Source organism: Neovison vison, chromosome 13 (assembly GCF_020171115.1).
Source record: "Neovison vison isolate M4711 chromosome 13, ASM_NN_V1, whole genome shotgun sequence".
NCBI lineage: Eukaryota > Metazoa > Chordata > Mammalia > Carnivora > Mustelidae > Neogale > Neogale vison.
The window spans coordinates 32,356,128-32,492,349 of record NC_058103.1 but is presented as its reverse complement, the minus strand read 5'-3'; the positions used below and the strand labels follow the sequence as shown (position 1 = coordinate 32,492,349).

The 136,222-nt window shown below is 52.2% G+C and overlaps 1 protein-coding gene and 1 pseudogene across 4 annotated transcripts; one reads left to right on the top strand and one right to left on the bottom strand.

Annotated features, from left to right (window-relative positions):
- Positions 1-14,850: 14,850 nt before the first annotated feature.
- On the bottom strand, positions 14,851-111,817 carry ACTN1 (actinin alpha 1). Of its 4 annotated transcripts, none has more exons than XM_044230802.1 (22): positions 111,444-111,817; positions 59,359-59,473; positions 55,280-55,399; positions 47,358-47,444; positions 45,405-45,492; positions 44,832-44,910; positions 41,349-41,430; positions 40,025-40,110; positions 31,697-31,789; positions 30,150-30,380; positions 28,045-28,192; positions 24,659-24,809; positions 24,097-24,205; positions 23,458-23,598; positions 22,292-22,474; positions 21,872-22,006; positions 20,495-20,674; positions 19,683-19,829; positions 18,619-18,699; positions 18,083-18,148; positions 16,716-16,874; positions 14,851-15,245 (listed from the first exon to the last, which is right to left on the bottom strand). In XM_044230802.1, the coding sequence occupies exons 1-22, from the start codon at positions 111,546-111,548 to the stop codon at positions 15,087-15,089; spliced, it is 2,745 nt and encodes a 914-aa protein (XP_044086737.1). In that variant the 5' UTR covers positions 111,549-111,817; the 3' UTR covers positions 14,851-15,086. The 4 variants fall into 4 exon arrangements, with proteins under 4 accessions (XP_044086737.1, XP_044086736.1, XP_044086735.1 ...); XM_044230801.1 differs by lacking the exons at positions 18,083-18,148; positions 111,444-111,817 and adding exons at positions 69,821-69,827; positions 71,097-71,101 and having other exon boundaries at positions 59,359-59,475; XM_044230800.1 differs by lacking the exon at positions 18,619-18,699.
- Positions 36,011-36,942, top strand: LOC122893646 (annotated as a pseudogene).
- Positions 111,818-136,222: the final 24,405 nt, after the last annotated feature.

The following is a 136,222-nucleotide window of genomic DNA, read 5'->3' as shown; positions in this document are numbered from 1 at the left end:
GTTTCCTGGCTTTTCCCATCCTTCCCCTCCTAGCAGATGATAACTCATAGTGATGATGATGGGAAATGATAGCAATGACAACCATCTGAGACCTTATTAGGCGTTAGGGACAGTGTAACATGCTTTACAAGCATTATTTTGTGTTTAACCCTTTTAATCGCCCTATGAGGTTGATCCTAATATTGTTCCCATTTTACAGATGAGGAAACTGAGGTATAGAGAGGCTAAGTATTTGCCCAAAGTCACACAGTCTTGGCCCTCTGGATGCTTCCTTTGGTTCTAATTACTGACAGCCTAGTGACAAGTGGCCCACCCCCCAACACCCACCCCCTCTTCCAAGCTCCCCACTCTCCCCCAATGATTGGTTGGTTGTAGCTGGCTCTCCTCCAGTTGTCCGGGCCTTTCTAGGCCATTCTCTCTGGTTCAGATCACTCCCTCCAGTCTTCTCTCCAATCTCAGGGTGTCCAGAGTCTCAGGCAACTGATCGGGGTCCCCTGACTGGGAAAAGACCCCACCAAAGGCTGCTCTGCTCCCACCCCAAACTGCAGGCTCTGTGAACACAGGACCAGACCCACCGTGCCAATGCTGCTTCCCCATGACATCTGACCACTACAGATGGGGGCGGAGCGGGGAGGGAGGTCTCCTGCGCTGGCCTGGTCCCCATAGGCCTGAGCTGGGCTCAGGTGGGAGGCCCCTTTCCCACCCCAGGTAATCTTGCTGCTCCTCAGTATCTCTACCACCTTCCCACCAAAACCCAGAGGCTGACAGGTTGGGGGACTGATGTCCTCAGATCAGAGGCACTTCCCACCCCAAGCCCTAACCCTGGTCCTGCAGTTCCCAGCCCTCTCCAGCACCCCCTCCCTCCCAAAGGTCTTTGGTGGTTTCTCTCCACCCCCTAAGACCGCTTAGGGAGGATATTTTACTTTCCCAGTCAAGCTCAGGGATGCAATTTCTCCTCCTAAGAGGTTAAGCTAATTGCTCTTCCCAGAAGAAAATCCTCCGAGGTTTTCCTTGTGGTGGGATAGGAGGTTTGAAAATTATACGTTCAGGGCAACATCAGGTTACTATAATAAGTCCAGTTTCACAGCAGGGTGGCCCCTGGGGAGCACAGGCGCCATCTGCTGGCCTAAAGCAGGATCGCGGCAAGGTCCTCCCAGCCGGACTTGATTTCCCTCGTTTTAAAAGTCCCGTCACAACTGTGATGTCAATTTATTATGTTAATTGTGTGATTTCCAGGGATGGAGAGATTTAAACGGTGCCAGACACAAGCGCATCAACTTGTATACATTAAATATCCACAGCTTTCTAATTACCAATCAGACCTCGGTAAAGCAGTGTTTTTAAAAAGTCCCAGGCACACAATTTATAAACCTTTGGCAATGAAAAGATTATGTTTTTGCATTCACAGACATACAAATATGCTGACATCTAACTGATGATGATCCCTACCACTTTGCTTATCAAATTCATTATGCAGCTTTTAACCTGTTAGATGGCCTTTAAGGTCTTTTATTTATTTATTTATTTATTTACAGATTTTATTTCTTTGTCAGAGAGAGAGAACACAAGCAGAGGGAGCAGCAGGCAGAGGGAGAAGCAGCTTCCCCGCGAAGCAAGAGGCCCCCATTTGAGTCTTGATTCCAGGACACTTAACTGAACCGCCTAAGCATCCAATCTTAAGCTCATCTTCAAACAAATGGGTTTCTTAAACATTAAGGTGGGAACACAAATGAGAGGTAATTTTCAGCCTATCGGATTATAAAAGCACATACTCTTCAATACAGCAATCCCATTCTTGGTAATGAACCTTACAGGCACATCCACATTCATGGGTACAAAGATAATGTTCCGGAGTTTCCCTCTGTAGCCTCATTAATAACAGCAACATACCAGGAAGTGTGGGATCTAATCCCAAAACTCACTCTCTTAAATTTAAAAAAAAAAAATCTATTGCGCATTTTCCAAAGAAAACCGCTTTTCTTGGTGTCCAACTACCCAGAGTAAACCGAGTTCAGGGTTAGGGTTTCAGAGGTCACTGAGGAGGAGCTCCGTGAATGGGTCAGTAGGTTTTGGTGTGCAGATTTAACTTTCATACAAAAGAATAAGACAAAACTACCAACGATTTAACCAAGATATCTCAAAACAACAACAAAAAAGTTTTGGAAACAAATTTTTGCTTCACTGCCATCAGCCTTACCTTAAAAGTGTGACAAAAGGAAAGTCAAGTCATTGAGTTGGGCATTAAAAGAAAACATCGGACAGGACAGAGAACTGAAGGGACAAGGGCCTGCGTGACACCAGCCTCAGAGGCCAGTCCCTGGAGTGCTACAGACCAAGGGAGCATAAGCATGTTTCACTGTGTCCTTCTGCGTGCCTTAGCTGGGAGAAATCAGAGAGGCTTGTCAGCCTCCCAAAAGATAGGAGACCCATGTGGGCCCACATTCATAGCCCCTGGAGGACAGAAAGTCCAGGACACAGTCTGAGCCACTGTAGACCCTGACTTCCTTTCCCTTGAAACTGAAAGAACACACATACCCCAGCCCCCAAGCACCAGCAGTGGGAGGGCAGCAGCCTATGCAAGGGAAAGAGAGGGCAAGAGGTTCAGAAACCACGCCTTCAGCCCAGTCAGGGGCTGGGTGCTCAGGGAGGGGTTATAACATTCTACAATATTCCAGAGGCAGAAACGCCCGAAGCATAAAAACCACAAATGAGAAGAAAAAAAGAACTACAGCATGTCATCAGTGCTAAGATGTGCATTTTTTTCACATTTTATTATCTCTGAAATCTGGATGGTCTTACCATTGACGGCAGATCAGTTAACATGGCCACTTGGCTTTCTTTCTTAGAAGAGCATAAAATAAAGATGATTTTATTTTTTAAATGAGGTAGTACTGACAAATAAAATGCTGAGATAAAGTGTACAAGATACACATGGTAAGGGGTGCCTGGGAGGATCAGTGGGTTAAAGCCTCTGCCTTCAGCTCAGGTCATAATCTCAGGGTCCTGGGATCGAGCCCCGCATCGGGCTCTCTGCTCAGCAGGGAGTCAGCTTCCCCCTCTCTCTCTGTCTGCCTCTCTGCCTACTTGAGATCTCTCTCTCTGTCAAATAAATAAATAAAATCTTAAAAAAAAAAAAAAGGTACATGTGGTAAAAGCATTCTCCCCCAAAAGATGCCTCTTAAAATATTCAACAATATCTCCATAAACTGAGAAATAAAAAATTGACAACAGATTAGAGTCGACGAAATCCAGTATTATTTATTGTACACTAATTATTGCTGGCACCACGTCGGTCAGCTAGCATTCATGATTACACAACCCCGGGAGCCTGAGCTCGCAGATGAGGAATGAGACCCAAGGTAAATAGCCTTCCCCAGGTCACCAAGCTAGTAAACAGCCAAAGCAGGATTGATTCAAACCCAGGTTTGCTTGCCCCTATTCTCCCCCATAGGTTGTCCGAGTCTCATGCCTTCTAGATAAAGGGGGGACAAGATCAAAGCCAGTTTGTCATTTCTGTCCTCAGGCTCTGGCTAATTCTCCAGGATAAGTAGATCATTCTCATCTGCTCTATTTGAATACTTAATATTCAGCTCCAAGCTCAGAAGCTTCTAGAAGGCCTGGTTCATGGCTCCCAGCTCACCTGGTGCTGCAGCTGTTCAATGAACTTGACCTCTCTGGCCTATCTCTACCTCCCGTCCTCCTAGACTCTCATTGTGGGTTCCCTGTTGCCTTCCCAGCCCACTGGGTCTTTACTGACCCAGCTTGCTCCCCGAAGGCCCTGGGGAAAGAGGCTGCAGAAGCTCCCAAAGGTGGCAGTTTGGAGAAAGACACAAATTGCAATTTCTCTTGTTAGACTGGAACTGACCAGCAGGATGGCCAAGTTGGGGCTCCCAGGTTCAAAATTAGCTGGTGGGGCCACTGGCCGGCCTGCCTCGCTTCCAGCCTGGGGGCTTAAGGAGGGCCAGTGGGGTAGCAGATCAAACCAGGGTCGCTGTCCTCCAGAGACTGAGGGACACTTCTCCTTTCTCCTTTTCTATGCTGCAGCCACCTGCTTCCCAAAGGCTTGACATTCCCCCACATGCCCCTTACCCACCCTCCATTGGGCTTTATTCTTGCTGACCGCTGGGTGTTCAGTTTCTCCCTAACAGTCCTGGTGGATTTGAAATTTATGCTCGGGGACTCAGGTCTCAGCCAAAAGACTACCTCCAGGCAGCCCGTGGCTCTCCCAAGCCCATGGGTCCCTTCCCCTCTGCCCTGACACGACCTTCTTCGCCGACCTCAACTCTCCTACCACTGTGACTTGGCTACTCTCATCAGCTCAACAAATATTCATACCCAGGTTGGAGTGGACACTGCTGAGGGCTGAGATGACAGGCCACCACAGAGGGACCTGGAGCAGGAGCAGACACACACACCTGCGTGCAGTGGGTGTTCCAGAAACGGGGCTGTGCAGAGCCCAGGCAACTTCTTCTCTACCTCATGGGCAGGACATCAACTTGGTGGATGGAAGTCAGCCCCGGTGGGAGCACTCACACCCCAGAAATCAGCAAACTCTGCAAACCAGAGTTTTTCCTATTTGCTGGATATTCCTCGGGGTCTAGCTTGTCAACGAAGCAGCAGCATGACAGGGGCTCTGGGCCCCGGGTGGAGGGGCACCGGCTTGGTCTGAGTATTGCCTAAAACAGACCCTCAGTCGGGGATTTAAGAACAAGTGGTTTATTTGGAAGATGACCACAAGGAACCGCAGGGCTGGGATGCCCAGTTTCGAGCCAGCTAGCTTCCCTCCTCCCAGCCGGCTGCTCTGGTTCCTCAGCTTCCTGCACAGGACCTGTCCCTTGCAGACAGTGTGTCCCGCTCTGATAGCGCTCTGTGGCCTCCCATGAACAGCAGCCCCACGATGACTGGGACTTGGCTTCCAAATGGCCCGTTGCAGCTCACATCTCCCGCCCACTCCCCCAGATCCCAGGACTGATGCCCAACCCTCAACACCTCACACCTGGGACGGCTGCTCCATAGGCCTGGCAAAGCCTCCTCACGCCTGCTCCCGGCAGCTGGGGCATTTCCGCTCAACAATATAACTACCTACACTTATCTGGGCCCCTTGCCAGACAATGCAAATGTCCCCAGCAACCTCAAGGTGCTTAATTTCCACGGGGGTGTCCGGGGAAGGAAAGGAAACCTTTTTTTCCTCTACCCATCTCAGGTTCATTGACTGGGGCACTGTAAATTAGACTAACAAAAGACAGATTTCAGAAGTATTTTCCACTTTCTATAGATGCATTTCTATAATAGCAAATGTAATGTTAGAACAAAAATTTTCCTCTGAGTTTTGTTTCCATAGGTATTTGGACTCTGAGTCTCAAAAAAAAAAAAATGAATAAATACTTCACGAATTTGAAAAAGCAAGGTTAACAAGTGATAGGTCTTCTGGAATGACTCAGGTTATTTGTCCATTCTCAGCTATCTATCTATCTATCTATCTATGCAGGCTCTATGCCCAGTGTGGAGTCCAACATAGGGCTTAAGCTCACGCCCCTGAGATCAAGACCTAAGCCAATATCAGACAGTTAACCGACTTCAGCCTCCCAGGCACCCCTGTCTATTTTATTTTATTTTTTTAAAGATTTTATTTATTTATTTATTTGACAAAGAGAGAGAGAGATCACAAGTCGCCAGAGAGGCAGGCAGAGAGAGAGAGAGACGGAAGTAGGCTCCCTTCTGAGCAGAGAGCCCGATGTGGGGCTCGATCCCAGGACCCTGAGATCATGACCTGAGCCAAAGGCAGAGGCTTAACCCACTGAGCCACCCAGGTACACCTCCCTGTCTATTTTAAATGCTAGATCTTCCATCAGTCAGATGGATGATTATTGATTCAAGCCATATTTCTCTGTGAAAATTATAAATCTGAAATAATGATCATTATACTTTAGAGGAAAACCTCAAAACAGAGGGAATTCACTTACTGCTTTGAAAGGTAGATAATTGAGATAATTTTTAATCTTCATATACTTTTTAACATACCAAGTTATCCTTCACTTTGAAGTACCAAAGGAAGTAAATGTAAGTCAATGATAAAGATTGGAGTTTGAATGAAAAAAAGATCAACAAGAGAAAAATAGAAGTTTATTAACACGTTCCTCCCACAGACGCCAGAAGCGCTGAGCTGGGTAACTTAGAAGGGTGGTTAGAGGGCACCTGGGTGGCTCAGTGGGTTAAGCGTCTGCCTTCAGCTCAGGTCGTGACCCCAGGGTCCTGGGATGGAGTGCCACATGGCCGGGGGGGGGGGGGGGGGGGGAGGGAGAGATTGGGGGGTTGGGGGGGTATCCCTGCTCAGCGAGGAGCCTGCTTCTGCCTCTCCCTCTGCTGCTCCCCCTGCTTGTGCTCTCTTGCTCTCTTGATTTAAATAAATGTTTAAAAAAGAATTGTATTAACTTAAAAAAAAAAGGGTGGTTAGAACTTGAGCTTAAATAGCATCTCGACAGAACAATACATTTTTAGGGAAGCAATAAGACAAAGAGAAAAGACTTTGAGTTTCTAGGGCAGCAAACTGTGGGAAGGCAAATGCGGAAATGAATGGTAAGGAGGGGCTAGTTTTTAGCAAGGTTTGTTATGTAGGCTCCTCTGGGGCCACTGTGGGCAGAGAGAGTTCTCTCTGGTGACCAACTCCCGTCTTTTCCAGTAGGGAGGGGAGAAGGGGACCCTTTCCCAATTGCGGGTCCTGCTTTCCAGCCAATAGGAGGACAGGGAGCCTTTCTTGTATCTGCTTCTCAATCACCTTCAGTTCAAAACAATCCCTGTGCGGAAGTGGCCTATTTTGGAGGGCATCATGGGAGTCCCACTGCAAACCCAGAGTGGGATGCTGAACGAAAGGAACCTCCGAGTAGAAGAAAGCCAGGAAGGGAGGGGTCGCTCTCTCAGAGGCATTGTCATCGGCACACTGGGGACACTGAGCTCCCAGAGTTACCAAGGAGGGGGACTGAGACTGTGTCCGTAAGAGCACCTATCAAAATGCTTGGCAAGCAGACATGAATTCAATCTGCGTATAGGACTAGAAATTTCTTCTTGGGGCGCCTGGGTGGCTCAGTCACTTAAGCATCTTCCTTAAGCTCAGGTTATGATCTCGGGGTCCTGGGATCAAGTCGCTCATTGGGCTCCCTGCTCAGTGGGGAGTCTACTTCTCCCTTTCCTTCTGCCAACCCAGCGCCGCCCCCGACCCCCGCTCATTCTCTCTCAAATAAATAAATAAAATCTTAGGGGGCGGAAAAAAAAGTTCTTTCTTGTGTCCAGACAAAATCATCCTCCTGGCAATGATGGGATTTTCCTTTGGTGCTTCCCAAAGTGCGCCCCATGAACCTTCTTGGCTTACTTACTGAATTCTACCCAGAACGTTCTAAGGACAGATTCCCAGTTGTCTTTGCCCCTCTCAGGCCCTACTCAATCATATTCTCAAGAGAGGGAGCCCCGAACTCTGCATCTTTGACAAACTTCCCAAACAATTCTTGAACACAGCAGAGTCTAAGAACCACTAGCAGGTTGAATGAAACCCCGCTTCTACTTCTGGGATCAGAGGGACCTGCACTGATATCCCAGTTCTGCCACTAACCTAAGATTTCTGTGACTTGGTTTCCTGGTTTTTATCTTTATTTTCTCACATATTTATTTATTTATTTATTTGACATGGAGAGGGAGAAAGAGCACAAGCACGGAAGTGGAACAGAGGGAGAGGGAGAAGCAGGCTCCCCGCTGAGCAGGGAGCCCGATGTGGGGCTCAATCCCAGGACCCTGAGATCATGACCTGAGCTGAAGGCAGACGCTCAACCGATGGAGCCACCCAGGTGCCCCGGTGTCCTGGTTTTTAAAGGGATAATAATAATCTGTGTCTTCACAGATTAAATGCATGTAAATGACTTAAGATTTGGGCTTGAGCAAAGTTAAGGGCTCAAGAAATGTTAGCCATTGTTTTTCCCCTCCTAAGTGTGCACCGTTGCTTCTGCCATCCCTCTGTGGCACAAATCAAGGGCCCTCCCCATCCCAGAAATCACCCAGTGGAGACCCGTTGTTGGTAGCTGAGCTAATGGAAGCAGGAGAGGATGTCCCCGTGAGCGCTTTGGTTTTCCTCCCTACAGCTCTCCATCTGCCATGCGCTGTAAGGACACACTTGGCCACTGGAGGGCAACATCGACCCAGCTCATGTTAAGACCTGCTTTCCCAAATGGCATTTTCAGGTAGTAGTGTGCAGAGGAAGGTGGAGGCCCTAATGGGGGCTTACTGGACTCTGGGTACGTTGTTTTACCGAATGCCCACCCTCCTCCAGGCAGCGCTTAGTGGACAGATGTGCCCTATATATAACCTATAAAGAAAAGTTTTGCAGAAAGAACTGTTTTCCCATTGTCTTGAATTATAAAATGGGAATTTTGCTCCTAAACCTGGGGTCTCCGGCAAGCGCCCAGGGACAGTTTTCTGAGTGCCCATCATCCTGACACCAGATTTCCCCTCTTCTCTGCAAGCCCACAGCAGGCTCCCTATCCACCCCCAACCCCGGCCTCCAGCCACCAGATTCACGTGAGGAACACGCGGGGTGCAGCCTAGAGAAAGGAGACAGCTCCCTCCCTGCACACTTGATGTTTCCTTCTCAACCTGGCAGCAGGGATAGGTTCTCCGACCAGCAGGTCCCAGTGTTCTAGGACAGTGTTTGGACTGAGTGTGAGACTCCCTTGGAGTGCATCTCAAGGGTCAAGCTCTCAGGTCAAGTTGCTCTCAGACATGTCCCTGAGAATGGGCTGTGTGTTCATTTGGCTTAGCCCCAAAGCAGTCTCTCAGTGGCTGTTTGTGCTGTAGGCTCAGTGGGCAGCTGGACTGACTCCTGTTGGGACAACACTGTGAAACTGCAAAACCCGAGACTCGGAATAATGCCATCCGAGGGGAAGGGAGCCGGTACACCTTCTTCCTGGAAGCTTCTTCCTGGTAGCCCGCCTTGTCCTCGTCCTCAGCCAGGGTGGCGCTTGGTGGCTCTGGGAGCAAAGTCCCCAGGCACAGAGATGCAAGAGCTCGAGGTGAAAGTTGACTGGGTACGAGTAGGACAGTGACAGCAGCTGCCTCTGACTCGGATGCTGGCCACCCATCGTCCCAGCCCCAATTCCCCTGGCCTCCAGCCGCAGCCCCTAATCAGGGCCGGGAATCCATTCCTTCCCACTTTCGTGGAGCATGTCCTGTTTGTTGGCTGGCCAGCATCCACCTCTGGAGAGCCCACTCCTTATGAGAGTTTTGTGGGGAGGCAGAGGCTGTGTGTCGCTGGCAAGGAAGAGTCCTGTCACACCCAGTCCAAGTCCAGGTGGCCTGAGTGGGGCCGCACCCTCTATTCCCGGGGAGCACACAGGCCAGGCTGAAAGCAGAGAGCAAATCCCATTGCCCTGGCTAAAGCCACCATGTTCCATACCTCTGGGGGACTTTATCCGGGTACTCCCGCAGCTCTGCCTCAACCTACCTCTGTGACCTCAAGCAAGGCATTGCTCTCTGGCTGTAATCTTCTCCTCTGTCAAATGGCAAGGTTGGACTCCGTAACCTCAACATTCCACACTAACATTCCACATTCTTGTCCTTCATCCCACCGTTCGCCCGCCATGGAGGCCCATTTAAGCTTCCCTGGAAATCTCTCACCCCTCCCTTGGCACTCCCCATGCTCTTACCTTGTAATGGCTCCTTCTCTCTTCCTGAAATGCTGCTTTCCCCATTGGGCCCAAATTTGGAACTAAAAAGAATTTTTGCAGTGAGTAGAGCCTGAGAGGGCTCCCAGAAAATTCTGGGAAGGACAAGGGGACAGCTCCATTAGATCTGATCCAAGACAACTGAAAACGAAACAAAAACCTCAACTCCTGATCTTTTCCAACAACTTACTGTCCAGACTGTGTCCTGCTTGCAGCCCTCAGCCCCGTGCCGCCATCCAGCTCCCCCACCTCCTGCTGGGCCCAGCCATTCTGGCCCTTTTGGGTATGGCTTCCATCTCCCTCCTCTGTGGGCTACTGTGTTTAGGGTTAGGGGGTCTGGTCCAACGGCTGTGGCCACCCCCCAAGCACCAACATCGCCAACTCCGGCCTTTGAGCCTGGAGTGGTTTCTCTAGAGCCTCAAGCCTCTAACCCAGGCCACTGACATCAGGGAGGCAGTCAGGCTTCCCAAAGACCTGGACAACAGAGCATGAATTAGTTTCCTACTGCTGCTGTAACAAACAACCACACACATAGTGACTTAAAACAACACAGATTTATTATCTGTGTCTAGCTCAGAGCTCCTCCAGGTTCCATTCTAGATCCGGACCACAACAGAGCAAACATCACAATAAAGCCAGCCAGCTGAAATGTCTGGTCCCCCACTGCACAAAAAAATGGTGTTTGCACTACACCGTGGCCTAGTATGTGTGCGATAACATTATGTCCAAAAAAAAAACGACGCACATGCCTTAATTTTAAAATGCTTTATTGACACAGAGACATAAAATGAGCAAATGTTGGAAAAATGGCACCAAGACTTACTCAACTCAGGGTGGCCACAAAGCTTCAACCTGTAAGCAACACATTATCTGCGAGGTGCCATAGAACAGGGTATGCCTTAAGCCTATGGTTTTGGAGTTCAGAAAGCCAGAGTCAGTAGCAGGCCTGCATTTCTTTGGGAGGTTCTAGGGGAGAATCCATTCCCCTGCCGGTTCTAACTCCTACAGGCCGTCCACAGGCCTCGGCTTATGGCCCAACAGCGCTCCAGCCTCTGCCTCCATCCTTTCTCCTTCTCTGACTTGGACACTCTGGCCTACTCTTTCTAGAGTCCCACCCAGACCATCCAGCATAAATCTTCCCATCTCCAGACCCTTAATTGCCTCTGCAAAGTCCCATCTGCCATGCAAAAGACGTCATCACAGGCTCCAGGGACCAGGGCCACGATTCAGCCCACCGCGGAGCTCTAAGACTGGAAGAGGTCTCCCCTTACTAGGATTTTTCTAGGGCCGGGCCTTTTTGCCTTAAGAATATTTAAAATAGCTTAACAAAGCACAGATAATTAAAAAACAAACAAACAAACAAACAAACAACTGTGTTAATACCTACTGTCACCAATTAAATGCCTACCACTGACCACCTCAAACAGAAAGCAGCATTGTTGACACCACGTGGTGGGGGGGGTGGTTAAAGATTTTATTTCTTTGACAGAGAGAAAAAAACAGGGAGAGGGAACACCAAAAGGGGGAGCAGTAAGCAGGGGAAGGAGAAACAGGCTCTCTGCTGAGCAGGGAGCCCGATGCGGGGCTCGATCCCAGAACCCTGGGACCAAGACCTGAGCGGAAGGCAGATGCTTAATGACTGAGCCACATGTGGGGAGGTTATGCGCCCAGCTGGGAAGTAGCAGGGCCCACCCGAGCCCATATGTCTCCTCTGAAAGGCACTGATGTCGAAAGAGGTTGTATTTCTTCCCTTGGTGACAGGAAGGCAGACTTGTCTAGGGCTGGGTATAGGGGAGGTGACCAGAGGCATGCCCCACCCCACCCTTCAACACCATCCATGCCCAGCAGCCCTACCCTTTGGCACAGGCCAAAGAACCCACAAAGCCTCTAAGCTCCTTACAACCTAAAGAAACCTTATTTGTTCTCAGTTCTGGTAACTTGCTCACTCTACTGACTGCACCCTTCGGGCATCAGTCTTGTATCCAGGGGACTGTTCTGAGTTGGCCCAGTGACAGGACACAGCAGATTCCTGAGACAGGCCTGGGATTTGGAATGTTCGCAGGATTTTATGGAAGGCCTGACAGGCCAGAGAAAGAGCAGCTGTATTTACGGACTGGCCTTTATCAGGCTGTCAACAAAATCCCTCCGAAGGTATGCGGCAGAGGCAGATAAAAACACAGAAGAAATCCATGCCCTACCTCGGCAGGAAAGTTGCAATGTGTTCATCCCACCGACGCAGGATCAACCTTCGTCGGGGTAGATAATTCCATGCACCCAATCATTCAGAGTAAGCTGGAATGGTTTATGACGAAAAGTGGCCAACAGTGAGACACAAAAGACCATCAAGGGAGTAAGGCGACAGGCTGCAGAAGAAGTGCCCGAGGAGGGGCCTGGGCTCAGGGGCCCTGGTGACCCAGCAAACACCCGACTCTAGAATCGATGCCCTGAGATCCCCAGGGCCTTGGGGAAAACCCGGAAGTGGGTGAACGCCTCATCTTGTGTCCTGCTTCAGACTCCCCATGTGACACATGTCACAATTCTCAACCTGAAAACCCAGCAACGAACGCCAGGGGAACTTGAGATCTCCTAGGTAGAGAGAAATAGAAGGATGAAATAGAGCCAACTCTTGGCATGAAGATTCAGAGGTTTTATACTCATGAAAACCTGTGGATTAATTTAAGGAGCTTGAAGTCCTAAGAGAATCTGGCATATATTCGCTTTGGGGTTTTTACCTGGAATGTGAAATTGAGATTAGATGTGATTTTCATTTTAGAGGTAGAAGGGAACTGTCAGTAAACAGCTCTGAGCTGCCCCAGAGGACTCGATTTCCATTTATAGTATTTTAGTTGCTTTGTGCTGAGCAAGAATTTGTGGCCTCAATTTAAATTTGCCTCAGTGGGGAGCCCGAGGTACCGGGAATAATTATTAAAATCTGTAAGTATGTTTAAAATATTTACAGGAACTTAATTATTTTGGGAGAGTTAAACAGGGTTCTTTGGGGAGTGGTTAACTGTCACATGTGTGAATGATTAGAAGCAAGAGTGTTTTTATTCTTATAGAAAAAAATGACATTATCCATATAAGATGAGTGTGATGACCTAAACAGCTTCAGAAACGGATTTTAGAATGTTTACCTCTTTAACAGACTGAAAATTTTAAGTAACTACAGCCATCTGCACACACATAAGCACACTTGAATATTGGGAATATCAAGTAAGGGCATTTCTTTAAAGGATGTGGACTAACTCAGTAAAAGCATACTTTCGTCCAAATGACACACAATTCTTTTCCAACCTGAGTGGTGAAAAGGCCGATTGATCGTACCTCTAGAAACTGTGGTATAGTCAAGTGCTTGTACCTTGGGTTTAGGAAACCTTCCGGTTGGAACAATTTCCCCCTCCTCTATTCCTCTACCACTGTGCCCTCAGACTTGCAAGTAAATAGCTAATAAGACAGGGAATCTTGTGTATTAGCCTCTTTAAAAGAACTTTGAGCCTCTGAGGCCAGGTTCTGGCCTTGTTCCATGTTCTTCCCCCACGGGGCTGCACCCACGGCAGACCGACAGTGAGCATTTACTGGACTTTTAACCAGCTAGTGGTTAATCCAACAGGAATGTCCCCAAAGCAAATGCCAACCTCTACCCCATGTCCTTCCTTCTAAACAGTCTGCTTGCCTCTTTCCCTGGGCAGTGAGTATTCTAGAATGTTCTAAGATTCTAGGAGCTCTATGGATATGCATTGGCTTTCCAATAGCACTGTTATTGCCACTTAATGGCTGAAGGAACTACAGTACAGTCTCCCCACTTTGGAAATGGCAGTCTATTGCACTGGTATTACCACCGATAGTCTTCTCTCCCTGTCCTGTAAATAAGAAACAGCCTCAGGGAGGAGATACAGGTAAGGAGGAAAAACTGGAGAAGCTAGAGGGGGACACACAGATGCCCTGGGGAGCTTGTTAAAATGCAGATTCTGAAAGTCTGGGCTAAGGCCCAAGACTGCATTTCTAGCAAGCTCCCAGGTGATGCTGGAAGGCTGCTGTTTGCAGGACTTTTTTTTTTTTTTTTTTAAGATTTTATTTATTTATTTGAGAGAGAGAACGAGCACAAGTTGGGGAGGGGCAGAGGGGGGCACAAAAGCAGACTCCCTGCTGAGCAAGGGAGCCAGAGATGGGGCTTGATCCCAGAACCCCAGAATCATGACCCGAGCCAAAGGCAGACACTTAACCGACTGAGCCACCCAGGCGCCCTGACTGGATGACATTTTGAATAGCGAAAAACACAAGGACTCTTTAAGACAGTTCAGTGTGTTCCCTTATAGGAAAAAATAGACAGAGGGGAGGGGCACACAGGTATCACAGAGCTATCTGATGTCACAGAAAACAAAGGTAGGACTTAGCATTACAGAGTCCCTTCCTTACACATCCATGACCTTACCTTCAACTCATTTAAGAGACTTCTGAGGAAACCACTTTTTTTTTTTTTAAATTAAATAAACATAGCGAAATATAGGAGGATGGAATGTGCCAGGGTCAAAAACCTATTAAGGTTGGGTAGAGGTGGACCCCATCATCCTTGACCCCACACACCCTCCTGGAAAACAGTAAGCAAGGAGCAGGCCAAGAGAGGTCACGGCAGCGCTGTTGCTTTAATACGGTGTGTGACAAGTAGTATCAAAATCATCCCCACTCTCCAATCTTGTTCATTTTTAATCAGCAATACTAAAACCAAAGGAAAAAAGTGCGTTAACCACACCTCTGGGCTTAAAAACGAGAAGACAAGACACAGAAATTCTCTTCCTTTAAAAAAAGCCATTTCAAAAGATTTTCTTTAATATCATAAAATATTTTCATGGACAAGTGAGCTAGCAAACACACATGCACCAATGTGCCTTTTGACAAGATATCCCCCTACCCCCACCCCTCCACTCCCACAGCAAGGTGGACATGAGATTGGAGAAATGAATACAGCAGATGATACAGAGAGAGAAAAAAAAAATTGATAAAAAGTATAGAATAGAACGTTGTGCTTGGTTATTGTCCTATGTCACAATAAAACAAAACATTTCGGTGCAAACAGTTAATTTTTCCTCTTTTCCATTTAAGTTCTGGTGGAGAAAAAAATACTTTTTCTATAATAAAATATGTGGTTTTTTGGTTTTTTGTTTTTTTACTTTTTTTAACATAACTTTTTTTTTTTCTTTTTTGCAGAAAATAATTTTGTAAACTGTCACTTTGCGGGCAGGGAGGCTCGATGCCACGTGGGTCCCAGCTCGCCCGGTTGGAGGCAAAGCACAGAGACCACACCCGGGCGGGAGAGGGGGCAGCGGGGGCGCAGGGCAGGGGCGCACAGCGGGCAAGGCAAGGGCGCTGGCCTGGGCGGGCAAGTTAGAGGTCGCTCTCGCCGTACAGCGCCGTGGAGAAGGACATGTAGTCCAAAGCACCTGGCACGGCGTCGGGGCCGGTGTAGGGGGCCATCCGCGCGATGCAGTACTCGGCCTGGTCGGGCGGCAGCTCTCGGCGCAGCTCGTCCACCGTGATGTAGTTCTGGGGAGAGAGCCGGCGGGGGGACCCGGATGTCACTATGGGCGACAGCGCCCCGCCCCGTCCCCTACTCCTGCTTCTGGATACAGAGACGTGCGCACACGCACAGATCCACAGGTGTATCCCGTATCCATATATAACGCGTGTGTTTATAATGCAAACACGTGCATACATACACACGTGTGCATATACAAAATACATGTTCATTTTCAATCTCCTGTTTGCCATCTCTGTACCAGTCCGGCCTGTTTCCAAGCTAACTCAAATGCTAACTGCACCTGTAATTTCAGGTATCACTCTGGTCTGCAGCAATCACAGGCTGGAGCCACCCGCAGGGACTCTGATAACACAAGCGAGGCACAACCCCTCAAGCAAGCACTCTGAAGATGATGTAATTTCCACAAATACAGTGAGCATCCAAGCGGGACATCGCCGCGGGGGGGGGACAGCTACCTCCACCAGGTTTGCAAGATGCAGGCCTGCCCGCGCCTCCCCTGGTCCCCAGCCCAGGTCTCTGTGCACCCGTGACAGGTCTCCTGGGAAGTTGGTTCTCTGGGGAGTCTAGCCTCCAGAACAGCTCACTCGGAGGCTTGGCCCCATGAGGTGGGCCCCCAGCACCATGCCCTACCTCTGCCAAAGCCCCCTACGAACCAGCTTTGAGGAAAATGGGGTCACCCCTAGGTCACTCCAAAAGCCAGGAACCCAGGCCCCTTTCTGGACTTCAGAGACCCAGAGTCACTTGAAGGAGATGGTTTCCAAGGGTCATTCCCACTCCAGGTGCCAGGACTCTAAGAGGATGTCCTTAAACTTTAGGAACTGACCTTCAGGAACTTCTCTTGGCTCAATCTTTCTCTTTTATAGACTGAGACATTTCAGAAATGATGCTCCCCTCTGGCTTTGGCTTTTTATAACTCCATCTTTCCAGTCTGAAGGAAGGATGGCAGAAGGCCTGTCCTATGAATTTTACAGAAAGGAAATCTGACCTCTAGACATCCCCGCTTTGCCAGTTTCTGCTGGCACTCCCACTGTTCCACTGCCAGGCAGGGCACTGCAGGGAACTTGGGAAATTGGGAAACCCAAACTGACTGCTGCTCAGGGTAGACCAATCAGACACACCCTTCCCTCCCACTCCCTGATGGTGGTCTGCGCCTGCGTGCAGCTCAATAGCAGGGTGAAGTCCGAGTTCTCAGACGACTCTTCCATCATCCGGTCACGTCCTCACCCCACTCTACCCGCCTCCATGACTCATCACTCCCGCCCGAGTGCAAAGGGGTCCCGCTCCCTGGAAAGAGACCCCCTTAGACTCACGCTGTGCCCGAACACCTTAGCTGATCCCCAAACATTACAGAAATGGGGGGAGATGGACAGCAGGGGGAAGCCCAGTGGAAGAAGGGGACACAGGGTGCAAGTGACCCCCCCACCTCCAGAGAGGGGCACCCTGCACAGACAGCACCCATGCCACCGGAGACCCACCTTGTCCCCAGCCAGGATCTTGAAGGAGGCCATGACCTGGTCTGCTGTGTCTGTGTCGGCCGTCTCCCGAGACATAAAGTCAATGAAGGCCTGGAACGTCACTACACCCAGGCGGTTGGGATCCACGATGCTCATGATACGGGCAAATTCTGCCTCTCCCTAGAGAGAAGAACCAACCCCAGGCCTGTCAGCCTCTCAGCCGCAGGCTGCCGGTAATGTCTCAAATGGACCTACGCCCCTGGGGGCTCAGAGCTGCCTGAGGCTGCTAGAGGGGGGGACACAGCGGCCCCTGGGGGCTGTCCTAAGGGCATCACAGGGACATCAGACCCAAGAGTGAGGACTCCGTTCAGGCTTCCCACACCCCCCAGGCTCCCGTGGGAGCCCATGATGACAAGGCTGACGACAGCTGTAACGGCTGCCAGCTATGACGTGTATTGCGAACCGCACTCTGCTGACGGCTGGATGCCTTTCACCTCTTTTCTCACCACCCCCCCCCCACTGTATGGCGCAGGTCCTTATCACTTCCATCAGGTTTCCAGATGAGCAACCGGAGGCCCAGACAGGCTTGGTGACTTGCTCAGAGTCACACAGCCAGCAGGTAACAGAGCTGGGATTTGAACTTGGATGGTCTGGCTCCACAACCTGCGCTCCCCCCCACCACACCGTACTTCCTGTGTGTCGGACCCAGGAGCCACACTTACAAAGTTCCTTTGGTGAACCCTGGCCGCAGTCCCGTAGGGGTCCCCTCACCTCACCCGGCTCCCCAAGCTGGTGATGACAGAGCTGGGATTTACTCCTGGGTTCCCTGAGTCCCAAGCCTGTGCCCTGGCCTGGCCTGGGGCAGCCCACAAGCTCTGCCCTTTGCACTGAGCCCCGGCACCTGCCTCGCGGCCCAGCTCAGGCCCCCCAAGTGTGAGGTTATACCATGGAGGAGGCCATAAAGGCCAAGGGGTGGTGGGCGTGGCTGCAGCCACCCCCAGGGCAGATGCAGAAATCTCTGTGCTTCCTGAAAGAGGAAGTTGAGCCAAACCCTACCCAGAAGTCCAAACCTCCAGTCCTTCTTGCTAGCCTTGTGGGCCAGCCCCACAAGCCACCATGGGAGAGGAAAAGCCCACCACCACAGGAAGTACCAAAAAAATACACCAGCACAGAGACCGAGGTGAGAGGGCCAGACCTCTGGGACACACGCAGTCCACGAGGCTGGGCCCAGCCTGCAGGGCTCCATCTTCCCCACGGACCAGAATCATGAGGCCCCTCCAGGGAGGGCAGCCCTTAGCCTGAGGGCTTCCAGCCTGCCCTCGCCAGGCCTCGGCTTCCCTGGCCAGACAGCGGGCCCTCGTCAGAACAGAGGGTGGGGTTTACATTACCATGTTGTAACCCATGGAGATAAGGCAGGCGCGGAAATCATCCGTGTCCATCATGCCTGTCTTCTTCTGTGGGGCCAGTGGCACCAAGACACAGGAGGGTCAGAGGCAGGAGGAGAAAAGGCCGGCCCAGGGCCAGGAAGACAGGGCACAGATGGCCAGAAGGGGAGGTCGACATGTATGATTGGGGGCGTTAGGAAGGGAAAAGGAACACAGGAGGAGATACATCCATGGGGAGGAGAGAGAACAGGGAGAGGCAACAGTCCGTCCACAGGATGGAGAGTGATGAGGAGAGAGGAAGATGGGCCCCGGGCAGGTTCCCACAAAAGACGACCGAGGGCAGAGGTCAGAGGTCGGAGCAATTGGAAGAGGAGCCCGACACGGGCCAGGCAGGGACAGCAGGAGAGGACGAGCCCCCGAGGCCCACAGGAAAGGGGAGACAGGGAGATCCAGACAGAGAGAGAAAAGAGAAAGGAGAAACGCGTTATTTCTCGCCCCGGATGCCACCCCTGAGTGTGCTCCATGCAGGAGGCGAGTACCTGGGGGTCGTTGCCAATATCATAACCCAAGCTGATGAGGCAGGCTTTGAACTCCTCGGGACCCAGCGTGCCGGAGTGATCCTGGGGCCGCCGTGCGCCAGGCAGCGAGCCATGCGGTGCCAGGGAGGTGGAGGCCGTGAGGGGAGGGGGTGGGCCATGCCCCGGGGGGGGGGGAGGGTGGCGCGTGTGGGGAGACATGGGGACAAAGGCATGCGGAGGGAGAGGGTGGAGGGTGGAAGGGGCAGGGGAGGAGGGGAAATAAAAAGTGCACACAGTTAGACACACGGACGAGGCCCAGTGGGTGCCCTCTCCCTGGCACACGCAGCCCGGCTCCGGGAAGCAGGCCAGAGGGGGCCATGGTGAGCCAGGAGCGTGAGAAGCTCCCCCAGAAGGGCCCAGCCCACCCCAGCCCCAAGGCCCTGATGCCGCTTTCCAAGAGGGCTTCACCCACCCAGGAAGCTGGAGGACAGGGAAGCAGGCAGGGGTGGTGGGCAGCACCGAACCCCAAGCTCCCAGCCGTCTGGCTACCCAGAAGCCCCAAGGCACTGGGAGGGATGGCCAACATACAGCTCAGCCTGTCCCAGAGCTGGGATGAGAACCCAGGAGGAACAATGCTGATGCCCCCAGAGTCCCCCAAAGGCTGCTGGAGGATGGGATAGGGAGGGGGCCTCTGCTGCCCTCTGTCCTGAGTCAGAGGCAAGGAACAGTCCCCACAGACAGGGGACAGCAGGCCGGCCCCTGAGGCTAGGGTAGCCTCGCTCCCAAGGACTGACTCCTCATGGCAGGAGAACAAGTGTCGGGGGCCAGTGATCCTCTCCCCACTCACTGTTATGAGCTCTTGGTCCAGAAAAGTGGGGACGTTCACAGCCACACCAGGACAGGCTTTCTGAGACCAGCTGTGCGGTCCAGAGTCAAGGCACGCTTCCTTCCTGCTTCCCTCCTCCTCTCCCTCCCTTGCCCAGGAACTGGCCCAGCATGGCTGCCCACCTCCTGGGCACACTGCCTTCCAGGGCCCTGGGGCAGGGGCTGGGGACTGCTCTAAGTGCGGGCAGTGGGGCTCTCACCCGGTCAAAGTGGTTGAAGGAGGCCCGGAACTCATTCATCTGCTCCTGGCTGATGCCCTTGGCATCTCGGGTGAGGATCTGATTCTCCACCTCGTTGATGGTCCTGGCGATGGTGGTAAGGAGCTGCTCCCAGCCCACACGGATGTGCTGGGGGGATGAGGAGCCTGTCAGCGAAGGGGCCCCAGACCTGGGCCTTGGCTGCTCCCGGCGACTCCTCCCCCCAACCGTGGAAATGGCCCAAGCCACCAAATCCAGACTTCCAGCCAGATTTATAGTGTCACTGGGACAGAGGATCCAGATGATAAAAGGGGAAGCACAGGAGGGCAGTGGCCTCCACCTGAGGCAGCAGAGACCAGAACTGGTGGCCTGAGTCAGGTCAGGAGGGAGGGCCCTGCATATCCCATTCCATAGCCACACACACTCTCCTTCATGGTCCAAAACCAGTCACTGCTTGGAAAACAGGTGTCTAAGCCAGTGTCTGGAGACCACCTGCAGCTGAATCACAGGGGCCTGTTCAAAACACAGACTCCTCTGCCCCTGCCCAGACCTAGTGAATCAAATCCTGGAGCCGAAGGCTTGAAGTCTGCATTCTCGACAAGTTCCCTGGGAAATTCAGAAGGGCCCGAAGACCCAGCGCTCCAGAGGCGAGCAATGGCGAGTATGCCCTCACTCCCAAGCGAGAGCTTGTCCTCCTACGGTGAGCCCTTTCCTTGGAAGATGGGTAACTGCCCCCCTGCCCCAGCCCGGGAGTGTGGGAAACAGAAGGGGATCTGGGGCTCCCGCCCTGGAGAAGCGAGACCGGCGCCACCCACCTCCATAGTGTAGTTGGTGTGCTTGTTGTCGAAGATGAGCGCCTCCTGGATGAGCTGGTGGTCGCCCTCCAGCTGGTCGATCTTGGGCTTGTAGTTGACAATGCTCTTCTCATACTGTCGCAGGTGGCTGAGCTGGTCCTCCAGAGTCCCGTGCATCTCAATGGAGATCCGCCCGATCTCCTGCTCACCGGGAAGGAAGCCCTTGTCAGACCGTCCCACTCTTGTCCCTGGGGTAGGGACTGGGGCCCCCAGGTCATTGGTCAGCCCCTCACATGATTCTCCTTGGTACCTCCCCTCGCCCGCCGCCCCGGTTATCAGGGAACCCATCAGGGATAATCAGTCCAGCAAGAACAAGACCCACTCAGCAGGGACACACTTTGGTATGGAAACAGCATCGTAAAGGGGTATGAAAAGCACTATCACTCGATGACATACCTCCCGTCTCTTGGGTGCCTCTCAGGCTCAGAAGGGGGCGGCTAGGTCAGTTCCTAACCTAAATGCTCGCTCCTCTGCTTGCCATTCAAACTCCCCGCCCAAGCTGTGTTTTCAACGATCACCCAACTCAGGGACTCTCTCTGCCCACAGAGCCAGCTTCCCCACAGCCTCAGAGCCCTTGACGTGGCTCCTTGGTGGCCATGCACCTGCCGTTCTGCTCCTAGGCTGCCTGCCTCCGCCTGCCTCAATCCTACCTGCCCCACGGGCCAGGCCTCAGCCCCCTTCCTGTCTGTACGTCATCTACAGAAACAAAACTTGTTTGTAAAAGCCTTTTCTGTGCACTCAATTCGACCCAGCAAGTATTTCCTGAGCAGCTACTATGCACAATGCATGGTTAAGCAGGTGGGCCTGGGGTGCAGGAGAGACAACCATGAGCTTGACATGGTTTCTGCCGTCAAGGAGCTCACGGGAACACCATGCTCTAACCCAAACAGGGCCCCTTTCCTGATCTACATACAGCACCCCAGGATCTGGCCCAATAATTGAGCAAAAAACCTCCACACTTGCCCAAGGCCCAGTTCTCTCTCTGTAAAGATCCTTCTCTTTGACAAACCTCTCTGCTCAAGAGGAAGGGACACCTGGTCAGCCAAATAAGTCAACGATATATCAGCGATTCAGCAACGATACATCTGTGGCACTTTCTCGTGTGGCTCTTTAGTGACAGCCCTGGGTGGGTCTTTGCGCCCAAACCAGAGATCGGGATCAACCCATTGGCCTTTTCTGACAGGCTCCATACCCCCTGTAGGGCCACAGACCCATCGTGGGCTTGGGACCAGCATTCCTCCCGGAATCCTGCCTAGGAGGAGAGAGGGCAGCCTGACTGGCCGGGACAGTGCTGGGAAGGGGCGGAAGCCCATCCCTGCCTCCCGTGAGGGGACCCACCTCCATCTTGGTCTGAATCCAGGGCCCGATGACATTGGCCTGGGCTGCGAACTGCTTACGTAGCCTCTCATTGTGCTGCTGGCGGGCGTGCTCCTCCGTCAGGGCCTGGTCCCTCCGTGGCACCAACTGCCGCACCTGGGGTGGGGACAGTCACAGGACGTGGGTAACGGGCCAGCCGCGTGTCCCATACTTCAGACTGAGGAAATGGAGGCAGCATGAAAGGAAGGAGTGAGGCAGTAATAGAACAGGAGTGACCAGTTCCAGAAACTCCATCATTCCTTAACTGGACAGATTGAGTGCTTACCGTGTGATAATGAAAAAAAAAAAATCCATGAACATCAATGAAAGTCAACCAAAAAAGGGGACAAAATCCCTGCCCTTATAAAACCAGCCAATGCCCCACCCAGCCCTTCCACTCACGTGGTCCCATTTGCCATTGATCTCCTGAGGAGTGATGGTTGTGTAGGGGTTGGTGCCCGCCATGTTGACGTGGTAGGTCTGGACGATCTTGGACACCTCGTTGTGGATACCCAGGATGGCCAGGCGCTCCTTGTCGGCATCAGGGAGGGTGGCCTTGAACTGCTCATGGGCTGTGGTCAGTCCCTGGGTGGAAGAGAAGTAGAATGACAGTGCCTCATGTGGGAAAGATGAACTAAGGGAGCCCTATGGGTCCCACAGTGGGGGGGGGGCAGGAGGGCCACTGAAAGCCTGGCTCCACACCAACAGGGAGACACAGAAGCATCAACCAAGGATGCTCATGGCTGAGAACCAGGTGGGCGGGGCTGGCCACGGGGAGGTGAAGGCAGAGTCATCTAACAAGAGCTTCGTCCTCAGGACTGGTGAAATCAGGAGCAACTACCCCTAGAGTGTACACCACCCACTGTCAGGACAAAGACAAGGTCTGCTCCCCCAGGTGACCTTCCGTAACCCAGGCTTCCTTTGCAAAATCTCTTAAAACCAATCCCTTGCAGCTGTATAAAAGAATGGGAAAGCTATTTACTGCTATGCAATGAGCTCCAAAATATTAAGTTAAAAATAAGGGTTCAAAATACAGTATATAGTAAGAATGGCTTTTTGTGTTAAAAGGGGTATGGGGAAGAACACATTAATAAATATTTTGGGGTGTCTGGGTGGCTCAGTGGGTTAAAGCTTCTGCCTTCGGCTCAGGTCATGATCTCAGGGTCCTGGGACCAAGCCCCATATCGGGTTCTCTGCTCAGCAGGGAGCCTGCCTCCCTCCTCCTCCCTGCCTGCCTCTCTGCCTACTTGTAATCTCTGTCAAATAAATAAATAAAATCTTAATTAAATAAATATTTTTGCTTGCATAGGCAGAGATAGCATGGGCCTACTGCTTCACTCTGGGGAGGACTCTAGGGTAGGAGGGAGAATTTATGGCCTATCATCTTCATTTTCTAGATTTTATACCTCTGCATAGGTTGCCTAATCAAAATACATAAAATGCAATTTGTTCAAATGAAGAAAATCCTTGGCTGCTATCCCCAGCCCCAAAGAGCAGTCCTGCAGGGGTGAGGTTTGCACAGGGGCCTGGGGGAGCCAGCCTTCAGGGGTGAGGAGTCTGCAGCACACCTGGATTTCCTCGATGGTGTGCACGATGAAGGTGTCCTGCAGATCCTCCATGGCCCCCTCCATCCAGTTGTTGAAGGGTGCAGCCCGCTTGGCGTACTCCAAGTACAGTTGGTCAATGGTTTCCAGCAGCTTCTCTGTCCGCTGGAGTGAAAATTGGAAGGGGTAGATAGGGAGGTATTCAGCAGAGTCCTATCCAGAATTACCACTCTCTGCCCCCCGACCCCCATCCCAAGCCTCCAAGGTCCTGCTGTCCTGCCCCAAGGGGTCTAGGTGGGGAAGACCAGACTAAGGCAGGCAGAAAGAACAGGCTTTCTCTGGGACACTGGTTCTTAATGTGGGGTCTACAGACCCTCCCACACTGGATTCACCCAGCCCAACCCTCAGTCTGATCTGCGGAATAGGAAAGTGCTCAAATGGCTGGGGTTGGGCTGTGAAGTGCATGAGACAGGGAGGCCAGAAAGGACGCATCTCCATCAAGGCAAAGCCCAAACCAGCGCCAGAGTGAACCTTCGACACATAGGCCACAGTCGATCCAGGGAACCAGTGGGGCCTTCTGGCCCAAGGCAAAGGGAATCACAAAGCAGCAAGAGGCTCCCAGAGCTGCTAGGGGCCGGCCCCCGTCTCCCTCAGGGGCCACACCTCCAGAGCTTCCCTCCGCTTCTGGGTTAGGGCTCCCAAGTTGTCCCACTGGTCACAGATCTTCTGGCACCGGGCATTGACACTGGGCGAGTCATAATAGTCCAGCTCGCTGCAAGGGGAGAGACAGTAAGAGTCTGATGACCCGGGTTTCCTCCAGGGTCTGCTCCCCTCTCCCTGGTGCTGGGCACGCAAGTGGTACAGGGAAGCCAGGCGTGCTCCCCAAGACCTCCAGGGACCCCAAGACCCCCCAACTCTTTGGCTTTCAGAAGACCGCCGGGAGACAAATGAAGGCAAGTTCTCTCCAGGGGCCCCTGCCACAGCTCACTGGAGGTGGTCTTGACCCCCTAGGCCAAGCGATAGCTCTGGTCCAGCACTAATTACAGGGAAGGACCGGATGCCCTCAGCAGCAGGGTCACGGGCTCATTCTCTGCCCGAGGCAACATTCACTGCCTTCTGTATGGGTGCCCTTCCCGCCCAGGTGCCCGCTGTACCCACCCTCCTCGTTTTGCACAGCTACATCCCCTTCCCACCGCAGCCCCAGCCCTCGCCCGGCCGCGCCTACTTGAGCTCCTGCGCAATGGCGGCGATCTGCTCCACGCGGTCCTGGTGCGCGGCCAGATCACTCTCAAACGCCTCATGCTTCTTGAGCAGGGCCTTGATCTCCGAGAGGGTGGCGGTCTCGTAATCCTTCTGCCGTAGCATAGCCTCTTTGCCTGCGTTCGGGGGGAAGGGGTACAAGGCTGAGCAGAAGCCAGAGGCCCCATCTTCTTGGACCTGCCCATCTACCCGTCAGGGCTCCAAAAGCCCCACTTCCAGGGCACGTCCCCAGATGCCCACCATACAGCGATCAACCATCAGCAGTTTGAGAAAGCAACACGCAGCTGAACATCTGCCGCAAGGCCGGGTCTTGAGAAAGCAACACGCAGCTGGTACATCTGCCACAAGTCCGGGTTGGGGAAGGTGCTACTTTCCATGGGACGTGTATGGGGCCACGAGGAGTGGTTACGTCCAAAGGCTACGCTGGGCTATGCCCCGTGGAACAGCAGGGAAAGAACCAGCCAAGCGCCCCATCTTTCTCCAGCTACTGTTGCAGGCCCCCAGCAGCCCTGCAGGGACCCCGGCTACTGTTGCAGGCCCCCAGCAGCCCTGCAGGGACCCCTCCCCTTGATTATCTGGCTGTGGTCCGCATGTCCACGGCACTCCAGACAGAATCCAACAGTGGCCAGAACCTTCTGTGACTGTCAGGGGCACCGCTCTCTCTTTAGGAACAGGGCAGGCTGGCACGTCTGGGATTTCTGCTTCCCAGGAGGAAACGGGATGAGAAATGAAGCCCCCAGACTACTGCTATGTGATGTCTGCCAGCTGTCTCATGAAGTGTCTGGTCCAGCACAGGGGCTGCCCTGGCCCGGCCTGCACGTCCCCACCCTGCACATCTGGGCCCGTCAGGGAAGCTCAGCCAGTCTCAGCAGATGAAGGCCGGGCTGTGGAGGCTGGAAGACCATGCCCAAAGTGGCCTTTCTTTCCTTCCCTCTACCTTTTTTTTTTTTTTTTTTTTTAAAGATTTTATTTTTAGGGGCACCTGGGCTGCTTAGTCATTAAGCGTCTGTCTCTGGCTTTGGTCATGATCCTGGCATCCCGAATCGAGCCCCCCATCGGGCTCCCTGCTCATCGGGGAGCCTGCTTCTCCCTCTCCAGCTCCGCCTGCTTGTGTTCCCTCTCTCACTGTCTTTGTCATAAATAACATAAAATCTTAAAAAAAAAGAAAGGATTTTATTTTTAACTCATCTCTACACGCAAGGTGAGGCTCAAACTTAACGACCCCAAGATCAAGAGTCACATGCTTTTCCGACTGAGCCAGATAGGCGACCTGCTACTTCTTATTCTTTAAGTCAGAATAATAATATATTAAGTTTACCAGGGAAAAAAAATTAACGATGAGCCTACTTATCTACTCTTTTTCCATCTCTCCTTATACGGATGCCGTGTCACAACCCTCAGGGAGATGGAAGCTGTGCTTTCAAACATTCAGCAGCCCATCCTCAGACTCTCTCCTCTGGCTTCAGTTTTCACATGTGTCCCCTCTGGTGGCTGAGTCACCACTGGTGTGACCACCTGTCCCCCTACCGTGGGGCGTCCAGACCCCTCAGCTTGTGCTATCAGAGAGGGTCTCCCGGCAAATCTCCCTAGACGTGTGATTTCCCCACGTTCAGGGTTCATGCTTCAGACAGGTTCAAGAATTTCTGGGTCAGCAGGCGGCACCACGGCCAGGTGTGGACGTGCCCAGCTAGACTGCTTTGCTCAGAGGTTGTGCCCGCATTTGCTGCCCTCACACCAGCCATTCTCATGTCCCTGCTGGTAATGGACCGGCTGACGGGGCCAGCCCCTACTCTGTACCTTTCTGTGAGCTTTGCCTGGGCCCTGGGGAAGCTGTGACTGACACACGTGAGTTGGTATGATTTCTACTTCAACTCTGCACCAGGTGCACCTGGCAGTGGGGGGCGGGGGGTTTGCAGGTAGCAAGCTTGCACCACTGTGTACTTGCAACATGGAGCTAACCCAGGCCCCCTCAGGCCAACTCAAGCACGTGCCCATCCCCCACCACGCCACAGGGTATAGCCTGTCCCTCACCGTCTCCAGCCTGAGATCTGATGGGGGAGCATGGAAACACTGCAACCTACCTCACCAGCCAACAGAGGCTACGCCAGAGGTTCCAGCTGAAATGGCTGGACCCTAGGAGATGGGCAGTGTGGGTCCCTCTCCAGCCCTGGCCCCCAGTTCTAGGAAAAGTCGACTCTAGGAATGACTTTTCTTTCTTTGGAGTTAACTTCAGCTGCCAACAGGGAGACACCAGGTGTGGCCCCAATTGCCTCCAAGCTGGAGTAATGGAGACACATCTCACCTCTGTTAACGCGGCAAGGGCTCTACGTCACTACCACTGGAGGCCAGAAAACAGCAACAGGGCATGCAGTGGAGGAAGAATCCCCAGGGCTACCATTTACGGAGTGTTCTCTACCTGCCAGGCACTCAGCTAAGCATAAAATGTCCTTACGATGCTTACCGCTACAGCAACCCTAGGGGGACGCATACCGAGTTGAAGAGTATTCCCCGAAACTCATGTCAAGCCAGAACTTCAGAATCTGACCTTATTTGAAAAAAGGGTCTTTGTAGATGCAATTAGTTAAGATGAGGTCATAGGAGACTAGGGAGGGCCCTAAATCCAATGACTGGAGGCTTTATTAGAAAAAGGAGAAACACAGAAGCAGCCATGGGGGATGGTGCAGCGACTGAACAAAGCCAATGACACCAAGGACAACCATCGAGCACCAGATGCCAGGAAGCAACACAGACAGCCTCATCCTTGGAGCCTCCAGAAGGAACCAACCCTGCCAACCCTTCTGCTTCGGACTCCTCAGCACCTGGGAGGGAGCACGTTTCTGCCGTGTGAAGCCAGCCAGTGTCTGGCTTCCAGCAGCCCTGGATGCTGACACAGGGGAGGGCGCTTGGTCCCCCACATGTCACAGATGAGGGAACAAGACCTGGAGGCTAAGTTGCTGGTCCAAACTTACTCTGCTTCTAGGTGGCAGAGTCATGATGAGAACCCAAGCTAACAGCCTCAGGGGAGAAGACACCATCGCGGTGACCAAAACCAACGAGTCACACATACATAGCCTCGTCCTAGGCAAGGAATCCTTCTCGGTGCTTCCGAGGTGCTCATTCATTCTGTTCCCCTAAACCTACCAAGTTGGCACTGTGATTATCCCCACTCTACAGACGAGGAAGCAGAGTCACCCAAAAGGCCAGTGAGTTTGTCTAAGGAAGAGCAACTAGAATGAGACAAAGCAAAGCAAAACAAGCAGCAAGACAGAAAGGAGCTGGGGCTGGTGGTCTGGCCGGTGGAGCATGGAAGCTGGCATCCCCTGGGGAGGCAGGAGGCTGGGCTGGCGTTACCGTCCGTCCAGGCCTCGTGGATGGAGGCCTTCTGCCGGAACTTCTCTGCCAGGTGGTCGAGCCGCTCCAGCCTCCGGATCTCATTCAGCAGCCACTCCTCGTAGCCCTTCTCTGCCTGCTCTAGGCAGCCCCAGGCATTGTTGATGTCCTGTAGGGATGGGAGGCACAGGGTCAGGCCCTGCTGGCCCCCGAGAACCCCAGCCAGCCCCTTCCCCACGTCAGCCAGGCCCACCCAGCCCCCCCACCCCCCACTGGTGTTTCCCAGGCTCCGGGGCACCAGGCCTTCCGGGAAGGACATTAGGCCCAAGTCCATATAGGCCACCCAGCTATAGGGCTTTGGCGTGCAAGCCCTGTGGGGAAAGAGTCCGAGGCCCTCTGAGGCCCAGGACGCTGACAATCACAGGATGTAGGGCGAGCCGGGGAAAGGAGCAACAACTGAGTGAGGGAAGCAGGGATAGGGGCCTCCCAGGATGCCCACATCTCTGGATGTGTCATGAGCTCTGGGCAGTCACCTGGAGCCTGCAGGGACCTTGGTCTGGCTGAGCTGGCCAAGCATCTGAGCACAGGGACAGCTGCTGAGCCCAAACCCACAGCCCTTCAAACCTGCAGGGTCGTTCCGACAATGAGCACAGGGTGCCCGCTGGGCAAACAGGGGCAGAACCGGCCTGGATGCCACCTGGGGGCCCAGGAACAGGCTGCACCCACCCGGGGGCTGGGGGTCCTTCTAACTCACACACAGCACCCTCTGGTTAGCAGGGGCCTAGCCACCTAAAAGCTGCTGTTTCAGCCTGGAATCTGGAAAAAGACTGCAATTGGAGACTCTTTCCTCTCCTCCAGGGTCCCCGGGGATCCTGCCTCCTTCCAATTTGCCTGCTTTCCCCATCCCCTGCCCTTCCTGCTTTATATCCCCACACTGTCTCAGGACTTGTCATTTTAAAGGGCAAAAGCTTATCCTGGTGAACTTTTAAAATTTTTTTTCCATGTTTCCCTGGCTCATAATGTTCCTTCCCAAGTCTGAGGACAGGATAAGCAGGAAGCAAAAATAACCTAAGTAACCTACAGGAAGAGAATTTAACAACTTGGAAAACCATTCATGATGTAATTTTAGTTTTTTTTTTAAGAGGCTTATGAAATAAACATGCTTTAGGGTTTTCTTAAAAATTGTATTTACATAAAGAATTTTTTCCAAAGAACTTTTTTTTTTTTTTAAGATTTTTTATTTATTCATTTGAGAGAGAGAGACAGTGAGAGAGAGCATGAGCGAGGAGAAGGTCAGAGAGCGAAGCAGACTCCCCATGGAGCTGGGAGCCTGATGTGGGACTCGATCCCGGGACTCCAGGATCACGCCCTGAGCCGAAGGCAGTCGTCCAACCAACTGAGCCACCCAGGCGTCCCCCAAAGAACATTTTTTTTCGTAAGTAGACTCCACGCCCAGCTTGAACTCACGACCCTGAGATCCAGATCTGAGCTGAGATCGAGAGCTCAATGCCCAACTGACTGAGCCACCCAGGTGCCCCTAAAAAACATTTTTTTAAAGTTGATATTGATAACTGAGATTATGAGTAATTTCTGTTTTTTGCCTATTTGTATCTTTGAAATAGCTTACCCCCCCCCCAAAAAAAAAGCCATTACATTTTTTGTATGGTAATACACTTTGGGTGGCTCAGTCAGTTAAGTGCCTGCCTTCAGCTCAGGTCATGATCCCGGGGTCCTCGGATCAAATCCCACATCAGGCTCCTTGCTCAGCAGGGAGCCTGCTTCTCCGTCTGCCAGCTGCTACCCCTGCTTGTGTTCACACTCTTGGTCTCTCTGACAAATAAATAAATAAAACCTTAAAAAAAAATGAAGTAAAATAAAGTGTTTGAAAAGATTCCACAGCAGTAAAAAAAACTATCCTGACTGCTACTGATGGAGCCCTGTTTGGCTCAATATGTAAAGAGGCATTTTGCTTGCAAAGATGTTTTTTTGAGGGGTGGGGGAGAAGATGGTGCTGGGAGGGCCAGTTTGGCCTGGAATAGTGGCGAGGAGGGGGCTGAGCCTGGGGGAGGGGCAAGTGGGGGAGCAGCTGGCGGTCAGTCGGGGGGCCCGGGCTCCCCTGCACTCACCGAGACCATCCTGCCCTCGGAGGGCATGAAGGCGGGCCGGTTGCTGAGGCGCAGCTTGGTCTGCAGCGTGTTGAAGTTGATCTCCAGCTGGCACTTCTCCTGTACTTTGGGCGGCTTGTGCAGGCGCCGGTAGTCCCGGAAGTCCTCCAGCTTTTGCTGCATGGCCTGCATGGTGTTCTCCGGCGCCCGGTTCTCCAGCCAGGGGATCGTGCGGCGGATCCACTCCAGCAGCTGGAGGGCGGAAGGGGTGAGGATGCTGGGAGCCGGCGCAGGGACTGCTTCCCTCTCCTCCTCGTGGCCTTTTGGTTCTTCCCACACGGGGAGGGCCGGGGGGAGTGTGCCCTCCTGACGGTCCACTCTGTCCCGACTCCCACTCCCCAGCCACGAGGCCAGGTCAGGGCCCCCACCCCCAGTCTGGCCACCAGCCTCCTGTTTGCCTGGGGAAAGAGGCTGACTCCAGTCCCTGCTCTGCCAGACCCGCTGGGAGGTCAGCTTAGGTCAGTTCACGTCTCCTAGGAGGGGACCTGAGCTCGGCCTCCAGCTCTACCACCTGGTCGGGCCTCCGTGTCCTCAGCCGGACCAGGGAGGGGGTGCCCAGTTGTTTCCCAAGGCCCTTGTCACCTGGCCACCTAGAATTCTAGAATGAGGATCTCTGACTCAAAAAGGAAGGGGCTGGCTTCTGGGGCACAGGCAGGGAATGACGGCCTGGATGAGGTGACGATGGTGGAGAAGGTGTGGGGTGGAGTGTTGGCGGTCACAGGAAACAGAATGAGCGCCGGCAAGGGGTCAGCCTGTCCCCTAAACGAACTCCTTGGTATAATCACCTAACCCCTTTGGGTTAGGTGCTGTGATCCTGCCCCAGGTTGCAGTGGGGTGACTGAGGCACCATGAGGTCACATAACTTGCCAAGGTGAGCAAGCCAGCACCGCAGAGAGGAAGCCTGGCACCTGGGTACCTACTACACTGGACGGCAGATCCCCCAAGAGGTTGGGTTCAGAAGGCTGAGTTCTTTTAAGGAAGAGGCAAGTGGAGCTTTCACCCACATACAGTCAACGGCAGAACAGCAGACCCAGCACTGTCTCCTCCTGTCCCCTGAGTAGGCCCAACTGCTAAGCTAGCTGGAGCCAGCCCTGGTCCCTCTCCAGTTCACATCCTCCCTGAACCAGGCGTCCTCCTTTTCTAGGCCAAGCCACTCAAAGCACAACAGTATCCCAGACTAGAAAGAGATCTCTCGGCTTAGCTCTCACCCGACAATGAAAAAAACCAAGACCCAGAGAGGTGCAGAGTTCGCCAGGCTCACTGTTTGTCGATGAGAGAAAAGCCGGGGACTCGGCCCTCTGGAGCCTGCAGCCCGGCCCCGCCTCTGCCTCCTGGGAGAAGGGGAGAGGAGCCCAAGCTTCCCTGGATCTGCTGTGCTGGGACCAAGCCTCAGACTGTGCCCCAGGGACGGGTTTGAGGGGGACACATTCTGGGGGCTCCCTCTTCCCCCAGGGTGGGGTAGCAGAGCCTTGCTTGAGCAAGGCCAGGAGAAGCCATGAGGTACCCACATCGCTGGCCAACTTCTCATAGTCTTCCATGAGCTGCTCATTCTCCTGGTTGACGGCCAACACCTTGCAGATTCGATTGGCTGCTGTCTCCGCCTGGCAACAAGAGAGGGAGTGGGGGGGATACGCACGGTCAGCCCAGGGTAGCAGGAGCTCCCACCCCAGCAGCTCCACGTGGCAGGAAGGCAGCTCTCAAGGCTCTGGATCCACATCCTCCTCGCCAGCCTCTCTACCAGCCCATGCTGGGGCCCACAGTCAAGGGAGTCCAGAGAAAGATCTTTGTAGCTGAACTGGGGATCCCTGGAGAAGGACCTGAGTTGGAGGCCAACCACTGCATGTTGGGAAGACACTAACAGAATAACGGCCGATACAATCAAAACGTTCCGCTCAGGTAAAGAGATGAGAAAATGCACACACAGCCTGGAATCCCCAGTGGAGGCCCAGGGATTCCCAAAACTCAGGCTCTCAGGCTAGATCGGTCAGGATCTGGGGAGATGCAGAAATTCACAGCTGGGAGTCTGGAATAAGGTGCTGACTGAGAGGCAACAGGGCCTCTCGAGATTGCTACTGAATCTGCTCCTGGCTCAACGCCCCAAGAATATCAGAGAAGTCTCAGAGACCCTCTACAGCACGAAGGATAAGACTTAAGGATCAACCCAGCATGGGAAGAATGGCCAGGCAGGCGCCTGCGGGAAAGCTAAGCACGGGTCTTGCGCTGAGTGAGAGCTGGGCTTCTGCTAGCCCTTGGGTCCTGGTGACAAGAGGAATGAGAGAGGACTGACTGGAAATCAGAGGCAAAAGCTCAGAAACTCCAGGGGACACTGCCTTCTTAGTCTATGAAGGGGGCTGTGGACCCAACACCAGCAAGGGCCAGTTGCTCCGGTGATTTTTAAACTCATCTTTTCACATCATGGCCCACCTCCAAGGGAAGGGGAACGCAGAGCCTTTTTGGGGTCCTGGGATAGAAAGCCTAGGGACAGGGGCAGATAATGCCAATGAAAAAACAGATATGCATTCTGGGGCCCTAGAGAACAGTGACCCTGCAGATGGCAAGAGCGTAAGGGACAGAAAGATGGGACCTCACAACCAGCTGATGAATAACACAAAATGAGCTTTTATTGCAGCAAGATAAATGGAGGCTAGGCATAAGGAAGAACTTCCAGAGAATGAAGGTGCTTTCAACCGGAAAGAAATAATTAAGATCCAAGTTTTTTTTCTTTGCAGAACTTTTCAAATAGGACATATCCCACTGAATCATGTGACTAGGAGGGGCTGCTGGGATGCGTGTGTGTGTGTGTGTGTGTGTGTGCGCGCGCGCGTGTGTGTGTGTAAGCAGGTCAGCATAAAGGTCCTTTCGAACTCCAAGTCAAGAGACTGCACCCGCTAGGATAAGGTTTTGGAGCAAGGAGACCTCCCCCAGGTTCAACTGTGGGAATGGCCACAGGCCCCCAAGATAGGACAGGTGCTTTGAATCCCAGGTCTCAAGACACCGAGGCAAGGAGTCACATTCTTAGACCCTCACCCCTCTGCCCTCCAGCCTAACTCTGCCCTGGAGAGGCCGTGGCCCCTTCTCACGTGGAACCCGTGAGGGATCATCCTTCCTCTTAAGAACAAACAGGTAACCACAGAGAATTCCAAAAGGTGACGAGGAAGGAAATTCCTTCCTTGTGGGGTCCTGGAAAGAGCAAGGTCATAGGAAACAGGCTGATGTGTCCCATAAGGAGGGCGAGGGATAGCAATCCACCTGAAGTCACCAGGGCCACTTCCCTTGAAGGCTGGGGAGGGAGACCTCCAGGTGGGCGGGGCAGTGGTCTCCATAGTAACACAGGTAAGTCAGTCCAGCATGCTGACCAGGTAGGTAAGAACCAGAGACAGCCACACACCACAGGCAGGCAGCAGCTACCACTGCCATGTTTCCTGGACAAAGCCCTCCTTGGCCTCACTACCTTCCTGATTCATCTTGAAATTCTGAGTTCAGTGGTCCTAAGCTTTGACCTGTGTGCCGCTTTGTCAAACCAACAGACTGAATGAGGCCTGTGTTCATGGCATGGTAAGAGACAGATCCTGGGAGCCTCCCCTGGGAGCCCTGCCCTTCCTTCGGAGCCTGCCTGCTCCAGGGTCAACAGAGGGTCCTTTTGGATAAAGTCTGGAGGAGCCAGTTCCCCAGTGGGCCACCTGGGGATTTTTCAGAGAGTCCCTCCTCTTTCCCAAGCCTGCAACTCAGCCTGCCCACACCCAGGTGGCTTTACCTGAGGAGACTGAGAAAAGCGATTATTATAACCAGGAAATGTGCCTTCAGAAGAAAGCACAGGCGTCACAGAACAAGAGTTTAGAAATGGCAACAGCCCGTCTGCAAACTCCTCCCAGCTCCCATGGTTCCCTCTAGGAAAGAAGCAGGCTCCTGGAATCCAGACTTGATTTTAAGGAGAAAAAAAAAAAAAAAGACAGGTGGAAAGTTCGCTGACCCGTTTCTTCCGCTCACTGCATAACTCCCCCTGTAGAAGCCTACAAGGTGACACCTGCTACCACAGTGGTCCCTTAAAGGATCCAGTCATCTGCCACCCCCCGCCCAGGAGGCCACAGAGGCCATGCAGGGAAGGCAGACCTGAGGGATGCACTCGCTATGGTAAAGGCAAGTGAGATCCTTGAGGGTGGGACCAAGGCCTACCTTAGTTGTCCCACTTTCTAGTTTTCTAGAAAAGATTTCTCCCGTGGCTACAAGAACTTCATCACTATGGGGGATTCGGGAGAAAGGTACCAAGGACCACCAAGTCATAAAGACGCCTCAGAGGAAAGGTTTGTTCTAGGGGAGGAAACATTCATTGTCTGAGAGAAAGAGAAACTGAAGCCCCATCAGGGGCTTACCACCCTGAGGAGTGCTGGCCTCAGGCTCTCCCTGGATCTCCCAGCAGGAGGAAATGGGCTGCTTTGGAATGGAGAGGAGAAACCAGACCACCCAGGCCTCTCTGACATTAACAGAATTTGCAAGAGATAAGGGACCTAAGCACAAATATCTTTACCGGGCTGAGAAAGTATTTTATAACAGTAGGCAAAAGGACTACTTCTAAATGCCAAAGGAAGACATCTAGAAATTTGCATTTACCTTCCCTTGGTTTATTTTTTCATGACTTACTTTGGTTATATTATTATACAGCTTAATGCAAAACAATCTGTTTAGTTTCCTATGAGTGTTTTTTTTTTTAATTTTTTAAGTGAGGGACTATTATTCTTGGAGTACTTAACAACTTAGCTATCCCACGTGAATCGCAGCTCTCCCAGGCCAGACTGTTGCCCTACAAAGCAACATGGAATTCGCTGGTCCAGGTAGTGAATTAAGGTGGCGTCTCGTCTGCCATCCAAATGTGGCCAAATGATGCACAATGGCTCTGCCACCCATAATCCACAGGGATTCACATGAATGACACCAAAATGTCATCTGTGATCTTTTTCATCAAAAATTTCCCATATCTACCTAGAATTGCCCATTTCCTTCCTCCCACAGCTCAGCCCTTCCCTGTATCTAAACCAGCACCCAACCCCAGTGTCCCCACCAGCAGGGCCCACAGGCAAAGGGGCTCAGCACGCTCCCCCGCTGCCATCTCTGGCTTCCCCTGGGGGCCTCGCTCCAGGCAGTGGGAAAGACCTGGCCAGCAGGGCGAGCTCACCCTCCCCTCGCAGGCTGCACTGTCCCCCACACTGGGACTGCCTTCCCCACCCTTGCCACATCTTCACTTGAGGACCCCTACCCAACCCTGAAGACCCCCAAGCTCAAGGGCCTCCTGTTCAAGAAAGCGTCCACGTTATGCAGCCCTGCAGCCCCCCGGCCTGCCCCTCCCCTGCTCAGGTCTGCAGCAAAGTGGGCACTGACTACACCACAGCCATCCATTGTTGGCTTCTGGGTGTCAGGGCTTCCCCCAGAGGGACCGTGTATCCCTTGAAGGCAGGAATGGTGTTTCTTTCCCGTAGGAGATTCACAACATGAAAAAAAGCAACCGAAGGGCCAGACAGATACAAACATCACCATCTATTCCTCAAAGTGCCCAGAAATACCTAGAGCAGAGCCAGCCTGGGCCGTAGATCGTTATTTCTCACGGTCGTTCCCAACAGACCATGAACTTTAAAGCACCAACTACATAAACAGAAGTTGTTGCTTTCTGTTGATTCTAAATTGACACGGGGGAAGAGGAGGGGAAAAGAAAACTGAGAAAGAATCAGAACCCAAACCATCATGTCAAACAGAAGTTGGTCCTCATCCGACAAGGAGGACCAAAATTTCATCTGTGATCTTTTTCATCAAAAATTTCCCATATCAGTTCTCTTTCCCATCTTGCAAGATGGCGGGCGAAAAAGCTGAGAAGCCGGATACTAAGGAGAAGAAACCTGAAGCCAAGAAGGCTGATGGCGGTGGCAAGGCTAAGAAGGGTAACCAGAAGGCTAAAACTCCGAAGAAGGGGAAGCCCCACTGCAGCCGAAACCCTGTCCTAGTCAGAGGAATTGGCAGGTACTCCCGATCGGCTATGTATTCCAGAAAGGCCATGTACAAGAGGAAGTATTCGGCAGCTAAATCCAGGGTTGAAAAGAAAAAGAAGGAGAAGGTTCTTGCTACCATCACAAAACCAGTTGGTGGTGACAAGAACGGTGGTACCCGAGTGGTTAAACTGTGCAAAATGCCTAGGTATTATCCTACTGAAGACGTGCCTCGAAAGCTGTTGAGCCACGGCAAAAAACCTTTCAGTCAGCATGTGAGAAAACTGCGAGCTAGCATCACCCCTGGGACCATTCTGATCATCCTCACTGGGCACCACAGAGGCAAGAGGGTAGTTTTCCTGAAGCAGCTGAGCAGTGGCTTGCTACCTGTGACTGGACCTCTGTCCCTCAATCGAGTTCCTCTGCGTAGAACACACCAGAAATTCGTCATTGCCACTTCTACCAAAATTGATATCAGCAGCGTGAAAATCCCCAAACATCTCACTGATGCTTATTTCAAGAAAAAGAAGTTGCGTAAGCCCAGACACCAGGAGGGTGAGATCTTCGACACCGAGAAAGAGAAATACGAGATTACAGAGCAGCGCAAGGTTGATCAGAAAGCTGTGGACTCACAAATTTTGCCAAAAATCAAGGCTGTTCCTCAGCTTCAGGGCTACCTCCGCTCTGTGTTTTCTCTCACAAATGGAGTTTACCCTCACAAATTGGTGTTCTAAATTTCTTACAAAGAACCTAATTAAATAACTGATCAAAAAAAAAAAAAATTCCCATATCTACCTAGAACTGCCCATTTCTAGTAGACGTGCACTTGCACGCCACATACCTGTATGGGCAGGAGGACCACTAGACACGCGTGCATGCACACATGTGTAGACATGAGCCTGCACACGAGGCACTCTGCTGCCTTTTTAGTTCCACCCTCCAAGGCTTGACAAGAGAAAGACAGTGGAGGGGACGGAGGGTACTGGGCATGGGTTTCAGGATCTGTCCCCGGATCGGCAGGAGATATGGAAATTTTGGTCAAGACAAGAAGAGTGTGTGGGTCTAGAAGAGACCTCTTTCTTCCATAGGAGAGGGCGAAGTTCCCCCTCCCCCTGGCCCGCTTGGCTCTAAGCAGGTGCCTGAATCCTTGGAAGTGTTTAGGGATGACTCTGGGAGAGGCTCTCAACCCCAGCCTTGAGAGGCACACCACCACCCTTGCCCCACTCCCCGCCCCACAATGGTGACCTTGTCCTTGAATGTGGACCAAAGGAGCGTGAAATGGTTGCAACAAGGATGAGAGGGAGGGAGGAGGGTATGGGGGAGGTGGCATGAGATCGGGGTGGGGGCGGGGGAAAGCAGGCTGCTACATGCACACGCACGTACACACACGCACACGCTCTCGCACGCACGCACTCCCATCCGAGCATCATCATCAGCCAGGACACAGGGAAGGCCAGTGTCAGCAGGCATGAAGCCCAGGACAGAACCCTCGGAGGAGCCGGCGGAGAGGGACGAGCTAGAAAGAGGGAAACCGTGCAGCAGAGCGCCCTCTAGCTAGGGATGCAGGCAAGTGAGCCCTCTGTGGGTATCAGGGCAGGAGCAGGACGGGGAGGGGGGCTGCGGAGCAAGTAGACAGATGCTGCTCACAATCCGGCTGAAAGGTGGGGGGTCAGAGGGACCAGAAGAAGTCGGCAAGAGAGCAGCAGCGGTGGTAGGACAGAGGGAAATCAGAAGCAGGAGGCAGACCAGAAAAGAGGCTGGAAGGGGCTGGGGATCCTGGGAGGGCCGGGACACCTGTGAGGAAGCCTCCAAGCAGGACCGCTTTCCTATCTCCGTGCCAAGAAGGCGAGGCCAGAAGGAAGGCAAGGAGGGTTCTGGGTGCCCACCCAGCCAGGGAACAGCACTGCATCACGCCCATATGGTGCCTCTTCCCAAGGCACTTCCAGCGGAGAACTATCATACTGGTATGTTAGAGCCTATTTTTCCTGCCATCTGCAGCATTACTTCAATAACAAGTATTCAAATCCCCACGGTCTATGGGGCACCCATGCCTCCCTTGTGGCGCGTGCAGCTGCACCACGTCTACGGGGGAAGGCAGGGCCGATTTCTCCCTGCCCTGTCTGCTGGGTAACTTGAGCTTAAGTGGGAAGGAGAGAAAACGACGGGGTTCCTCAATGTTTCAGGGAGTAGTCAGGAAGCACAGCCAGGAGCTCCACCACCTGCGATAAGGGCTCTCGACTCGGCGTCCAGGGAAGGAGCAGAGATCACAAGCTCCTTTCCCATCTAGGGCCTCCACTAAGCCCAGCGTGTGCGGACAGAGACACACGGGGCCAGCCAGAGGCTGGGGCTCCCCGGCACCTTCAGGTGTCCTGGCCAAGGTTCAGACAGCACAAGAGGCAAGGGGCCTTCTCTAGTCCCTCCTGTCACTGCAGGGCCCACGGCCCCATCTGACCGCTGCTGGAACAACCACGGAGGACGGAAGAGGTGGGTGAAGGGCGGCAGGGAGAGCGGGCGAGGCCGAGGGAGAGCTCACCTTCTGCGCACCCAAGAAGGCGTGGCAGTGACATGAAACAATAGGTCACATGGCCTTCCCATCCGGCCTTAGCGTGCCTACACATCTGCACAGAGAAGGAGAAGAGGTTGAGAGGAGAAAGGGGAGCGGCAGCAGCACAGAATAAACCCAAACAGCCGTGGTGGACAGAGAGAACACAGGACGGTTGCAGAGACGGCCAATGAGGGAAGGGGCAGAAAGAGGAGAAATGAGATGGTGGGGGGAGAGGGGCGGGGGGTGCGGGGCAGAGCATAGGCTGAGACAGGGAAGGGGGGAAGAGAGCAGAGGGGAAGGCTGGGCAGAGGTGGGGGGAGCACCCCCATCATGCATATGGGGACAGGTCACTCAGACTCCATGCGGAGGGTGGGAAATTGGCCTGAGCACACCCACGTGATGGGACAGGTCCACGGCCTGAAACCATGAAGGCGCAGCCTGTGGTGTGTAGTTGTGTCGACCTACATGTTGTGTTTCCAGGGTCCTGCCCGTGGGAGGGGTCTAGGAGAGGGGACTCTGCTGCCTGAGATAAGCCTAGTAATGAAAATATTCAAATCTTCAATGTCTGTGGCATGAATGGTGCTCTTTAGTTGTGGTACCCTTGTGCAGTGCAGAATATGCACAACTGGACTTTAAACGCAGGTCTCCCTGAGCAAAACTGAGCCAGGACATTTGAAGGGGCTCACGGCTGCCCACCTCCTCCTTCCTCCCCCACCCCACTCCAAGGGTTTGTGCTTATGTCTGTGAATACAGAGTGCAGAGTGACCCCACATGCGGGTCCCAGGCAGGATACAGAAGAATATAAAAGGCACCAGGGTCCAAAAAAGCTGTGCATAGATTTGCTAAATCATGCCCGTGAATGGGAGAAAGGTGGGGGCTTCGTGACACCTTTGTAAAATAGGTCAGTGGAGACAGGAGATACCTCCCCAGGGGAAGCCCCATAGCTCCATGAAAGGCTGCAGCTTCAACAAAGGTGGGCACAGAGGGGCTGCTGCTCACTGCGCCTTCCAGGCATCCAGAACCCCCAGCCTGATTTCACACATGCAGCTCTTCCTGCTCAAGCCAGCTCTCTGGGCCCCAGAAGGCAAGCTCTAGCCCAGTCTTCTCAGAGACCGCAGAGGAAGACAAGAGAAGGAACAGAGATGCAGGGTAGGAGGCGCCGAGCAAGAACAGCACGCCACGCTGGCCCCACGAGCTAACTCTACCAGAGAGATCCCCTAAGACCCCCTGCCAGGGAGAGGCGGGCAGGGCGGGGGGGCATGGTTTGGGGCCTGGCATGAGGTGTGCTGTGCGAGGAAGGAGCAGGGGGCCCCGGGTACCTTCTGGGCTCCAGAGAAGGCATGATAGAAGCTGGACACATAAGTCATGATGGCTTTCTCATCTGGGCGGGCGGTTCCGACGATGTCTGGCAAGAAAAATCTGGAGTTAAAAGCCAGCTGGCGAACACATGACACTCTTCGTGATGTGACGTGGAAAGAAGCTTACAGAACCTCTAAGTCTTCTATGCCCAAATGCTGAGCCTAAACCCTACCCGCTTCTGGCACCAGCCTCCACTTACGGGAGGAGAGGGAGCAGAGAAACAGTGTCCCAAGGAAGCAAACAACAAACCCAGAAGAAGGACCATTCTGTGAGCAGCCAGCCCTGCTTCTGCAACAAGTTCAACGACTGGAATAAAAAGGAATGGGGCGGGGGGGGGTCCTACAGACAGGAAAAGACAGAAGAAAGAGAACTACTAAATGCCACATGCAGACCTTATTTGGATCCTGATTAAAACAAACCAACTCCTGAGAAAAATAATCAGGGAAATCTGATTTTGAATTGGGCAAGAGATACATCAAGGAATTACAGTCACACAACTTGCTAGGTATGAAATCTGCTTTATGGCTGCAGAGAAAGAGATCCGTATTTTTAAGGCATGTATTCTCAAGTATGTAGTGGTGAAATGCTGTGATGTCTGGGGTTTAAAATATTTCAACTAAGAAAAATCAAAGGGGGGGAAAGTGGCAAAATCTAACTGTGTCTTTGGGAGGAGGGGTATACGGAAGTTCATATACTGTTCTTCCTGGTTTTTACTGATTTGAAAATGGTCCCAGATAATGTCACCAACGATCACCTCTCCCTCCTAGACTCCTAAGGGCCCAGGCAACTTTCTAAAAAGTCATTTGCTTTTCCATAAATGCTGACTGTCTCCTCCCTTTCCTCTACAAGTCAGGTGTGGCTTTAGACCCCAAATCCCTAACCATCCCTGTCAAGTACTCATCACTGAGAGCTCTCTGTAAATGCACTTCTGTTTGCTTTTCTCTTGTTAATCTGTCTTTTGCCAGTCTAATTTACAGGATCCCATCCGGAGCCCCTAAGGAGGTAGGGGAAAAGAGTTTTTCCCTCCCCTACCATGAGGAACACTGCTCCACCCCAGCACCCACTACCCCATCTCCAAGACAGAGAACCATCCTCAGGCAGCAGATGCCGATCAGGGAGCCTACCCTTCAAACCAATAGGGAATGAGGTATCCCTCACAGCCAGGTCCCCCCACATCCCACCGGGGTCCCCAGATGAGGTCCCTCCCACCTCGGGCCCCACCCGTCTTGGCCATCATAGGCCGGTGAGGGAAGAGCCACAGGCACAGAAGGAAACACCTTTTACCTTCAGCATCCAACATCTTGGGGATGTCCAGGTACTTCTCTGCCACATCAAAGGCTGTGTTCAGATTTGTGAGTGGGTCATCCTAGAGGAAGAAGAGGATGAAGGCATGGGGGGCGGTGCCAAGAAGTCTGGGTGATCAAAGACAGGGGCACGGACAGGATGTTTCTGGCCCCCTGGGTTTGATCCCCAGGGCCCAGCTCTTGGTGTGCACAAGGCTGGCTTCCCTCTAGAGCTTGCTGGGTGGGTGGTTAAAGGGCCATTTTTCCTCCTCAGTCTGTCAGAGAAAGAAGGTGAAGCATACCGGCCTGCAGCCCAAGAAAAAAACGGCTAAAAAGCACACGCCGAGAGCAGATCACTGACCTGGGCGCCGCTCCTCCAGGCTTCTGGCTCAGCAGCCCAGCCTCGGCCTCCCCTCTGCTATTTAAGCAGCTCAAGGAGACCTCGAGCTGCTCCCTTTCCATGAAATTTGGCAGCTCCTTCAAACAGCCACAATGTGACTATCCTGACGCGTGCTACCATCTCCAGAACGCGAATTGGGGACTGAGAAAGCAGAGCCCCTGGGCACAGGGGGTGGGGACGCAAACTCGTGCAGCCGCTGGGCACACCGTGTAGGGGGACTCGGACCGCCACAGGACTTGCAACCCCACTTCCGGGGGTACCGCCCTAAGAACTGCAAGCAGGGACTCAAATCGCTATCTATCCACCCATATCCAAGGCCGCATCGTTCACAAAAGCCACGAGGCAAAAATGACATGACTCCCGGCTGCCACATGAGCAGGCAAACCAAGGCGGTGTCCCTATAATGGACGGGTCCCCGCCTTCCGAAGGAAGGGGAGTCACACCTGCTACCACCTCGGTCAGACTTGAAAACATTCGCTCAGGGAAAGAAGCCAGACACAAATACTGTATGACTCACTCACACGAGGCATTCACAGCAGTCAAGTTCAGAGTCACAAAGTAGGGCAGGGGCTGCCGGGGGCCGAGGGCAACAGGGAGCAGGGCGTGACGGTTTCACGGGTGCAGGGTCTCAGCTGTGCAGGACCAAGAGCACAGGAGACACGTCCCTGCCCCCGCCCTGAACACCGCAGCATGGCTCAAGTGTTTAGATCACCTATGCTTTGTGTTTCTATATACATTCCATTTTATGTTATGTAAGTTTACCATAATTAAAATAATTTTTTAACGGGGGGGGAATAAAACCACCACACAGTGATGGGATTTCCTCGTTGGTCCTCCCACACTATTTCACGGTTCCCCAGACTAACCTACAGCAGCCTGGTTTTGTCAGCCCAGGACTCAGTGTCCCCATGTGCTAAGACGAGAATCACAAAGCTACAAAGAAATAAATACATTCACTGGGATGCCTTCAGGAAGAAACTGCTCAAACTAAGAGTAGGTAGAGTCCTCCTGGGAACATTTCTGATAGCTTCCAGAATGATTAAAAAAAAAAACCAAAAACATAAACAATGCCAAGCTGTGGAAATCACTTCCATCCAGGACCTTAAGCAGCCCTGGGGACCAGGCTACACCTGCTGGCCATGCTCAATTTCCAGGGACAGCCAGGGTCCCACGCCCAGCTAAGACCACAATGGGAAGGAAGAGCTTCCCAGCCAGAGCCCCAGAGCTCTCTGGCATCCAAATACCGCTTGGCTCCAGTAACCTGTACTTTCTGGAAAGCATCCACAGTTCAGTGCGACCAGGTCTGTGCTAGGATCTGGGCTGGATTTTAATGATGCTACTGAATTAAAAAGAGGAGAGACAGACACAGCGAAACAGTGAAAAGACAAGACCCATGGGGGTGGGCAGCTGACCGGGCAGCAGACAAAGAGCCCTGGATTCTCACCTCCTGGAAGGCTAAGACCCTGTAGTCTGTGGCATGGGGGAAGGGACCAGACAGCTACTGTTAGCAGGGCCCCACTTTATACAGGGTGACAAACAGCTATGGATTAACTAACTGGCTGGCCCCTCAACACAAAGACACAGGGACAGACACACGCATGCCTATCACCGAGGTGCATCAGACAAACAGTTAGGAGGTACGTGACAATGCCTTTGAAAAAAAAAATCATCACCTCTAGGGTTTCCCACCTCAGCTCTGTCTGATTCAGCCACACAGCTTTCAGGTAAGTCAGCGGGTTCTCAATCTGATTGTCTTCCTCACCAAGCAGCTGAGCTAGAGCATAGGGACTCTTCCACCCACTAAGATGGTGGCTTGGGAAGAGCTGGACCACTGACCAAAGACATGTGCAGGGCCAGGCCGTGGGCGAGGGGTGCCTGGATGGCTCACTGGGTTAAGCGTCTGCCTTTGGCTCAGGTCATGATCCCAGGCTCTTGGGATCGAGCCCCGCATCACGCTCCCTGCTCAGCCGGGAAACTGCTTCTCCCTCTGCCCCTCCCCACTGCTTGTGCGCTCGCTCGCTTGCTCTTTCTCTGTCACTCACTCGCTACTAAATAAACAAAACCATTAAAAAAAAAAAAGAAAGAAAGAAAGAAAGTGGGCCCGGGGCCTAGCCTCAGACTGGCCTGGCTTCGAGCGACCGGAGGAAACGGGAGTCTACCCCTTTCCTCCGCCACACCCTGGAAACGGAGGCCCTGACACCATCACGGAGTTGTCAGGGCAGCTCCCACAGTGGTGACATCAAGCCTGGCCTCTGAGGCCACAAGCCAGGTGGGGGTCTTCATTGAACACTGCGTTCTCCAAGTGTCAAGATCAAGTGGAGAACAGGCATTCCTAGAAGCTGCCTTGTCAAGAGAGTCACACCATTCCAACCTGAGCTCCTGATCATCAGCTGGGGCTCGGGGGAGGGCTCCACGGGCGGCCTCTGGGCACTGGAATGGGCTCAGAGGAAAGCTGGTGAGTGAGTTCAGAGTGGTCCCGGACAGACTTCTCCAAGGTCTAGGCCAGCCCGGACCCCAGAACCACCTCAAGATTAAGAACAGCTCCCACCTCCCAGTCTGCCTCTCAACCCATGCACAGGTTCAGGAAAACCCCCCGCAGCTTCAAGCCAAGAGCGCTAAGTGAAACTGAGCAGCAGCTAAAGGAAATCCCCCAGCCAAACTGCAGCAGTGAGTCTGGCGGGAACGTGCAAGGGCTGCCCAGCAAGTCCTGGCCCTGGATGGGAACAAACACCTCTAATATACAACAGCTTCAATTACGGAAACAACTATATCCACTTTATAAACCCCGGAAAATAGAAGGGGAAAATGGCATGAGGGTCCCATGACCCCAACAACGCCCTACGGTGGTTCCCGTACACTATGGGCTGTCCAGGTCAGCAAGGGCACGGTGCCGTGCACGCGGGACAGCCAAGTGGCCCTCACAGGGAAGAGGCTTTCCTCTTACTTCTACGTCTCTGGGGCCAGTCTAAGGGGACTGACACTCCTGACCATGGCCATCGGCTCTCAGAAGAGGGCCCCAGTCCTGCCTTTCCACCCCCCCGCCAATACCCAGGAGGGACCCAGAAGTCAGGTAGGCTCACGTACCTTCCGCAGCTTCCCGTAGTCAATCAGCTCAGGTCGGTGTCGGTGGATCAAGGCACAGAAGCCAAGGCCATCCTTCCAGCTGCCCAAGGGAGAAGGTGGGGCAGGCTGGTGAGTGGGGCCAGGCACCACCCAAGGGGAAAGCTCTAAACCAGGACTGGAGGGGCCCACCTTTTTTCCAGAGATGAACACACAGTGCTTCGGAGCAGGAGTGACTTAAAACAGGATGGGAAGGAATATTTCTTCCTGGCACAATCCCGGGCCCTGGGGTCAAGATTCTGGGGGGCCTGGGAAGCTAAGACACCTACTGCATCCAACTCTACTCTTTACCCAGGTCTCTTTTGTTCCCCTGCCCTCCACTACCACAGAACTTTCTGGACACTCTCCTTGGGGAGGGAAGGTGGCATTGGAGGGTATGTGGCACCCCTCACCCCCCACCCGGCAGAAAGTAACTTCTTCCCCAGGGACCTCTGCTCTGTTCCAGAGCCGAGACTACCCCCAGCCAAAGGGAGCCGAGGAGTCTTGGTGGGGAACAGTCCAGGTTCTGCAAGAACCTGTCAGCCTCCAGCCACTGACCTTATGTGGAAGTTCTGGATGTTGACGTTCTTGTAGGGGGCTGTCTTTCTCTGACACCACAAGAGCAGCCCTTCTTTTGCAGAAGTCTCTGTGAGGAGGGGGACAACAGGAGCAGAGGTCAGTGGGCTGGCTCAGCACAGGCAGGGGTGTTGGCTCATGGGAACCCCACCATGCCCATAGGGTCCATGCTCGTTCACATGAGGGGTCCATACAAAGACCCCTAGATTCCAACCCTGGGGCTACTAGGCCACTAAATCTGTTTCCTCAACGAAGTTTGACAAGTTATTTGAGAAACAGAGAAGCAAATGAGGCAGCTTTTACAAGCTAGCCACATAACACATTTAAATACTGATATAATGGCCTTCCAAGCTTTCAGAAATCTCCCCCATTATTTCCTTTAGTTCAAAGACATGGAGCATTACAAAGTAAATCAGCAATCTATGTCAGGTCTATGTCTGATCCGTCTATGAAAAGTCCCAGGATCTCTGGGGAGGGGTATTCTGGCCATGCAGAGTGCACAGAGCCGTGTGTGGGGCAGAAGTGTTAGAATTATCTAAGAAATTTCCTTATATTTAATGCATGGATGGACATCACTGCTGTGTGAAGCAGACCCGTGTCTGTAAGGTAAAGCAGGTGGGTGTCTGAGGGGACCCCAGGAGTTCCCAGCACAGACGACAAACCACACTGCCCCCTTGTGCTCGCATCCATGAATTGCAGAAATGGTACCCGGAGGAGAGGGTTCATGGGTGATCTCATTTACTTTCAATTCACAAAATGGATTTTTAAATGACATGAAAGGATTTCTGCAAAGATAGTATTTCAAGCACAAACAAACAATAAAAAAAAATCAGCAAAGCTAATGCTTCTCCTCAGCTCAAGCTCATCAGCTATTTTACAAGACTGAAATAACGACAATTTAACCAGAGCTGAGAAGGAATCAGTCCCCAAAGAATCAAACTGAGCTCATCAAGAAGGCAATTTGAAAATGGATTTATAGCTACCATTACTAACAAGATCCATGTTCGAAGTGACTACTGTGGACACCTTTACAACTACTTCAGCCCTAAACGTAGGCCTTCCCATGGTTGTAGCATCACATGTCAAATAAAAATTTCCATAACAAAGCAATTTATTCTACATTCTTTCCATCAAAAGAATTACTTTGAATAAAAATCTATGATTCCTGGGCCATGAAAATAATAAAAACATATTTCGTAAAGTTTATGTGTTTATTTATTTTTTTTTTAGGAATCTCTGCACCCAGTGTGGGGCTTGAACTTACAACCCCAAGATCATGAGTCAGCACACTCCACCAACTGAGCCAGCCAGGTGTCCCATGAATAAAAAATACTTTAAAAATATTATCTCCATCTCACCTGTTTAAAATTTGTTTTGGTATGTGTGTTTCATGATACAAATAACAATATCTCAATATAATTTATTACAAAATAAATGTACACACATCAGATATAAAGCTCAAAAAATGCCAGAGTGTGGGACCCCAAGTTTAACGAGATGTCAGCCCCAACCTAGAGCAGCCTCTTAAAGATCTGTGAAGTGGCCACCAGAGGGAGCTATGGGAGCAAAGTGGAGGACCTCCGGTCCACCAGGAGCCCTGCTATATGGCCTCCCGGCTGCTAAGCTATTTCTCTGCCCTTTTGGATTTAACAACCCAAGAGCCAATACTTCCCCATGCACCCCTGGGCAGTCCCCAAGTGAGCGGGATTCCCTGGGGCCAATGCGCCAGTGGAAACCAGCACCTGAACAGTTCTAGTTTCTCTACAGAAACTAGATGCCACCAATGGGCGAGAAACCCAGGAGGCAGCCCATGATTAGGCCCCCACTGAAGGGGGTCAGCGGTTCCCCAACCTGAGCTCAGGGAGGAAGATGTGATGGTGAGGGTCGGGGAGAAGAGGGGGCTTGGAGACTAACAAAGCAAAGCAGGAGACCCACCTTCCACAGAGATGTCCTGGATGGCAAAGCGGAGGATAATGGTCCAGATCATGCCCAAAGTCATTTTCACGTTCCCATCCACGATTTCTACAGAAACAGCATCGGGACACTATTAGCTGGGGCAGAATTAACACTCCCGGAGTGCCCACATCACTGCATGAACCATGTAGGAAATCAAAGACCACACAGCTCCACCTCTAGGGAAAGGAAGTTGTTTTTCAAAGTACCATCAGGTTATCACAGGTGCCAGGAGAGAAGCCTCCTTGGGGGTGACCGGGACACGAGACAGGTGTGATCCATTCCGGTGGATGCATCACAGAAGGCAAGAGAGACGTACAGAGAAGAGGGACAGGTTTCTAAATCATCACAAATGATTGTGATGTTCTGGCAACTCTGTGAACCATCCACACCCAAAAGTGCAGGCACAACTGAGAGGAATCGATCAAAAGGAATCAACCCCATGCCATTACTTGGGCACTAACGTTATTTTTTAAAAAATCAAACAACAAACTTCACAATTAAGAGATAATCCATTAAAAATTCAGTCTAAGCAACACGAGACTTTTAAAAAATGCTGTAAATTCTATGAAGTATTTTTTTTTCCTTTACCAGGCCTGGAGGCAGGGAATATAAACAGAAAAGAGGAAAAAAAAAAAAAAACTCTCTTTAAGGAGCCTAAGACATGGAGCCACTTAACAGTTTTGGGAGCTGAACTGATGCCAATCAAATGTAGACTCCTTACACTCACCTGTTTCCAAACCAGGAGACAGTAACCCAGCCCCACGGCAAGGTACTCAGCTAACCATCTGGCATCCAAGAAATATCTTATTTTTTCCAACCTGAAAAACTTGACTGTAGGAAAACCCTAACAAAACCAGGAGAAGGGGTAACTTCCAGGAACTCCCAATATCCCAAGCCCACGTCCACTAGGGTCTTTCCCGCAGACCCTTTAAGCAAGAGTGAATTCCTCTAAGGAAATTACATTCTAAGATCTTATCATCTTTCTCGAAAGGGAGGGCAAAACTACGTGCTGCTGTAGGCTCAGCAAGGGGCAGAGCATTGCTGCGGATACCCGGGTGGGGGGGTGGGCAACTCTGCTGAGCCCACATCGGGGTGCCGAGGAGGAAGAGGGCCCACGTAAAGCAGTGGACAGCCTGTGACTCTTCCTGCTCACGAGGGCCTCACACAGCCCTCTTAGAGCCGCAGACACCAGTGGGCCACAGACCAGAGTCAGACTGCCTGGGTGAGAGATAAAGAACTAAGTAGCACACAACCACCTTCCTTAAGCAGTAGAACAATCAGCCGGCACCGCGCAGAGCACGCTGGGACACACAGTGAGGGTTACTCAGTGAAGAATCAGTCTTTCAAGATTTGGTTCTTTTTTTTTTTTTAAAGATTATTTATTTATTTATTTGACAGAGAAACAGCAAGAGAAGGAACATAAGCAGGGGGAGTGGGAGAGGGAGAAGCAGACTCCCTGCCGGGCAGGGGCGCCCAATGCGGGACTCGATCCCAAGATCCTGAGATCATGACCTGAGCGAAAGGCAGATGCTTAAAGACTGAGCCACCCAGGCGCCCACAGATTTTTAAAAAAAAAACGCCCTTTCACTTGTGATTTCCAAAGGTTTCGTAATGTTTAAAGGGTTGATATAAATTGATAAGGAAAAAGGTCTAAATTCACAATAAGCGAAAGACTTGAATAAATACTTCACAAAACACAAAATATAACCAATTTATACATATGTTCAATCTCTCTTGTAATTAAAGAAGATAACATTTTGGGATGCCTGGGTGGCTCAGTTGGTTAAGCGGCTGCCTTCGGCTCAGGTCATGATCCCAGGGTCCTGGGATCAAGTCCCACATCGGGCTCCTTGCTTGGCAGGGAGCCTGTTTCTCCCTCTGCCTCTGCCTGCCATTCTGTCTGCCTGTGCTCGCTCGCTCTCTCTCCTTCTGTCTCTGACAAATAAATAAATAAAATCTTAAAAAAAAAAAAAAGAAGAAGATGATGATGATAACATTTTCCTAGCTATTAAATTAGCCACTTTTAAAAAAAAGGAACACACACCTTCACGTGGGTTGATGGTAAATAAGGCTACTGACCACACTGTGGATACAAGTGTAAACTGGTGTGAAAAAACACTTTCTGGGGTGCCCGGGTGGCACACACAGTTTAGCATTCGACTTGTGGTTTCGGCTCAGGTTGTGATCTCTGCGTCGTGAGATCAAGCCCCGTGTCGGGCCCATGTTCAGCACGGAGTCTGCTCTAGATTCTCTCTCCCTCTGCCCTCCAGCCCACGCATGCTCCAGGGCTCACTCGCTTGCTCTCGCAAATAAATATAATCTTTTTTTTTTGGGAAGATTTTATTTATTTATTTGACAGACAGAGATCACAAGTAGGCAGAGAGGCAGGCGGGGGGCGGGGAGCAGGCTCCCTGCTGAGCAGAGAGCCCCATGCGGGGCTCAATCCCAGGACCCTGGGATCCTAACCCAAGCCAAAGGCAGAGGCTTTAACCCACTGAGCCATCCAGGTGCCCCTCAAATAAATAAATCTTTAAAAACAAAAACAAAAACACACTTTCTGGAAAGTAATTTGGCAACAGGATCAAGCACCCTGAAGTTTCTCGACTTCCTGACAGTGAACTCTCCCTGTAGGAATCTATGCCTAGCCGACGGTCGGACACGCAGCGTAAGGCTGCTGTGTGACAGGGCCTGTTGTAGGGTCATTTGTTGTGGCCCGAAGGTGGAAAGCGGAAATACACCCAGTACAAGGTGTGATGGAGTAAATGCCCTCCCTCCACGGCTTCCACAGCTTCCCACCTGCCTCAGAGTCCACGCCCATGACCAGTGGGGCCCTGACAGCCCCCCTCCCAACTCTCCGGTCACATGGCCTCCCCACAGCTCTCTCCTCCCCAGATATCCAGGAGACTTGTCCCGCACCTCCCTCCATCTCCGCTTCATCTCCTCCTGGAAACCTCCCACCTGCACTTCCTGCTGGATTCTTCTCCACCTGACATAGGTACGTGTGTGTGTGTGTGTGTGTGTGTGTGTGTGTGTATTTTCTCTCTCTCCCCTTCCAGACCATAAGCTCCATGAGGGGAACAATTTTTCCATTCTGCATCACTGCTTAGAGCCCAGCAGAGGGAGTGCCAGGCACAGAGAAAGCCCCCCATTGACATCTACTGAATGAATGAATGAATGAGGGAGCACTGGAGGGCACGACCCACGTGCGGGTGAACTGGCAGAGGTTACCCAGGCTCGTGGCTGGGAGATCATAACCGCACTTGGGCTCCTCCAGGGCAGGACCCAGGTCTGGAACAGAGCGCCACTGTGCTCAACCATGAACACAGCCACTAAGAATTACCTTCACGAGTTTTTAATGACCTGGAGAAATCTTTACAATATGGAAAGTGGAAAAAGCAAGTGTGAAATTTCATGGACAGTGTTTCCAACACAGGGGATTATTTTTTTAACATCTAGAAGAGGCTCAGGTGGCAAGGTCTTGACCTTTCCGAGGGCAGAGGCTGCAGCACTGGCTCCCCCATACCTGACCTGTGAAGGCCAAATACCTGGGCCTCCTGTGGCCTCGAGTGCGGTGCCCTCCCAGCACTAAGGGAGACAAAAGGGGTTTCTTTTTTGCCTACTTATTCCTCCCTCCCTTCCCCAGAAACCCCCAGGGATTTCTGCTCACTGAAGTCTCACTTATACCAGATCCTGTAGGACACAGGAGAGCCAAGTACAGGCAAAAAGAGTGGGTTGAAACCCCCTATGGCACCCCAGCCTCAGGGCCTGCTGCCTCCCTATCCCACCCCCAGAGCGTAGCCCCTGCCCCCCCCAACCCCGAGGGTCCCCAGAACTAATCCTTTTCCCAGGCATCTGTGGGTCTGAATCACGGATGCCCATCTCACCAGCAGCCTCATGTCAGGGGACTGCCAGGAATGCTGAGTCTCAAAGGAGGGTCCCAAGGCCACACTGAGCCATGGGGACTAAACACGATGACAGACTAAACTGTCTACTACGGGTACAGGAAGAAGGGGAGCCATGTTTCTGCTGTTCCTGGTCTACAGCCTGCCACAACGCATTCACACCCTGCACTGACCCCCTGCCCCCACCCTATGGAGGCAGTCACCCCATGCATGACTCAGATGGTAGAATGAAGACATTCCACATGACAGAAACTAGACCGCTGGGGGTCACCGGCTCCCAGATCCATGCTTCACCCCTAGTACAGGTGACCCATCATCAAGACCACACCCAGGCTCCTGGCACCCAAAGCCATCAGATCTTCCCCGCCCAAAGATCTTCAGATAAAAAATCCTTCTGGTGGGACGCCTGGGTGGCTCAGTGGGTTAAGCCACTGCCTTCGGCTCAGGTCATGATCCCAGCCTCCTGGGATCGAGTCCCACATTGGGCTCCTTGCTCAGCAAAGAGCCTGCTTCTCCCTCTGCCTCTGTCTGCCACTCTATCTGCCTGTGCTCGCTCTCTCTGTAAAATAAATAAATAAAATCTTTAAAAAAAAAAAAAATTCTTCTGGTCCTCTCACGGGGTTAAATACCAACCACTCACCTAAGTCAAGTCTCAAGTCCATGAAGTCTAGACATTCTAAATCAAGTGTATTCTCAACTTTTTTTTTTAATAAAGATTTATTTATTTATTTATTTATTTGACAGAGATCACAAGTAGGCAGAGAGGCAGGCAGAGAGAGGAAGGGAAGCAGGCTCCCCACTGAGCAGAGAGCCCGATGCGGGGCTCGATCTCAGGACCCTGGGATCATGACCTGAGCCAAAGGCAGAGGCTTTAACCCACTGAGCCACCCAGGTGCCCTCAAGTGTATTCTAAATCAAGGATCTATTCTAATCCTACCTGGATATATGGAAATCCCTTGCTTTCAGCCTCTGTGCAAACACCTTCGGGGACTGGGACCACAGGCCCATCCAGAGCACCCATTCCATTCCCAGAGGGCCTCCTGGGCCTGGGTCTGACCATCAGGGGCTCACCAGAGTCTAGTCCTGCACCCTATGATAATCCTTTCAAGGTCTGGGGTCTTGCCCACGCTGGGCCTGCCCCGTCAGCCCAGGATGCCCCTCAGCGTGCCCGGCAACATCTCTCCCACCCAGACCCCGACGAGTGCTCACTCCGGGGATCTGCTCCACTGCGTTTTATGTTAGTCTACAGCAATAAACCGCATTTCATTAAAATAAACAAACCCCATTTGGGCCTCATCCAGTTTCCTGGCATGGCAGGGCAGGCATCCCAGCACATGATCTTAGAGCTCAGTCTCAAACAGGAGAGGTGATTTCAACGTAGAAGGCTCGGCCTACAGCAAGGAATCCCGAGGGCAGTGAGGAGGTCAGGATTATCTCATTTTAAAGGAGCCTTTCAAAATCTTCAGAGAAGGGAGGCCCGTGTGAAACAAATCAGAAATAGTGGCCAGCTTGGTTGACTTCCTGGAAGGTCAAAGGCACCGGACAGAGTTTATGCCCGGGTCTGTCTTTGCTCCTCACCCTCTGCCGGAACAGGCACAGCCAAGCGGACCCAGCCCTCCGTAGCTGAGGACAAGCACATAGTAAAGTCCTGCCCTCGGCCCCCACACGCCGCGTCTGCAGCAATGGCAAGAGGTTCAGATCTCAGCTCTGGAGCCCGAACTCCTGGGTTCAAACCAGCTCTGCCCCACGGAAGGAATCTACCCACAGCCTGTGCTCAGCCACACCACCGCCTCCCACCCCGGCAACTCTTCTCAGCCTCAGCTGCCAGGATTACACAATGTGGTTGACGACACCCACCCGACAGGCCTGCTCACGGGCAGAAAGGGAGAGCCCAGGCAAAGCATCCTGTCTAGCCAAAGAGCTGGGAGCAAGTGCTCTTCTCTCCCATCTTCCCCTTTCCTGCTCCCCCTTCGGACCTCAGAGGGTTCTTTTTAATTTTAAATTTTTATTTTTTTAAAGTAAAAATATTGCTCAGAGTTGAAAAAAAAACAAAAACAGAAACAAACAAAAAAATCCTGTTAGGTAGCTGTTTTTCTTTCTAAAAATATGGGTTTCTGGCTTCTTTTGAAAAAAGATGGAAAGCTCTTGCCATGATGGACCTGTACCCCCCCCCATAGCAACAATCAATCAGACCTGCCTGGCAGATGCCCCGCCTAGAAGGAAGGACCTGCTTTCCCCAGTTCTCCACAATCCCCACCCATCCCTACCATCACCCCAGCTCTCCCTTACACATCCTTTACTGCCCTGCCCCAGGGGACATGTAAGCTTACACCAGACCAGCCCAGCACCGCCGTCTTCTGGTTTCCCAGCCCTGCTTCATGGAAACTTTTTCTGCCAAGTCTTTAATCTTCCCTAATAGAGCAAACTACTCTTTCAAGAAGCAGAGACTACGTTTCCATTCACAAAACAAGTACCCCGCTAGGTGTGAGTCCTTCGAACATCTCCTGAGCACCTGCTGTGCACGTCACACAGACGCAGAAGACACGGACTTTGCTTCACAGCCGAGGGTGTGCTGGGACACACTTGGTGGCACCCACGACCGCTCAAACGTGAGCCTGAGTCCCCAATAAGCCTGGGCTTGGTGAAATTGTTATGCAAAAGCCTGATAGGAAATATTTTCAGCTCTGCAGGCCATACGGTCTCTGTCACAACTTTTCTGCCAACGGTAGCAGGAGAGCAGACAAAGAGAAATGTAAACAGACAGGTGTGGCTGGGCTCCAGCATGTACAAAAACCCGTGTCGGCCGGATTTGAGACCGCGGACTGTGGTTTGCCAATACTGCACTAAAATTTGCCTTTGATGCAGCAATATAAAATCCCTCCATTTCTAGAAAGGAAGGTGGGGGCGGGGAGAGCTTTAGACTCCTCCCACCAGAGAAGAGATGTGCTCCTCTGGTTTACTGGAGCAAGTCCCCCACCCTCTTCAAGAGGAGGGTGGGGAGGGTATGGGGGGGTAATTTCTCTGACACAGAACTGGTCTCAACTCTGGCTTTGCCACTTATAAACACAGGGACCTTCAGTAAGTTACCTCATCTCGTTAGGCATCTGGTTCCTTCTCATCCAATGAGGGTAATGATGAGAGCCATCAGGGAGGCCATGTGAGGGATCAATGAGATCGTTTCCTGCCCAGAACCCGCCAGGGCGTGAGTGCTCAGGCATTCACAGCCACGCGCGCATGTGAAATGGTGAATGAATGGATGGAAATGCTTCCCAGCTTTAGATTTCTGGTGCCGCACAGCAGGTGCCCAGGGAGTCCTGGATGAATCCACGGGGCGCAGTGCTGACACAGCCTGGCTACGGTGTTCCGTTCTCCTCCACCCTCCCCAAATCCTTCCAGAACATCACAGTGCACATCGAAACAAATTGCACTGCCTCGTTTAAACCATGAAGAACGAATAACAATGTATACTGAGCTTTAAAAAAAACTGTTTTCAAGTGAAAGAAAAAGAGTCAAGAAGCTAATCTGTAGAGAAATGCTATTAGGAAATGTTCCTGAAGGCTTCTGGACATCAGTCTTCCCCACAGACCCCTGGGAAGACCTCCACCCAGCGCATGTCTGACACTCTCCAGGCAACAGAATTCTCTGCCTCAGGCAGCAGAGTGCAGGCAGGCCCGTGGGTGAGGGAGGTGGCACTCCACTCTCACAGGATCTCAAGGCACCAGGATTCGGCTGGGGGTGGGAGGGATCTAGGTCAGGACCAGGGAGCAGGCCCTTGGTTTTCCAGGGGGCAGAGCCGATGCGGGGGGTGCCGAGATTGGACAGAAAGTGCAATTGTTACATGAAGAACCCGCAGGTTGACCAGATGGAGGTGCTGGCTGCCCCCTACTTCCCAATGTACCCAGCAGCGTGGGAACCCAGGAGTCAGGGCAGAAAAGGCCAAGAGAACAGGGAGCAGAAAATCAGGCTTTGCCGAGCAGCCAGACAGCGGGCCTCACTCACCTTCGGCTCCAATGGACACGAGCTTGACCCCCTTGCTGGCTATGAAATCCAGGGCCTTGTTGACGTTGGAGATCTTGTGCACTCTCATCTTGCCTCTCTCCGGCTTGGCCAAGCGCTCCCCTGCATGCAGATTAAGAGGGAGGGCAGGGAGGGTCGAGTGCTGCTTCCTGGGAGCATGGCTGCTCTCGTGACATACTCGCCCAGGAGCAGCGAGGGGCCCCCTGGAGTGACCGGGAGAGTCGACCCTGCCTCTTTCCTGCCACTTCTCAGACCTCAGTGCTTGCCCCCACCCAACTGATCTGGATTAAGCCGCTATGTCTGAGACCTGGCAGGCACTAGGAATACAGGGGTGAACCGAACAATTCCCTGCCTTTGCCCATTTCTGGACCAGGAGGAGACAGAGCTTCAACAGAGAAACACACAAATACGTGTAAACGAACAAACACCAAGAAGGATAAATGCCTAAAAAGAGGATGCAGAGGAGGACAGGTGGGGCATGAAGGAGTTGTGGAATAGTCAGGAAGGGCCTCTGAGTGGGAGGGCAGTTGCGCTGCAAGAGCAGGCAGTGATGATCAAAGCAGAAGAACAGCACATGCAAAGGCCCCGAACCCCTTCTACTCTATACTGCTTGGTCTGGGAAGATGTGTGGGCACTGCAGAATATTCTGAAAAAGTCCCCTAGTGTTCAAAGAAAGCTTCCCACGGTGTTCCTCTCTCACTCGAGAACCACTGCCTCCTGTGGGCATCCTTGGCTCAGCTCCAAGCCAACTCCCCACCCTCAGTCCACCCCCTCCTCCAACACAGGTTCCAGGGTCAGAAGCTGCAGGGAAAGAGCTGGTTCTCCAAACACCCCCATTAAGAGCACTTTCAGCTCAGAACAGAGGCATTCAGGGACCTCTTTAAACTAAAACTCAAAATTAAAATGTGCAACATGCATGCCCATACCAGGGAAGGACACATAGCTTTAGAGTCTCTAAAAGGCCAGGGATCCCAGGAGGCTGAGTACTGTCCCAGAGCCCAAAACTCAGGACCACTGCACCTGCCATGGTCTCCAGCCCCACCCAGCCACAATCCCCTCCCCGCCACACCCAGGACATCAGCAGCCTGGCCAAGAGAGCTCAAGGAGCTGGACAGCCACAATGTGGTAGCAGCACTTCTCCAGGGGGCCTCCCAGGCCCCCTCCACCCCAGCTTCTGGAGAACAGACTTCCTGCCACAGATGTGATTAGGCCTGGCAGCTCCCAAGGAAGCACAGCTGGGTTTTAATGATTAAATTAAGACCTTCCACTTGCAGCTCTCCCAAGGCTGTGTGGCCCCTGCTCAGCCTCCAAAGCGAGATACCCCATCAATCCCCCTGGGCAGACGAAATGCCCCGGGGACTCCCTCCCATTGGACGGATGAGGCAGCACTCCATCCCGCCTCCCGCCCTGCAGCTCTCCTGCTGAAGCCCTAGCCCTTGGGTCCTGCCAAGCCTGGGCTCCCCAGCCAGCCCCCAGCTGTGTACCCTGGATGGACTTCTCCATCGGGACAGTGAAGGCAGCGAGGCCAGCAGTTCTCGCAATTCCAATGCCCAGCCCCCTTCCCCTGCCTCCTAATTTTGGAAATTAGGAGGTCTGGGGTGTGCCTAGGACTTTGCATGTGGACAAGCACTCCTGCAGATTCTGGCAGGGGTGGTCTGGGGACGCTCCTCAGAGGACCACTGGGGGCACCAGCCCCTTCCTTCTGTCCTCCTACTCCCCTCGCGATGCTCACGGAAGAAAATGCAATGTCTCAGTGACTCAATGTCCCCCACCCCAAGGAAAGAGAGAACCCCAGTTCACGGACGTGCACAGGTCCCCTTGGGCACTGGCCCGCCTATTCGGTGGGGAATACGCAGCTAGTCCTGCTGAAAAGCCCAGCACAGGGCATCTGGTCACTCCAATATCTGCCGGCCATCACACACATGCCAAGCACCGTCTGAGCCCTTGGGACACAGAGATGAGACCATCCCTGCCCCAAGCAGCTGAGAGTGGGATTCGAAAAAGCACAAATGGGCCAAAAATGATCATACCGTGGGCAAACGGACATGACAGGAATGACAAGAGGAATTAAGGGGGTGTGACGGGAGCCCAGAGCTCCTGTCACTCCTGAGGACAGCCACTCATTCGGGGAAAGCCTTCCTGGAGGAAAACCCTGAGCTGAGCCGGAAGAATGAAAAAGACCACCACCAGGTTTGTGTAAACTAAGAAATGTTAGAAGAGGAGGCAGGGGAGAACACTCAGAAAGGCAGTTGGAGGAGAACAGTATGGTGGTTCCTAAAAAATTAAACCTAGAATGACCATATGATCCAGCAATTCCATTTCTGGGTATTTACCCCAGAGAACGGAAAGCAGGGGCTCAAACAGATATCCGTACACCCGAGTCCACAGCAGCGCTAGTCGCCAAGAGCCAAAAGGAAGCAGCAGTTCCAGTGTGCACCAGAAGATGAATGGGTACACAGAAGGCGCTGTGTATGTACAGCGCAATGTTAGCCTCAAAAAGGAAGGAGAGCGGGACACATGGACGAACCTGGAAGACATTACAATGAAATATGCCACAGAGAAGACATAGACTGTCTGATTCCACTAATACGAGGTGTTGAGAACAGTCACACTCACGGAAACTAAGACAAGGGTGACTGCCGGGGCTGAGGGAGATGGGAGCGGGGCGGGGGGTGGCGGTGTTTGATGGGCTTGGGGTTTCCACGCAGGGTGGCAGAGAAGTCGCAGATGGACACTAATGTGTCTGCACAACAAAGGGACTGTACAAAATAGTCCAGGAAATTGAAAATGTTCAAAACACTCAATTTTCTGTTTCGTAAGTTGTACCACACACACACAATCCCCCCTTCCCATCTTCATTCACCCACACACAAATTTCACCTGCAGGAGGATATTTAAAAGTTCCGGGGAATGAGTTGGCAGGAGCTTGTGCAGAAGCACAGAGGGCAGAGAGCCCGTCCCTGCGCGTCTCTTGGGGTGACAGAGGGTCTGAGGTCTGATACCTTTTTGGGAAGTTAGCTGAAAATGAAACAAGTGCCAGCTCACAAAGGATCCTGCAAGCTACGTGAAGGAATGTGGGCTGTAGGCTTCGAGCCCTGGGAAGGCACTGAAGGGCTCTGACCAAGAGACAGCGAGACCTTATTTGGGCCTGAGCCGGCCCCTCGGGCTGCCATGCAGAGGATGGACTGCGGTGGGGAAGAAGCTGGGAGGGGTCCAAGGCCTCTGCAGATCATCTAGGTGAGAGCTGGCAAGGCCCACACTGATACCACATAGCAGAGGTTAAAAAGGCTAAAAGAAGAAGGAAATAGAAGGAATGGAACTTGAATGCCAAGTTGGAAAGCAAAGCAAAGGAAGCCTTGTCTCAGAGCTCTACGTTAGGTTTGGGAGAAGAAGACAGAGAATATAGGAGGAAAGAGGTCTGTCGGGGGGCCAAGGGTAGTCCACATAGTCTTGGGCACACTGAGGGGATGTTGGGGGGACATCTGGGTGGAGATGGGGCCTGAGGGAAAAGGCTGGACTGAAACCAGGTCTGAGCGTCACTGCTAATTGAGGTAGAAAGTAAAGTGAAGAGAGTAGCTAAGATTACCCAGTGTAGAAACCAAGGCATGAATGTTGGAACCACCAACCTCCAAGGCATGGTGGAAGAAAGGTATTCCTAAGAAGGCAGAGGACTACATTCAAGGGGAGCTGTCTCTCCAGATTTCTGGACATCCAAATTCTTCACTGGGGGCCAGATAAGGGAGTGGGATCATCTGGATAGAGGTGGAGAGATACTAGTAGAGCCAAGGTTTGGAGACGGTCAGCCATGGTGGACCTTCTTTCTTTTTGCAAATGAGGGTGCTGAGGCAGAAAGACAGTGTCTTGTCCAAGGACACGTGGATGGTTGGCAGCAGAGCCAGGACCAAACCCAGTCTCCTAGTCTGAATTCACACATGGCGCCCCAGCTTCTTCCAAGAGACCCAGGGCTCACCACAAGCAAAGGCAAAGTAAAAGCTAATGTGTCAAGCAGCGTTCCCCCGGCAGGCAAGCACCTCACCCTTGGCCGGGGTGGCCCCCCTCACCTGAGATGACCTCCAGCAGCAGCATGAGCTTCAGTCCGTCCCGGAAGTCCTCCTCGATGTTCTCGATCTGCGTCCCAGCCTTGCGGAGGTGGGAGTTGCACCATGCCGTGAACGTCTAGGCAAAGGGAAGGCGAGCAAGTGGTCAGGCTCCCCACACATCCCAGAGTCTCTGAGGCCTTCATAGGGGCCTTGCTGGGTCCCAGGCCCCGCCTATCACGCCCTGTCCCGGTGCTGTGTGGATGATATGGGCGGGCAACCCTAGGACGGACCCTCCTTTGCAGCCTCTCCATGTGCCTTTAGAAGGGCTGTCAACTGACCTCTTAGGTTCTTAGGCTTAGTTTCCATCCTCATAGTTACAAGGCAGAATACCCCAGGGGAGGCATAGTGAGCCTTAATTAATTAGCAGGGCAAATGAGTTGAATAAATCTTTGTCCACTTGGCAGCTGGCTTAGGAAAGAATTAGTGTGTCCTGTTGAGTTCACAGTTCACAGGCGGTATCAGGACAAGGAGAGAAAGGGGAGGACCCCAATGCGCCCATGTATGTACGTGTCTGTCTGTCTGTCTGGCATCAGGGTGTCAGGCACTTCCAGCTGCAAAGGTGTGAGGAAGAATTCCAGAAGGGACTCTGAGGAGACTAAATGAAAGTCCATCTATATTGTGATTTTCCAGTCTGTGGGCAGGGGTTGCGGCGGGGGCAGGAGACAGGGGGCAGGGGGCAGGGGAGAGCAGCAACACTGAAGCAGCCCAGGACCAACCCAGCAGCCCCGCAAGGACAGCGCCACCTCGTGGTTCCCACCAGGAACAGGCTGACCCCAGGAACAGAGACAGAAGCAGGTGCTTCCATTTCCCAAGCCCGCCTAGAACTGGGGCAGGGTCTCTCCCCAGAAAGAAGAGCTCTCCAGCTTCAGATGCAATCTACTTCTTGGCAACTCCAGAATTCTATGCACCAAACGGCATCTTCAACAACACAGGGTCTCAAGGGCCCATGTCCAGCCCCCCGCCGCCCCCAGCAGCGCCCGTCAGTTCCCCTCCCACCCGCCCTGCAAAACTGCAATGGTGAGCGGTGTGTTACTCAACCAGTAGCAGGCACACCAGAACCACCCCTCCTCCTCAGAAAGGTCACCAGACTCATGACCCCCTTCCCCCACCACTTCCTCTTGCCCTGAGGGGGAACAAAGGGAAGTGGCAAGGAACAGGCCGAAGAAAGGAATGGTACCCCGGTGATCGTGAGCAGGAAAGAAACGGCTGCTCGGGTTTCTGAGCAAGAGCTGCAGAGCCAGTGAGCAAGAAGGAGGGACGGTGTCAGTCCACGCAGGTGGGGAGGAGGAGGCAGCGTGACAACACCCCAAAGTCCAAGCCTCGTCTTTAAAGCACGCCTCACGAGGCAACTTCTCTCTCCCTACTAACGCTACTCCACTCTGTGCCAGTTTGCTCCCACGATGAAGAGGCTTGCGGGTGTTATCCAGAAGCTTTGGGAAGACTTTGACACACAGATGAGGATGAGCAGGGATAGATTCTGATCCTCAGGCTGGAATGTCCTCCACGCCACGCTTGGCTAGCTCACACTCATCTTCCAAGATCAGGCTCAGCAATCACCTCCTCCCGGAAGCCTTCCTGACAGCCCACCGCCACACCTGGTTTGGGGGCATAGAGCCCAAAGCACCCTGCACCCACGCCATCATTGCCCCTATCCCAGTGCAGGGTCCCTGCCTGGCCACTTGTCAGAGAGGGTGTGGCCTCAGTGCTTTGCCTAGAGTTCCAGAGCACAGGGTCAGGGACACAGCAGTGACCAAAAGAGCAAAAACTCCTGCTCAGCAAAAACCCCCTGTGCAGCGGACATTCCAGACAATGTAAAAACTGGACAGCTGGGTGAAGGAGCATGGTGAAGGAGCCTTGCAAAGCTGGGGGGGGGGGGGACGGTTCTAGAAGACCCAGATGCACCTGTGGATGATGCCGGGAGGTATCCGGGCAGCGGGCTGTTGGGCCAAACAGCGCCCTCGGGGACCCTCCAGAAGCGTAAGACCACTCAGAGGAGGTCTGTTTACTGGGTGCCCTGCCCCTAGTGCTGGCGCAGCGAACTGGCAGGAGACTAGGGGGTACTTAGCCTTTTTCATTTTGTTAAAATTTTTTTGTTGTAAAACATATTAGGGAACTTTCTCATCTTGAAGAGAATTTATCTTGTGGTTCCATATCCTCTCCCAGCTGTGACCTGTCCACATACTCCCGCCCCGGGTGTCACCGCGATAGGTATGCGTGGGGAGGGCAGCTTCTTCTCATCTACCACCATCTGGAATTTCCACTTCGCCTTGCTCTCACCTCCCTTCCAGGCCCACACTCAGCCTCTGCCCAGGGTTTCCTACAGACTCCAAGGGAAGTGCCCCTCCCCACCCCCGCTCCCGGCAGGGGACAATTTCGGGTCCAATGTGGCCAAGGTCCTGGTGGGAATCACCCGCACTGGCCACAGCTGGGGGCTGTGAGATCTGTTTATCGCTCAGCTGTGGAGCGGGGCTGGGGATGAGAGGAAGAAGAGGCTGGTTTTGAAAAAAAAAAAAATACTGCTTTTGCAAGAGGAAAATGCTGTTGAAAGCAGCCGACCCCATTTCCTGGGGAAGCCAGGCTCAGCGCTCTGGGAGACAGAAATGCACCTGTGTTTGCTCACGGCTCCCACACAAAGCCCTGGTTCTGAGGCCTCTGGAGCTGCGCGCCACTGGGAGACCCTCAGTCTCCCATCCCAGGCCCCACAGGTGACTGCCTTGAAGGGGCGCCTGAAGGAAGTTCCACCAATAAGCAGCACATCTCACGCAGCTCAGGCCACGGGACGGAAGGGATGGAGGTCACTTGCGGGCTGAGACCAGGCATGTCGGGGTGCACCACATCTGGTTCAACTCTTTTCCAGCTGTGTGACTCGGAGATTACCCTCCCTTAACTTCAGTTCCCTGACCAGCAAAAGCTAGACAGTGACGCCAATTTATGAAGTCGGGAGGGTTAACTAGAAAACACTTGTACACTGCCTGTCACTTTGAAAGCGTGCCATCGAGGATAAGGAGGAGGAGATAAAGCAGCTGCCTTCCCCGTGGACTCACCTGCTCTGTGCCCCCAGCCTGCAGTCTCCTCCCTGCCCTCAGCCACCAAACTCTGTCCGGGTACCACCCCGAAGTGCAGCCCTGAGCTCCCAATATGACACCCCGTGTGTCTGAGAACTCTGCTGTGCTCTGGGAAAGGACTAACATTGTGGTGTGGGGTGCAGGAGGCCCATGACTTGGACAGCGGCTCTGTGGATCCTCACCAGAGAAGAAACCAATGGGGCAAAGGAGTGGGGAGGACAATGTGGGCACCGCACAGCCATATGCTCGCCTCCAGCGTACAACCCCACTGTTGTGTCTGGACTGAAGAGTCATGGTTCCCGGGCCAGGGCAGCCCTCCAGGAGCTCCTCAGTGAAGGACTTATTAAACTAAATCCAAAACACAGAGTTCCAGTCATTTCCACCAGATGAACAAAGGATGGAGATGTCCCACTTGCTGGTGAAGATGTGCAAACAGACCTTGGTCTTCACGTTCACCCTCCAACATTATCACAGAGGAGGACACCTGCACCTGCTCCTTGGCAATGCCCCAAAGCTCCAACAAGGACGAAAAGCCAACAGCTACAAGTGATGCCCATAGTTAGAGACCCAGGGCCCAGTGCCTCCAGCCCACACGTCCCAGTGTGGTGAGGAGTGCTACCCCAGCTGGGCTAGGGTCCAGCCTCACTCAAATGAAGGGCAGGGGGCCGTCTTATGGCCTTAGTCCCAACCTTGCCTCACCCTATCGGACCTTCCTATTGCTCCAAGAGCCCCATCACTGGGTCCTCCTTCAGATCACTGTCTAAAGAGACAGAAGCTGCTGATGGGGGACACCTGGGTGGCTTAGTCAGTTAAGCGTCTGCCTTCCGCTGAGGTCATGATCCTAGCTCAGTGGGGAGTCTGCTTCTCCCTCTCCTTCTGCCCCTCCCTTTGCTTGTGGGTGCTTGCTCGCTCTCTCTCAAACAAATAAATAAAATCTTAAAAAAAGAAAAGAAGCTGCCGATGGGCCTTTGATGGATGCACTCTGCAGCAGAAATGGGCTCAGGGGTGCTGGGAGATCTCAGGAAATGTGCTTGGGGCCCCATGCTGGAAGGGCTCATTCCTTTCCCATTTCACCCTCCTCCAGCTGCAACCTCGAAGGGTGCTGGGAGACAGGGAGGGGCTGGCAGAGAACCAGAACCCGGGTTCAACCTCTCTCAGACCTTGTACTATCTACCCACCTCCAATCTGCATATCTAACCCTATCTAATGGCTGAAAGTCAGGGCTGCCAATAGGCCTGGCCAGGCCCCAAGTTGGGGGTGGGGGGACAGATGGAAACGTCATGACAGGGGAGATAGGGGAGAAGAAGGAGGGTGTTTGAGCCCAGGCTGAGTTCCATGGAGCTAGCCATGGAGAAGCACCTTTGTCTACCTTCTTTCTCTACGGGCCTCAAAGTCCTGCTGTCACAGAGAATCCTCTAATACTTTTCCATTATGTCTTTAACAAGTAAATATTTCCCCTAAAATGTGCTGAGAAAACAAGTGGCTTTTGAAAACGTGCTGTCCCCCACTCCCAGCTCAGAGACACCAGAATGTGACTTTAGTCACACAGGTCTCCTTGAGCCTCTGTTTTCAAATCTGTAAAATGGGAATCAACAATAGCATCTAGTCGGCAGAACTGTGATGAAAATTAAATAAGATATAAAAGTAGTCAATAAAAACTTAGAAAAAAGAGAATATTAACCTTAATATTGCTAATTTAGGCTAATGATGGTAACATAGTATTAATATACGTCTGAAATACAGTAAATGCGTAAGAAATAGTCACTGGCATCATCGTTGTTGTCTATACCTTAAGATTCCGAAAGAGTATCTGTATTATTATATTCAGCTTGGTTCTGGGGTACAGAGGATCACCCCATAAGCACGAGTCAGAGGCTGAACCTTTAAAGTCAAGCAGCGTTCAGAGCCTTCATCTTAGTGGGTGAAGGAGTGGTCAAACGTGAGATGCTAAAACACGGGAAGTCAGGGCACTTGACTAGAGGATCACTCTGGACAGCAAGCACCTGGGAGTCTGGAAGGATTCACTTTAAAGAAGATCACGCAAACCCGGGTCCCACCACTTCTGGGTCACGTGGTCATGGTGGGCAAGCGACTCAGTGTGGCTTTGCTCAAGGTGCTCACCCGTAGAGCGGGGATAATATGAAGAGGGTAAAAACACACGGGGCCAGGGGATTCCGTAAGATGAGGCATTTAAATCACCGAGAAGAGCCTGGGACAGAGTGGCTGCCTGATAGTTACCTATTCTCACTGCTACACAATAATCAGAACTACCATTATTACAAGTTCTTGCTGGCCAACGCATTTTGCTGAAGAACGTCAGAGCCAGAAGCGATGCTAACAGCACCCACGTCAAAGCCTCCCTTTACAACGGAGGACACGTGACCAGAGAAGGCAAGTAGCTCTTCGCAGGCCACCAAGTCGGGTATGGTCGCAACCCAGCCTCCTGATTCCCCGTGCCGCACACTTTCCGTTCCACCAGGACACTGCCGATTTCAGGCTGCAGGTACGGTGGGCTGAATCTTAACGGAGTATCGTTGAAAATGGGTCACTGTGAAATGACACCAGCAACCAGATGGAATCTGGGTGACTCGGGTCAGCTGTGGCACAGAGTCTGAGCTGACGGCCCATCAGGAGAGCTGGTGTGGGAGGGGCAGCCTGTCTGGGGGCAGCGTGGTAGAGAGGTGACGGGAGCAGAGCCAGGAAGAGGCAGGCGGTCACCAAGACATGGGAGAGCGTTCTGGATGGCGAACAGATCAGAAACATGTCTTTGCGGGGAACTCTGAGAACTGGGGCTGTCTGACCAGAGGACAGAAGAGAGGACTCAGCAGCTCACTTCAAAGATTTGAAAGACCTTCCCGTGGATGAGCAAATAAGTCTGCTGGACAAGTCAGGAGGCAAAGTAAGGAATATAGATTTGAGAGCAAGACTGACCAGGCCCAGTCCCAGCTCTGCCCCTGAGCAATTGTGGGCCAGTGACTTCACTGGCTTGCCCATCTGTAAGCCAGGAACCCAACTAGGAACCGAACCCACCTCCAAGGATGGTGAGGGGATGGATGCAGCAAATACACGGCAACCGCTGAGCACGATCTCCCACGCGTTAGGTTCAAAGAATGGTGGCAAGTAGTATTAGGATGGAGGACAGTGCCGGGAAGGCTAGAGCTCAGTGTGAGAACAGACCAAATGTCCAGTGTGCTACCTGCCAACGGCACGTGCTTGGTGAGGGTGCTGGGGAGGGATCCACACACCCCTCGGCACGATGCTGATTCTCTGAGAGACCAAGGCAGTCCTTGAAAAGGTTACTTTAGAGATATGTTCAAAGAGCTCAGTTACCAAGAGTCACACTTAAACGTGTGGGCAGAGCTTCTCAACCTCTGTACTATTGGTACTTGGTGCTGGTTTCTTGGCAGGGGTCGGGGGGCCTGTCCTGTGAATCACAGATGTCCAGGAGCTCCCCTGGCCCTCCCATGAGATACCACTAACATCTCCCCATTTCAAGGGGTAACAACCAAAGGTCACCATCCCCTGAGAGCCCAGAGGAGACAAACACATGCCCTAAATAACAATATTAGCAGCTAACTCTACTAGGCACATCTGTGGACTAGACCCTCTTCTAAGTGTTTCACCCTCTTTAACTCTGACATCTTCGCAACAGCACTCTGAAGCAGATGCTCTTATCGTCCTCATTTTACGGATGAGGAAACAAAGCCTCAAAGAGGTTAAATAAATGAGCGGAAGGGGCAAGTGTGAGGAAAACGGGACTGGGGCGTCTGGTTCGCTCCGTTGGCAGAGCAAGTGACTCCTGATCGAGGGGTTGTGAGTTGGAGCCCTACGTTGCCTGTAGAGATTACTTAGAAATAAAATATTTAAAAAAAAGACTCCTAGGGTCTCTAGCTCCTTAATGGGAGAACATGAAATCTTCCGAAGTCTCCAAACAAAAAAAGCGGCACACACAGGAACAGGATCGAACAAGGTATTGACGCAAGTACCAAGCATGCAATGGTGTGTGCGTTGGCACCCCTGCAGCCACCACAGGGTGGGTGCCAGCCGCCTAGGGATCTGGCAGCAAAAGCTGACAGGACTTCCCGTTGGGCTGGATCGAGGACTGATACCGGTCACCAGGGAGGACAGTGAAAGGCACCATTCACGCTGCCATACTTGGTGAATTGAGACAAAGGATATTGACTGTCACTTGTTACCTTGGCAAAAGTAAGTTTCTGTTCATTCCCATGGCAGGGTGGGTACGGAGACAAGGCCCCGCAAGATGTCACAGCAGGCGGGGATGACGTCACAGTGGGCGGGATGACGCCCTACGTCTCCTGAGGAAAGCTCCCCACTAAGGGGAACTGAAGTGCACGCAAGCCCTAGCCCAATGCCTAGGCGCTATTCTGGGCAAACACTGCTAAATTAAGGCCATGAGTAAGGAAATGTTCTTGTCAGCATTACTTGAGAGGAAAAAATTAGAAACGGACCCAATTATACTAATAAAGTATCAGTAACGTAAATTATGATTCATCCACTTAATGGAACATTACACAGCCAAAATGAGAGGTTCTGAAACTATGTATTATTATGGAAAGAACCCTTAGATACAATTAACAAAAAAGCAGGATACAGAACCGTATGTACAGCAGCAGGGTCAAAGCTAAGTGAGTGATCCCAGGAACGTGAAAAGCGCCTGAAACAAAACCCATCCACACGTGAAGACGCCGGGGCTTCAGGAAGTGAATGCCCGACTTTCTCTGCTTCCCTGGATCAGGCACCTGCAAATACGACCTGCATTCACGATCTGCTCCCTCGCCCTTCTCCCTGCTAGCACTTTCCTTTTGGATGTTTACTCGCCTAGAACACAATCCAGGCCATCCACTCTTGGCTGACCTCACCAGAGAAGCCTCTGTTGACAAAGGTGCCTTTTCTATCGGTCGCACGACAGGAAACAAGATAACCCACCTGCAGCCCAATAAGATGGCCTGGCGTGGTGGGGAAACAGCAGCCCCCTCTCATCCTGCCGCCCATCCCTCCAGGCCTTGGGCTCCTGTGCGGCCCACACCTCTCCCCCGCACACCCTCCCATTCCTCTGGGATCACTCCAGGGGAGCCATTGTTCAGAGGACCTGGTGTGTGCATGTGATCCCAGATAAGCGACCTCGACCCCTTCCAGCTATGGAACCCCAAACAAGTCCCTCACACCTGGCTGGCTGGGATCCAGCAACTTTTCCCATCATAACGTGCCTAATTCAAAGACGGAAGCGCAGATGAGAGCTACAATTGGGGTGAGCATAGCATAAGGTATAGAATTGTCCAGAATCACTACTGTACACCAAAAACCAATGGAATGCTGTGGCAACTATACAATCAAAAAAAAAGGCCCAACTACAAAGAGCACCAGGGGCAATCTTCTGTTCCTTGTAGGGCTGATTCCTATTGGTGGGCTCTGCTCCTTATCAAAAGAGGCCAATAAATTCCATTAGGGACAGTTTCATCTCCATGAACTCCAAGTATGATCGGTGTTTCAGTCTCGAGACTGATAGCTCCCGTCCTCACAACCAGACACCTGCTGGGAGCTCAGGGGATCACCCACAGAAGCTGTATGCTGGAATGTTCCTGGAAGGGAGCTGGGGCCTCCTGACAGAGGACAGAAGGACATTTGTTTTTTACAGAATACCCTTCTGTTTCTTTTGAATTTTTATACTGGATACAGTCATTACCTATTAAAAAAAAAAAAAGCTATGCAAATGTAAGAAAAGTCTGTCTGCAAACATATGCATTTATCTAAGTTAGACCTCTGGGATGGGATACAGGGAACTTCCCATTGCTCTGAGAATTCTGGGTTGGGGGGGGTGCGTGCTCATGTATTATCAGGGCGTGGGGAGATGTTTCCAAAGAAAAAAAGTAATCAAAAGGAAAAAAAACTGTCCCATCCACTTTAAAGAATTAGGAAGAGAATCAAGTAAGATACCACACAGAGAAAGGATTCTGAAAAACTTTCAAGTGCCTTATCCATGTAGAATATTCCAGGGAAAGTCATAATCGGGGGCAGGGACAGAAGGATAAGCCAGCAATGACACACACATCCACCCCAATAGCTGGTAAACTGCTAATCGTGGGGCAAGAGGAAAGGCAGCACTCCCTAGCCAAGAGGCTCCAGAAAACCCCAGTCTAGTTTCTCAGCCTCTTAAAGGTGGTATGTGGCTGCTCATTCTCAGTGCATCCCCTCTCTCCCGGGAGCAGAGCAACCAGGGACGTGGTCTAGGCTCCCAGAGTCAAAACCAGTTCTGCAGCCCCCCTCCCAGCTCCACCACAGCTGCCAGTTGGCGCAGTGGGTGGGCATCGGGCCCGGGACCCTCAAGGGGGCTGGGTCAGCACGTGCGCAGGGTCGAGTTCTCTGCAGCATCCGCGGGCACTGCGAGGGTGCCTTCTCTCTCCCGCCGGCCACCCTGCAGACCCTCTGGTCCCCACCCATGGCCAGGCCAGCCAGGGTGTGGGCACTGGGTGGTGTTGTGTAGGCCAAGAGCTGCCCAGAAGTGATCTCAGATGCCCACTGCTCTCATAACATAAACAGGAGTATCTGGTTCACTTATCAAGGGCACGCTGCCAGCCTTTCAAAGCAAGCTGTCAGCTGGCTCACTCGGAGATGAAAAGCAGAGTCCTCAAGAACATCTCCACCCAGATCTGTGTACTTTCCCCCAAGCTGGGAGCGGTTGCTGACAAAGTTGAGAACCGCCGGGCAGCTTCCTCTGTTTGGAAAGGGTACCTCTCGCACAGCTTGCCCCACAGGCCACATGAATGCTGGCATCCTAGAGACTCAGGGTGCAGGTGGCTGGGGCGCCCCAGGGAGCTGGACTGCGGAACTGGGCAGAGCTGGGGCTGCGGTCCTAGTCTACACCTTTCACCCGTTCTCTCTGGGCAGGATTCTTGGTCTCGGCCTCAGGATGCCCACCTATAAAATGGGGATAATAAGGCACAGCAGGATGCCTGGGTGGCTCAGTAGGTCAACCGTCTGCCTTCAGCTCAGGTCATGATCCCAGAGTCCTGGGATCAGTCCCACATCTCATCAGGCTCCCTGCTCAGCAGGGAGTCTGCTTCTTCCGTGGCCTGCTCTGCCTGCCATCGCCCCTGCCACCCCCACCCCCCTTATGTTCTCTTTCTGACAAAAAAACAAACAATCAAAACCACAAGACCTACACAGCACGGCATCAGAAAGGGCCAAATTAGATCTTATGTACTTATGGCCTGACGCTATGTCGACGGCAGACTCAAAAAATCTTAATCCAGGGGCGCCAGGGTGGCTCAGTGGGTTAAAGCCTCTGCCTTCAGCTCAGGTCGTGATCCCAGGGTCATAAGATCGAACCCCACATCGGATTCTCTGCTCGGCAGGGGAGCCTGCTTCCTCCTCTCTCTCTGCCTGCCTCTCTGCCTACTTGTGATTTCCGTCTGTCAATTCAATAAATAAAATCTTTAGAAAAAAAAAAATCTCAATCCAGCCCGCCTCCGTTCCTCACTGGCTGCGGGACCTGAATTAACCTGTCTAGGCTTCCATCGCTTCATCTGACAAATGGGGACACATATTATTCCTACTTTGCAGGTTGCTGTCAAAATGAGGCCAAAGGAAGCAAACACAACAGAGCAGGAACCCATACACATCTGGGGTCATCCTGCTTTCACTTCCCAACCCCTTCTGTTTAATCAAGGTTAATCATTCACGGAGCTCTACAGGCTGGAAAGAAAGACGTCCTGTGGTTGTTTTTCCTGTGGTTGTTTCCCACCCCCCACCCACCCCCACCCCCGACTCCTGAGGAAACATCGAGACCAGCCTGCCAGCCAGGGGAGCAAGGGCCTGTCCATTCCCTCGTTTATGTCCACCTGCAGCCCAGGTTGGGAGACAAAGGAGCAGGGGCCTGACTGGCTCAACCCAGCAGGAACCTCCGACCTGATGAACACACCCGGATTCGGGAGAGCTCACACTGCCTCCCGGAAAAGGCCCTCCAAAAGCAGAGGGGAGCTTGGGCAGCTCAGCACCTTCCCTCCTGGGTGGACAGGTGGAACTTGCCAGCTTCTGAGAGAATGGGGAACTGTTTTAAAAAGACTGGTGGCCCTGTGATCCCTGTGAGGAAGCCAAGGCCGTCCCCTGAGCTCCTGGCCCACGAAGGTCAGCGACCTCCACCATCTCCACTTCCACAGCCAGAGACCAAAGAGTGGCAATGCAGCCATCGGCCACCGTCAGCCAAAGATCCCGATCCCGGTGGCTTTGTGATCCCAATCCACCAGGCCTCAGCTGTCACATCAAGAAGACAAAGACAAACAGGAGCATCTACTCCACACGGTGGTTGGGCGGGAGGGTTGTGCGAGCCAATGCAAAGGGCTTAGCCCATGACCAGACGCAGACTGAGGGCTCGCTGGATGTTAAAAACCAAAAAGCTATCTACAGAGACACAAAGTGAGTCCTAGTTGCTTAGGACTGGGAGCAGAGGAGAAAGCGGGGTGAAGCAAAGGGGCACAGGCTTTCTTTCTGAGGTGATGAAAATGTCTTCAGGGGAGCCTGGGTGGCTCAGTCATTAAGTATCTTCCTTCAGCTTGGGTCATTATTCCTGGGTCCTGGGATCGAGTCCCACATGGGGCTCCCTGCTCAGGTGGGAACCTGCTTCTCCCTCTCTCTCTACCTGCCGCTCCCCCTGCTTGTGCTCTCCTCCTTCCAACTCTATCAAATAAATAAATAAAATCTTATAGGAAAAAAAACTATTCTCAAGCTGACGGTGAGGAGGGTTGTACAGCTGTGAGTATGCTATCTGCCTTTCAACCATACCCTTGACATGGGTGAACTGTATGTAAATTGTATCTCAAAAAAGCTGTTATAAAAAAAAGACAAAAGTAAACTGAACTGTTCCAGGACCCCACTAAGCCTTTTACTGAGGTGGTGTTGTTGTTTACCTGTTAGTCCCACTGGCAAGAAACCAGCCACAAAGGCATGCCCTGGACCCTCCCCTTGTCCAGGCATCCAGGCGCGAGTCCAGGGTATGGACTAAACCAGCCAGCTACGGACTGTGGCCCGAGAGCAAGCTAGCAGGAGGTTTCCAAGGTGACAGGGACGGGTCTCATCTTTGGTGAGGCCAGGCCTGAACCATGAGGTACAGGAGGTACCACTGGCCTTCTTGATGTCTCCCCAAGGAACAGCTACTCTATGGGGCAGCTCAGAGCCCACAGCATCTCATCCTGGCCACCCCTGCTGCAGAGCAACACTTCGCTCTGGAGACCAGTGTGACGACGGCCTGCTCCCCACTGTGGACCCAGAGCGGGCCTCGCCTGGGACGCCTCCCCCACATCTGGAGTCCAGTCCTGGCCCGCAGGTCCGCTGGCATACAAGGCCTCAGGAGGCTGAAGCTCACAGGAGTAGCCCACACATTCCTTCTCCAAAGAAGGAAAAGCCACCCAAAAGTGAGGTCATTTGGTTTTTCTGGCACTGACGCTCACAGCTATGGGCCACTCGGTTCCACAGAAAGCTTCCCCGGATGACAAGGATTTGGCCCAGCCTCGTATTCATAAAATATGGGGATCTGTGGTCTGGCTGACTTGCCCATAGCTGGACTTCCCTGTGTTGCTGAGGTGTGACCCTTGACTTTGCCTCTCGAAGCCTCCATCTAGGAGACCCCACTCCGCAGAAACAGGCCTGCAAGAGGACACGCACTGTGTGCGAAACGGTCAGCGGGCACCACGCAGGAGTGCGGGAGGTCCCCTCGGTGCGCGTGTATCCTTGAGTCTGGGTCAGCACGTTGTGGCGGGCCCCACAGCCCAACACCTACGGCCCTGGCCTCCTTGACCCAACCAAGGACACATGACCGATGGGCCCTCGGCGCCAACGCCAACGCCGCGATGCTCCCACTGCGCTCGGGAGGGGGACTGCCACCCAGTCCACGTGACCTCCCACCAAATACAGTAGAAATGTGGCCTCCCAGGGGAAAGCTCCAAGCTCTGGGGAACCCAGAGATGCCTCAAGCAGAAAGCAGGGGTAGCGGTGCCAACTCAAGAGTCCAAGGGCAGTGTGGGAGCAGCACAAGTGGGTTGGGGGTAGGGCGCAAACTTCCTGAGCAACAACAGACTCACTGCCTGCCACTCCCCCAGGGAACGGGGCTTTCTGCAGAAGATCTCTGTCAGTCTCCTCTGGGACAGCAATTACCCCATGCCTAACAGGAAGTTTCTGGTTCCTGGAGCCCTGAATGGAGAAAGGGAACGAGAGATGGGGCACACAGAGTACCTCCTGAGTCACACAATTGTCCCTTTACACCTAAGAGACTGGTCAACAATTAGGATGTTGTTGGGGTCCAGGGAAACAGGGGCTCGTACGCCCTGCTGGAGAGCAACCCAGCACTAGGTCGGGAACGACGGCAGGCACACCTGCTCGGCCCCCCAGCAATGCTCTGGGCTGGAAGTCGCCTTCCCAGAGACCTCCTCCTGTGGTGACCACCGGGTCCAAGGGAGAAAATTCATCTTCCCATCAGCTGTGTTGGAAGGGGCGCGCTTGGGAACAATTCGCAGGTCCACAGTAAGGAAGACAGTGGGTAGAGTGGCCGGACACGGACCTGCAGTGACAGTGGGCTGTGAGCTGAGGGCCTAGTTAGGTCAGTTCTCCTCAGCTGAGGTCCCGGAAAATAAAGTTTCTTCTCTCAAAACCCAAACACAGATCAGCACATTATAAAGCAACACAGAACCCCCAAATCCCCCAGTAAGGCCCCAAAGACAACCTGTGAGCCAAGGAAGAGCACAGCCAGGCCCAGGCTGATGCCACCACTGCCCGCCCAGCCTGGCCACCAGACAGGAGTACAGGGGGTACGGTGCACTGGCAGCCAGCATGGCGGGCCTGCTGGCCACATGACCGGCCCAGCTCGAGGGACAGGGCAGCAAACGGATCAGCAGCAGGAAGCAGGAGGCTGAAAACAGGAATGTGTCCACAGAAATGTCCTCATTTTAGGCGGGGCAGGTGGGGAGGGGGAGAAGTGTAGCCGCAGGTGGGTCTGGCCAGGACCCTCCAACTCTGCTAGGACCGGGCAGGACATGGGGTATCTGTCTGTGGGGGCGTGTGATCGCAGCCTCCCCCAAAGCAGGAAGAGCCACAGGCACTCTGTCCCCCAGCGCTGGGCTTAGCCTCAGAAACTGTGCAGAGAGCAGGGGCAGGCAGAGGGCAACATAGCCTCCCCCAAACCTCAGTCCACAGAAAAACAGAGTGTCAAGCCCCCCACAAAAGGGGCACTAAAGGCAATGGGGACCTCTGGCCTCCAGGAGGGGGTCAGAGAGGGAATGTGATCAGAGAGGTTGGCTATCCTTACCACTTTGTGAGGCACCCAACATTTCAGCAAACCTGCTCAACAATCCTGTGCTAGAGGAGGAAACTGAGGGTCAGAGGTGCTCACAACCTTCCCAGGCACCCAGCTAGTGAGAAACAGAACTGAAATCTGCACCAGGGTCCACAGGACACCAAAGCCTCAGCCCCAGAAGCCTTCTATTCTCACATAGGCTGGGCAATAAAGGAGGAATCAGCCAGCACCACCTGTCCCAACCACCCAGCTTCACCCACCATCCTGCATCAGTCCTGCGCCTGTCTAGAGCCACACAGGCACCTGTGCAGCTGTCCTCGGGCCATCCCTGAGCCTGGATCAAGGAGGGTAGCTAAAGGTCAGCCTAGGACACAGGGCTAAGAGTCACCTCCAGCCATGAGAGAAGAGCCTGCACCTGGTAGCTCCCTGGGGATGCAGAATGGGCCAGGCAGGCTTTTCTTCAAGTCTCAACTTTAGGGAGGTGGAGAGAGGGTTTGAACTCTGGTCTCTTTTGGCTTTCTGAACACAAAGCCCATTGACAGAGATCAGGAATAATTAAAGGGGCAGCCAAGTCAGGAGTGTGTATGCCAGAGTGTGGGCAACTGGCTTGTTTGGGCTTGGACTGGCCTGATGTCAGCCGCCTCCCCCACAGCAGTCCACTGCAGATGCTCTGACTCGCCCAGGCTCCAGGATCCCCTGCCTGGGAGCCGGGAACCGGGAGCCAGATTCACATGGGCCACACGCTGGGCTCCTAAATCAAGGAGCCTTCAGTCTGCTGGGGATGACAAATGTTTATCACTCATATAAATGACTGTATATTTGCAAGCTGAGTTTAAATGCATATGGGGGAAGTTCCAGAAGATCTGGGGCTTAAAAAGGGCCCTAACCTGGTCATGTGTGTGTAGGAGTGTGCATTCACACCCATATGGACTGCTGCCTTGAGGAAGTCAGTGGATATTCTTCTTTTTAAGATTTACTTATTTATTTTATTGAGTCAGAGAGTGCAAGTGGGAGGGACAGAGGGAGAGGGAGAGGCTCTCAAGGAGACTCAGCCCTGAGCGTGGAACCCAGCACGGGGTTGGACTTCAACACCCTGAGACCATGACCTGAGCCTGAGATCATGACCTGAGCCAAAACCAAGAGTGGGCCATTTAACGGGCATTTTTAATGAATTTTAATGAATTTTTAAAGCTGAGGAATTTTAATTAGATGAAAAGACTATGAACATGAAAGGGAACCAGGTAATTTATCATCCAAACCAGGGCACTTCAAAATAAAAGGAGATGCTGTTAATAATTACATCGGGGCCCGGGGCGCCTGGGTGGCTCAGTGGGTTAAGCCGCTGCCTTCGGCTCAGGTCATGATCCCAGGGTCCTGGGATCGAGCCCCGCATTGGGCTCTCTGCTCAGCCGGGAGCCTGCTTCCTTCTCTCTCTCTCTCTGCCTGCTTGTGATCTCTCTCTATCAAATAAATTTAAAAAAATCTAAAAAAAAAAAAATTACATCGGGGATATCAACTGATGAACGGATAAAGAAGGTGTAATATATACATATATACAATGAAATATTACTCAGCCATCAAAAAGGAATCTTGCCACTTGCAATGACACGGGTAGTACTGAAGAGTATTACGCTAAGCGAAATAAGCCAGAGAAACACAATTATCATATGATCTCACTCCTATGTGGAACTGAAGTTAACAGGACAGAGGAGCATAGAGGAAGGGAGGGAAAAACAAAATAAGACGAAATTAAAGAGGGTGACAAACTGTAAGAGACTCTTAATCACAGGAAACAAACTTCGGGCTGCTGGAGGGGTGAGGGCTGGGGGAATGGGGTAACGGATAATGGGCATTAAGGAGGGCACATGACGTCGTAATGAGCACTGGTATGATATGTAACTGATGAATCACTGATCTCTACCTCTGCAACTAATAGGACACTGTATGTTAACTAAATAAATTTAAATTTAAAAAAATAATAATTACATCAGGGTAACAGGTGCAAACCAAGCCACAGGGTCACCCTATGCAGGTGTGTGGGGCTGGGCGTGGTCGGGCGGCGATTCCCCAAGCAGATGGGGCGAAGGATCCCAGTGCTCAGGCACAAGGACCCACTTGCTCAAACCACTGGAAGATGGTGCAGGAGGAAGGTGGGGTGCAGAGGCTGAGGTCAGCCAGCCACTGGGACTTGAGGTTTTGCAGGAGGTTAGGATGGTTTCTCCTAAGAACAATGGAAGCCCCTGAAGAGGTGTGACTTCGGTGGAAGGTCTGGGGGTGAGGATGAGGTGGGTGCTGGAATCAGGTGCTGGCGGACCCACAATTACACCTGCATCTTGGAAAGAGACTCCTAATTTTGTGCGAAGCACAGATCAGACGTGGACAAGAACGTCAGCAGAGAACAGCCAGGGGACCACACAAAGGCCCGGGCCAGAGAGAAAAGTGGCTTAGACCAGGGTGACGGTGGTGGAGACAGATAAGTGGGTGGGTGCAAGTACACCTGGGGTCAGGAGGGATCAGAGGTCACCATCAGATTTCCTACCTGAGCCAAGAGATGAAGGAATGAATGGATGAAGGTGCCATCCACCAAAACCCGGCTTTCCACCAATTCCCCTGCCCACCCAGACACCTCCAGCAGCTCACCATGACTACCAAGGAGGGTCTCGGCAGCTCTCAGACTGACAATCCAGTGTGAAAGTCAAGAGACAAAGGATCTGAGAGACCAGGATACCCTCCCAAGCCCACTGTCAAGGGCTCAGTCAGCATCGGCACCATTAATCCTCCCAATCTCCCTATGAAGTACATACTATCATCAATCCCATTTTACAGATGAGACAGCACACACAGAGCTCACAAAGTCACTCAAAGTCACCTCAAACAGCCCATGGGGGAGCCAGAATTCAGGCTGCAGAGCCCATGCTTCTAACCACAGACTCGGTCAGCCTGGACCTCCTCTCTCCTGACTCTCCCAAGTGCCCAGCAGCAGGTGATGTGCACAAGCCCAGCATGAGGCTTGTCCCCCCTCACTGCCCACTGGCCCATGTCCCCCCAGCCCAGGCAGATCACCCTCCAGGTGTGGAGCCCGCACAGGAACACCTGAAGCTCCCCAGGGAAGCTATCCTAGGGAAAGGCAATCCTACTGCACAGAAGGGACAACAGACAAGCTGAGCCTTAGAGCAAAGAGCCTAATGGAGCAAGTCCAGTGAGTCCCACCCCCCTCTCCAAGCCTTTCCACCAAAACCCAGAGACAAGCAGGCTGAATTCATTAAGAGCTTCTTGTAGGGAAACTGAAATGGGGGGGAGAAGGGCACACAAAGAACCTAAAAAGGTTTTCCTTCCACGGACCAAGCCAACCTTGAGAATAAGGAAGGAGGGGAGGCAGCAGACTCCTGCCCCTGGAAGGGCCATTCCTCACTTCCCACACACTCTGCCCTCCACCATCTGAGCTGGGGGGTTCGCCCTGCCTGTACTTCTAGAAGGCTTCCCAGACCTAATCAAAACAGGGGGGAAGGACAGGAGAAGTAGACACTAGCTACCCACAGGACTTCCAGGATTCCACCAACGGCCCTGTTCACCCGGCCCCTCCTGCCTCCCTACCCTCCTTCCATCTGTGGATCCTCAGTGGCCCTGGAACAAAGCCCACAGCTCCCCATGCTCAGCTGGGGCCCGACTTTCAGAAGGCACACCTGGGGAAGCTCCAACTGCCCCACAGCCCTGCCACCCACTCACTGTAGCTGGTCTGCAAGGGCCTCCCTCAAGGGGTGGCAGCAGCAGGTCACTGCTGTTCCCCCTCTGCTACCACCACAGCCACGAAACTCACCTCCTTCCTGTCACCCCACCTCTCTCCATCCCCCACCTTTTCCATGCTTCAGTAGAACGCTGGCAGGCACAATGGGCACACACGGCACTGCGAGGTCCGAGTTCTAATTCCGCTTCCACCACAAGGGAACACAGGGCCTGAGTCTGTCCCAGAAGCCTCACGGTCTCCTCACTTAGAAAGTCTTTGAGATTATGTGGGGGCCATACCTGCCTCAGAGCTGTCTCAGTGGGCTCTCGAGAAATGAAACGATAACAGCCGCTGGGACAGGAATTCGAGAGTAGCAAAGGCGAGAGTTTCCAAAACCGGCCTCCTTATAAAACATGCTGAAGATGCAGATCCCACCCCAAGAACCGCCATTCTGGTTCAGGAGTTCTGGGGTGGGACCCATGAATCAGCATTTTAACAAGTACTTCCAGTGAATCCTGTCATCGAGCAAGCCGGGGTAACTCTAGGCTCTAGAAACGCAGAGGAAGTCTGCACCACCTCCCCGGTGCAGAGAAGGAAAAGAAGGGTTTGCTGAAAGCGTTCCCTGGGTCTATGTGCACATAGGAAGTAACAAGCCCCGCCCACGCTTAGGGAGCCCATCAGGTCCTGGACACCCACCAGAGTGGCCGGTGTCCCTCCTCTCAGTTAATCCTGGCAGTGACCCTGCAGGACAGGAAGAAGATGGCAGAGCTTCCCTTCACCCCGGAACTGCCAACACAAAGCTGGGCTCCCCACAGCACACTGCAGCCTTTGTAAGACGGACTTTTCCCGCAGGGTGGGACGAAAAGAAGACAGCAGCAAGCAGGACTACCCCTGCTCCCTCCCCCCGAGCCTGGATGGTGGGATCCAAGCACGGGTGGTCCCAAGCATCCCATCCTGCAGGAGAAAGGGGCATCCACTCCCTGGAGAGGGAGACTGCTATAGTCCCCAAATACAAGGAGGACAGGGGTCCTGGAGCCTGCAATCTAGGAAGGTAGGGGGGACCCACCTAAGAAACAGTCATACGGTGACCCAGCTTAGAGCAAGTGCTGACGTGAGGGGTTCTAAGAGGGTCTGGCAGGAGACGGTGCCAGGATCTAAGAACACGTGGCACTGGAATGAAGCCCAAGGTACCCCGGCCCTTTTCTTTCTCCAAAACATGTAATCCCTGCTAAGCGAGATGCAGCTGCCCCAAGACAGTGATGGCGTTGGTGGGGGTGGGGGGTCCACCCCTCCTCTGCTCATCTAGACTCTCCGAGGGGGCTCAGGGCAACAGAGGAAAGCACCAGGCAGTCCCAGACCTTGCCTTCCTGTACCGGGTCCTGACCCAGGCCTGCTGGCTGGTGGCTCCCCTCCCACTTAGAGGACACAGCAATGCCCGCAGCTGACATTCAGTGACACCTGCTTACCAAGCAAGCACTATGTACCAGTCATCACGTGGACTCTTCGCCGCAACCTTGTAAGTCAGCTTCTGACCCCCCCCATTTCAGAGATGGAAAAACTGAGGCTCCAGAGGGTTAAGCACCCCAGCTGACAAAGACCAAGCCCTCAACCGAAATCCAGGAGTTCCCTAGCACCCAGTTCCACAGTTCCTTCCCCTGCTACCTCTGCCTCCCTTGCTGAGCCTCAGGGAGCCAACATGGGGCAGACAGATCACTACACACATTGCCAAGTGGAGCACCCAAGAAGGAATGATGCACAGATCCCTGCAGGGAGCCAGGGTCCTGGCTAGTGGTGGAGGTCTACACCAACCAGCAGGCAGAAACAGGTTTGCTCCACACGTGGCTCTGGGATGGAGCCATATTTGAGCGCCCAGCTTGAACCAGCGGTCGGCCGCAGGGGCGGCAGATGTGGAGAGGAGATCCTGCTCTGTTATCAAGAAACAGACAGGGGCACCTGGGTGGCTCAGACATTAAGTGTCTGCCTCCAGCGCTGGTCATGATCCCTGGAATCAAGCCCCCCATCAGGCTCTCTGCTCAGCGGGAAGCCTGCTTCTTTCTCCCTCTGCCACTCCTCCTGCTTGTGTTCCCTTTCTCACTGTGTTTCTCTCTGTCAAATAAATAAATAAAATCTTTAAAAAAAAAATAAACAAAGAGAACTACTCTCCAAAGGAAGCTAGGAAATTTTATATTAGTCTCTGTAACGGGCCAAAAATCTACCTCACAATTACCCTCCAGGAGAGCCTCTGGCACAGAATCAGCTCAGGACAAAGGGTCGGGGAGAGTGGGGCCCGCAGGTTCTGGGTCCCCACTCCTCCCCGGAGTGCCCAGGATGCTGCAGACCCCCTCCCAGGATCTGTAGCAGGAGCAAAGCTGGGACCAGGGCCAAAAAGACCCTTCCTTCAGCAGAAGATGCCAGAGCTTCTCATTAGCTCAGTGGCCCCAGACTTCTCCAGACTTCTGTGCTACAACCAGCAGTAGCCATGGTACCCCCGTGGTGACCCAGCTGGCCAGCCTGCCCACCTCTGCGGGCAGCTACTGGGGCAAGGCGAATGGACCAGGGGCCTGGCCCTGAGGGATGAGGAAAAAGAGCTGACCTACTAACCCTGCTGTGGGGGCTCAAAGTGGCCAAAAGGCATAAACAGTCAATACAAAAAAATAATAATAAAAAATACACGCCTGGGTGGCTCAGTTGGTTGGACGACTGCCTTCGGCTCAGGTCATGATCCCGGAGTCCCGGGATCGAGTCCCACATCAGGCTCCCAGCTCCATGGGGAGTCTGCTTCGCTCTCTGACCTTCTCCTTGCTCATGCTCTCTCTGTCTATCTCTCAAATAAATAAATAAGTTAAATATTTTAAAAAAAAAAAAAAATACAAAAAACAAAATAAACAGCCAATCCATAAAATGTAGCAACTGCACTTCCGGGTAGATACAGAAAAGAACTGAAAGCAAGGACTCAAATAAATATTTATATATTTGTGAATATATAAATATATTTGTGAACCCGTGTTCACAGCAGCATCACACACCACAGCCAAAGGGTGGAAGCGATCCGAGTGTCCGCAGAAAGATGAATGGGTCAGCGGCATGTGGTGTACGCATGCCAGGGAGTACCGGTCAGCCAGGAAGAGGAAGGCCGTGCTGACACAGGCCACCACACAGATGAACCCGGAGGACAGGAGGCGAAGCACGTAAGCCAGATCCGAAAGGACAAAGGGTACACGACTGCCCTTCGACCCGGTACCCAAAGAAGCAGTCAAATTCACAGGGAAGACGGAAGGGTGGCTGTCCTGGACCGGGAGGAGCAGGCCATGGGGAGTTCGTATTTAATGGGGACAGTTTCAGTTTTGCCAGATGACAAGCGTTCTGGAGCCTGGATGGCGGTATAGTCACACGACACATTCACAGTAAGTGAATGCACTTACTGTCATTGTACAGTACACTTAAAAATGGGCGCCTGGGTGGCTCAGTGGGTTAAGCCGCTGCCTTCGGCTCGGGTCATGATCTCAGGGTCCTGGGATCGAGTCCCGCATCGGGCTCTCTGCTCAGCGGGGAGCCTGCTTCCCTCTCTCTCTCTCTGCCTGCCTCTCCATCTACTTGTGATTTCTGTCTGTCAAATAAATAAATAAAATCTTTTAAAAAAAAAAAATGGTAAAATGGGGGGCACCAATTGGTGGGCCAATTGGTTAAGCATCTGCCTTTGGCTCAGGTCATGATCTCAGGGTCCTGGGATCGAGCCTTGTGTCGGGCTCCTTCCTCAGTGGGGAGCCTGCTTCTCCCTCTACCCCTCCCCCTACTCGCGATCTCTCTCTCTCTCTAACTAACTAAAATCTTTTTAAAAAATAGTAAAAGTAGTAATCTTATGTATATTTTACCATAAACTCTCTCTCTATATATATATATATATAAATACAGAGAGATGAAGATTAAACACAAAACCTTATGTGTGGCATAGAAAAAATAACCATGTTACCTGCGGGAAATTTTTTTTTTTTTTTTACCACAAGCAAGTTATACTCTCATAATAAAACAGACATAAAGTTAACAACCCGACACAATTCAAAATCATGACCAAGGAGCTGCCCACTCCACACAATGGGGCAATGCCATCGCCTGACTGTCCCCTTGCCACCAGCGCCAGCCTGCCCAAGAAACACACCCCGCCTTGAAGGCAGGAAAAGTGGACTTTCGGGTGGGGGCCAGCGATCATGCCCAGGGCCTCCCACTCTTTATGAAAACAGCAGCAGAGATGTGCCCCCAGGGCCAGAGCCCAAGGACTACTAGGGTGCCCCTCCCTGCGCTCAGACTCCAAGATGACTCCAGCTCTGGGAGGAAATGAGCCAGTCTGCCCCAGTTCCCCTTCTAGGAAGCCACGAGGGAATGACTTAGCCCAGGCCCTGCACAGGAGGGCTCTGGGGAAACCACTTCCCATCCTCCACCTCCACTTCAGGGACACAGGAAAAGGGAGACGGAGAAAACGTTCATCTGATGGAGGAAGACACAGGGTGGAGAAGGCGCAAGGGACAGGCGGGCCTTTCCTCTCTCCACCCTCCATTCCCTCCACGAGCACACAGGACAGCTGCAGCTCCTTTTGGCTCTCAAACCATGGGCTTCCGTACCCGCTGGCTGATATTCCAGGGCTGGAGAAGACAAGACATGGCCTTGGAACAAGGAGAGCCTCGAGATAGGGACCCATGCCCGGTACCCGCCTGCCCCCCACCCCCACCCCAGGAAGCAATGCTTCTAACAGGAGCACTAGAACCCCCACCCTCAGACCACGCCACTCATTCACTTCATGTTTTCTAAGCTCTCGCCCTGTGCCAGGGGCCGTGCTGGAGCTGGGAAACCAGTGAGCTGCCCAGCCTCGAGGCACTCACAGCCTCCCGGATGTCTCCACCCCACCCCCTGTCCCCATGCCAGCCCTCAGAGAGAGCAGGACCTGCAAAAGTAATACAAACAGCAGGCAGAAGGGGAAGCCATACGGGCCCCGAAAAGAGCACCAAGTCAGCTGAGAGTCAGGAAAGTGTGGTTTGAATCCCACGTCTGCCGCTGATTTTCTGTATGATCAGCCCTCTGGGCCTCAGTTTCCTGATCTGTCAAAAGGGGTCTGAGGCTGGTGTCTGCAGGACCCTCCAGCTGACAGCCTGGAACGCTCCTGGAATGCCGGGATCCCAGCAGCACCACTGACCCCTGACCATCCGGGACCCGCAAACTCCAGACAGGCCGAGCTGACAGCAGGCCAACTCCGGGGAGTTCTGGGGCACCAGGGACAGAGCTCAGCCCCGGGATCCCAGCTGCTGGAGGCTGTCTGAAGGCGAACATCTGCTGGAACTTCAGGGATAAAATGGATGTCGGAGAGTTCTCCAAGTCGGAACCTTTCAGCTCGGGATGGGGTCACAGGACCAGGAGGAAGCTTTGTGCATTCTCCGTGCCCCAGTGCCTAGTAGGGGAAAGGGGCGCCTCTCCCGCCCCAGCTCTGCCGGATCTGAACCATACACACGGCCCTTTTCTGAAGGGAAGGGCTTAACACAAACCAGATGTGGTAGGGACTTTCCCCCACCCCCTCCTGGCCCTAAAATTAAACATTTGGTGTCTCCTCTGCCAAACTCACTTGAAGGCCGAGCCTTAAAGAGCCAGCACCTCCGGTTCTCACTCTCACACGCTCTCAATCACATCCCTGCTTAAACAAAATGTCAAAGTCCCCAAATGGTAAGTGTGGATGGGGCGGCCCCCCAGGAGCGCCTGGCACCCAGGCAGGCCAGGGACAGATTTAAAAGGAAAGGTCCCTGGAGAAGAAAGGCCGCTCCTCCACCACCAGCCCAGGAGGGACCAAAGGGCAGCCTACCAGAGGTGGTTCCTGCGCCTGGGATTTGCCCCTGGAAAGTGCGGAGAGGGCTTGCTATGTCAGGGCTGCCGGCTCCCAGGGAGCACCAGCCCTGTCTCTCGAGGACTCTGGAGATTCCTAGAAGAGTCCATTTCTAGGCCTAGAGCTGACAGTCTCTACAGATGAGTAACAGGCATCTTCTTTCTCTCTGCTCTCACGCCAAGGCTGCGAGGACCCAGGCAGAGCCCACCTCAAGAGAACTGGACTCCGCTGGGCCGCCAGACTGGTTGCTCTCCTGTCTGGAAAGCTCTTCTGGTCCTACAGGTCCTTCCCACCCCAGCTGAAGGCCCAGACCATCCACCTATCCTCCCCCCACCTCCCCAGGCCCCCTATCAGGGCCAGGGCCGTGCCTCAGCACCAAGCACTAATCAGCAGGCCCATCTCCCCAACCAGGCGACACATGTCCTGCCCTTCAGCTCCGGGGAACCACTCTGTATACCTTCTGTGCACTCCGCACAGAACGCGGCATACACTGAGCATGCTCAGAACACAAGGTAAAATCTCACGGAGCCGCCGCATTACTCAAGCAAAGGGCCGGTGACTTCAAAAAAATATTTGGAGAGGGTTGATGCTTCAGGTAGAAATTACCTGACTTGGGGTGCCTGGATGGCTTAGTGGGTTCAAGCCTCTGCCTTTGGCCCAGGGTCCTGGGATGGAGCCCCACATGGGGCACCCTGCTCAGCAGGGAGCCTGTTCCCCCCTCCCCCCGCCTGCCTCCTCTGCCTATTTGTGATCTCTGTCAAATAAATTTAAAAAAAAAAAGAAAGAAAGAAAGAAAGAAAAGAAAAAGAAATTACCTAACTTGCTATAAAACTGAAATACTATTTTTTCTTGAAAAGTATTTCATCCCAGGGCACCTGGTTGGCTCAGTGGATTAAGCCGTTGCCTTCAGCTCAGGTCATGGTCCCAGGGTCCTGGGATCAAGTCCCCAGTTGGGCTCCTTGCTCAGTGCAGAGTCTGTTTCTCCCTCTCCCTCTGCCTGCTGCTCCCTCTGCTTGTGTTTGCGCTCTCAAATAAACAAAATCTTAAAAAAAAAAAAAAGGATTTCATCCTACAACCTCAACTGAGACATTTTCATTTTTGCTTCTTATTTTTGTTTACACCAGTTTTGACGGCTGCAATGGATTACAAGGCACATACCGTACAGTGTTCTGTAATAATCAGCAGACCACTGAGTATTTCATTTCTGTATGATCTTTATAAATGTCGTTTCAAAGGCTGAAGAAATGTTCCGACACTATCAGGTAGCAGAAGGTTTGTGAAATTCCTCCCCTAACGTTCCCTAGACATGGAAGCTTGGGAGCTTTTTTTCCCAGATAGCACAGAGAATATCCTTAGGCATTTCTATTTCAACCGGACAGCTGTCTTCGGACAAAATCCTGGAGGCTGGGGGTGTAGAACCACCTGGCTGAAGGGTGTGAGCACTGGCACAGCTTTCACCACCTCAGTGAGCCAAGACACTGACCCACGGGCCACACCAATCCCGAGCACCCTCAGAAAGCTGGGGACCCACTTGCTGAATCAACTAGAACCCTGCCCGACTGGACGCTTCTTCTTGGCGAAACTGTTTCTCAGTTAACTGTATTGCCTGGAAGATTTCATTATCTCTGGGCCTTCAGAATTAAGGGCATCATGGGTCCTTTAACTTGTGCCTTTGCTGCTCCTCCATACTAACCCTGCTAACCCTAGTCCATTCTGATGTCACGAGCAAGTCAGGGCTCCCCTGAGGCCTGCTCTACCAAACTCAGTCTCCCCCACATCTGAGATCCCTGATCGCCTTCCACACGGTGGGCCCCACAGTTCCACATCCCCCCTGAGAACTCCCGAGAGAGACAGGCAGTCCAGGGCTCCTTGACCTAGAGCCCCCAAAATGATGCCCAGGGATGTCGAACTACCCTGGTAAACGGGAGTCTCACAAGCCTTATAGGCTTCCCGTTGCCTGGGGCCACCTCCAGGGGCCAGTCTGAGTCTGTGCCAACAAAACACACTGCTACTGGCAGCCGCCCAGGCTGGACAGACCCAGGAGCGTGACAACGAGGAGGCGCCCACAGTCCAGAGCCAACCCAAACCCCCACGGTCACGCCGTCTGCCTGAATGCTAGAAGCCAGACAACAGTCAGCATCTGGCTCCGTGGACACTAGAGGGTCAGAGGTCACGAAGGTGGGACAGGGCAGGGTACAGGGCGAGGCAGGATGCAGAACTTGAAAAGCCCTCTCTCCACAGGAAACCAAACAACAGAGCTGGACGGTCACTGGAGGACACAGATGTTTGTGCTGGGGGAGCAGGGAGGGTCACCTGTCTGGCAGAGGGGGCCCCTCAAAAACCCCAGGGTGAGAAAAGCACGGCCTCTACCATGAGCACTGAAGGACTCCTTTTTTCTTTTTTAAAGGTTTTATTTATTTATTTATTTGACCGGGGAGGGGAACAAGGGGAATGCATAAGCAGGAGAAGCAGGAGAGGGAGAAGCAGGCTCCCCACTGAGGAGGCAGCCTGCCTCGGAGCTCAATCCCAGGACCCCAGGATCACAGCCCGAACCAAAGGCAGGTGCCTAACTGAGCCACCCAGGTGCCCCTTGCAATGCTGCTTTAAAGCCACCTTGCAGGAGCACCTGCTGGCTCAGTCAGGAAAGCAAGCCGACTCTTAATCTCAGGGTTTTAAGTTCAAGCCCCACAATGGGCATGGAACCTACTTAAAACAAAACAAAAACTGGGGCGCCTGGGTGGCTCAGTGGGTTGAAGTCTCTGCCTTCGGCTCAGGTCCTGATCTCAGGGTCCTGGGATCGAGCCCCGCATCGGGCTCTCTGCTCCACAGGGAGCCTGCTTCCTCCTCTCTCTCTGCCTGCCTCTCTGACGACTTGTGATCTCTGTCTATCAAATAAATAAATAAAATCTTTAAAAAAAAAAAAACCTGAATTAAATTTAAACATAAAATAGAACAGCCTTGCAGACAGCCAACTGGCCCCAAACAATATACAGCCAGGAAAGCAAGAACAGATTTTCCTTCCTTTCCTTCCTTTCCCACTAACTGATGTGGGTTTAGAACCCAGAAGAGACACTTGGTTCACATTCTGGGAATTCTTCTACATTCAGACTGAAGCAACAAGATTCTCCAGGGAATCCTTCACAGAAGTCTCCAGTGTCATCCAAAAATTAAGTAGGGTGCTTGCTAGAAATGCAGATTCCTGGGCTCTGAGTCCAGAGCATTTGGTTTGGCAGGTCTGGGCAAGGCTCAGGAGGCAACAGTTCATACATGAACCTTATGTGGGCCAGGGACCCCCTTCCCCTTTTAGTAAATATGGCCTCAGAGTGAAACTCTCCCCGGGGGTGGCAGAGAGCGGACATGCCCACTGGAACCAGAAGACCTACAGGGAAATTGTGGTCACCTGGAGTGGGTCCTCAATCAATCAAATGTAGGCAGGAGGCCTGTCATTGTCCTCTGCCTCACTCCTCAGAGCAAAGCACAAGCTGGCTGGCTTCCTCAGGAGTCCTTCTCTCCTTCCCAATTACCAGGAGTCTTAATTGGACCAGCCTTTACAGTTCCTTGCGGTTTTCTGGGTGGGGAGAGGCGAAGAGGGTAGCGTGTCTCCAAGCCAGACAGAACAAATCAATCCCGGCCCGTGCACATGGCCACAAGCTGGGGCAGCGTGAGGCCCTGACAGGAAGCTCTTTACCCGGACAACCCGAACAGCAGCTGGGACATTCCAGTGGCTTCCCTCTTCAGTGCCCCAGAGGAAATGTTCCAATGCCAAGAATCCCTCTGGCGAATCCCATGGCTCTAAACGTCTGGTCATCCACAGCCCTTGGACACCGGAAAGCTGGGCAGTATGTCAGATGGGCTTGTCGTAGGACACTCAATGTTAGGGACACTCAGCATTAGCACCCCTAGGTGCCCCTCTGATACACCCCCAGGTGGGCACAGAGGCTTGGGTAACTCTACGACACCGTCACGGAAGGGCCACCCTCTTCCTCCCGCAAGAAATACCCATGGACCTCCAGATGCGGTGCCCAACCAAAGCACACCCAACTCCACATATTCAGGGCTCAGTGAGGCTGAACCACAGGGAGGGCCAGAGCTGCAGGAGAAAGGAAGCTTCTGTGCCTCGCCTCTCACGTCTGGAAAATGATGTAAACATCCAGGGGTGTCACTGGTGCATGAGTGTTCCTAATGCAGCACCCATGTGGGCATTTGAGGCCACCTAGGAAATCTTCAGCTGGCTCTCAGAGCTCCCAGGGACTGAGGCCTCCTCCCCATTTCAGGTCAAGTCATTTCATGAACAGTCCAACTTCCTCTTCCCATCCCAGCATCTGGGAAATTCTGTCAGATACGTAACCACGCAGGTGAGAGCAGAGCTGCCCAGGGACAGAAGGAAAACCACAGGTTGGAGGTGCGGCCACCCTCAGCCCAGACCTAGCGGCCCAGCCAAGAGTTCAGCAGGAGCCCGGCCAGCGCAGGAAGCCAGCCCTCCCGCCCCCAGGCTTCCTCCCACAGATAGGGGTACAGGAGAGTGGTGCCCAGGCCAGGGAAGTGAACGGGGAGAAGTGAGAGGCGGCAGCTTTAGTTCTCTTCTACAGCTTAACCCACTTCCCTCCAATGTTACCAAACACCCTGGTCCTTCTGACAAGCCTCACAGTGAGACAGGAACTTGGAGACTGTGGTCAGCAGCCAGGTCTGGGCAAAAACTTCCAAGACACGGATTCCACTTCTCCCTGAAAGCTCCTCCAGCTTGTGCCCCCGGCCCTGAGATCTCGTCCTGGCATGCTTGGGGGGGGGGGGGCGGGGGTTTCCCTGAAGAATCTGCTAAGTTGTCACTGGGGGATAATATTTCACATCCTCCTCCCAAATATTTAAGTCCTGACAGTTTTCTGAGTCACCTTCCACACATTTAACACTAGATGAGAATGTGAGCAAGGCCTTCAGGTTAGAAATGTAAGCCCACAGCCAGGCAGGCTAGTGGCTAAGATATTTTGGGTCAGGGGAAAATCGGGCGCCCCTGCTAGGTAGGAGACACCTAGGATGGCCATTCAGAGGAGACTGTCCCAGCTCCGACCCTGGCCTGACAAGGGGCAGCAGGTTCACTCCAGCAGTGCCCAAAACCAACACCTCCATACTCTTCAGCATGGTAGAATTCCAGGTCATCTCTCTTCTCTTCCTTATACTTGGCTGTATTTTCCACAATAAGCATTACTTTCCTTTTTAATTAGCTAAAAAAAAAAAAATAGTAATAAGTTGTATATTGCTGGTGGCATATTAAGTCAATCCATCTTACAAAGGCGACTGATGAATATGTAAAATGGTCATCTCCAATTAACTCCGATCCCAACTATTCACCTAAAATGCAGGGAAGTGTCCACATGAAAAGAGTATTTACAGAGGCATTAGCTACGATAGCCAAAAACTGGAAAGCATGGAAATGTCCGCCACTGGGAGAAGGAAGAGGAGAAAACTGTCACCTCGGTGAGGAGAGAAGCAGCTGGTAAAGGTGCCACGCCAGGCACAGCCTCAACAGGCAAGCCAATTTCCCCCCCGCAGGGCCTTATCCCTGCTCTGCAGCAAGGAGCCTGGGCCAGAAATGCCTGGCTGAGACAAGGAGCAAATCCAAAAGAGCTTTTAGAGGACATCCTTGACCTCTACCGCCTTCCTTCTGAAAAGGGAGATGGGCCACACTCTCTCGATTTCCTAGCAAAAGAGCAGTTTTGGTCCTCACATGCCTCATACCTAAAGCAAATAGTTCTCGTCTCTGTAAAGCTCTTGGAAAACCTCGAACAAATACAGCACCAGGAGTGCACACGGAAGGCTCTCCAGGCCCCGACAACCGGCCTCAAGTGAGGGTCTCCCATAAGAAGCATCTGCAAGGAGTAAGGCCTCACCTAGGCTGAACCTCTAGAAGCAGAGGATGACATTTCATTATTGTCTTTTCACAGAAATGCCTTCATCTAACTGTGACTTAACATCATGTCTCCTGGGGTGTGACTTAAGAACCAATATGCAGGGGTGCCTGGCTGGCTCAGGTGGGGCAGGTGAGTCTTGATCTCAGGGTTGTAAGTTCAAGCCCCATGTTGGGTGTGGACATTACTTAAAAATAAAAATCTTTAAAAAAAAGAAAAAAGAGAGGGCCCTTGGGTGGCTCAGTGGGTTAAAGCCTCTGCCTTCGGCTCAGGTCATGATCCCAGAGTCCTGGGACCGAGGCCCGCATCGGGCTCTCTGCTCAGCGGGAGCCTGCTTCCCTTCCTCTCTCTCTGCCTGCCTCTCTGCCTACCTGTGATCTCTGTCTGTCAAATAAATAAATAAATAATCTTTTTAAAAAAAAAAAAAAAAAAGAAAAAAAGAGAAGAACCACTATGCAAAAAAGATCTCTGTGTTCCATGAAACCACTACTGACAGCATCGGCCGGCGTACCACTCTCGTAAAATAGAAAAGTTCCTGGTATTCAGTACTTAGAAAAAAGTGTCTCTCTCATGAACTGATATACTTCCTTTTATTAGAAACGAACGTATGATAATTCAAATTTCCCCTTTTGCTCTGGCTACCAGGAAGCTCCAAACTAGGGTCAAGGCAAACTTACAAAAACTAACCTCTTATAACACTGTTTTCTCAACTACCTCCTCCTCACCCTGACAAAACTCAGATCTTGCAACTTTAAAACTTTGTTATACAAGAGTCTTCTAATGTGCTCTTCTCAAACACTTTCTGGAGACAGGCAAAAAAAAAAAAAAAGGTACAAATAAAAAAATATTCATGAAGCAAACTCTATACTTGGATCTCATTTTCTCCAGGGAAGGAACACAAAGGCTGTGCAGCTATGTATGGAAAAAAAAAAATCTTTGATAAAATCCCATGTGGAGAAATAAAAAAGCAGAACTAAACTGTATATATACTATGATTACCACTATCAAAAATAATGCATGTATGGGGGTGAAAACAAAAACAGGTTTCTGAAACTATGAATTGTGTGTTTAGGCAAAAAGATTAAATGGTCATTTTTCACCCCCCGGAAGTTGTTTATGTTCTCGAATGGAAACAGAAGCCCATGTGGGTGAAGGAAGGAGGCAAGCAGAAGCCAGAGCTCCCTGGCCGCTCCGGGGACCCGCACCTCTACTGTGTCCAGTTCTTCTCGAGAGACGACAGCCCACGTCAGGCAGAGAAGTACTGGTGGTCTGAGGCACAGCCTTGCCCTGGAGAGCAAGTAGGAGGCTGACTCACCACCTCGCAGGTGGAGTGAGCTCATTCCCTTCCAGGGCATCCTCAGAACTAGAAACCCACAGCTGAGATGGTTCCCATGGCAACCAGCCAGCACCTCCTCCACCTGCGCCAGGGGTCACCCACCCCACCCTCCCTAGCCTCAAACCTGAGAACAGAGTGAGCCGGGGGCCTTGGGGGCCGGGCAAGGCAGGGCCCTCCTCCCCCCACCCCACCCCCCACGGGCTTCAACAAGTCTACCCAAACACACCCGAGACCAGAAAACTCATGACCCCGCAGTTCATTCCTTCTCTGGAAAGTCTGACAAATTCGAGCTAGACTCCATCTCCCCCACACAGCTCCCACCAGTAGAGTAGTTCTCTCCCCTGGGCCTTGCTCCATGGCCTGGAGCCTTCTCTACCCAGCCAGGATCCTTCCACGACTCCTGACACGGCGGCTCCCATCCTCCCCACCAGACCGCATGGCTCTCCAATGCTCTCGACACGCAGTGTCCGGTTCAGACAGCCGAGCAGGACTCAGGACCAGCCCAGGGCCCGCGGCTGCCCCCTAATATGGCCGCACTCACCCCTCTGCTGACTCACCGGGTACACTGCCACCCACCCCCGGGCCTCTTTCTCTCCCGCTGCTCCCAGCCCACTCCTTCTCGCTCATTCCCTGCCCCGCCCTGGCCAGAGCCTGGTACTCATCGCTCATGCCTTTGGTCACACTCTTTGCCTGGTTCATGTCCCCGCCCTTTGCACCACCCCCCTGGCCTGACTCCCCCAGACATTCCCCAGATTTGATTTTTAGCTCACTTTGTAACTCCTACCTGTCTCCTCCAGGGTGGGCTGAGACCTTCCCCAGGCTCCCTTCACTAAACTGCATGTGACATCTTTTACTGTGACAAGGAAGAGCCAGTTTACAGGTCTGCCGCCCACTGGCCTCTCAAGTACCTGACCCTGACCTGGGAAGAGCAGGTGCCTGATACCTGTGAAATCTGGGCGGTGAGCACATCGGTTTTCGCTGTACTATTCTCCATACTCTTTCTCGGATTTAAAAACGTCACTTTAAAAAATGAAATGACCCACAGTGTGAAATGAGTAAATGAGTATGCAGACGATCACTGGCTACAAGGCCTTCGGCTCCACCACCTCAAATATCTGGCTGAACTCATCCTTCAGAGACTTTCTTCCCACCCTGGAGCTGCGGCCGGGCCATGCGGCCAGTTACCAAGCAGTTCAAGCCCAGAGCACGGCCCTGTCCGTGCCCGGAATGGAGGCGACACGAGGATGAGTTTGCATTAGGGCTGTAAGGTCCCCTCACCTCTGTTTGTCCTCTGTACACGTGAGCAGAGCCGTTCACGCGACACGCAAGCACGCGCGCCTCACAGCAAACGAGCCCAGAGGGCTAAATGTAACAGGGCAGTTTCGCTGCTGGGTCGTGGGAACAGTGGGATTCATTACACCATCCTCCACTCCTGAATCTGAATTTTCCATAGTGTAAGTTTTTTGTTTTTAACTTATTCATGCAACTAACATTCCCTAAATGCCTACCATGTGCCAGGCACTGTAGATAAAGTGAGAAATAAGAAACAACCCCCTCTCCCCTGGCCATGAGTTGAAAACTGGATTAAATTCTAAATTACTGGGCGCCTGGGTGGCTCAGTGGGTTAAGCCTCTGCCTTCGGCTCAGGTCATGGTCTCGGGGTCCTGGGATCGAGCCCCGCATCGGGCTCTCTGCTCAGCAGGGAGCCTGCTTCCCCCTCTCTCTCTGCCTGCCTGTCTTGCCTACTTGTGATCTCTGTCATAAATAAATAAAATCTTTTAAAAAAAAATCCTAAATTATTTGCTATCTTATCCCTCCTGGAAAATTCAACACCTGATGGCACGTGCGACCTGAAGACGATTCTAATCTCCCCAAAGGGCAGAAGAGCTAAGGAGGGGCTTTTGGGTGCCGTGTCTCCTGGGCTTGTCTCCTCAGCCCTGCCTCCTTACTAAATGGGACAGCCCCCCATTTAGTACATGGCTGTGGGACACCAAGCGTGGGCCACAGGGCTGCTGCTGATCTCCCAAGCCCACGGGCAGCCAGGCCAGGATACCTGCCAAACAAAGACAGCTTTCCCTCAAAGGGCAGGACCCAAACGCCCTTCAGTCTATCATTACAACCTTTCTAAACCCCTCTGAGTATCAGGGGCTAGGCCAGCTTGGGAGATTGAAAAAAATTCCACACGGAGGTCCCTGACTTCAAGGGAATCATGGTCCTATTGAGTGGAAACCCTTGGACTCAAATCCTTGCTCTGCCACCTACTACCAGCTGCAGGACTCCGGGTGAATTACTCAACTTCCCTGCGCCTCGATTTTCCCATCTGTAAAATGGGGATACTAGTGCCCACCTCGAAGTGGTGGTGTGCGGATTTTATGGGTCAGCGCATGGAAAGCCCTTGTCCCGGTGCTTCGTGGTAAAAAGCCAAGCCCGGCGCCTGGCACTTGGCATTAGAAGAGTCACTTCCAATGACTCCTGCATGAGTGTTACCCACCAGGCCCCTCTGACCTAAAAACAGGCCCTGGTGATGATGGAGCTTGAAAGGCAAAGAACAAAATCCCAGAGGCAAGGCTAGATTCCAGACAGGCCCAGACTGGCTCTGGCTGCCCTTGCACCAACACCCTGGCCTGCCTGAGCTTTCCTGAGTGATGCCCCAGCACAGCCTAACGGGTAAATGATGCCCGCGAACCTGTAAAGCTTTCCATCCGGCCAGCGCCTCCTTCTCCCCAGCCTGCCCAGACCCAGGATGCTGCAGCCAGGCTAAGCACTGTTTCCTTGCTATTTGGGGTTTGGGCTTTTGACTTTTGGAGCCAGCTGCCACAATTTCTGTTCCCTCTGGGCCTTGGGGGGCATGAGCAATTCAGCCCCCACAGACCTGTTGACTCTCAGGTGCGAATCTGAGTCTCCAGCACATTTGACTTCTCGGGGTTTTGATCCCCTCACCTGTAAATAGCCTTGATGCCTTGTACCTTGTTGTGGGGATAAAGCAAGAGCGTGATGTGAAACGCAGGGCCTACAATTACCAGGACTGGGTCAGAAGGGAGAACCTGGGACACCTCCACAGACACGGGGTCAGCCCAACCCGGACATGGCCAAAATCTTGAGGTGCCAGGGCAGCCAGGAGAGGCACAGCCAGCACCCCTGGGCTCCCAGGAAGGCAGGGAGTTTGGCCTCTCCCCAGAGGCAAGGCCCAGTAGAACCTCATTCCCAAGACCAGTGTTGGAGATGGCCAGTGCCTGGGGTGCCACATGGAGCAAGAGGGAAAGAGAAAAGACATGGGGAAGAAGGGAAGAGGCCAAGAGAAGCCCACATCTAGCCCCGAGCTGGCCCCATGTCCACTGCCTGACACAGTGCGGGGCCCGGGTGTGTCCAGCAGCACTGACAGCAGAGCACCCCCCATCCTATCACTTAGCCCCCCACATTGTAAGGTGAGGTGCAGGGTTGGCTTGTCCAGCATCATGCAGCAGCCATGGGCAACCCGAGGTTCTGCAGTAAGTGCAGGAGTGTGTGTGTATCTGGGGCCCAAGGAGGGTGGAGACCCAGTTCTGTCCCTCATGAGGGGCTCTCAGTCCCCAGTCAGGGCAATGGTGAGGACTGTGGGCTCCGGCCAGGCAGCCCTGGTTCTAAGGCTAAAACACCACGCAAGAGCTGTTTGGGCTGGGACAATTATTCAATCTCACTAAAGCTCAAGTTCTTGTGTAAGTGGAGATGAAAATGGAAGAGTACCTTTACTCCACAGTGTGGTTCTGAGGGTTTGTGGTTTAAAGCTCATCACTGGGTGATGCCACAGGGCTGGGTATGCGGGCGTGTGAGCTGTAAATATCAGGACCGTGACCACTAGTCCCATCCACGCCGCCAGCCCTGACCCTTCGGCTCATTCCTCCCTCCCTTCCTCAACGGCAATCTCAGGAGGCAGTCCCAGGAACATCTGAGTATAAGGACAGTCATACAAACGACTCACCTGTCCTTCACCACCTCCAACCTGGCAGAGCACAGCTGCCGTCATGTGTGAAAGCCATCTGAACTCAACCACCCACACGCTAACCAGAACTGCAACAGCTCCGTCCCTCTGCCTTCAGAAACAGCAGCTCAGGCTGCCTGCCCGCCTGTCTGCAGGTGTTCTACAGCCCACCCACAAGCATGACCTCAGAAGACGCTGTACAGGGGCTTGAATAAACAGTCCCTAACCAAAACCAGCCCCATGAGGAATGAACCCAGGGCAGAGCATCCTTGCACAAGTCAGATTACCACTATGGACCTCAGTCTCTTCATCGGTGAGGGAGGAGAGGGGCGAAACCAGATGACAGTACAGGCCCCTCTGGCATTCTATGGTTCGATTTCTTCCCACTGCTGCAAGGGAAAGAAGGGCTAGAGCTGGGTTCTGGAAGTAAACAAAGTGAAGGACAAGGCCGCCTATTGACACCCGTCCCTTGGGCGGATTCCAGGCTGAAATCCTTGCTCCCTGGTGCAGGCTGGAGTTTCTCCCACCTCGCACCAGTCCTGTGACGCAGCTAAGCCTACACAAAAGACAGATTATGAACGGTCCACCTTGCAGTGGGCAGAGATGCTCTCCCACCCCCAGACTGCACCTGGAGCACCCAGGTCAGAAAGCTGAGCTAAGGGACCCTTCACCAATCCCAAATAAGGCTCTTTCCCCTCCACAGGCATCAGGCTTCCCACATGGCCACACCCAAGCAGGCATTTCCAGAATAAGAGTACACACAGGGCCCAAAACACAGAGCACCACTGGATCCATAAGGGAAACTCATTCACCTGGCCCCACCCACGCCCTGCCTAGAGGGTGGGAACAAATTCCTGAAAGCTGAGGAAACCGTAGACTTCTGAAGATAAGAGTCTCTGTGTGTTGGCAGAATAGTTCAGTTCAGGGCCAGGCTGGGAAGCCCAGGAATCAACCTCAAGATCACCTCTAGAAGTGCTTGGCTCTACCTAGCAACCCCCATCAAGAGGGCAGAAACATGGAATGCTGGCATTGCCCAGACCTCCTCCATGTGATGACACAGGTAAGCCATTTACAACACGGCCCTCCCCCCGTGCTCTAACCCAGCCCCCTCATGTTGTAGGTGAGGCTCCCGCATGGCTTGTCCAGCATCACACAGCAGCCAAAGGGCCTGGTACGTCCTGCACGCCTGTTCTCCGCGTTCCCAGGCCATAGAACAGGGTCCTCCCTGGCACTCCCCAGCTCTCCGAACTGACAGTCCAAAAAGAATGGCTTTTCCACACCTGCTCCTTTCCTAAACGCCACCCACCAGGGTCCCCACAGAAAGGGAGGCAGGTGGACCAAGGTCCTGCTGGACTCCACATGCTGGTGAACGGGAGGCTCTGAAGCTTCTGCCGGGTTCCACCGCCCCCCACCCCCAGGCTGCTGTGGCTAAGGACAGCAGGCTGCTGACATCCTCTGCCTGAGAGAGAACCCTGAGGGCTGGGGCTGGAAGGAGGTTTTACTTTCTTGGAGGCCCCCAAACCCATACAAGAGGACCAGAAACTCCCTAAGATTTTCTGAAGTAGGGGCCCTAGCCAAATGCAACCAGGGCAGGGAGCAGAGGGACGTGTCAGTATGGCCAGGACCTCAGCAGAGGAATCCGAAGCTGGCTGCTGGCCACAGGAGGAAAACACACAGCTGGACTGCCTAAGAGGGAGCTGGGGGGCAGGGGGGTGGAGTAAACAGATTCCAGGCCGACCAGCATTCAGACACCCCGAGAGGGGGTGCAGAGCAGCGTAGCAGGGCCTGAAGTCATCCTAGTCTCAGACCCCATCTCCAGCTGATGCTTCCCTGGCCTCTGGCCTCCTCCAGACTCCAGGCCACATACCTCTGATGCTGGGGAGCCAGGAGGACTCTGCTCTGGGCCCTAGATTCAGCCCCCACTGCTGTGCCCCTTGGTGACCTGGGCTTTTGCCACCCTGCCACACCCCCTCCCAAGGCACCCATTGTGACCACTCAGCACATCTAATACTTGCTGAGCACCTACCCTGTGCCAGCAGGGGTCTCCCAAGGAGTTACCCCGCTCACGGTGCAGGAGCCCATCTCCCTCCCCAGGCCTGGGCCACCCAAACTGAGAAAGAATGCAGCTTCTCCTTATTTTAGGGAGAGGGGGAGGAGGCACTAGGTGGTATCAGCAAAGTCACCATCTTCGTCAGGACCTCCAAAGCAGACTGCAAAAGTAGCCCCATTCTTCACCCCTGCCTGTGTCTAGCTCTTTTGCTAGTAAATTTGAGGTGCCTGCTCGCTTGTTAAAAATGCAAATTCTCAGGCTCCGCCCCAGAAAAACACAAACCCTGACAATGGCATCCAGCACCTGCCTTTTACCAAGCCTCCTGGGTGATTCTGATGCCCAGTGACGTTGGAGAGCCACCCTTCCACACTTCCAGGCTCTGGGATGAGGTGACGAGAGTCTGTCTAGATCACAGAGGCATAGCCTCCAGGAGGCCCAGGTCCCTCTGGGGGGTGGGGGGGCTCCTGAGACTTCCCCCCCAGGCCCATGTCCAATCATCCAAGGAGCCCCAAGTCATTCATAGATCAGTGAAATCCCAAGAACCCTCCAAATGTCCTCAGAGCCAAGCGTTTCACAACAATGCCCAAAGCGAGGGTGATGAGGGCTGCCAACACGCCTGTCCCTTCCAGCTTCCCCCCCCCCACCCCGCCCATCCTCTGCCCAGGCGCTAAGCGGGCGAGGCAAGTGCTGAGGGGCCAAGAGCCAGCAGAGAAGGAAGAAAAGGCCAGAGCCAAGAAACCAGGCCAGGGGCACGGAGACATAACTGGAATCCCACCGGCCACCCCTGGGGCCCGGCCAAGAAGGGCTCAGATGTGGCTCCCCACCTCGGCCTCTTCCCAAACCTTACATGCAGAGGACAACTAACTTCCCAATGCTGCAAGATGCCCGTGTGAGACATAAAATGCAAACTCATTTAGAAGCACTCCCAGATCCACAGTAGCTTTCTGTCACTGCGCATCTGCTTCATCAAGAAGCCATAAAAACCACAACTGCTACTCTGGGAGGAGAAAAACTGGCAAAGCAGTGAGTCCCTAAGAAGCTGACTCTTGGAGGCCCCGGGAAAGGAGGGCGGCGGGCAAGGGTGCAGATGGCCCCCAGGAAATGGGAGCCGGGTGCCCAAACACATGTGGGAGGAAAGGAAAGAGGAAACTGAGGCTGGCTGCAGTTGCCCTTCCTCCTCAAATACCAGGAGTCTTTGAACCCGGCGGGGGGCGGGGTGGGGGGTGGGCAGGAGGCAGAGCAGCAGGTGTAATACCGAGAGCAACCCCGCAGAAGCAGGAAACCCAGCTTCTGGTCTTGCCTCCACCTGGAAGCCCCCGTGCCACCCGGTCAAGTCCCTCAGGTCCTTCAGCCCCTCCAGGCCTCCGCCGTGGTCTCCCCCATGAAACGGGGTAGGGTAGCGGGCCAGGCCAACCTCAACGACTCCAGGGCACAGGAAAGGCGTGAGCAGAAAGGACAGCATGCACACACGGGGCCGTTGGCTGTGCCACCACTTAAAATACAGACAACTACACAGACAGGGATTGCACAACACAACACACCCTGAGGACAGAAAGCACAGAGCACCAGACTGCAGTACTTCCAGGGAGGATGGGAACAGCACGGGAGATGGGCACCCCAGCACCTCACCTCTACCAGTAACACAGGTGGTCTTTGCATACCAGCCTAGAAAAACCTAGAAATACCAGCTGGAACTATCTGGGCCTTTCAAGGCCTTTCTAAATTTCTTTACCTCCAGCTAAGTCATCTCATAAGGGCACTGTAAATAAATGAGGGGTGCCTGGCAAATAAGTTAAGCGTCTGCCTTTGGCTTGGGTTACGATCCCAGGGTGCTGGGATCAAGCCCTGAATTGGGCTCCCTGCTCAGATAGATAGATAGATAGATAGATAGATAAATAAAATCTTTTAAAAAAGACTAAATGAATTACCGTCTGGGAAACACTTGACCATGCCTGGCCCACAGCTCCCTACTGGGCTGGTGCACGCGGGGCGGGGTTATGCTCGGCTCCACATTCCCAGACCAATTCCCTAGGCCTGGGCCTCCTGAACCAGCAGCTCCCACAGAAGGGGAATCAGGGACAGGTCCCCAAGCCTGGCACCCCCGTGCCCCACTGCAGCCTTCCTGCTTGTGGCAGCAGCCCACACAGGCCCAGTGGATGGACACGCCACTGCAGCATTCCTTAATTTTTTTTTTAATTTTTAGTTATGTACAATGAACCTCTAAATTAAGTACTGTTTAACTGAAGCAAAAACAGTGGCTTTCACAGAGACTCAAGTTTGGGGAAACGTCGAAATTAAAAGAAGGCCTTGGGGTTTCATGCCTGCAAAGATGCCTCCAAACAGTCCCATCCAGGATCCAGGATAAAGGGCAGGAAACCAGGGGTCTGGCCCTGCTTCCTCTGCTCCGGGAAAGCAGGACTCAAGAGCCGCCTCCTCCATCTCCCGGCTCCCAGAGCCAAGTCTGGAAAAGTACTTCAGGTTCCTGGAAAGAAAGGCCTTTCCGAAATATCAGGAACTCCACTGGAAATTGCCATTATATATGACCAGGAGGATGTCTGTGGTGTTTGCAAGGGAGCCACTCCTCTGCCAAAGTCAAGACAGCGGCCAAAATCAACACAGGGGCTTCTGAGAGCCAGAGAGACACACACATGTACCTGCATTCACACGTGTGCACGGCCTGCACACCCAAGACAGACATGGAGGCCTCGTGCCCCCTTCCCACCGCAGACCACACACTGGGGGGCGGTGGGGATCCTGTTTTCCTGGCGTTGGGACTGAGAAGAACTGAAAGCCTCACTTCTCTCCCTCCTCAAACCCGAAGCTGGGACAGTGGAGAGTCCCACATCGGACACAAGGAGAGAAGACAGAATCCGACGGCACCAAGCCCCCACCCACCCACCCACATGCATGGCTCACGGCTTGTCCTCCAAGACGGAAAGCCAAGTTCCATTCCGAGGCCTGCACGAAGGAGGCCACCCACCCTGATGTATCCACCCCTCCTGGCGTTTCACCTACAGAGGTCTTGAAAATAGAGCTCAGCACCTTCCATTCTGTTCCCGCCCGTTTATAATCAGCTTTACAGATGGCTTTTAAAAAAAATAAATCTTCGGGCCCATAAAAATGCTCCCGTGTGGGCCCTGCCCTGGCCTGTGTCTGCGCTCTGACCGGGCCCCTGGTACCAACCAGCATGCAACAGGTAAACCAAGGCAGAGAGGAGACAGCTTGTCACTGGCTCCCTCCCCCACGCCCCCTGACCGCTTTTCCACCACCCACTGAACTACTTGGGGCCTCTGACTTACACCCTGAGCTGAAAGTGGAGGTCACGAAGGGCACCGTCTTCCCCCCACCCCAGGGTTGTCCCCTGCCCTGGCCTGCGCACTGAAAAGCCTGAACTCACTCCAGCCTGAGCACCCCAACTTTCCCTCCCCAGCTTTCTTAGCAATCTCACAGTTTAAACAAGAACCTCCAGCTTTGGGTTCCATTTAAAATCAAAATAAACAGTGAGCCTAGGCTCCCTGATTCAAAGCCCGTTCCCCTGGTGACCAAACAAAGGGAAAGACAACCGAGCAGGTGAGGCTCACGGAAGCACAGCAACAGAGGAGGGACAGGGTTGAGTCCTGAAGCAGGGAAGCCAGTTCCTAAAAGCCAGGGTCAGCTCTACAGAGGCCTCCGGGGGACACAGGGGGCCCTTCGGGCTCAGGGAACCTCAGTCTATTCCTGTTAGTTACTCCTTCTACTCAGAAGCATGGAGAAATACAATTAGAGTGCTCTCCTAGGAGCACCTGGGTGGCTCAGTGGGTTAAGCCTCTGCCTTCAGGTCAGGTCATGATCTTAGGGTCCTGGGATCGAGCCCCACATTGGGCTCTCTGCTCAGCAGGGAGCCTGCTTCCCCTTCTCTCTCTGCCTGCCTCTCTGCCTACTTGTGATCTCCGTCAAATAAATAAATAAAATCTTTAAAAAAAAAAAAATAAGAATGCTCTCCTACCTTTTCAATCAAGAAAAATAACCTCGGGTTGGCCCTGCTCGCCTGACTTAGCCTCTCACACTCTTCAGTCAAAGACTTGGATTCAAAACCAACTCAGCCCATGTTCAAGCTCAAAGAGAGACCCTGGCCGTCATTTCACCTTTCTGAACCTTACTTGCCCTCTGTATAGAAAGGGAGTAAGACCTCACAAATTTGCTCATCATGATTAACGAAGAGAAAACCATGTGTGAAAGCGCAATTGTTAAAAATCATGAATCACGGGGCACCTGGCTGGTTCAGTGCGTAGAGCCTGCAACTCTCAGGGTCATGACTTCGAGCCACCTACTGGGGACAGAGTTTACTTTAAAAACAAAAAAAGGGAGGCACCTGGTGGCTCAGTGGGTTAAACCTCTGCCTTCAGGGGGTCCTGGGATAGAGCCCCACATCCAGCTCTCTGCTCAGTGGGGTACCTGCTTCCCCCACCCCGCCCCCGCCCTCTACGCCTGCTTCTCTGCCTACTTGTAATCTCTCTGTCATAAATAAATAAAATCTTAAAAAAAAATAAAATAAAAATAAAAACCAAAAAAAAACACAAATCCTGGGGCACCTCGTGGCTCAGTCAGTTAAGCATCTGACTTGGTTTCAGCTCAGGTCATGATGTCAGGGTCATGAAATCAAGCCCCACGTCTGGCTCCACACTCACTGGGGAGTCGGCTTGATCCTCTCCCTGCCTCTCTCTCAGCTCCTCCCACTCCTGTGCTCGCTCTCTCTGTGTCTCTCAAATAAATAAATCTTAAAAAAAAAAAAAAAAAAAAAGCCCCAACCACGAATCCTATAATGAGTGCTTGATTATAAACCATCTTTAGCTGTTCCTTACGATCTCATTTACATAAGCCTTATCTCTCAAAACATAAACTACAGAACACCAAAAGGTTTGTCCGTACTTATGGTTAAGAGTTGAGTTCCAACAATGCTAGTAACCTGTTTACACTGTGAAGTGGATATTGTTACAGAGAACACGCCAGAGCCTTTCTTACTGTTAAGTAATGCCCTTGTGAATGTATAATCTTTGGAGAAACCCTGTAGTTTCACCTGCTGATGCTGTCTTGTTGGAGAATAAATTTTGGATGGTTAAAAAAAAAAAAGAGTTGCGTTCCAAGGTGACCTGCCTAGGCTCATTCATAACCTGGCTTACTGGCTGGTTGAGCTTGGAAAAGATATTGAACCTCTCTGAGCCTCAGTTTCCCTGTCTGCAACAAGGAAAATAACAGTACCTTCCTCCAAGGGCTGACAGACTGAGGTAATTCAAACCATACAACCCTCAAATAGTTTAACAATCAGTCACTTTACTATTACTTATTTTACATATAAATCATTTACTTATTTGGGATATTCTTAATAAATACTGGTGGGCTCATATAAAGCAGAAAATGCTCCTTTCCAGCCTTCCCTTTCTCATCTTCTCTTCCCTCCCCAGGAGGTAGACAGTGTTTACATAACCTCTCAGGTCTCGGGCTTGGGAAATACTTTAAACCAAAAGGTTCCCCCTTAAAGACCAAGGGCAGGGCGCCTGGGTGGCTCAGTGGGTTAAGCCTCTGCCTTCAGCTCAGGTCATGGTCCCAGGGTCCTGGGATCAAGCCCCGCATCAGGCTCTCTGCTTGGCAGGGAGCCTGCTTCCTCCCCTCTCTCTCTGCCTCCCTCTCTGCCTACTTGTGCTCTCTGTCTGTCACATAAATAATAAAATATTTTTTAAAAAAATAAAAACCAAGGGCATCAGCACCTTCCTTCCCAGGCCCTTCTCACTCTGCAGCTGGCGAGCATGTTACTTTCTCTCTCCCGGCTTGGGATTTTCATCTGTCAGGAGTGATCATCCCACGTCCCTTCCAAGGCTGTCGTGGATGCTAAACGGAGAGAACATGTCTAACATGCAAGCCACGTGCAAGAGGCGTTTCTCTGTGTCCCCCACCCTGCAGACCTGGAGAGGACCCCACAGCCTCTCAATGAAGAGCTGACCCCAGCCCCAAAGTAGCCGGCTACAGCCAAGGACCAAGCAGGCAGTTTCCAGGGTAACAGCATCCTCTGCATCTACTCCCGATTTCCATCCCCGGCTGCTTTTGATTCTCTTCCCGCCTCTGTAGTGGGCTAAGTCACCTCTTCCCACTATTGCTAAGCAACACTGAGAGCGTGCAGCTGCCTCCTGGGGGAGGACCCTGGCCCCCGCTTCCCAGGACTCGGGCCCTGGGGAAAGCTGCCCCCCGTGGACACTCCCACCGCACCCCACCCCATTAACCCTGGGGATGGCAGAAGGTGGGAAGCACTCCCAGCCAGCAGGGTTTAGAAGAGGGTTTAGAAGTGTGGTGGGACTTGGCTTGGGGAAATGAGGAAAGCCACCCCCTCCCTCCCCACCCCAGCCTTCTACTTGCCTGTGCTTATGTGTGATCTATTCTTAAGCAGTTTCCAAGCACAGGGTCACATCAAGCTTTTTATGAAAGATGCCCCTCTTGATTATTTTCCTCTTCTGTGGCTCTTCCACTCAGTCCCCATGAACCTGGATCCCTGACCTCAGAGTAAACAGTGAGCAACAGAGAACAGGTAGACACAAAGGAGGAAGAGGGGCCAGGAGGCAGAGCACCAGAAACTCCTGAGAGGCCGCTGAGCTCCGGAGGTAGGAGGAAGGCAATTGTCACTTTCTCCTCTGTATCACTTAGCATGTTCTCAGGTTTTTTAAATGAAGACACAATCATACCATACAAGTCACCCATCTGAGCGGGTTCTAGAAGTTCTGCTTATATAGTATATTTATATATATTTAGACTATATTTACATACATTTAGTGTATACATATTTTGAGCAAGTTTTAGTATATTTAGTATATGGCTTTCCATGTATGCACAAGGTTGTACCACCATCGCCGCTATCTAATTCCAGAATGTTTTCATCTCTGTCTGTCTCTGGTGAGATGTTCCCAGATAACACAAGCATTTCTTTGATAAGTGGCAAGGAGGCAAACAGGGGAGCCACACTGCCCAGCCTGGGATCCAGGCCCTCCTCTGACCGGCTGTGTGATCTTGGAAAATTACGCTGCTGCTCTGAGCCAGCTCCCTCATCTGTAACATGGGGATAAAGTGCCGCCTCATGGGATCAGAGTCCCCAACACAGAGCCTGATCCTTGGCCTGTACTCAGATGGGGGGAGCCACTATGAATATGGTAAGAAAAAGACTGGTTGGTTTTTGTTTTTTTTTTTAAGTACAGTTCTACTCCCAGCTCTGGTCTGGGAAGATGACCGTGCCCAGGCTGTTGGGCACTGCCACTATTTTTGCTTATTTGTCTGGAAGGGCTGAATGGGGCACACGTTGGGGGGGGGGCATGTTGGGGTCATGATGGTCACCCATGTGGCTTTGGGGCCGATGCATCACTATACCAGACTCTTGAGGTGCCTAATGTGCTGAGAACCTGCCAGATAATCCCCAGGCAGGACACGGGAGCAGGGGTTAGGGCAGGCAAAGCAGCAACAAAAGCACCTGACCAGCCCTCTCTGTAAAAATTTACCCCCTACCCACTGAGAAGGAAGATTTCTGGGAGTTTGGACTTGATGCCTACCTAGCCTGGGACCCCGTGAGAAATCCTGATGTGTTAAGGCGGGGGGCGGGAGGATGCCTCCCTGGTTCAGTTAGTGGAGCATGAGACTCTTGATCTTGGGGTTGTGAATTCAAGCCCCATGTTGGGTATAAAGATTACTTAAAATCTATTCAAAAAAAAAAGAGGGAAGTGGGCTTCTAGGCTGGCTCTGAGCACTGATTTGCTGGGTCTCCTGCCCCCACCACTCCCAAGGCCCCTTGCCTCCAGCAGGACCAGGTCTGGGCATTTAGTGCTTAGCAGGACACTGGTACCTCAGCAGTGAGACTCCCCCAGGAGTCTGAGTGGGCTGACCCAGTGTGGCCAGGACTTAGGAACCAGGCTAAGGGTTTTCCTCCACCTACAGCCTCTTGGCCATGACCTCTCCACGGACTAATCTGTCCAAACCAGCCAGTGGGCTCTGAAGCCTCTCCAGTGTCGTTGGTGAGTAACCGAGCCCTGGTCCTAGGCCCCAGCAGAGATGTGTGCCCACTGAGCATACTCAGTGGGGAGAAAAACAAGGCTGGGGGAAGGCGCCCTGAGACCACAGGCCTTTGGCTGCACACCCCCATCCTAGGAAAAGCCTCGGTGAGTTACATGTGGGGGCAGCTCAGGTCAGGTGAACTGTCTGGAATGGTCCCCATGATGCTTGCACAGGTGTGGGGCTCAAGAGCCCCACCTGCGAGTGGTACAAAGAGCCTGTTCTCTCAGAAAGGTGAGAGGTCAGGTCGGGACGAAGAACGAGGAGGGAGAACAATGGGCGCAGGTTCTGGCCAGTGAGCTGAAGCAGCTTAGACACGCCTGCCCTCTGGTCTGCCCTTCCACACTTCTCCTGGCTCCCTCCTGCCCGGCCCTCGTTTACACACACACACACACACACACACACACATAGCCCAACTGCCAAGAAGAGGGGGGGCTTCCCAGCAGAACCTTCAAACGCTGCCAGTCCTTCAGGAAGCAGCTCAATGGCCCCAGCTCTTCCCCTTCTCCACCAGCGCAGACAGGGAGCAGGGCTGGCTCCTGCCCCACAGCAAGCCAACACCACACCTCTGGCCCTCTGGGGCGCTGCCTGGTGTGACGTTCTAGCCTTCTGCTTCCCTCTCCACCTAAACCAGGATGTGCACGACCCCAGGCGGGTGGAGCGCAGGACACATAACCGGATTCAGCCAATGCTCGCCGCTGACGGACTCCACCAGGGGAATTCGTTGATGTTCTTACGCTAAGAAGGGACTAGAAGGTAGCGGGGCAGAGAGACCCTGGCTCTTCTCTAGAGACACACAGCAGCAGATCTCAGGGCTCAGGCTCAGGCTGTTTTAGAAGCACAGAAGGCACCAGGCTTCTTGGGACAAGTCCTCAAGCCAGGCTTACAGTTTGGAGCCACTGGCCAGGTGCCCAGCTCTGGGCCTTCCTAGAGGAGAGGAGAGGCCCAAATCCCAACCACCACCAGCAAACTACAGGATGCCCGTTTGGTTTGACCTCCTCACACCTAGAACTGCCTGCAAGGAAGGGTCCATGGGTCCAGGCCTCCCCCACCTGCACCCGCCCTGCAGTGAGCACAGCCTCGGCAGCGCCCCCTCAAGAAGTCAGCTTCAGGAAATTGGTGCCTGAAGGCCTATCACTCCTACAAGCCCGACTCCAGTGACCAACAGCCCACCAGGATCTCATCACTCCTCAAAACTGGGCAATGTGGTCCTCAGTGAGCTCCGGGCCTTCTCGCATCTGTCCTAGGGAAGCCTAGGTGACAGCCAGAGCCAGCCGTGCAGCCCCAAGGCTCCAAGCCCCTGTCCAGCTTTCTTAAGGGTTTTGGCGATCATTGGCAAACCATGGGGCACGTGTTCTCAGAGCACCCACAAGAGACAGGTTTGGGAGGGAAAGTGGCTGTAACCAGTCCTAGAGCAAAGCATGGCTGGCAGGTTGCCCGGAGGTGTGGGCAGGGCCTCAAGAATGCCCTCAGCTACTTGACTGTGGGGCCTGAAGATACTCCAAGCCGTATCCCCTGGAGGACATTCATGTTTTGGGATCATTTTACCTGTCCTATTAACAAACTGACAGAGCTTTCGGGAACTTCACATTCATCTCTCCATCCTGGATACCCAGAAGGTGAGTAAAGGGTAGGCAAAGATTCTACACCACTCACAGTGAAGGGACAGAGCAACCAGAAAGGTCCAGTGACACAGAATGAGTCAGAGTCCACTTCAAGGCCCAAGGTCAACAAGGACACAGCTCTGCATACTCCTAGCCCCATAGGAGTCGGCTGCTTCTAAGATGGGTTTATTATGCTACACCTTATCTCCAAGAATATGTGGGAAAGGCCACAGAAACTCTGGCTCCTCAAGAGTTAACATGTATTTACTGAGCACTCACTGTCCGTGCTATGCTAAATTCCCTACACACCTTACTTGGTTTTAACCTCCACTCAACTCTTATCGGGCAGGAATGATTAATTTCCTCATTTCCCCACTGGCATCATCAGGCACAGAGCAGGCAGGTGACTCACTGAAGGTCACACAGGAAGTCCATGGAGGGGGGCCAAGATGTGAACCCAGGGGGCCAAGATGTGAACCCAGAGTTCCCAGAGCACGTCTATCTGCAGAGGCTGGAGCCAGGATATAGCCCCAAGATGGGTTGGCTTGTCTGGAATGTAAAGTATCCCATCCCCGGCCCTACCTCCCATCCTGGAGTTGGGAGCCCTGTGTGGTACTATGTTTCCCCACACCTTGCCCTGTACTAGGCACCAGGGACCAGGAAAGAACACAAGAAGCTGGGTCCTGCGGCCATGGCCACAGGCACCGACTGAGGTAGGCAGGAATGCAGAACAGTGAGGGGCAGGAGGACTGAACTGAGTCAGTTCTCTCCTCCTGCACATTTTTTTTTTAAAGATTTTATTTATTTATTTGACAGACAGAGATCGCAAGTAGGCAGAGAGGCAGGAAGAGAGAGCGAGCGAGAGGAGGAAGCAGGCTCCCTGCCGAGCAGAGAGCCCGATGTGGGGCTTGATCCCAGGACCCTGGGATCATGACCAAAGCCGAAGGCAGAGGCTTTAACCCACTGAGCCACCCAGGTGCCCCTCCTCCTGCACATTTTACTTCTACTGGGCATCACTCTGGGTTTTGCAGCCCTAACCTTCAAGGCAAACAGATGTCCTGTAAACCCCTCCAGGTAAACCCTTCCATAGCAGGTCTCCCCCTGGACCAGTGGCCTTGGCCAGCTCCTACAATGGTCCTGCAGGCCAGCAGGGAGTGTAAACAAGGGGCCCATCTTCCTGAGACCAGGCACGATGTGGGTGCAGACTCGGGACCTGGGCCTTCATTCACCTGCCAAGTGAATGCCTATTTCAACACCGTTAGTTCAACAAACATTGACTAAGCTCCTATATGTAAAAATAAAATAAATAAATAAATTTTTAAAAACCCCAGGACTGGCACCTGTGGGAATACCCATTAAACCTGAGCCTCCAGGATTCAAAAGACAATAGAGCAGAGAGAATAAAACTTAACAGCTGGAAACTGCCATTTTACAAATCTTCGTCAACCCAGCAGATGGGGATATTAGCTCCTTTTTATACATTAAGGAACTGGAGGCTGAGCAGTTAAAGTAACTCGCCCAAGGTCACAAGTCTGTCAAGTGGAGAACCAGGGTGCTACTCAGAGTCCATGCTCTCCCCAGCTGGCCTGGTATCTGGCAGGCACACATAGGAGGGTGTGCGCGAGACACACGTGAGCCAAGAAACCAGGGCTATCGTCACCTGGCAAAGATGGGGCGTTCAGACCTGCTCCCTTCAAAAAGGCAGCTTCAGAGCTCAGCCTTGAAGGTCAGGAAGATGAGGAAGGCCAGCCTACTCCCTAAACCACTGCATTTTGTGTCTAGAGGCAGGGAGGCCAGCTTCGTGAACTCTGCACAGAAGCATTCTTTGAAGCCGGGCCAAGCCACAACCCACCGATGCACAGACTTCTACCTGCCTCTGCCTAGCCCTCCCCAGTCACCAGGGAAGTACTTCCTGCCACATCATTCCATCAGAGACCTGTCAGAGCCCCCGAGGGCTTGGCGGGGCAGGGCAGGACAGGAATGCGGCCCATTTACAGAGGAGGAAACAGATCGGAAGCACCTGTCGGGAGCTTTCGCGGCTGAAGCCCCAGCACTTGGAATGGGGCCTGCCTGCCAGGGTAGATGCTCCCAAAATATTTGCTGAATAGTAGCTCAGAGAAACTATGCCCGAAGTCTCTCCAACTGTTGTAACTGCACCACAGCCAAAAGCAGAGCCTTCTGCCTCCCACCCAGAAGCCTTCGTATCCCACCGCGCTGTGTCCTCCCACCCACCCGCTCACTCATCCTCCTGCCTCCATCCAGAATAGCCGGCCTCCTCTGTCCACTAGTCTGCTCTGATCCCCCTCATCCCTCACCTCCCACGCTCAGCAGGGAGGCTGTCGAAACACCCAGGTTGCGGCGCCTGGGGTGGCACAGTTGGTGAAGCATCCAACTCTTGGTTCTGGCTCAGGTCGTGATCTCAGGGTCATGAGATCGAGCCCAGGCGCAGTGCTCAGCTCAGTCTGCTTGAGAGCATGCTCTCACCCTAGCCCTCTGCCCCTCTCACTTGGGCATTCTCTCCCTCAAATAAATAAACACATCTTAAAAAAAAAAAAAAAAAAAAAAAGCAACAAGTTACTTTAGGTCTGATCGCCCATGTAATACCACTTCCTTATATCCCCACCACCCCTCCGAGAACTAGATGAAATTTTCATACAAGAAAATGAGGCCCACGCAAGATTACAGAATTTACGGAAGGGGAAAAAAAAAAAAAACCTTGGATTTTCAAAGTCAGGCCCAGAGCCTATCCCACACCCCCACTCCCTCCATCAACCCTGCCAAAGCACATGTTAGCTCCCCTTGGTCCAGAGATCTTCATTCACAGGCTCTAGATGCCAAGCTCAACTTTCTTGCCTTCCTCACTACCCAGGGACAAGTGAGGGGAAGCTTCCTGCCCCTAAGATGGCTGCATTCCAGCTCCCTCCCCCCATGCACCAGTTAGGACTCTGGACTGCTTACTTCCCCCTCTGCGCATTTCCTCAGCCTCAGGTGTGTCAGGCTAACATCTACCAATGTCAGCTCTTCAACCACATAGTTTACCCCCTAGATCGCCAGATTTCTCAGAGGACCCTGTTCCCACCTGGCTATGCAGAGGCCCGAGACACACCCACCAGCACCCACGTCAGAGTTTCATGAGTCTATATATGTATATACAGAGAAAGAGACAGAGACAATATAATTTTTCTCCCCAACTATATTTAATACAGTCACTCATTTGATAATACACAATACTATACCCGGGTCCAGTGACCAACACTGGGGAGACAAGAGTTTCTGCCCTCCCAGGAACTTCATCCCACAGTCCTGTCACTTGTGCCACAACAAGGCACATAGTAGGTGTTCCGTAAACAGGGATGTTTCCTCTACTCCCCATGGAAGATCCCAAGACATCCACCACCCTAATCCCACCTCCCCCTATCCAACTTAAAATCTAGTCTCAAGAAGGCCTCATCCTGAAATTTTAAAAAGCCCCTACCCTTGCCCCCATGAGAATCTCCAAATTACCCACTCCATTCACAGCTCCACCAACAGCCCAACTGTGCCAGGAAATAAGCCTGGTGAGTGGGGGGCTGTCACAGCCTCTCCCCCAGATCCACCCCCCCCCAGACCCCAAGAGGGTGGGGGCAAAAGGAAGAGGGGGAGGATGTTTAAGCAACTGTCATAGTACAAGTAAGTCAGCTCCAACCCAGAGACCTTCTGCCGTTGCCCGATAGGGCCGGGCCAGCCGAAGCCCATGCCTGGGTCTCAGGTCGCAGGCTTTGAGGAAGCCCTTTGTGCGTGTGTTTTAAATTACCTCTGCTTGTCTGATGAAGTGAGTAAAAGGGCCCCGATTCAGGGCTTAGGATTCCTGAGTGAGCTAATACAGGATGCCTTTGGCTGGAAAAAAAAAAAAAAACTTCAGTCGGCTCCCTAAACTCCCCCCCTTTTAAGTTTAAAAAAGGGAATGAATGTTACCATTTTTGGACATGAGCGTTCTCCCTCAAGCCCAGCCCTAACCGCACTATCCAAAGGGACGCGCCATCCTGTCCCCCCCCATTCCCAGATCAGCGGGGGGTGGAGGGGGGAGATGAAACGAGGAGGGACCGGATGGGAGCGGACGGGGGTGGGGGGGGAGGGAGAGGAGGGTGTTCAGGGTACGTGGCCGCCTGGGGCAAGAGCTCACAGCACAGGCAGGAAGCAGAGGCAGGGTTCGGGCGCCCTCCCCTCCCGCCCCACAAGAGCGGTTTCGGACCTCTTCCTGCCACCGGCCACTGTGCCCGGGTCCCATCGCCAGCTCCGAGCCAGCCCCAGTGGCGGCGTGCGCACCCAGCACACCTCATCTGGGATGCCTGGAGATGGTGGCTAAGCAGGGATTCCCCAATGGCTGACCCCAAATATCCCAGTAAACAACCTCTTGTCCTGGAGCCCGTCAACTCTGATCAAGTTGCCCAAATTCGCCTTCTCCCAGGAATAAGCGGTGTCGGAGGGGCAGGACGCAAACGCAAACCCGTGGTCGCCCGCAGCTGAGTTAAGCAATAAAACGGTTTGCTGTCCTGACCCCGCCCCCACAGAGGTGCCTGGGGAACCGGCTTCTGCCCCCTAGTTTTCTCGGCTCTGGCCCCATTCCAGCAGGTCCACACCTCCAGGCAGACCCAAAGGTGGCTGCCAATCCCCAGGGCGCCCGCTTTCCACCCGGCCTGCGGGCTAGGCTTGAAAGGTGCAGAGTCCCGCGATCCTCGCCCCCCGCAGGTACCCAGCCCAGGGCGGCCCAGGAAGCGCGCTGCCACTGCACGCCATATGGAGAGGCGGCCAGGGGACGGGGAAGGGAAGGGGGAAAATCGATCCGGAGCACGCAGCCAGCGGCTCAGCCCCAGACTCCCAAGCACCGCCTCCCACCCCCTGCCCACGCGGGGACCGTGCAGCTGCAGCCGGGTGGCCTGAATCGCGAACCCCAAGGCGACCTGCCCGCCGGCGGCCCCACCTCCCCGCGCTCGGGTCTGCGTTCGCGGGCTCTGGGAAAGGGGCTCTCCCCCTTCCGCCCGCGCCTGTAACCCAACACCCCACCTCGCAGCGGCCGCGCATCCCCCGCCCCCGCTTGTGCGAGCCTGGAGCCCGTTCCGAGCCGGGAGCCGGGAGCCGGGAGCGCGGCGGGTGGAGCTGGTTGAGCCGGGGGGCTGCGGCGGGCTGGGGAGGCTGCTGACCTTTCTCTGCTGCTTCTCCCAGGCCGGGTCCAGGAGCAGGTCCCGATCCCAGTCCTCTTCGGGCTGCATGTAGTCGTTGGTTTGCTGGGAATCATAATGGTCCATGATGGTGCGCGCGTGCTACGAGCTGGATTTCTTCCTCCACCTTCTCTCCCGGCGGCGGCTGCTGCTGCTCCTGCCCCGGCGTGGGGAGGGAGTCGGGCTGGGCTGGGCTGGGCTGGCGGGGCCGGGCTCGCTCCCCTGCGCCCGGTTCCGCCGCGGCGCTGCTCGCGATAGCTGCTGCCAGAGGAAGCGGCGGCGGCTGAGGCTGGAGCTCGCGGACTGCCTCCTTGGGACCTAATCTCCACGCACAGTGAGCGAGGCGGACACACTAGCGCTGCGGGAGCCGAGGCGGGCGGGGGCGGGGGAAAGGGGCAGAGCCCTCCCGAGGTTCTCCATTGGCCAGGCCGAGTTGCCCAAACTTCCCCCCATCGCCTTTCATTGGGAATTCCTGGCATCCGTCAGCCGGGCCGCGGCGCATATAGGTGGCTGGGCGGGCCCCCTCCCGGCGCGCACGCCCCCGCCCACTCCCTGGGTTCCCACTCCTCCGCGGCTCATGTGACACCAGCTTAAGCCGAACGGGACCGAAGCCGGGGGACGCTTCCCCGAGCTGTGAGACCGAGCGGCTGCGCGTCCCGGAGCTCCAGTCGCCGCCGGGGACTGGACCCGCTCCGCGTCCGCGGGAAGGCGGCGAACTCGGGCGAGCCGGCCTGAATGTGCCCCCCCCCCACGCGCGCCAAGCCCTAGGCGGCCAGAGGCTGGAGAAGGGACGCGAGCAAACCCGGAAAGTATTTCATTTGTCCTGCCTAGGGTCCAGAGAAGTCAGCACCCAAGGAAAGGGGGCAGGGAATGCCTGAATGGAAAGGAATTTCCTGGGAATTTCCTGACTCCGTCCCTCCCGCCCCCGCCCGGCCCCGCCCGTCGCGACCTAGCAGACCCCTGCGCCCCGAGAGACCCGGGTCTGACCCGCGAACGGCGTTCTGAGGCCGCAGAAGTTTCCCGCCTCGCTACAGGGTCCTTTCTGGCCCGACCTCCGGCCCTAAGGACCGCTCTGCCTGAGGGCTTCCCGGTGGCGCCTACGTCGCCCTGCTTCCCGGGATCCCCTGCTGGTCCCCTGTGGCGGGCAAGCAAGATCTACCCTCTTAGGCCCGCAGCACCCTGGAAACTGGAAGGGAGGGCCCTGAGTGGTCTACCTACTCCACGCCCCGCCCCCAGCACACACACCCTGACAGATGGGCAAACTGAGGCTCAAAGGGTTGGGTTGGAAAGGGGATTTTTTTTTTTTTAAGATTTTATTTATTTATTTGACAGAGAGAGATCACAAGTAGGCAGAGAGGCAGGCAGAGAGAGAGAGAGGAGGAAGCAGGCTCCCTGCCGAGCAGAGAGCCCGATGCGGGACTCGATCCCAGGACCCTGAGATCATGACCTGAGCTGAAGGCAGTGGCTTAACCACTGAGCCACCCAGGCGATTTTAGCACGTTTTCAGGATTCCAAGGCCAAGCCTGTAGCCTCAGGCCTGACAGACAAAGCCTTAATTGTTACTGGAGGAAGAAGGAGGGCAAGATTGGCCAAACACCTCTAACTTTTTGGTGCCTGCCTGGTCTTCCTTCCCTGGGCCTAGTCAGGAGAGTCTAACACACCACCAGAGCTGTGACAGATACTGGGAAGAGGCAGGCGCGACCTCCTGATGGACTCCTCTGGGGGATACCAGACCGGAGGGATACCAGACCGAAGAACAGTTCTCCGATAGATCATGCACACAGTAGTGCTTTTATATTTCTGCCCCGAGGACTGGCTGAGCCAACTGGAGATACTCCAGCTTTTCCATCCAGAGGCCAGTGAAGGATTAAAGAGAAGACTGAATCTCCAGAAAGGACCATGGATTAGGACACTTCGAAAGGCCACAGACGAAAAAGCTGAAGACTGTGCCTCTGTCTCTCAGAACCGCTGGCAGATGCTGTTGTAAGCAGATATCTGGTGTGGCTCCCCACGACATTAGTCAACCTCACATTTATGCAAGTGTTACCGGTCAGTGCCCTGCCTGCCACAGCCCCTGGCCGGGGAAGCCCTGCCTTGGAGTCAGAGAGAGTAGATTCATGGAGTATTTTACAACCATTTCTAAACTATGGCTCTAAACTTAACATAGAGGGTAATATGGTGCTGTAGCCATTCGCTCACTCAATAAATACTTGCTGAGCCCCATCTGCGTGTCCAGGAATGTGCTAGATGTTATGTATACGGAAATGAAAAGACACAATGCCTTCCCCACGCAGCCCAGCAGAGACAAGACGCAGAAACAAAAATACAGCGCAAGGAGACAGCAGCTCAGACAGGGGAAAGCTCTGACACTGAGCCCAGCCAGGGAAAGAAGGCTCCGGGTGTAACTTTTTGGAGCAGGTGAAATCCAAGTGGGCCTTAAAGCAAGTAGTCGGCAAGATGCAAGTGTGGGAGGCTCTTCCAGGCAGAAGGATCAGTCTGAGTACACGGGGGCAGGAAACGGGTATAAAAGGAATGCCTAACATTTCAGCGTGGCTAGACTAGAAATTCAAGGCCAGGAGGGGCAAGAGGTAGGGCCGCGGAGGTGGGCAGCTGCCAGCCCATAGGGCCCAGGGCAGGGTGGGAAGTGTGGATCTCAGGGGAACAAGGCTGGACAGAAGCTGAGAGCGAGGTGCAGAACAGCTGCAGTCAGCCAGGTAGGAATGGTGTCTTGGTCCATTTGGGCCACTGTCACAGAATACTGTAGATCGGGTGACTTCAACAAGAACACTTACTTCTCACTGTTCCGGAGGCGGGGAGGTCCAAGGTTAGATTAGGTGCTGGTGAGGGCCCGTGGCCTGGTTGCCAGAAGGCATCTTCTGTGTCCTCGTGTGGCGGGACTCTGCCCTCATGCTCTATTCACCCTCCTAACAGCATCACTCTGGGGGTTAGGCTTTGCAACATAGCAATGTTGGCAGGACAGGAACATTCAGTCAATTGCAAACAGAGAAGAGTGGGTAGAAACACTCCGAATATAAAACCGAGAGGACTCAGAGTTTCAGTGTGAGGACAGAGAGGAGTTTTTGCTCTTCTCACCCAGTGCCCCACTGGGGACAGACCATGCACTTCCTGTATGATCTACGTAAGCCCTACCTATGAGAATAGAACTACCTCCACCTTACAGAGAAAAACAGCTAAGGCTCAGGCAGGTCGCTAACTCATGCAAGGTTACACACGGATACCTGACTCCTTAACCCATGCTTTGGACCCAGTGTTTCTCAACCCTGGGTTAGCTTGATACCCTCCCCGCCAGGGGATATTTGGCAGTGTCTGGAGACATTTCTTAGTTGTCACAATTGGTGGGTCACTACTGGCATACAGCTGATAGAGGCCAGGGATGCCGCTGAACATCTACGAGTGGGACAGGACAGTCTCCCCACAACAAAGAATGATTCAGCCCAAGGTATCAACAGTATTAGAGACGAGAACCCCTGCCTTCACTGCCCGTTTTTAGCTGGGATGATCTGGCAAATGGTGGCAGAGTACAACCAACTGAGATAAAGAATTTCAGACTGGGGAGTAGAAGCCTGGATTGAGTTTGAACAAACACATTGAACTTGAAGTGCTCTGAGAACCTTGAGACTTGGTTGTCCAGGGCCCTGAACTCAGAGTAAACAGATCTGGGAGTGAAGGGTCTACAGACGGTATTGACAACCATGAGACCACCCATGAAGGATACCTAAGTGGGGCTGGGGAGGGGACCAAGGGTGGAGCTGGGAGAAGCAGCACTTGGAAGGGCGTGTAAAGAACAAGATCCCCCAGGAGACGGAAAGGAGTGGGGGAGAGGAGGGGGTCAGCAGGAACACAGAGAGCAGGGGACTGCATGGTGTCATGAAATTCGAAGGTATCAAGTTTCAAAGTGAGGAGAATCAGCAGCATCAGAGGTATCAGGAAAATAAGGCCTGACAGCATTCTTTGCATGTGATCATTGAAAATTCAGTAGTGTCCTTTGCCTGTGGAATTTTAGTAGTGTGGCCAAAGCTGTGAATTTAAGAGACAGTAGGCAGCGAAGAAAGGATATAGAAGGGATAGAAGGGAAAATATATATATATATAGGGTATTCCTGGTGGGGTCCAAAAGAGGAATTTTTTTTTTTTTTTTTTTTTTTTAGTAGGAGAAACTTGAGCTGTTTGTGGTTTGAAAGGAAAGATTCAGTTGAGAGGAAAAAATTGAAAATGCAAGCAAGAGAAAAGTGAGAGACAGAATAGTTCTTGAGGAGACAGGACCATGGTGATTCAAGAACACAGGCTAAAGGGTGGACCAATAAGAGGAAAGGGATGGCTTAGTCAGCAGAGCATGCGACTCTTGATCTCAGGGTTGTGAGTTCGAGCCCCATGTTGGGTGGACAGATTATTTTAAAACAAAATTAAAAAAAAAAAAAAAAAAAGAGGTAAGGCCTTGGTGCTCTGAGAGGGGGGAAGGGTTCCAAGGATGAGCATGGGTGTCCATCAGTGAATGGGAAAAGGGTCAGGGAGTGGGTTGAAGCAATACTTGATGATCTTAGTCTTCTCAATAGGGAGGAGGCCCCGAGGGATGGACCGAAGGTGATGGATTGACCAGTCTTTCCATCCAGGACTCACTAGTGGCCTTCACACTGGTGATACTAGTCCCATACAATAGCGCGTTCTATAGAGAGAACAGAATTACTAAAATGTTAATTTTTTAGGGATACTTAAGGTATATGCATGTTTATAATATCCATTCTTTTTTTTTTTTAAGATTTTATTTATTTATTTGACAGAGAAAAGTCACAAGTAGGCAGAGAGGCAGGCAGAGAGAGAGAGAGAGGGAAGCAGGCTCCCTGCTGAGCAGAGAGCCCGATGAGGAACTCGATCCCAGGACCCTGAGATCATGACCTGAGCCGAAGGCAGCGGCTTAACCCACTGAGCCACCCAGGCGCCCCTCCATTCTTTTTTTTTTTAAGATTTTATTTATTTATTTGACAGAGAGAGATCACAAGTAGGCAGAGAGGCAGGCAGAGAGAGAGGAGGAAGCAGGCTTCCTGCCAAGCAGAAAGCCTGACACGGGGCTCGATCCCAAGATTCCCGGATCACGACCCAAGCCGAAGGCAGAGGCCTCAACCCACTGAGCCACCCAGGTGCCCCCCATTCTTTTTTTTTCAATTGGAGTATAACATACAGGTGCACTTAACTGTCTCAGTCAGTTGAGCATGTGACTCTTGATCTAGGGGTTGTGATTTCGAGCCCTACACTGGGCATAGAGATGCCTTTAAAAAATAAAATCTTTTTTAAAAATGGGGTAGAACACATTCCCCAAGGGTGCTAATCTTCCGCATACAGCTCAGTGAAATTTCTCCTGGGTTTACCCCCATGAAACTACCACCCACATTAAGATAAAACATTTTCAGCACCTCAGGTTTCTCGTGCCTCCTCCCAACCTATACTTGCAATCAACATAAGAAACCATTATTCTGAGCTCCTGCTGCCAATAATTGTACTTACTTGTTTCTAAACTTCATATAAACGGGGTCATACAATCTGTACACTTTGGTTTCTGGATTTTTCACTCGATTTCATATCTATGAGAGTTCTTTATCCAGGGGCTTGCATTAGTAGTTAATTTTTTTCTGTTTTTCTGCTTTTGCCGTGTAGTATTCCACTGTGTAAGTATATCCTAAGTAATTTATTCACTCTGTTATTGATGGGTTTTTGCCTTGTTTCCAGTTTGGAGCTACTATGAATAAAGCTGCCACAAACACTGTTTTTTTGGTTTTTTTTTAAAGATTTTATTTATTTGATAGACAGAGAGAGATCACAAGTAGGCAGAGAGGCAGGCAGAGAGAGAGAGAGGAGGAAGCAGGCTCCCTGCTGAGCAGAGAGCCCGATGCGGGACTCGATCCCAGGACCCTGAGATCATGACCTGAGCCGAAGGCAGCGTCTTAACCCACTGAGCCACCCAGGCTCCCTGTTTTTTGTTTTTTAAAGTAGGCTCAACATGGAGCCCAACTCAGGGCTTGAACTCACAACCCTGAGATCAAGACCTGAGTTGAGATCAGGAGTCAGATGCTTAACTGACTGAGCCACCCAGGTGCCCCTGCCATGAACATTTTTACATGCATTTTGGTGAAGGTATGCATTTGTTTCTCTTGGGTATATACCTAGGCATGGAATTTTGGGTCATAGGATGGGTCTATGTCTCCTTTTAGTAGATATTGCCAAACACTTTTTCAAATGGGTGGTAAAAATTGGCTCTCCAGGGGCGCCTGGGTGGCTCAGTGGGTTGGGCCGCTGCCTTCGGTTCAGGTCATGATCTCAGGGTCCTGGGATCGAGTCCCGCATCGGGCTCTCTGCTCAGGGGGGAGCCTGCTTCCTCCTCTCTCTCTCTGCCTGCCTCTCTGCCTACTTGTGATCTCTCTCTGTCAAATGAATAAATAAAATCTTTAAAAAAAAAAATTGGCTCTCCAGCAACAGGGGTGAGAAATCCATTTGCTCCTCATCCTCCTACCAGGTATTACCAATTTTTTTAAAAAATTTCAGCCATTACAGTGGGTGAGGAGTGGGCTCTTTTTTAGGGGTTTAATCTTCTATAGGCTTGTCAACCTTTTAACTTCCATTCCTGTGGCTATTCATTTTAATGGCAACTGGTTCTTTTTCCTTTTTTTTTTTTTAAATATTTGACAATTTTTAAAAAGATTGTATTTATTCATTTATTTGACAGACAGAGAGAGATCACAAGTAGGCAGAGAGGTGGAGGGTTGGGGGTGGGTGCGGGGAAGAGGGGTAGCAGACTCCCTGCTGAGCAGAGCCCTATGCGGGGCTTGATCCCAGGCTCTATCCTAGGCTCCATCCCTGGACCCTGAGATGATGACCTGAGCCGAAGGCAGAGGCTTAACCCACTGAGCCATCCAGGCGCTCCAATAGCAACTTATTCGTAATGTGTTAGCTGCTTGAGCAGCGTCTAGGTGGCTCAGTCAGTTAAGCACACAACTCCTGATCTCACTTCAGGTCTTGATCTCAGGCTGTTGAGTTCAAGCCCCATGTTGGGACTTGAGAGAAGGGACAACGGCAGGCATATATCGGTTTCCCCAAGTTTAATTCATTCAATATTTAGCAAGTGATTGCTCTATGCCCAGCACCACGCCAGATAAAGATGCCAGATGGTCATGTCCCTCTTAGAACAGGCAGTTGGTGCTTAATAAGTATGGCGTGAATGATGGTCTTGGAGGCTGTTTGAGCCCTCACTGGAACGGTTAGTCTGGGCTTGTTTTGGTGGGAAGCTCGAGCATGTCCACTTCATATGACTTTTCAGTTAAAAGTTGAGAAGAAAACAGCCCCTTAAAAACAAAACAAAATCCTTGGGGTCATGTGGGCACAGCCAAAATGGAGTGAGGTAAGGTCATGAAAGAACATGGAAGGATTCATCTGTGAAGCAGTCCTGACCGTCTTCTCTCCAGAGGCTCACCCTCTGTTGCCCCTTTTCCATTTATCCTCTGCATTTCTCTGGAGGCCACCACAAAGGAACCAGGCTGTGGGCAGAGCTCTTGCCAATCTACAGGCCAGGAGGCAGAAACGGAGGCCCAAGAAGTTTGCTCAAGTCAAGGTGGGGAAGACAACATGCTCCTTCAGGCCCCCCGCAGGCCTCTCCCCGGGGCTGCTCAAGGAAGGAAGGTCTCCTAGTCTCACCCACCACCAGCCCTGCAGGCAGCTATCCCTGCCCCAGCCTGGGGTAATGAGACATCCAGAAAGCCATAGGTGCTTTGCTATTGAAAGAACCTTGCTCTGGAGTAGATGACCCAGTATCCTTAGAACGAAGGAGGAATTCTCTTGTCTATGATTTCTGGAAGTACTTATTGGGCACCCACTCAGTGCTAGGCAGCATGCTAGGAGACACACAGAAGAGCCCTATTCCTCCCAAACCTTCTGGTCTAGCTGGGCCCGAACAATGGGCTTCTTCCCCTAGCATTTATCATCTAACATATACTCACAGACAGGCACAGACCAAGAGAATAAACACGAATTGGACTGCCCCATGAGGTGACATCAAGAATGTAGAGGGCCAGCCCTGTGTCTGGAAGTCAGCAGACCACTTAGATGCTCAGAAGTTCCTTTTTCTTCCCCCACTCTGTGTCACTGGCCATGTAAGTCCCCATGGGGAAACACAGAAAAAGTAGGATCTGCAAGACTCTAGAAATTAAAAGTACCATGGACCTCCCAGCCCAAAGATCTGGGTGTTTCCTTCATTGTGTCCTGAATCTCTATCCCTACCCCACTAATGGTAATAGGGTCCTTCTTGGCTCTTCCTAAGAGAGCTAAGGGCACAGCGGTATCTGTAGAAGGCTAAAAGGAGGGAGGGAAGATCACTGATCTAGCTCAGTTGGTCAGAGACCTTAGTTTTGTTGCCAGTCCCAGCAGCGATCTAATTCATGAAAACATTTTCTCCTGAACTCCCTTAGACACCATTTATGACTGAGGTAACTTTCTCTGCTTTCTTGTGTTCTTTGTCCACATTTTCTTTCCTACTGTCCCTGTCTGGTCTCATCCCTTTTCTTTCTCCCACACAGCTTAACACAGGGCCTAGAACACTATAGGTGGTCCAGCTCCATTTTTGCTGAATGAAAAAATGGCATTAGGCACATTCTAGCTGTGCCTCAGTTTCCCTGATCAAGCTGTGAGAGGCCCTGGAAGGCCAGTCCTTTGACATAGTCCATGTAAACATTTCCTAGGTCTTCTGACCACCGGGGAAGCCAGTGCTGGAGACACTGACATGGCCATCATGCTCATGTGCCTCAGCCCTCACCAGGCCCCTGCCTTTGCCATCTCTGAAAGGTCGCCTATAGGCCAGTTCCTGCCCCTCCTACCACAGGCTGCTCAGGGGAGGAGAGAACACAGTCAGTTTCCCTCTTGCCGGGCTTCTGGTGAAGGACTGGCCCTGAGCAGGCACAAGTTTTTTTAGTTTCCATATTCCTCCCAGTTCTCCGGCCTTGGGTGTCAGGGGATGGAACATCTGGCCTCCCTGCTGCCCTCTTTTTCATCTTTTTGCATATATCCCTACCCCGGTGTGCAGAGATAGTCATGCCCGGCGGCGGCTGCCCAACCTCACTCCTCGAGGGAGGGCCATGCGCTCTCCCCTAGTGAGCTCTACTTCCCCGCATATACCAGAGCAAAACCCCCAGGTCACAGGCTGGGAAACTCCTGCTGAGTAGACACTCCCCTGCCCCATTTTAGGACCTGGTGGGCCAGCTGTGGGGCTGGGGAGTGAGTTGCTGCAGGGGAACTCGATTAACCTCAGCTTCCCCCTCTTAGCAGCTGAATCCCACTGGTCTTCAGAAACTCAACCCTGGAGGCCTGCCGAGAGCACTCCTAGAAGTGAAAGAATATCTGCGGGGCGGGGGGGGGGGGGGGGGGGGGTTGGAACCTGGCTGGCTCAGTCAGGGACATGCAACTATTGATCTTGGGGTCATGAGTTCGAGTCCCATGTCGTGGGTAGAGATGACGTAAATAAAACAATTTAAAAGAAAAAAGAGTATCTTCTGGAGGACAGGTATCCTTATCTGGCTGGCAGGATAACATCAAAGAAAGATCCTTAGGATCTGAGAACCTGTGCTCCCTCGGTCGGTTTAGTCCCCCGCAGTAAGGGCTTGGTGGTCCTTAAGCCCTGAGCCCTGTCCTAAGAACATCTTTCTCAGGCTCCTTCTCTCTGCCACCCATGACAAGAAGGACTGAGTCTTCTGAAACCCGGCTTCTCTCAGTCTTGAACAATAAGCACGGCCCTCTATAAAGGATACAAATTCTCACAAAGTTACTTAATTTCTGTTTTAATGTTTCTCAAATGTTGACGAACCTAAAACTTGGTACAAACTTCTTGAGGTTTTAGGTTACAAGTAAAATCAAAACAAGCTTACAAATCCCTGTTCACCTGAAACAATTAAGCCACTAAGACTCAAAGTAGCCACGTTAATTTGAACGTGACTGTTGCTACTTGCTGAAAGGAAGCTGGGGGCTCCCAGCGCTGACTGCGATCCAGCAGGTGCCGGGCGATGACTCAGTTCTCCTGATATGTTCTCCATCAGAACCACCACTCATCAGGGCACCATTTAACCTTCACTTGGTGGGAACACACTGTAATGCGTTAAGTTCCCCTCTGCCGCGTTCTCATTAGCACGCAACAATTAAAGGAATTTGGCGTTTTGGGTTTTTTTTAAGTTCTTTTTCATCTTTTTGCCAACAGGATCCTTCTCTCAAGTTTCAGTATCCTGGGGTGGGGGAATGGGCAAAATAGGGGGAGGGGAGGAAGAAGAGGTGCACTCATTCAGTTATAAAATAAATAAATCACGGGGATGAAAAGTCCAGTGTAGGGAATAGAGTCAATAATATTGTCATAACTTTGTGTGGTGACAGATGGTAGCTCCACTTATCATGGTGAGTACACAGTAACGGAGGGAATTGTCGAGTTGCTACGTCGGATACCTGAAGCTAATATGAGGTTATATGTAAACTATGTTTCAGTGAAAATCTTTTTTAATTTTGGGGTGCCTTTCAGCCTTGGTCGGCAGAGTGTGCTGCTCTTGATCTCAGGGTCATGAGTTTGGACCACATGTTGGGGGGTAGAATTTACTTAGAAGGAAAAAAAAATGTAAGATGTTATTTATTGGACAGAGAGAGACAGAGCAAAAGCAAGGGGAGCAGCAGAGGGAGAGGGGGAAGCAGGATCTCTGCTCATGCAGGGCTCGATCCCGGGACCCTAGGATCTTGACCTGAGCTGAAGGCAGATGCTTAACCTACTAAGCCACACAGGTGCCTGGAAAAAAATTTCTTTTACTCTAAAAACAGTTTCAATGGGGGCGCCTGGGTGGCTCAGTGGCTTAAAGCCTCTGCCTTTGGCTCAGGTCATGATCCCAGGGTTCTGGGATTGAGCCCCACATCAGGCTCCCTGCTCAGCCAGGAGCTCGCTTCCTTCCTCCTCTCTCTCTCTGCCTGCCTCTCTGCCTGCTTGTGATCTCTGTCAAATAAATAAATAAAATCTTAAAAAAAAAAAAGTTTCAATATCCTTATCTATAAAAGAAGTATCACTAGGGCACCTGGGTGGCTCAGTTGGTTAGGTGTCTGATTCTTTTTTTTTTTTTTTTTTTTTTAGATTTTATTTATTTATTTGACAGACAGAGATCATAACTAGGCAGAGCAATAGGCAGAGAGAGAGGGGGAAGCAAGCTCCCCGCCAAGCAGAGAGCCTGATGCGGAGCTCAATCCCAGGACCCTGAGATCATGACCTGAGCCGAAGGCAGAAGCTTTAACCCACTCAGCCAACCAGGTGCCCCTAGGTGTCTGATTCTTGACTGAAGCTCAGGCCATGATCTCCAGGCTGGAGGGATGGCTCCCCACCTCGGGCTCCACCTCACCAGGGAGTCTGCTCCAGATTCTTTCCTTCTGTGTAGCACCCCCCACCCACGCACAACCTCTCTCTGTCTCAAATAAATAAATAAATCTTTTAAAAAAGAGAGAGAGAGGGGCGCCTGAGTGGCTCAGTGGGTTAAGGCCTCTGCCTTCGGCTCAGGTCATGATCCCAGGTCCTGGGATCGAGCCCCACATCGGGCTCTCTGCTCAGCCGGGAGCCTGCTTCCTCCTCTCTCTCTGCCTGCCTCTCTGCCTATGTGATCTGTCTGTCAAATAAATAAATAAAATCTTTAAAAAAAAAAAAAGAGAGAGAGAGAGAGAGAGGGAAGGAGAATCACCTTGATTCTACCTACTTCACAGGATGACTGTGAACATTCATTCATTCATTCTATCATTATTTATTGAGTACCTACTATGTTCTAGGCACACAGGGTATAGCAGTGACCAAAATGGACAAAAATCCCTGCCCTGGGGAGCTGACATTCCAGCAGGGGAGACTGATAATAAGATAAATGAAGAAAACAATATGATAGTATGAAGAAAAAAAGACAAGCAGGGAAGGGAACAGCTTATGGGGATCTGATAATGTGGGTTTTTCGATATCACCAAGCAATTCCCTGACACCAGCAGGTGTCCAACAACTCAACTCCTTTACGATCCTACCTGGTGCCAGCATCGGGCCCCACTGGTTAAGTTCCCACACCTGCAAGATTTCAGATGCTAATCCCAAGTCCAGGATGTCACCTCGATTTTGGACTGAATGGCTTTAGATTCCAGGTCCCCACAGCCCCCTCCATGGGTTCGATTAATTTGCCAGAGTGGTTCAGAAAATTCAGACATGTTTTACTTACTTGATGATTGGTTTATTATAAAAGGATATTGTTCCGAAGCAGCCAGAAGGAAGTGGTGCCTATGGGGACAGGGAGCCATTCTCCTGGGTTCTCCACATGTTCACCAACCCAGAGGCTTTCCAAACCCCATCCTTTTTTGGGTTTTTATGGGGGATTCATTACATAGGCATGACTGATTAAATCATTGCCCACTGGCAATTGATCTAACCTCCAATCCCTCTCCTCTACCTGAAGGTCAGGGGATGAGACTAAAGGGTCTATCCCTTCCAACACATGGTTGGCTACCCCTACTCCCTCTTCTTCCCCCCCCTCCCCCTCCCCCACAACCAGCACCACTCAGTGCTTTCCAAAAATCACCTCATTTACATAAACCCAGGTGTTATTGAAAGGAGTTCAATAAGAGCAACTTTGTTGGTCTTATCACACAGGAAATTGAAGGGTTTTAGGAACTTTGTGCCAGAAATGGACACAAAGACCAAATATATATTTCTTATTATAAATCACAGTATCGGGGTACCTGGCAGGCTCTGTCAGAAAAGCATGTAATGCTTGACCTCAGGGTCATGAGTTCAAGCCCCACTTTGGGTATAAAGATTACTTAAAAAAAAAAAAAAACAACCTTAAAAAAATCACAATATCTCAGTGGAGAAGTAAAGGGAGGTGACATTTTTAAAGTGGCATGTTCAGGGTGACTCTATGACTCAGTCATTAAGCATCTGCCTTCAGCTCAGGTCATGATCCCAGGATCCTGGGATCGAGCCCTGCATTGGGCTCCCTGCTCTGCGGGGAGCCTGCTTCTGCCTCCCCTGCTCCCCCTGCTTGTATTCCCTCTCTGGCTGTGTCTCTCCCTGTCAAATAAATAAATAAAATCCTCTAAAAAATAATAAAATAAAGTAAAATAAAATGGTGTGTTCAGGGGAAATTTCATTGAGTAACATTTAAGATCTAAAGGAGATGGATGAAGGTAAAGCATGTGAGGAACAACCAGATCAGGTGTCTATTGTGAGTAACACAGAGCAGACACACACGCCCACACAAGTACAATGCAAACGTGGGCATAATAGATACCCATTGTTTCACTGCCCAGCAACCATTTCCCCTCCAGGCAACTCAATCCTGATTTTCCTCTAGGGAGGCACCTCCCTTGCCCCAGGCCCCATCCTGCTGGTAGGGTGGCCCCACCCCTAATGATGGCAAATGACTGGGCCTGGCCAATCAGAGCACAATAATTGGTTTAGAATGAGCATGGGACCCAATCAGAATGAAAGACACACCCTTGGGACAGAGACACACAGACTTTTCCCCTGGAGATCTTAACCCCAAGGATGACCCAGAGCCTGGAGCTCTCAGAAGCCAACACGGGGAACCTGAAAAAAAGCCAATGCAGAGGAAGCCAGATCGAAGGGCTAAAAAGAAACTGAATCCCGGAGACATATTTTGATCCCGTGCATCAAGTCGTACCTACTTCAGAATTTCTCAGTTCATGTGCGCCTATTAATTGCCTGTTCTGTTGAGTTGCATACGCTTGTGGGTTACCTGACGCCACACAAACCAACGAACTACAGCAAGATGCGGTAACTGACATCTCCCATCTCATACTTCCCATAGGTCAGGGATTTGGGGGTGCTCTTGAGCAGTTCTGGCTCAGAGTCCCTCCAAGGAGTTCAGTCTGGGTATTACCAAGGACTCTGAAGGCCTGACTGGGCCAGGCCTGAAGGATATGCTTTCCCAGGGGCTAGCGGTGTGGCCAGTGGTGGGAGCCTTCTGCTCCTTGTCCCGTGGGCTCTCCAGAGGCTGACTGAGTGTCCTCACAGCATGGCAGTTGACACCCCCACGACTAGATGTCCAAGGGAGCAATGAAGAGTGCCTTTTGAGTTGGCCTCTCAAGTGCACGTGGTGACGTCCATTTACTCTGCCAGTTAGAAGTGAGTTGTGAACGTTAAGCCTCCACTCAAGGGGAGGGGCATCCTTCTCAAAGGAAGAAGGAAGATCAAAGAACTTGTGGACATATCTGAAAACCAACGCTCCTAGTCTGATTTTGGTTTTCCTTCACTGGCAACCAATAGTGTGCTGACAGTTACTCAGGAGTTTATCACTATTGTATTATTGCTGTTATAACATGGCTCTTGGCAAAACAAAAAAACAGCGGCCAGGGAAGTGCTAACAAAGTACATCTTTAAAAGGCCAATTTGACCCTGTCCTACCTAAGCTCAAAAACTTCCAATCGCCCTCATTGCCCAAAAGGTCAGTTTTCTCTATGGGGCACAAGGCCACCATAGCTTGTTCCCAGAGCCCTTGTCCCCACTCTCCCACAAGCTCCCTGCTTCAGACTTGTCACGCTGCTCGCTCTTCTCTGAATACGCCGTATTTCCACATCTTCATGCCCTGTTCCATGCCATTCTGCCCAACTTCTCCCTGTAAAGCTCCGCTCAAAAGCCAGTTCAAATGTCACCTCTCCTGTGAAGATTCTCTGATTTCACCTTAGAATTGATACTACTTTACTGATGCCTCCTGAGCATCGGGTCCTTCGTATTTATGAGGTCCAAATCCCAAATCCATGACCCTGAATATATGTGCTATTTACATCATCCCCATGCGCAAGTAAGCAGATCCAGGCCCTCTAAAGAGGTTGAGGAACTTGTGGCAGCCGTCCCTCGGGTGAGTGGCAGAGCCCGCGTTGGCTACTGAGTCCTTCCTTGGCTCCCAAACACTGTGGTCATGTATACTGCGAACAATTATTAACCAATCTGGGGGCGCCTGGGTGGCTCAGTGGGTTAAGCCGCTGCCTTCGGCTCAGGTCATGATCCCAGGGTCCTGGGATCGAGTCCCGCATCGGGCTCTCTGCTGAGCGGAGAGCCTGCTTTCCTCTCTCTCTCTCTCTGCCTGCCTCTCTGCCTACTTGTGATCTCTGTCTGTCAAATAAATAAATAAAATCTTTAAAAAAAAAAAATTATTAACCAATCTGGCTCCCCTGAGAGACCAAGAACTTCTTGGGGGCCAGGCCCTCATCTTATGTAACCTCCTTTATTGGAGCCCTCACTGTATGTGTGAGGCCCAACGATGAATGTTGCCCATTTTCCAGATGAGGAAATCAAGGCTCAGAAGAATTAAATGACCAAGGTCTGACTCCAACCTCCGTGCCCTCATCCCCCACATGGAACCGTGCATGAGAAGCAGCAGGGGCTCAATATGTATTTGCTGGAAAGCCTGACTGGAGCGAGTGAGACGGGGATGGCTCCATGCTCCCCATCCCCCACCACCTCCAGCTGGAGGCTTCAAGGTTGCTGTTTACTTGCCTCTGGTGGGGCGGGGTAGCTACAGGCAGGTGGAGTGGAAATACTTCGGCTTCTGGGCCTGCCTCGTCCTCTATCTAACTCGGTGACCTTGGGTGGGTCTTTGCAACGCCAGGTCGGATTTGAGATGACTCTAGATAAAAGGGGCAGCCCAGACTCCTGTGGGTCTAGCAAGTGCTCAGGAAGCCGGAGCCTGGGGTCCTTCTACAGCAGCAAGTTGTGTGCTCTGCTACCCCAGGTGGGCCTTTGCCCCGACTGGGCAAGTGCCCACTCCCCATCTGGACCCCACCTGGAGTCCTCACCGAAGAAGCGGAGATGAGCTTTCACTCCTTGTGCCTTACCTTGAATGGGCTCAGGGTCCATTTTAGCCGCCCTCCTTGCCCGGGACACAGAGATTAACTCCATCTGGAGTTTCTCACAGACCTTGCAGCCGGCCAGCTGAAACGTGTTTGGATCAACAACAAACTTCATCAGCTCATTTCCGCCTCCAGCCCTCACTAAATGGATTAGGCAACAGGAGCTCTGGGGTTGACCTTTGCAGCATCCATTGTCATGGCTGTGATTGCCGACAGAAAGAATAGCCTGGACCGTAATTCGTGGTTAATGGTCCTTTAACCAGAGGGCTGGAGGGTTCTGGGAACATTATTTCAGGGCTCTCTTGGCAGGTCCTCCACAAGCCTTTTCTTCAAACCCTCTTTCATGCTCCTGCCTTCTGGAAAGCCTTCCTCCACCTTCCCTAACTTCACTGTGGCATAGTTTATGACCCCGCTCCCGGGTTCCAGCCTTTGAACAGAAGCCTCACAGAGAACACTGTCCAGGCCTCACAGATCTTCTCGTCTCCCACCTCCGTCCGCCAGCCCGAGCCATCCCCTTCACCGACCTGTTTCCCTGGATGTTCAGAAGGAAGAAGAATTGATGAGCTGAAGTGTTTTTGAATAGGGATAGGGAAAGTACCTGGGCAAATACAATCTTATGGTTGGTATATGGCTTGCTGGTTGTTGGTGCCCCCTGTTCCTGGTTGGCCAGAGGCTAAGTTGTCTGTGAATACAAGCTGTTCTTGCAGAATTGTTACCATAATGTACACATCAATTTGGCTGTTGGGTGTTGCTATTGGTTTCTTTCCTCTCCTTTTTTCTTCCTTTCTTTCCTTTCTTTCTACCATCAAAAAGAATACATTTGCTCTAGCACAAAAATTACCCAACCTATGGCCAAGAAGCAGCTCATCTACTGCCTAGATTTTGGAAAAACACAGTGGGTCAAAATGTATGGCCGAACACCTTTCCCTGAGTTGTTTTGGAAATAAACCTGCAGGAAGGAGGAGATTGTCTGGAGTGAGAAAGGAATGTGTAAAGAGGTGGGGAAAGGCATGGAGATTAGGCACAGTCTCCAGGAAATACAAGCCTGCTCTCCAAAACAATGATGTGGCTTGACAACCAAATGGATCATGTGGGTCCTGAAATATTTCCAACTGTTTAAAAAAGGAAGTGACTGCACCAATGAAGGCCAGCAAGTGTGTTTTAACTCCCCCAGGAATATCGACTTTGCTTTGAAAGAAGCAGGGAAGAATCACAGAGCCTAGATCTAGGCACATCCGGGCCCAGGTGGGCAGAGGGATGGAGGCGGGGCATCCACCGACACAAGGTGAGCCAGATGCGCAGGCGCAGATCCGAAGGAAGAAAGGAGGAGAGCAGAGCTGGAGTAAGCGGGATCCAGCTGGTGCTGCTGGAGAGGGCAGGGCAGCGTACACCTGAGTGTGGGGGGGGGTGGGGAGGGTGGCCCTTTTCTCCATCTGTAAAATGAGAATATTAGCAATATCTGTGAGGCAAGGTCGGGGTGACTGGAGAAATAGAACCAATAGGATATATATGGAGAGAGAGAAAGAGACTTATTATAAGGAATTGTCTCACCTGATAGTAGAGGCAAGCAAGTCCCAGCATCCCCAGGGTAAGCTGGTAAGCTGGAGACTCGGGAGAGCCAAATGGTTAGTTCTGGTCGAGTCTGAATGTCTGAGAAGCAGGGGAGCAGATACTGCAGTCCCAGTGCTCAGGTCCACAAGCTCAGGACCCAGGAAAAGCCAGTGTTTCGGTTCAGCCCAAGTCCAAAGGCAGGAAGAAGGCTGACAAACCAGTTCAAAGGCCATCAGACAGGATGAATTCTTCCTTACTTAGGTCAGAGTCAGTCTTTTTGTTCTAGGCCGACCTTCAACTGATTGGTTGAGGCCCACCCACATTAAGGAGAGCAATCTGCTTCACTCCATCTACTGATTTCAATGTTAATCTCATCCAGAACCACCCAGCATAATATCTGACCAAACATCTGGGCATGAGTGGTTCAGTCAAGTAAACACATAACATTAACTATCACACAAGGTCATGTGGATGGCACAGCACGTAAAATCACTGTGTCCATGGAAGCAGTTCATTTGTAGTCATGTAAACAGATGGCTGGCATTTGATTAACTGCTACAACTGTGTCTTGCTCTTGGCCTGAAATTCCCTCCTGTCATTGTCCTTCACTTGAGGGAAGGGAGTAGAGAGAGCCATGGAAGGGAAATGGCCAAAAGGCCATTTCAGCTGCAGAGAGCTGACAGAGAGCTGGGACCAGAACATCCTGGGAGACTTTGGGCTTAAGAAAAAAAGACCACTGGGGAGGCTGAAATAGAGGGGCTACAGAGGGAGGGGCCATGGAGGCCAGGCCTGGCCGGTGGGCAAGCTCCCAGAGGAGCCTTGGGGGAGGCAACCCCCGCCCATCCCTGCTTTGGTTCCTTTAGGCCTGTTATTCCTATCAGGCTCAGGTCCAGGGCCAGGAGGTCAGCCCTTCCTCATGTCCCAAACTGAAGGTTATGGGCACTGATGCAACAATTAATCCCTGTAAGGCTAGGTTAAATTAAATTAGAGAAGGACTCAAAATCTTATCAGAAGAAAGGTAGTGACAGGAGCTTCCTTTGGCCCTCAGAATTCTAGAGGAAGTGGGGAGGGGTGCCTGCCTTCATCCCTGGGAGGTGAGATCTCACTGGAAATTTGAATTTCTTACCCTATTACAACAGAGCTTACTTTGTAGTTCCAGAGGAATCAACCTCTAACCATCCCGTGTGATAAGAGAATGTCTGCAAACACAGGCCTCTCCTGTGACCCCGACCGTGTCACTAGGGCTATACCCTCATGTGGGGGCTGAGCAGAGTCAGAACCCAGGAGCACCTGAGCACTGCCTGTCTTCTGCATTCCAGCAGTCCAGACAGCACATCCCACACGGAGGCCTTCCAAACAAGGGATCCAGCATTGCTGGGGGTGATAAGCATGTTGCAGACTGTTTCTCCCTCGCTGTCCCTACTGGGACCCCAAGCACAGGGAACTCTTGTGGGTCAAGGAGGGTGGGCGTGTCCAGAGGAAGCTAGGGGCAGTTGATGGGTGACTTGAAGCCCAGCTCTGGGGCATGGTTCCTGGGCCGCCTTGGGCTGGGAGTTACTGAGCTGCTCTGGGTTTAAATTGTCCTTTCTTCTTTTTTTTTTTTTTTAATTGATTTATTTGACAGAGAGGGATCACAAGCAGGCAGAGAGGCAGGCAGAGAGAGAGAGGAGGAAGCAGGCTCCCTGCTGAGCAGAGAGCCCGATGCGGGACTCGACCCCAGGATCCTGGGATCATGACCTGAGCCGAAGGCAGCGGCTTAACCCACTGAGCCACCCAGGCGCCCAAATTGTTCTTTCTTCTTAACACAGTGGTTCTCAACCCTATGTTAAAGTCACTTGATAAACTTGAAAAAAGCAACTATACTTTTATCCATCCAGCTGTTGGAAAAAGCTGACTCTCTGAACATTGTAGGTTAGAGACGTAATGTGCATGTTCATCTTTTCCATTTGCTGCTTCTAACCTAGATAAGCGAGCTTGTTAGGACAGAGTGTGGTATGGAGAATGTTGGTGATGAAGCCGAGTCTGGGGCTCCAGGATTCAAACTAGAGCCCTGGGAGCAAATCACAAGGAGGCAGATTTTGGTTCAGACCAGAAAGAAATATCTAACCATTCCTGAAACGCCTCTTCTGGAATCGTCTTCATGACCAGACTATGAACCCCACAAGATGATTAGTCTTGTGTAAATTTATACTGAACATGCCTAATTTTGCCAAGTTGGATATATTACCTAGATTACTAGACTTGGCTCCAAATAGCTTTCGGCTGTTTAAAAAAAAAAAAAAAAATCAAGTCCATTCCCGAGAGTTATTGCACTGCCACTTCCTGCAAGTTCCTTACCCTCTCTGAGCATCCCTGGCTTGTCCTGAAGATGGCTGGGGGCTGGGATGATTCTCCACATGCCTCCCAGGGGGGAGATTTCAACGACATAGTGAAGGAATGTGAAAGTTCCTGATTCCCGGGTATGAACCTGAGTGAAGGTGAACCCTCACACCAGCAGTGAGAATCTGGAAGGACAGCAGTCATTCGAAGTTCTCAAGGTCATTCTGACCTTGGAGTGGAGAGCTTTGGGCCAGCGTTTGACTCCTAGCCTTATCATCCACTGGTCCCATGGCTTGATCTCGCTAAACGTCGTTTTTTTTCATCTGGTAATGGGACTGTGAGGGTCCAATGAGAAATACCCAGAAGTTTCTAGCACAGAGCCTAACACTTGGTAAATGCCCCATAAATGCTGATCCCTTGCTATTATAATCACCTGGGATACAAATGTGTGGCCCACTGAGTGTCGTAGGGGATGACATTTCGGTGGATGTTTAAGTCTGGAAGGTTTGTTATGAAGGCAGTCCCTCTACTCTGTGGTCACAGCTCATGGATAGGCTTGTTGAATTCCATTCAAATTCAAGTCCTAGGTCCTTGGCTCAGGAGCTCCACTCCCACAGAGCACGTCTGGGCGTGAGAACAGAAGCCAAGGCAAGTGTTTGCTTTGGAACAAGGAAGGGACAAGGATGGATTCCTGGAGGCGCTCGCCATTTCAGAGCAAGGAGTCATCTGTTTCTCATAAGATGGAATCCATCTTTCTGAACTCTCTGGGATAGCTCCTCACTTGTCGGCCACAGACCCTGTGGGTTCAGAGAGCAGCTGAAGTAGGACCAGGGCCTCCCACAGCCAGGCCCAGACTTTTTGAAAATGGACTTGACTTTCTTTTGAGTCTTTCAGGTTTCGTCTAAAAGCATTTCCAGGTGCATCGTTAGCGCAGTAGGTAGCGCATCAGTCTCATAAAAGCATTTCCAAGTTGCCCCCATCCTCTCCTCCATAAGTAGACCTGTTGGACTGGGGGATTTCAGTGGGGAAGGGGTCCTGAGTCACTGGCTCTGGAAAATTCTGCCATCAAACTAATTCAAATTCCTAAGAACACTTTAACCTCTCTTTTCCCCTCCTGTGGGTGGGATTCAGGAAAATGCTGTCTTGAGGCACCTGAACATATGTATGGGCCTGGTTGCAGGAATCCCCACACAGAGCTGTGCCTCCCACAGACCCTGCCATCATTCACAGGGGAAGGGTGCTTTCCCCGGGGGGTGGGGGGTTCTCTCCATTGAATTCTCAGGCTCATGTTCTGTTCCATGCACCACCATTTCATTAATCTTTCCTCTTTAAAAAAAAAAAAAAAAAAAAAAAGGCATTTGCAGCTCAGAGGTCTGTTTTCACTTTATTTATTTATTTATCTTCTGTTGTTGTGACTAGAGTCAAGGCATAGATGAAGTGAGGCACGAGGGCCCTACTACTGGATGCCCCTAGTCCCAAATCTTTCTTTCCTGTTTCATGGCGCCAAGGGGACCGTTCACAGTAAATGCGGAGGGCTCCCTCCCCTTCCCCACCCCCACTCCCACGGTCCCCTCCCACAGGACAGAGGCAGCTAGGGGCCAAGGAAGGGAGAAGGTGCAGCTGCCAAGGCTTGTTTCAAGTGGAAGGTGGACGGCAGAAGCCCTCAGTCCCAGCTGCTCAACAACCCCAAACTCCTGCCCGGGATGTACATGGAAGGCGCCAGGAAGTGTGGACAGACGGAACTCAGAAGAACTGCTGCTTAATAACGATTATGTGCCTCCTTCCCTGGGGAGCTACTGACCTCATTGTCACGCCCCAGGAGTCCACAGGAAGGGCTGGTCAGGTAGCCTCCCTGCCTTTGCCAAGAATGAGCATCTTGCTAAGGGAGGGCAAGGAGCAAACGTGTAGTGAGCTCTTTCCATGAGCCGACACGGAGCACCGAATCTGACACCCATTCTCTCTCTCTCATTCAGTCTTCACCGCAACCATGTAAACCAAGTGTCATTACTCCAGAGGAGGGGAAACTGAGGCTCAGTCTGTATGATCATGAGGCCAGTCTAGGCTGCACCGAGGTAACAGACGGTCCCGGGAATCTCAGTGGTTTTACCTAGCTCGAGTCCATTTCCCACTCCCATAGCAGTTCTCCGTGCATGACTCAACGATCTCAGTGGCCTTGACCCTTCTGCACACCGTGTCCACGCCAGGACTCCTTCCACAATCGCCGGGGCAGGGCAGGGGGGAGCCTGGAGAACCAGGCCCACGGGGTTCACTCCGCCTGGAAATGATCTAGTCCCATGGCCCCACCCAGCCGCCAGGGAGCTGCATCTTCACACTCCTGGGAGAGGAGGAGGCCCAGAGAGTGGGGACCCTAGAGCATGTGGACCATAGGGACGTTTCACGACTCGCAGGTAGTAAATGGCCGAATGAAAATGTAAACTGCCCCACAGCTCAAGAACACTGAAACGAGGGAGGTGAAAAGACTTGACAGGCTCAGAGCTCGTCCCTGAAATACTCAGACTAGAACTCAGTTCTTCCACAGCCTAATCTGAAGCTCTTCCCAACACGTTAAAGTCTCTGTAAAAGATCACCTTTTCGGGGAGCCTGGGTGGCTCAGTGGGATAAGCCTCTGCCTTCAGCTCAGGTCATGATCCCAGGATGCTGGGATCGAGCTCCGCGTCGGGCTCTCTGCTCAACAGGGAACCTGCTTCCTCCCCCTCTCTCTCTCTGCCTGCCTCTCTGTCTACTTGAGATCTCTGTCAAATAAATAAATTAAAAAAAAAAAAAAAAGATCACCTTTTCCCCTTAAATCATCTCCTCTCTACCTCCTCCCTAATGCCTCAGATCCCACCATCAGGACTTGGTGCCTTCGTGGGGCCCTTCTCTGGGGGAGTTCATTGTCAACGCATACAAAACCACTGAAGTGTCACATTGTGTAGCCAAGAACATTCCAGGCAGAATTAAGAGAATGGAGAGATCAGGGTGAATGGGAGAGTCCAGGAAGGCTGCACTGAGAAGCCGCTGGCTTTGGTGAGATGTGATTCAAGGGGGAGTTCGTTCCCAGTGAAAATTCCTTCCTAATTCTCTTTCCTCCTCCATTCTATTCTAGTGCGTTTAAAAGTCTGCAGAGAGGAGCCTGGATGGTTTGGTCATTGGACATCTGACTCTTGCTTTTGTCTCAGGTCATGATCTCAGGATCCTAGGATCAAACCCTGCGTTGGGCTCCTTGCTCAACAGGGAGTCTGCTTGTCCCTCTGCCCCTCCCCTCTTCATGCGCGTGCACATAGGCACATGCTCTCTCTCTCTCAAATAAAATCTTGAAAAGAAGATTCTCTCTCTTTTCCTCTCCCTCTGCTCCTTCCCCCTTGAATGAATGAATGAATGAATGAATAAATAAATAAATATTTTTTAAAAATAAAAATCTACAGAGTGCCTTTCATTTACCATTTTATTTAATTTCCTGAACAATTCTATTAGGGAATTGAGAGGTTAGTCAGATCTTTCTTCCCATTTGACAAAAAACTGAAACCTACAAGAGTATAAAGTGTCTTAGAGCGAATCAGAGCCTAAACCTGAATAAAGAAGCAAAACTATTAAAAAGGAATAATCATCAATCTTTGTGTGTATGTAGGGAAACTTTCATATTCAGAACTACCTGGTGGTGTATAAATTAATACACTTTATAAAAATCAAGTTTTTGGTATGAAATATTTCATACTAATAACAGAATTTATAGAACACATATATAATATTTAGAATAATAAAACACTCTATCTACCACCTTGCTTATGACCAATGTTCTAAAACATTAGGTCACTTTAAGTTTTACAAATGATATATACCAAAATATTTAGCCAAAATTCAAATCATGCAGAAGATGGAAACTTTAAAGCCCCCTTTCTCATCATGTCAACCTCTACATCCCACACTCCAGGAATAACAACTGTTAGCACCTGGACCCGTGAACTCTATATGTTCATTCTGGAAAACAAGCCAGCCATATATACATATGTGTGTGTATCAAAAGTCATTTTAAAAACATCTGTAACAGGAAGCCAAAGATAGTTCAGTCTGTTGAGCATCCCCTTGGTCATGAGACCAAGCCCTGCGTGGGGCTCTGTGCTGGGCATGTGTGCAATCTGCTTAAGATTCCCTCTCTGCCCCCCTGGGGATAAAAATATATTATATGTTTATTTAAAAATTTTAAAAAATTAAAAAAAAAAAGATTCCCTCTCTCTGTCTCCCTCTGCCCCTCTCCCTATTCTTTGTCTTTCTTTCTCTCAAATAAATAAATAAATAAAATCTTTTAAAAAAATATCTATACCTTTGGTCCTGTCACTCCAGACCTCCCAGGCTTCCATCTTTCCTAGAAATGGCCCAATTCATTCCCACACGAGTCTTTTCCCCTGTGGTTTCCTCTGGGACTCTGTTTACCCAGACTGGCTTATGGTTGGATGTCCATTCAAGTCTCAGCTCAAAAAAAAAAAAAGTCTCAGGTCAAATGCCACCCTGAGAGGCTGCTCATGGTCACCTGTCTAGGCTTGTTTGCTCCCTCTCCTCACAAAAACCTCCTGGTACACATTAGGAATGCACATTTTAGTCCAGAGGATAAATATCCCCTCGTGAAACCAGCACCTGGTCTACTTAGGGGAGGGTTGTTATTTGACTTACCTTGGAACCCTGGCAGCTACTTTTGCAAAGAAAGAGTTCTCGCTGCCTTTCAAGACTCTAAAAGACTAGCTGAGTGGGAAGGCAGGCCAGCCTGGGGCCAACCTGACTGTCATTTCTTCCAGCAGTCTTTCAGATACAGATGCTGCAGGCAGGAAAGTTGCCCTCCCACTAACACGGTTTCCTTCTTGGCTTCTAAAACAAAGAAGAGGTAAAGAAAATTCAATGGGTGAGAGTCTCTGTCAAAATAACACCTAGGCAATACTTAATTAAGATGAATAATTTCAACACTCTCAAGTCAGACAATGGAAATACTAA

What these genes read in the sequence shown, in the direction of transcription:
- ACTN1 (XM_044230802.1), bottom strand. Translation starts at nt 111,548, where the DNA reads ATGGACCATTATGATTCCCAGCAAACCAACGACTACATGCAGCCCGAA. An exon ending in CGTGTCCATTGGAGCCGAAG is followed by an intron (nt 47,445 to 55,279) that starts GTGAGTGAGGCC and finishes CTGTTTCTGTAG; the next exon opens with AAATCGTGGATGGGAACGTG. An exon ending in CCAGGACATCTCTGTGGAAG is followed by an intron (nt 45,493 to 47,357) that starts GTGGGTCTCCTG and finishes CCCTCCTCACAG; the next exon opens with AGACTTCTGCAAAAGAAGGG.